Source organism: Lepus europaeus, chromosome 3 (assembly GCF_033115175.1).
Source record: "Lepus europaeus isolate LE1 chromosome 3, mLepTim1.pri, whole genome shotgun sequence".
Classification (NCBI taxonomy): Eukaryota; Metazoa; Chordata; class Mammalia; order Lagomorpha; family Leporidae; genus Lepus; species Lepus europaeus.
In genome coordinates, this window is record NC_084829.1 from 52,856,027 (window position 1) to 53,000,205 (window position 144,179).

Here is a 144,179-nt window from a genome sequence, read left to right on the forward strand (position 1 = left end):
GGAGTAACAAGCCCTTCACTTCTTGCTGACAGCTTGAAGGCATCAAGAGCCATCCATCAACACCTTGGAGGGGACAGTTTCCCCAGACCATGTGGACAGTTTCATGTGTGGATGCATGGTTCTTGGGGTCTTACTAACATTCTGGGCTCAAGGAATTTTCTTTTACCTAATTTCTTTATATATTCCTTTTGCTTATTTTCACCTATTTAGCTCTTGTGTGCAGTGCAATAAACTGATTAATTTAGGAACTAGATTTGCCTCACTTAGCTTATCATTTGATTAAAGGATAAAAGGACCTGCCTCTCTTGGAAAAATCATAATTCTAGAGGTAGAAATTGTCACCAGGTATTGGGGCAGTCGGGTCACCTTACCTGGCTTGGTGACAAATCAACGCAGTGAACACAGTTCCTCTTAGTTAAATTTTATTTGGAATAAATAGAATACTTTGGTCTAAGACGCCTTCATTTTTTGACTGTCCTCACGTAAGTTAGCTGGCAGCGTCAGCTGGTCCATGACTCAAGTGGGTAAAATACGTGGTCACTCGTCTGTGTAATCAGTGTTATTCTTCGTGGAGACAGGAAGCAGCAACCCCTTGAAGGGGTTATACTGAGGTAGCACCCAGACATCAGCAGTTGCCTCGAGATCTAAGGGAAAGGAGGTGGAAGCCATTCCTAGGTGTGGCCTTACTTCTGTTCTCTCCCTGAAAAACCTCTCCTACCAACTGTTGCCCTCCTTGTTGACAGGGAACAACGCCCCATTGAAGGAATCACATAGTTGGAAAAACAAGGAAGCTGATCAGACAAGAAACAAATTAACTTCAAGAGCAGATGAGACTTTCTGACAGATGTTGGAAATTTTAACAGAAGTTATCCATGGAGCCGGCGCTCTGGCGCAGAGGGTAAAGCTGCTGCTTGCAGTGCCCACATCCCATATGGGCGCTGGTTCAAGTTCCAGCTGCTCCACTTCCAATCCAGCACTCTGCTATGGCCTGGGAAAGCAGTAGAGGATGGCCCAAGTCCTTGGGCCCTTGCACCCATGTGGGAGACCCAGAAGAAGCTCCTGGCTCCTGGCTTCGGATCGGTACAGCTCCGGCCATTGTGGCCAATTGGGGAGTGAACCAGCAGATGGAAGACCTCTCTGTCTCTCTCTCTCTCTCTCTGCCCCTCCTTCTCTCTCTGTGTAACTCTGACTTCCAAATAAATAATTCTTTTATTTGTTTATTTTTTTTTTTGACAGGCAGAGTGGACAGTGAGAGAGAGAGAGAGAGAAAGGTCTTCCTTTTTTTCCGTTAGTTCACCCCCACAACGGCCGCTGCGGCCGGCGCACTGCGGCCAGTGCACCGTGCTGATCCAAAGCCAGGAGCCAGGTGCTTCTCCTGGTCTCCCATGTGGGTGCAGGGCACCCAGGGTGCTGGTGCCACAGGCGGAGGATTAGCCTATTGAGCCGCAGCGCTGGCCAAATAATTCTTAAAAAAAAAAAAAAAAAGAAGTTATCCAGGGCAGGTCAATATGTAAACAGTCGTGGCTACCTGAAAGTTTTTTCATTTTCATATTTTTAATTCTATCTCATTTCTCTCCTAAATCATGAGTGGTATCTGCATTTGTGCTTGCTGTGGTTAGATTAAACTTTTATCTATTCAAGTATGCCTCAGCTACTGAAACATACTCTCCGGAATTCTACTTTCAGAGAACCCTTTAAGGCCTCTGAAGGAAACACTGCAAAAGAAACTTAAAGTTATGGGCATCCCAGAAGTAGGATCATTAATTTATCCTAGTGACTAACAGTATGGATACTTAAAAAATAAACAAATGAAATTTCAGCCCTACTGTTTTTTTTCCATTTTTCTTTTTTTTAAAAAAACTTCTATTTAGTAAATGTAATTTTCCAAAGTACAGTTTATGGATTACATTGGCTTTCCCCCCCCCCATAACTTCCCTCCCACCCGCAACCCTCCCATCTCCCCGCTCCCTCTCCCATTCCATTCACATCAAGATTCATTTTCAATTATCTTTATATAGAGAAGATCAATTTAGTATATATTAAGTAAAGATTTCATCAGTTTGCCCCCACACAGAACACAAAGTGCCAAATACTGTTTGATCACTAGTCATATCATTAATTCACATTGGACAACACATTAAGGACAGAGATCCCACATGAGGAGTAAGTACACAGTGACTCCTGTTGTTGACTTAACAATTTGACACTCTTGTTTATGGCGTCAGAAATCTCCCTAAGCTCTAGTCATGAGTTTCCAAGGCTATGGAAGCCTCTTGAGTTCGCTGACTTTGATCTTATTTAGACAAGGTCATAGTCAAAGTGGAAGTTCTCTCCTCCCTTCAGAGAAAGGTACCTCCTTCTTTGATGGCCTGTTCTTTCTACTGGGATCTCACTTGCAGAGATCTTTCATTTAGGTCCTCTTTTTTTTTTTCCATGGTATCTTGGCTTTCCATGCCTAAAATACTCTCATGGGCTCTTCAGCCAGATCTGAGTGCCTTAAGGACTAATTCTGAGGCCAGATTTCAGCCCTACTGTTAAAAACTGTTCGCTTTTTCACTTCCTTGGATAAATGTACTCCAAGGTATTTTATTACTTTTTTTTTTAAAAAAAAAGATTTATTTATTTCTTTGAAAGTCAGAACTATGGAAGGAGACAGAAGGAGAGAGATTTACATCTGCTTGCTCACTCCCCAGATGGCTGCAACAACCAGGGCTGGATCAGGCCAAAGCCCAAGCCAGGAACTTCATCTGGTTTTTCTACATGGACAGTAGGGGCCAAAATACTTAGACCATCTTCTGCTGCTTTTCCCAGGCCATTAGAGGGAGCTGGATGGGAAGTAGAACAGCTAGGGCATGAACCAGTGCCCATATGGGATGCCTGTGTCACAGGCGGCAGTTTTACCCATTATGACACAATGCTGGCCCTGGTGTTTTATTACCTTTTGAAGCTATTGTGGATGGGAATGCTTTCGCAATTTCTTTCTCAATGAGTTTATTATTGGTATACAAAAACATTACTGATTTGTGCTACTTGATTTTGTAACCTGTAATTTTACTGAATTCATTCATCAGTTCTATTAATCTCTTGGTGAGATCTTTTAGTTTTTGTATATATGGAATCCTGTCATCTATAAAAAGAGATAGTTTGACTTGTTCCTTTCCTATATATGTGCCTCTTACTTCTTTCTCTTGTCCAATTGCTCTGGTTAACACCTTCAGTATTATGCTGAATAGAAGAAGTGAGAATGGACTTCTTCGTCTAGTTCCAGATCTTAGAGGAAATGCTTTCAGCTTCTCCCCGTTCAATACAGTATTATCTGTGGGTATGTAACATATAGCCTTTACAACGTTTCTTCTATACCAAATTTTTTCAAGGTTATTCTTCTTGAAAGGGTATTGGATTTTTTTCATTCTTCTTCTGTGTCTATTGAGATGCTGATTCTTGTTCTTAATTCTTTTCATGCAAAGCATTACTTTCATTGATTTGCATATATCAAGCCATCCTTACACTCTGGGATAATTCTCACTTGATGTGTTATTAGATTCAATTTGCTAGTTTTTGTAGAGAATTTTTGTATAATGTTTATCTAGGATATTGGTATATAGCTTCTTTTTAAAATTGTGTCCTTGTCTGATTTTGGAATCAAGGTAAGGCTGGCCTCATAGAATGACTTTGGGATAATTTAATTCCTTTAAGTTTTTAGAGTAGTTTGAGAAAAATTTGTGTTGGTTATCTCTTGAAAGTTTGATAAAATTCAGGTGTAAAGCCATCTGGTTCTGGGTTTCTCGTTACTTGGAAGACCTTTTACTATTCATTTTTTATCACTACTCATTATTTATTCAGGTTTTCTATGTCTTCATGATTCACTTTTATTAAGTTTGTATGTAACTTAAATTTATCCAATTTGTTTAAATATAGTTGTTCACATTGAAATATAGTCTCCTTCTTAAAGATTTCTTTACTTATATAAGGTGAACAAATTTCAAGTATTTCATATATACATATTTAGCAGCATAGTGATGTTATCCTCCCTCCAGCCCATGCTTTTAATTTTTCAATGGCATAGTTTCAGTTTATTTTATAATTACAAGCTTAACCCTCCACTAAATGAACAATTCAACTAGTAGTAAGTAGAAAAAAAATGTACTGTTCCTCACGAGTACAGAGAAAGGCTGCACACAATAATCAAATCTCAAAATGCCAATTTTGTTCATATACATTATGTTTTTTTTGTATTCTGTATATTACTACAGATCAAGGAAAACAGTCTTTTTGAGACTTGCTTATTTCCTAAGCATAATGGTTTCCAGTTGCTTCCATTTTGTTGAAAAAGACAAGAATTCATTCTTTTTTATGGCTGAGTAATATTCCATAGTATCCCATAGTATTCCATATATATATATATATATATATATATATATATATATATATATACATTTTCTTTATCCAGTCAACAGTCGATGGCCATTTGGGTTGATTCCATATCTTAGCTATTGTGAATTAAGTTGCAATAAACATGTGGGTACAGATAACTCATATGAGGATTTCATTTCCTTTTGGTAAATTTCCAGGAGTGCGAAGGCTGGGTCATATGGTATATTTATTTTCAGGTTAATATCTCCTTTTTCATGTCTTATTTTTTTATTTTTAAAGATTTATTTTTTTTTGAAAGACAGAGTTACAGAGAGAGAGGAGAGGCAGAGAGAGAGGTCTTCCACCCACTGGTTCACTCCCCAGATGGCTGCAATGGCTGGAGCTGTGTCGATCTGAAGCCAGGAGCAAGGAGCTTCCTCCGCATCTTCACCTGGGTACAGGGGCCCAAGGACTTGGGCCATGCTGTACTGCTTTCCCAGGCCATAGCAGAGAGTTGGATGAGAAGTGGAGCAGCCGGGACTCAAACTGGCGCCCATACGGGATGCCAGCCTTCAGGCCAGGGCTTTAGCCCACTGTGCCACAGCACTGGCCCCATTGTCTGATTTTTTTTTTTATTTTAGTCTTCTCCCTTGTTTCTTAATCCAGCCAAAGGTATAATCAATTTTCTTTATCTTTTCAAAAAAACTAACTCTTCATTTCATTAATCATTTGCCACGTGTTCTCTCTTACGTGTGGCAGTTAAGTATACATGTGTTCAATCTGAATTTAAAATAGTGATTTGATTTTTAAAGACGGGAAAGGGGAGTGCAGGAGACAGGTGGTAGGAAACTGTATAGTGGGTACCAAAACACAGCAAGGTTGAACATAACAGGTTTTGGTGTTTTGCTGTATAGTGGGGTGACTGTGGCTCACAATGATGTATAATATTCTGTAGAAAGAATTGGAATATAGGAGCTGATAGACTCCAAACATAAAGAAAAAATAAGCAAACAGAAAGCCTAATGGCTTATTATGGTTGCTTTAAATGCTTTATATGTCTTTAAATATTGTATTCTATCACTTTAAAATGTGTAAGCATTACATGTTCATCTAAAACTTAATAATAAAATTTAAAAATCAACATAAAAATTAGAATTTGATTCAATCTGTTAAAACAAAAATGCTTTTGTGGAATATTGGTTTCTGCCCTTAAGGGGAAGTTATTAATATACTTTATTTACTTTTAGATAATAATCAAGATAATTTCCTGCATTTCATGTTGTCTTTGTTAAGATCTTTGATTGCATGGAAAACTGAGTCATTTATGTTAAGCAGGGCTGAGATTTTTTTTTTCCTTAAACTATTTAACTTTCTGTATCTTTCTTTAAAATTTTTGGTCATATCACTTAAGTGGATAACTAAGTATTGGTTCACTGTGACCTGCTTGTTTAAAATCTACTGACTTTTTAAAAAAGTAAATCGGCCCAATCACATTCTAAATTTTGTATTTTTTTCTAGAATTGACTTAGGAATTTTTCCCATGTAAGCCATCCCAAAGTACTGAATACAATAAAAGTGGCTGGAAAAAGTCCATAGGAACCTATAGGAGGACAGCTAAACACAGAACCAACAACGCTTTAGTTTTATGGGCAGCAAATCATATATAACTGTGGATGACAAAAGACTTTAAGTCGCCATGTTTAAAATTATAAACTCATCAACCAACAAGAGGCACTTGCTTACTTCACAGTATTTTTGAAAGCATCTGTAGGATTTTACAAGTATTTAACCCTTTAGGCCTCTGGGGCTTTCTCATTAAGATAACTATCATGTCTAGTAACACAAGATCATTAGACTTTTTAATTCTCAAACATTTGTATTAATAGCATGTTCCATTATAGAAACTTAAAGTCTGGTACCACATCACATCTTGACAGTCCTTCTAATATAATCCAAATAGCCTGATTAGTTGGTGTCTCTATAAGATGAGAGACATAGGTCCTTCGATTTTTTCAGTTGGGCCCAAACTGGAAAAACCAAAGTCCAAGATTTACTGGAAATTTTAGAGTCCAGATTGTTTGGAACTTTGATTTTTTGAATGTCTGTCAAGAATGCCAAGAAGGCTCAAAATCCAAAATATCTGGTTGAAATAAGATTCTTTAAAATCATGACATAACATAGACCAAATTTGATCATTGTTACAAGGTGATTATTCAAATTTTTGAAAATAAGCACATATTTAAATAACCCATAGCTCTTAATAAAAATTCAGCTGTTTTTGAACAATTAGAATTTAACAGACATCAAGAGAACATAATAGATTACTTTAACACATTGCTTTAACAGAGAATCAGATTTTAATTCTATGTCAAAGAGAAATTGAGCTTCCTGTGATCTTTTGCTGTGAGGTTTCCTTCCTTTACCTTGTTTCATATTGGTGACCATGTTTCTGTGTTTCTGTGTGTAACACATCTTTAAGCATCTTTTGCAGGGCAGGACGAGTGGCAACAAATTCTTTCAATTTCTGTTCGCTATGAAAAGTCTTAATTTCACCTTCATTCACAAATGAGAGCTTTGCAGGATATAATATTCTGGGCTGGCTTTTTTCTCTCTTAGTACCTGGGCTATGTCTTGCCATTCCCTTCTAGCTTGTAGGGTTTCTGCTGAGAAGTCTGCTGTGAGTCTCATTGGAGATCCTCTGAGAGTAATCTGACTTTTCTCTCTTGCACCTTTTAGAATCTTTTCTTTATGTTTCACTGTGGTGAGTTTGATTACAACATGTCGTGGTGAGGATCTCTTTTGGTCATGTTTATTAGGGGTTCTATAAACTTCCTGTACTAAGATGCCTCTGTCCTTCTCCAAACCTGGGAAATTTTCTGCTAGTATCTCACTGAAAATGCCTTCTAATCCTTTCTCCCTCTCCATGCCTTCAGGAACTCCTAGAACCCAAATGTTGGGTTTTTTAATAGTATCCTGTAGATTCCCAACCATATTTTTTAGCTTTAATTTCCTCTTCTTTTCTTTGGTTTGACTGTATACTTTCCTGTGCTCTGTCTTCTAAGTCCGATATTCTCTCTTCTGCTTCGCCCATTCTGTTTTTAAGGCTCTCTAATGTGTTTGTCATTTGATCTATTGAATTCTTCATTTCATTATGGTTTCTCGTCACTATCACAGTTTTTTGTTCTACTAGTCGTTTCATTTCATTTTGATTCCTCCTTAATATTTCATTTTCACGAGAGAGATTTTCTATCTTGTCCATTAAGGATTTCTGTAGTTCAAGAATTTGTTTTTGGGAACTTCTTAATGTTCTTATCAATTTTTTGAGATCCTCTTCTTGCATTTCTTCGATCTCATCATCTTGATAATCTTGAATTGGGGTGTCTTTTTCATTTGGGGGCGTCATAGTGTCTTCCTTGTTCTTGTTACCTCGGTTTTTGCGTTTGTTGTTTGGCATGTTGGAGATATTCTTTTGTTTCTTCACTGTGGTGTTTTTTCTTTTTATACTATGAGTTTAGATTAAGTGAACTGTCTGCTTTCTGTGAAGCCTTAGATGCTTGAGATAGGTGTGGCCTGAGAGCTCTGTTTGGGTGTGCCAAAGGTGACACTCCCAGGTTAGGCGTGGTAAATCTCTCTCTTTCTTTCTTTATTTTTTTTTATTCAAAAGGGAAGTAATTCCACACAGCTGAAGGTAATTGGAGGTAGTTAGCAGGCGAATGATATACCCACAGGAGCCAGAGATCAGAAGCTCTTTCCCAAGGACCACACAGGGAATCTGTGCTGCCCTCAGTTGGGCTCATATTCTCCTGTAGTCTCCCACTGGTTGCCAAGGTTACAGAATTGTAGCATCTCTGGAGAGTACTCATGTGAATTCCGTGAGTTCTCTCCCTCACCATCTCTTTTTCCACAGTCTCCGTTCTTTAGCTACACACATTCACTATGTCCCAATCTCCCCACATCAGAGTCAGGTTTTTCTGCTAGGCTCAGGGGCCAGTGCAGACCTGAGGTCGCCCTGCTTATGACGTATGTCCAAAATGGTGCCTGCTCTTTGTCTTGCTTGCCTTTGAGAGGTGATCATAGAGAGAGAAACTCGTGTTTGAATTGGTCATTTTCTCTCTCTCTCTCTCTCTCTTCTAGTTAGCCTGGTGAATTTTTCCCCATGGGGTTTCAAGCCTCGTTCCCTCTAGTCTCCTCTTTCCGCTTTCCCGCTGGTGTCTCGGGCTATTGAGGTTCGGCTCACCTCGCGTTCCAGCGCTGGTGTGTTGAGTCTGCCGCTGGTGTCCCGAACTTGGGCTCCCACGCTCTTCACGCAGGTCCACTGTGAATCACTAGTTCCAGAAGAGTTTCCTCTGTTTTTTCTTCCCCTACTCTTCCTTGACCCTGCAGTATCTCCACTTTTATTAAACTGTCTCTCCCCGGACTATCAGTGTGCTCCCTTCCTATTCTGCCATCTTGCCCCACTTCACCACTGTTTTAATATATTCTATTTTCACTACTATCAGAGAAAAGAGTTTATTTGTCTTTGGGACTGGCTTATTTCACTAAGTGTAATGTTTTTCAGTATCTTGTAGTGATGTTAAACCAGTTAGCCTTGTTTGATACATTGGACAATATAGGAAACATCGTCTAAAAGCAAAGTGAGCCTAAATTTTCAGTAAGTTGAAGACTATTAGCTCTATAGATGAGTATAGAATAAAACAAAACATCCCAGCTATAAATTAGTTCAAAAGAGATTCCTGGAAGGTGACTTGAGACTTTATCACTCCAACCAAGTGAGTCCTTTGATGCCCTGTGTGAAGAAACCAGGTTATACAGGATGTGGTCTAGACCAGTATCTGACTTATTTTAAAAACCTGAAGATGATTTATTAAGTATAACCAAATGCAACAAGGACAATGCCTAAATAAAACTCAAATTTAGGCTAAACAACACGAGGACTACATTAGGGGGTCTCAGCAAAGACATTCCCAGTACTCTGCTGATAACTCTTTGGAAAGAATGATCCCTTTGAAATAATAAATCAATGAAAAAACTATTAAAAATAAAATTAAGTCCAACCATATGTAGCAACCCCTTCAACTATCTCCAGTGTTAAATAAGAAAGCAATTTGGTGATTGGGATAATAAAAATATAGAATAACAAAAGTTTAATCAAGACACTAGATGGTTCTTTTCTAATCAAATTACAACCTAAGAGAATAATGGGAATTTCATTAATTTCTGGGGCAAATAGGTTGACAGCCTTACGTTAACTCAGTCCTGTATATACATAATGTAAATTATATCTTTATGGTTACTTTAAGTATTTGTTATTGATCCAAGACACAGGTTACTATCATAAAAGTGAAACCATAAAATTATATCAGTAAAGCTCTTCTGAAGGATTAGGGGGAAATACTGAAAGAAAAGTCTGTACTTTACATTTATTTAGAAATGATGCAATACTGTTACCTATACAAGCTATGCTGATCTGAAGCCAGGAGTCAGGTGCTTCTTCCTGGTCTCCCATGCGGGTGCAGGGACCCAAGCACCTGGGCCATCCTCCACTGCCTTCCCAGGCCACAGCAGAGAGCTGGACTGGAAGAGGAGCAACTGGGACTAGAACCCGGTGCCCTTATGGGATGCTGGTGCCGCAGGCAGAGGATTAACCAAGTGAGCCATGGCGCCGGCTGCAAACTTTTTTTTTTAATAATGAAAAGTTACTAAAATCAGCCTTTAAAACTATACTGCTTGTCACACTTCCTATTTCTTCCAGGGAGATAAACAAACAAATTAGCAATTTTCCCACCATCATTAATTTGCTCTAAAATGATCTTTCTGCAATGAATTTCTTTTGTTTCTTTACAGCCCATCTCTACTCTGCCTCCCAAACAAGATGAATATGAGTTAAAAACCTTTTACCATACTTAGAGAGCTTCAGGCTCCTAAATTTCTGCTTTAAAACTTTTAAGGAACTATTCCAAAAATTAAGCAGACAATTTACTTTAAAAGAAAGGTAAATATGCTTTCTAAAAATCCATTTTTCAAAACAATGAGGTAATGTAAAATGTATAGTCTGTGTATTACCAAATACATTCAACTAGCTATATTTTAAGAAAGAAAGCCTCTTCCAAGAAGCAAGAAATATACCTAACTATCCAAAGGCACCTCTGCAGTCAGGCATTATCCCATTTGTATTCTCCATATGCCAACTGTGTGCACACAGCACAGAGATTAAAGGTAGATGGTCAGCTAAGACAATTGATGAAGGACCTGTCCTCAGGGTTCTTGGTCTGTTTATTGGAAAGTCTAAGGGTGAAGCAAATCCAATGTCATAAAATTGGCAAAGGAGGTCTATCCTAGTTGCATTAACTGAACAATGCCCAATTTATAGATTAATCAGCCTCCATGACCTCTGGACTACTGTCTTGAAAATCAGCTGCTTTTTGCCCCTTGGATAATTGTACCCTGGTGGAGTACAGTAGGTTCAAAAGTGCCCAACATGCTGAGATATATACTAGTTTGTTGGCCATGAGGCATTCTTTGCAAGAAGACCAAAGTCAAATTCATATTTTTCTGGCTTTTTTGACAATTAATCAATGGCATAAGCCCTTGGTAAATGGTCAAAAAATAACTAGAAGATTAATGGAAAAAACTTAGAAACTTCTGGAATAATTATTTGAGGCCTCCATATGTCTCAGCTCAGCCAAAGTTTAATAGTAATATGTGTGTTTTTAATAATCCCATAGTTGCACTTACTAGACAAGCTCAAGTTCCTAAGATACAAATAATGAATAATAGTTTACAAACTATTATTGGAAGGAACCTTTTATTTGAGAGATCAATAATCAGACACAGAGGCATATATCATATGTATAATTGGCTCATACAGAGAAATAGACTACAGGAAATTAAATAGATGATAAGCCATTGCAAAAGCTGCCTGAGGGTTTCATGCTTATATGAACAGAAAGGGTTAACTGATTAAGAATGTTCCCAGGAACCAAATATAATTTACATAGGCCCTTTACTGTTAATAACAGTGTTCTATTTTGCTGCACTATAATTGATACCTATTCGGGTTTGGGCATCTCCTTCCTCCCTCCCTCCCTCCCTCCCTCCCTCCCTCCCTCCCTCCCTTCCTTCCTTCCTTCCTTCCTTCCTGGAGTTGAGCTCTTTATTGAACAAGGAAATGCTCAGTCAAAAAGCCCGAAGCACATGTCGTCATCAGACTCCTCAGATTCTTCTTTCTTGGCTTCCACCTTCTTCTCCTCAGCTGGGGCGGCGGCGGCCTCAGGTGCGGGGCCTCCTGCCGGGGCGGCGCCGGCGGCTGGAGAAGGGCCCCGGCCCCTACATTGCAGATGAGGCTCCCAATGTTGACATTGGCCAGCGCCTTCGCGAACAAGCCAGACCAGAAGGGCTCCACGTTGACGCCGGCTACTTTAATGAGGGCGTTGATCTTGTCCTCCGTGACGGTCACCTCCTCGTCATGTAGGATCAGGGCGGAGTAAATGCAGGCGAGCTCCGAGACGGAGGCCATGGTGCGGGGCTGGCGGGCTGGCGCTGCCGGGCGCGGTGCTAGGCGCCGGATGAAGTGAGGGCCTCACCCCAACGCGGCCTTAGCTTCCTCGGAAGAACCAAGCACCTTGGCGGCAGCTGAGGAAAGGGGTGCATCACATTTCTATGCAAGCAAACTAAGGTATCTAACACTAGTGAAAACTGGAGAGTCATGGGGAGCTCGTTTTGGCAGATCTGTCATTGAGTCTGATCAGGAAACACACTTTAGAGCTAGAGTTTAAACAATGCTCCTAATCACAAGACATATTTTGGAACTTCTGTTTATCATATAACCTAACTACCTCAGGATTCACTGAATCGATAAATTGCTTAAATTATAGTTAAAGTTGACAAGGGATATAAATATTAAAACATGATATGAGGAAGTATGGAAATATTTATTCCTTAAACCATAGATTTGGACATAGCAGATTTCTCTAAATACATTTAATAATTCAGATATGCTAAGTTGACTCAAATTTTTTCCTGTCAAACCATGTGGAAATATACTTTACTCCAAAATCCATAAATGAAGTAGTAACCCTGATAACTCTACAACAAGAAGCAATTTTATGTAAGGTGATAGGTATGGGTCTTGCTTCAAGCTTTTGCACGTGGAAATCCAATTTTCCCAGCACCATTTATTGAATAGACTGTCCTTATTCCAGGGATTAGATTTGGATCTTTGGTCAAATATAAGTTGGCTGTAGATGTTTGGATTGATTTCTGGTGTTTCTATTCTGTTCCATTGGTCTATCCATCTGTTTCTGTACCAGTACCATGCTGTTTTGATAACAACTGCCCTTTAGTATGTCCTGAAATCAGGTATTGTGATGCCTCCGGCTTTGTTTTTGTTGTACAGGATTGCTTTGGCTATTCAAGGTCTTCTGTGTCTCCATATGAATTTCAGCATCATTTTTTCCAGATCTGAGAAGAAGGTCTTCGGGATCTTGATGGGTATTGCATTGAATGTATAAATTGCTTTTGGGAGAATAGACATTTTGATGATATTGATTCTTCCAATCCATGAGCATGGAAGATTTCTCCACTTTTTGGTATCCTCTTCTATTTCTTTCTGTAAGGTTTTGTAGTTTTCATCATAGAGATCTTTAACGTCTTTGGTTAAGTTTATTCCAAGGTATTTGATTGTTTTTGTAGCTAAACATGGATTAAAGACTTAAATCTACGACCCGAAACCATCAAATTATTAGAGAGCATTGGAGAAACCCTGCAAGATATAGGCACAGGCAAAGACTTCCTGGAAAATACTCCAACAGCACAGGCAGTCAAAACCAAAATTAACATTTGGGATTGCATCAAATTGAGAAGTTTCTGTACTTCAAAAGAAACAGTCAGGAAAGTGAAGAGGCAACCAACAGAATGGGAAAAAATATTTGCAAACTATACTACAGATAAAGGATTGATAACCAGAATCTACAAAGAAATCAAGAAAATCCACAACAACAAAACAAACAACCCACTTCAGAGATGGGCCAAGGACCTCAATAGACATTTTTCGAAAGAGGAAATCCAAATGGCCAACAGACACATGAAAAAATGTTCAAGATCACTAGCAATCAGAGAAATGCAAATCAAAACCACAATGAGGTTCCATCTCACCCCGGTGAGAATGGCTCACATTCAGAAATCTACCAACAACAGATGCTGGAGAGGATGTGGGGAAAAAGGGACACTAACCCACTGTTGGTGGGAATGCAAACTGGTTAAGCCACTATGGAAGTCTGTCTGGAGATTCCTCAGAAACCTGAACATAACCCTACCATACAACCCAGCCATCCCACTCCTTGGAATTTACCCAAAGGAAATTAATTTGGCAAATAAAAAAGCCATCTGCACATTAATGTTTATTGCAGCTCAATTCACAATAGTTAAGACCTGGAACCAACCCAAATGCCCATCAACAGTAGACTGGATAAAGAAATTATGGGGCATGTACTCCATAGAATACTATACAGCAGTAAGAAACAATGAAACCCAGTCATTTGCAACAAGATGGAGCAATCTGGAAAACATCATGCTGAGTGAATTAAGCCAGTCCCAAAGAGAAAAATATCATTTGTTTTCCCTGATCGATGACAACTGAGCGCCAAAGGGGAAACCTGTTAAGTGAAATGGACACTATAAGCAACAATGAATTGATCAGCTCCTGTCCTGACTTTAGATGTACAATGTAATACTTTATCCTTTTTAGTATTTGTTGTTGTTGTTGTTGTTCTAGTACTATTGGTTGAACTCAGTAATTAACACACAATTATTCTTAGGTGTTTAAATTTTAACTGAAAAGTGATCCCTGTTAAATTTAAGAGTGGAAAAAGAGAGGGAGGAGATGAACAATTTGGAACATGCTCAATCGGACTGGCCGCAAATGGTGGAGTTAGAAATGTGCCAGGGGATTCCAACACGATCCCATCAAGATGGCATGTACCAATGCCATCGCACTAGTCCAAGTGATCAATTTCAGCTCACAATTGATAGCTCTGATAGGTCTAAGAGTCAAAGAGATCACACAAACAAGACAAGTATCTGCTAATACTAACTGATAGAATCAAAAAGGGAGAAAAAGATCCAATATGGGAAGCGGGATACACACAGACTCATAGAATGGCAGATGTCCTAAACAACACTCTGGCCTCAGAATCAGTCCTCAAGGCATTCGGATCTGGCGGAAGAGCCCATGAGAGTATAGAAGGCATGGAAAGCCAAGATATCATGGAAAAAAAAAAAGACCTAAATGAGTGATCTCTGTGAGTGAGATCCCAGTGGAAAGAACGGGGCCATCAAAGAAGGAGGTACCCTTCTCCGAAGGGAGGAGAGAACTTCCACTTTGACTATGACCCTATCGGAATAAGATCAAAGTCAGCGAACTCTAAAGGCTTCCATAGCCATGGCAACTCATGACTAGAGCCTAGGGAGATTACTGACGCCATGAACAGGAGTGTCAAATTGTTAAATCAGCAACAGGAGTCACTGTGTACTTACACCCCATGTGGGATCTGTCCCTAATGTGTCGTCTAAAGCGAAGTGATGCTATAACTAGTACTGAAACAGTATTTTTATACTTTGCGTTTCTGTGTGGGCACAAACTGATGAGGTCTTTACTAATTATATACTGAAGTGATCTTCTGTATAGAAAGAGAATTGGAAATGAAAAAAAAAAAACAACCTGGTGTTAAAAAGGAAATGGCATAGAAAATTAATTAATTTGAAAAAAAATTATGTAGGATCTCTGTCTTTAATTTGCTGTACATTGCTACTTAATGCTATAATTAGTAATCCAATGGTAGTTTTTTCACTTTATGTTGCTATATGGGCAAAATGTTGAAATCTTTACCTAATATATACTAAACTGATCTTCTGTATATAAAGAGAATTGAAAATGAATCTTTACATGAATGGAAGGGGAAAGGGAGCGGGAAAGGGGAGGGTTGCGGGCGGGAGGGAAGTTATGGGAGGGGGGAAGCCATTGTAACCCATAAGCTATACTTTGGAAATTTATATTCATTAAATAAAAGTTTAATAAAAAAAAGCAATTTTAATCAAGTTTTAGGGAATATTCATTGGTCTACCACAGAAGAAGGAAAATTGGAAATGATTAAGATCTCTGATACTGTTTATCATTAGGAGGAAGGTGATCTGTTTTAGGTTTATATCATATGTAATGACTGCTATTTTGACTTCAATCTGTGTGTCCTTCCCAGTGATGTGTATGTCCTTCCCATCAGTAGTAGATTCACTTCTGCTTATCTTGGCTCCACTATATTTACATGTTGCTACTTGTTTGTGATTTTATTTATGTTTTTTCACTTTTATTATGTACTTTTGCAATGTTGCCCTATATTATTTTTTTAAGATTTATTTATTTGAAAGGCAGAGTTATAAGAGAGGCAGAGGCAGAGAGAGAGAGGGAGAGAGAGAGAGATATCTTCCATCCATTGGTTCACTTCCTAGATGGCCACAATGGCTGGAATTATGCTGATCTGAAGCCAGGAGCCAGGAGCTTCTTCCAGATCTCCCATGTGGGTGCAAGTGCCCAAGCACATGGGCCATCTTGTACTGCTTTCCCCGGCCATAGCAGAGAGCTGGATGGGAAGTGGAGCAGCTGGGACTTGAACCAGTGCCCATATGGGATGCCAGCACTGCAGGCAGTTGCTTTACCTACTATGTTATAGTGCCAGCCTCTGCTCTATGTTATGAAGTCTTTTTTTAAAAAAAACTTCCATAAAATACTTGGTTGAAGAGAATCAGAAGGGTTTATGCAAAGTTTCTTTTTGTTCATATGATATGTAATTATTTTACTTTCTGCTTATTTTACTAATGTTTTGGCACATCTAACAATGGAACCCCTATTCCACTATTACTCTTACTCTTGACAAGGAAACTTCAACAAATAATGATCCAGGAGAGTTTGAGTCTTCAACAGCACCATCTGTTGCACCATCTCCACTACTTCCATTACTGGTGCTGGCATTACCATCTTCATCCCTGTCATATCCATCACTGTCATCTCTCCCAGGTACTTATGATAAACATAGGGATAACATACCACCCCCTTGGATCTCCTATTACTTACTGTCTGGATTGAATACCAGATCACCCAGGAACACATGAAGAACAGAGACGATGCCCTAGAAAATTTATCAATTACCTCCTCAGAAGAAAAGTTTCTTCTATGAGTGTGCTATTTTAGAAAAAGTCCTCTCTGAATCCACAACTCTCACAAACATTCCAGTTGGCATCGTGCCTCCTACTTCCAGATCATGGTCAATCCCTTTTACTAGAAATTTGCTCTCAAATCTTAAACCTATTGAAAGTCTTTCTCCTAATATTTCACTTTCTGATTCATTAAAATTTAGTCCTGATTGTCTCAATCACTAGGAATGATTGGGATTCTTCCATTTCTGCAAATCCTTGTAAACTCACACTAGACCCCACCAGACAGCATGGTAGCTCCATCACTAGCACATGTGGTTTTTATGTTTTTATATTTCTTTCGATATTGATAAGATTCCTTGAATAAACATCACCTGTTTGAAAGGGAAAACACAATTTGTGTCTGTCTTTTGAACATCAGGAAACTTTATTTCCCTTAGACAACCTTGGCCATTCTCAGACAGCGTTCCCTTGCTATAGTGGCTAAACTAATTTGAGATGTGTTGACTGTTGCTGAATCTGATTACCAATTATACTGTTTTTTGAGACAAGCACTGTTAAAAATGTGCCTTGTAAGTGCTCAGGTACAATGAAGACCTATATGTAAAATATAAAGTTGTAGAAATTTCTTAATCCTTCCTTTAAGTTTTAGTATGGCAGAACTAACATTAGATGTGTTTTGCTGACTGGTTATTTTTTGTTTTGCTTTTTTTCCTATCAAGTTATTCTTGAAATAATTCCTTGTAGGAGAGTCCAGACTTTGATATGATAATTTTATAAATGCTTAATTTTCATTTTATCTTAGAGGTATTTTTCTTTTTCTGTTTTTTATTTCATTTTCAATAACATTTTATTTAAGTTATACAAGTTTCATGTATTTCATATACAAAGATTTAGGAATATAGTGACATTTCCCCCCAACCCTCCCTCCTGACAAATGCTCCTACCTACCCTTCCTCCGCCTCCCTCTCACATTCCCACTCTTAATTTTACAAAGATCTATTTTTAGTTTACCTAATGATTGTATAGTTAACCCTACTGTAAGTAAAAGAGTTCAACAAATAGTATGAAGGAAAAAAACATTGTACCTCAATGGAAGAGGCAAGGGCTATAAACAATCATGGAATCTCAAAATGTCTATTGCACTCCAATAGATTACATTTCAGGTACTGTATTGGTTATCTCGGATCAGGCAAACCACATGATATCTATCTTTCAGGAATTGGTTTATTTCACTAAGTATAATGGTTTCCAGTTGTATTAGTCTTATTGTAAAAGACAGTATTTCATTTTTTACAGCTGTGTAGTACTCCATAGTGCATATATACCATGCTTTGTTTATCCAGTCAACATTTGATAGACATTTGGGCTGATTCCATATCTTAGCTATTGTGAATTGTGCTGTAATGTGCATGGGGTGGGTACAGAAAACTTTTTTATATACTGACTTCCTTTGGCTTGGGTAAATTCCTAAGAGTGGGATGGCTGGATCATATAGTAGTTCTATATTCAGATTTCTGAAGTATCTCTATACTGTCTTCCACAGTGGCTGCACCAGATTACATCCCCCCCCCTTTTTTAAGTGGAAAGCAAATAGCAAGGTTTATTAGGTCAGGGACATCCGTAAGAATGGATGGGCACCTCTCCAGAAAGAACCTGAGAGAGAGTACCCAGTCGCTCAGACTGGGGGAGCGAGGTTACATGGTTGAGTGGAGAGAATACACCTGGCCAGACCAGGAGGGTGGCTCAGCAGCGAGGCAGAGGGCTGAGTGCGCAGTCAGGTTGAGGCCGGGGTTTTTTTAAGGGGATGGGCCTTGCCTTCCCCTCTTCTCCTCCTGGAACAAAGGACTTTTTGGATGTAAATATGAAAAATTCCTTTCTGAGTTTTCTCCCTGAAGTTATCAGACAGGGGGAAGCCTAGCTGGCATTGCCCCACCTTAGAGGAGCCTTAGAGGAAGGATGATTATTGGGTAGAAGGGGCTGGGCACTTTTGAAGTGCAGATACTGGGCTGTACCTGGAAGGATATCAGGATGACTTTGAGATGCATATGCTGGACCTAGATGTCTCGTTAGGCCTTTGTCATACACATATAAGCTCATATCTGACTTCCTACCTAACATTCCCCCCTTAAGAGGAATACCCAAAATTCTTTTTGGGATAATGGATGGAGTTCAGTTTTCTGTAGCTTCTTTGAAGCTGACATATGGGCATCAACAAGGATATGGGTATTTCCTCTTGCTATCTGTCCTAAGGTGTATGACAGTGGCCTTGGAAAACTGTCCTGCTCGGTCCAGAGGGCTGCTCAGGTCGTCCAATGGAATGTGCTGGAAGCCTTGTCTGATGACCATTTGGAGTTCAACAGCTTTTATTCTGTTAGTGATAAAACGAACAAAGGCATTAAAAACACATGGTCCAAAGAGAAGCAGCAATATTACAGAAGTTATAGAGCCAAGGAGAGGAAATAGCCAGGATTTCCATGACCAGATGTCAGGCCAGAAATCCCAGCCCTGCTTGGCCTGGTCCTGGAGCTGTTTGGCTTTGCCCAGGAAAGTATGAATTTGGGTTTGTACCTGTCCAGTCTGATTGACCCAGAGACAACATTCTTCCTGGAACGTGGCACACATACCTCCTGGAGCATCAGTTAGCATGTCCAATATTTCTTTCTTTCATAACCTTTGTGATTTCCACACACCCTCTTCAACTTACTTGGAACAATCCATCACTTCCATTCCAGTCTAGAGCAAACTAGCCATCAGGATGAAGTCATTCTTACAAGCCATGTCCTTTCTTTATTCAAAATAACTCTTTCCTTCTTAACCTTCCTTACCAAGAACACTCTTTCTTAACTTTTCTTACCAAGCGCACATTTCTACACTTGTGATATTTTCCATAGAATCTGGTTGGCTCTTTCTACATTACTGGAAGACTGAGATCTCCATGCAGAGTGAAGGTGCCAGGTTATTTCTAGGGCCTTACAAATCCCTTGAGTAATCTGGGAGATGAAGGAAGGCCAATTGTCGCTTTGTAAATGTTTTGGGAGACCAAAGCATGGAATAACTTCCTTCAGGAGGGTTTTGGCCACTTCCTGAGCTGTTTCAGTTCTGATTGGGAAGGCTTCTACCCATCCAGTAAAGGTGTCTATAAGTACAAGCAGGTATCTATAGCTTTGAGAGAGTTGCATCTGTGTAAAATCTATTTGCCAGCCTTCCCTGGGGTAAGTTCCCTTTTGCTGCATAGGTTTAATTAAAGGTGGAAGTGAGACCCCTGGGAGTTATTTTCTCTTGTCCTTACCTAGTTCTAGAGCTCTGGTTAAGGTGATCAGTTCTGCTAACTGAGCAGAAGTTCCTGGGGGCAGAGCACGAGCTTCAATAATGTGCCATGCTGTAACTATCGCAGACCCTGAGAAGCAGGTCCTGTCTTGGACAAAGCTGCTTCCGTCTGTGAACCAAACTTCATCTGCATTAGTCAGAGGGCTGTCTTCTATCAATGGCTTCTTAGTACAGTGATCTGCCATCAAGGAGACCCAGCAAAGCCAGTGCACCCCAAATAGCACCTGTTCCCGATATAAGGAGCCAGGGCATTTGGGCAAGCAGCTATTGTGACAGAAACTGCCTTCTGTCAGTTCTGCCAAGAGCAAGGCCACTGGACACGGAACTGCCCTGGGTGTCGAAGGACTCCTGGTTCAGAACTGCAGACCCTGTGGCCCCAAGCTAAAAAGCCTTTGGCTCTGCCCTGCCTCTGCCCAGCTTCCAACTCTAGCCACTGCTATTAAGGGGATGGCCTAGGGTCAGTGAAACGTAAGTTGCCTATTTGTACCAGCCTCTTATTCAGCTCTCCTCCTAGACCAACCATGTAAAGCAAGTCAACAGGATGCCTCCATTAAAGGAGATTTGCATCTCTTGCAATTCTCTTCCAGTACCCCATGGATAGGTCTGGGCCTCACATGCCCACCAGGCCTTAAAAGTCTATCCAAATAGTATTAAGCTTAGAAAGCCCTTCCTGCCAGTTTCGGCTGGCGCCGCGGCTCAGTAGGCTAATCCTCTGCCTTGCGGCGCCGGCACACCGGGTTCTAGTCCTGGTCGGGGCACCGATCCTGTCCCGGTTGCCCCTCTTCCAGGCCAGCTCTCTGCTATGGCCAGGGAGTGCAGTGGAGGATGGCCCAAGTGCTTGGACCCTGCACCCCATGGGAGACCAGGAGAAGCACCTGGCTCCTGCCATCGGATCAGCGCGGTGCGCCAGCCGCAGCGCGCCTACCGCGGCGGCCATTGGAGGGTAAACCAACGGCCAAAGGAAGACCTTTCTCTCTGTCTCTCTCTCTCTCACTGTCCACTCTGCCTGTCAAAAATTAAAAAAAAAAAAAAAAAAGAAAGCCCTTCCTGCCAGTTCCTAAAAACAGGGCTTTCGGTAATAGCTAACTTAGATAGTCCTGCACCTATTTGGACAGGTCCTCACTGAGGACTTAAAGGGCCTATCTCTTGAGGGGAGTGCACAATAATCCATAATGTAGATGGTTGAATGTAAATGATTTGTTAGTCTGTCTCCTTTCCCAGCCTGAGACTCTAGTCTTGTACATTGGCTTAACTTCCTAGCAAAACTAGCTACTAGATATCCAGAGGGGAAAAAAAGCATAGCCAGTCCATTAGAGTGCTAATTATTTAACCCTTATCCTCACCCCTGGGGAGAGAAAACCACCCCCAGAGAGGATATGGGCCATGCAGCAAATTCCTACTTCTGCAAACTTCAGGTAGTCCCAGCTTTTCTCTATCAGGTTACAGGTTCCTAGATAGAGGGAAATAGCACAGTTCCTAAACCAGGCTCTCAAGCAGAGCCCCCTCCTTTGGGAGAAAGAGCAAACCACAGCCTTTGCTCAGCTAAAGGATGCTATTACTAAAGCCCCTATGCTAGGACTGCCAAACCCAGAGAAACCCTTCCAGCTGTACATCACTGGGAGGCAGGGAGTCACCTTAGGAGGGTTAACTCAGGATCTGGGACCTGTTAAGCAAACTGTGGGCTACTTTTCTAAAACCTTAGACATGGTTGCACAAGGATGGCCTCATTGCCTGAGGATAATAGCAGCAGCTGCCTTGCTGACAGAGGAGGCATCTAAAATTACACTGGGACAGGATATTGCCCCTTATACCTCACATCAAATAAATTCTCTATTAGAGCAAAAGGGCTCTCACTGGCTCAGATAGTAGAATACTAAAATATCAGGTCTTCCTTCTGGAAAACCCTCAGGTAAAAATAATGCATTACTCCATTTTAAATCCAGCTACCTTAATGCCAGTTCCAGGAGAAAATGGTCCCCTCCACTCCTGTACTGAGACTATAGACTTCATCTATGCCAGCAGAAGGGACCTACAAGACAGCCCTCTGACTAACGCAGATGAAGTTTGATTCACAGATTACATTCCTACCAACAGTGGACCTTTTCCCCACATCCTCACCAGCATTTGTTGTTTGTTGATTTCTGTATGAAAGTCATTCTAACTGGAGTGAGGTGAAACATCACCATAGTTTTGATTTGCATTTCCCTGATGGCTAGTGATTTGGAGCATTTTTGCAAGTGTCTGTTGGTCATTTGAATTTCCTCTCTTGAAAAATTCTTGTTCAAGTGCTTTGCTCATTTCATAACTGGATTGTTTATTTTGTTGTTGAATTTCCTGAGCTCTTTATAGATTCTGGAAGTTAGCCCTTTATTATTTGCATAATTTGCAAATATTTTCTCCTATTTTGTTGATTGCCTCTCCACTTTGCTGAGTGTTTCTTTTGCAGTGCAGAAGCCTCTCAGCTTTATGTGATCCCATTTGTCAATTTTGGCTTTGATTGCCTATGCTTCTGGAGTCTTTCCCAAGAATTCTTTGGTTATGCCAATGTCTTGCAGAGTTTCCCCAATGTTCTCTGGTAATTTGACGCTACTGGGTTGTGGATTTAAGTCTTTGATCCATTTTGCATGTATTTTTGTGTAAGGTGTGGGTCTAGTTTCTTACTTCTGTGTGTAGAAATCCAGTTTTCCCAGCACCATTTGTTGAAGAGACTATCCTTGCTCCAGGGATTTACATTAACTCCTTTGTCAAAGATAAGTTGGTTCTAGATGCATGGATTGATCTCAGAAGTTTCTATTCTCTTCTGTTTGTTGACAAGTCTGCTTTTGTGCCAGTACCAGGCTGTTTTGATTATAACTGCCCTGTAGCATGTCTTGAAATGTGCTTTTGTGATGCCTTTGGCTTTGTTTTTGTTGTATATGATTACTTTAACTATTCAGGGTCTCTTGTGTTTCTATATTTTAGCATCATTTTTTTCTGGATCTGAGAAGAATGACATTGGTATTTTCATTGGGATCATATTGAATCTGTAAATTGCTTTTGGTAGTATGGACATTTTGATGATATTGATTCTTATAATCTATGAACAACATTGAAGATTTTTCCATTTTTAAATGTCTTCTTCTATTTCTTTCTGTTTTGTAATTTTCAGCGTAAAGGTCTTTGACATCCTATGTTATATTTATTTCAAGTTATTTAATTCTTTTTGGAGCTATTCTGAATGGTCTACTGAAATCCAATTATATTTGCTTTTTATATTTTTTAACTTTTAATTTTTCAAGTTATTTTTCATGGTATTGGAAGGTGAACATACCGAGAGAGAGAAAGAAACAGACTAACAGCACTCTTCCACCTGTTGGATTATTCTCCTGATATCCTCGACAGTCAGGGCTGGGCCAGGCAAAAGTCTGGAATTCCATCCAGGTCTATGATATGGGTGGGTGGCTAGGACCCAACTACTTGAACCATTATCCCAGAGTACACATTAGCAGGAGGCTGGGTCAGAAACAGAGGAGCCAGGTCTCAAATCAATCACTTGTATTTGGCAGCAATTTAACCACCTTGTCAAACAACCATTCCTACATCTTTTTGCTGACCAAATAGAAAGGGCATGATGATTTGGAAATTGTCATTTACAAGAATCAATGGTGGATTGCTATGATGTGCTATGTTATGATTTTGTGAATCTGATTTGTATCTTAAAAGATTAGCATGACTATGCTCGGACAGTACTAATTCCATTTTAAACTTTTTCTTGTAACACAAACTGGCACTGGGCAAAGTAGCTGGCTGATAGAAGAAAGCCCATCACTTCTGTCTGGCTGACTGACAGCCACGTTGACAACTGCACACCTACCTGCAAATAGGGTAGTTTGGGTGCAGGACCTTCCACACTGCCATATGGAAGCTAAAATAACAAATAAATAAATAAAGGCAATAAATTATAGTGCCTTCACATTGCCACTCGAGGCACATCTCACTGTGACTCCATTTTTCCTGTGAGGAGAATTCACTCTGAGAAAGAATCAGCCATCAGAGGCACTGCTGGATTGAGAACACTTACTTCACTGTTGACTGTGTGACAGCACCCAGAGTCATTAAGACTCACCTTGAAGAAGTGTATTCACTGGGACCATTTGGAAAAATCACTCAGTGGATGCCTGGAGCTTGGATCATAACTTGCACTCTGTGCTTGAGTAATTGTCTTTTACCTAAGTGTCCCATATTTTCCTTTGCTATTTTATTTTTGAGTGCCTTGCAATAAACCAATTAATTCAAGAACAATCTCTGACTCTCTTGGCTTATCATTTTATTAAAGGGTAAAAAGACCACCCCTATTTGGAAAATTATAATCCTTGGAGTTGAAATTGTCACCCAGCATTGGGGAAAATGGGTCCCCCTGGCTGGCCCAGACTTATGCTCTTATAAAGGAAGTCACCCATGATCACATAAACAGTCCAGATTACACAGGCAGTCTATAAAAAAAAATGACTGGATTATGATAAAGATTTAGGACAGATTATCTATAGCTTTATCTATTTTTATGGTACACATACTTTTGTTAGAAGATGAAAACATTTTTAGGTTATGGTATATATACTGATTTATTATATTTTAAACAAGTTAAATGTTTCAAATACCACTCTCGGAATTCTGCAGTAAAACATATGAAGTCTTCTATTAAGAAATATTATTTGATATTAAATCCTTACACTATCCATAATATTCATGGGAGGATTATAAATTTGAAGTGATAATAGGTATTAATGCCCTGGTGGGTTGGCCAAGATTTTGGGATTATGGAGGGTACCTTGAGAGTTTTCCAGTATATTCTCAAAGAATAACTACGAGTATGGATTGGCAACATTCTACTAATAGAGTTGCTTTGATAAAGCAGTCATGAGTCAGCACGACTCTAATCTTTGTTGACTTTCTGTGCTGACTTCTGCTTCTCTCTGACAATCTTTATCCACCTTCCTTCTGTTTCAATAGCTTTGTTTAAATAAGTTTCTCTTTGGAAACTTTCAATTAAGTTGCAACATCCTAAGTCAACAAACTAGTCAGCATATTATTATTTAAAAAGTATTTCACCATTAAACTCAGAAACTAACAAAATTTTCTCAAGCATTATAGTCTCAATGAATAGCATGTAAAGGATTTTTATTCACTGCTTTTCTCACTACACATCTTTTTTTTTTGTTTTTTGCTTTTACAATAATTAAATTAGTTTAATGGTCAGAAAATTCAAAATAGAAGTTGATGAATTAGTTCTTTGAGTTTTATAGCTCATATCTTGACTGAACATCACGGTGAGGCAAGAATTACAAGTATAATTAGTAATCAGATAAAAGTAACTATTTTCAACATCATTACTTAAGATTATTCTACAATTACTATCTCATGTGACTATGCAAGAAAAAGATAAAGTATACAAGAATCATAAAGGAAAAGTTAAAATTACAACTATTTGCAAACAATAGAAAAATGTGTATATCAGGAAAACCTTAGCATTAATTAGAAGACTATTACTAATGACAAAAGGAATCATCATAGTGACTTGTTAAATAATTCCCAACAATCAGTAGTACTACACATCTTTTGAGCACCTGTTTTGTTCCCTGAGTTGTTTTAGGCATGAGAATGGCCTGGAACACTAAGTCTGGTATGTCAGGAAGAAGCTCACCGTGAGAACATTCAGGTAAGAGTATAAACCAGAAGGACCAATGAGGGCAAGAGCATTGGTCAGTGCTGTGGTTTGCGTATAAGTTGGTCCCAAACTCATGTTTAACTTTAAATCCCAAGGACATAAGTTAATGGTACCCTGACGATGGAAACGTAATCCAGTTGTGCTGGTTAGGGGGTATGGCTGAGTCGGAGTTAGATCACTGGCAATGTCCCTCATGAGTGGGTTATCATAAAATCTGAGACCTAGCTCCTATCTGTTCCCTGGGTTACCATGTGATCTTTCACCTATAAGCACTCAACCATCCACAATGGGTCACTTGACAGAAGCAAAGCATGTGCTACTCTATTTGGACTTTCACTCTCCAAAACTGTGAGCTAAATAAACTTCTCTTTCCTCAGAAGCAGAGTCGCAGGTAAACCTGTGATTCAGACATGGTAGTCAAGTCAATATGGTGGGTGCATGATGAGGAAATACTGAAAGGTGAGGTCAGGGGGCCAGTGTTGTAGTGCAGCAGGTTAAGCTGCCATCTCAGACTCTGGCATCCCACATGAGCTTTGGTTCAATTCCTGGCTGCTCCACTTCCGACCCAGGTCCCTACTAGTGCATCTGAGAAAGCGGTGGAAGATGGCCCAGGTGTTTGGGCTCATGATACTTATGTGGGAGACTTGAATGGTTCCAGGCTCCTGACTTCAGCCTGGCCCAGTCCCAGCCATTGTGGCCATTTAGGGAGTGAACCAGCGGGTAGAAGATCTCAGTCTCTCTCTCTCTCTCTCTTTCTCTGTCTTTCCTCATTCCTCTGTATCTCTGCCTTTCAAATTAATTAATCCAGAAAGAAAGAATGAAATAGAGTGAGTAGGTACCATAATTTATCATTTAGCTATGCTAAGAAGGAAAATTATGTGGCTTATGTGGCTAGGTTTCTAGAACCAAGCAGGAATCTGAGGATCTATGCACAAGTGGGATTCAACAAGTGCATGAAAAGTATGCATTATTTTTCAATTCCATTTTCCCATGAAAGCTTTGAAGATCCTTCATATATGATGATTAAGAAGTAAGTATAAAATCTGAAAAACCTACCTAAGCAAAGCATAAATATTTGAAAGAGGTCAGAGAGGCAGGCATGGGTGTACTAGTTATTTACTGCTGCAAGTCTATTGCAAACTAGCCCAAAATTTAGAGACTTAAAGTAACAAGCATTTATTGTATCACAAGGTCTTTGAAGAAGGCCTGCAGAGAGAACCTCGGATCAGTCCCTGGGCCAAGGGGCAGCGGTGAGGAGTGATTTTTCAATTCATCAACAAATTGGACTCCTCACATGCACCTCCCCCAGGAAGTCTGGGTGTGAGCACCAGGAGTTCTCCTTGCCTAGAGTGAGCTTCCTTTAGTGGAAAAGGGTGCAAGGGAGTAGATAGGCACACACCATGCTCTGATTGTGACTTCACTTCATTTCAATCCATGCCACACTTAGAATCACAGTGGTTTCTCTAAAATGTAAATGTGACTATCACATTCCTTACGTCATTCAGTGAGTCCCTGTTCCCTGCAGAATGCAACCTCACAGTGTCCCAAACCCTCATCTCCCACCCAATTTACCCCAACCCCGAGCATGGTGGGACCTCTTCCTTCCCAGTGTGGGCCATGCAGCCAGTGGCTTCTGATGCTGTGGCCACATCATGGTAGTCTCTCCCTCTGTCTTCCACCTCCTCACCCCTTGCCTGTCTGACTTTTCTTCTCTGTGTTATGGGGACACTTGTCATTGGATTCAGGGCCTTTCTTGATAATCCAGGACGGTGTTGCCTGAAGGTCTTATGATAATTACACCTGTGAAGACAGTTTTCCCAAAGAAGATCACATATAAAGGACCCAGGATTTGGACGTGGACCTATCTTAAGGAGACCCCCCCCACCAAGACTGTGGTGTAGATGAAAAAAGATATTTGGCAATTTATCAATCAGGATCATGAGTTATTTGGGGTTTGTCGCACTATCCTCTTGCATTAGCTAAAACTTCTCATAAAAAATTTAAAATCTACTAGGTTATTCAAAAAATCATGAAAAAACAATGCATAGATATAAAAAAGTCTTTTGCATCAATATAAACTTACATCTTAATTCTATTTTCCATAACCTCTTTTAACATCTGCATACCTTATCTATTGAACTGCTACTATAATCAGGGTTTTTGTGAAGCTCTGGATATTAGACTCAAACAAGATAAATGTTATGCCCCCAGTAGCTCAAAGTCTGTAGGAGAAACTAACACTAAATACATAATGTCAAATATCTGGAGAGATCCTCCCTGATTGGAACCCTATACAATGTACACATGTTCCAAAGTATCATATGCTATACCACAAATATAGATGCACAGTACAATATTCTTGTGTCAATTAAAAAATGTGATCCCAGTATGCTGTAAACAAAGACATAATAGAGATTGTATAGTGGTAGCCTTGGATAGAGCATTTCAATTGGTACAAAAAAGGTTCACAGGCTTCAAAAGTGGATTTAGGTGAGGCAGGGAGGGAAAGTATAGAAATACAGTTGCTAGTTCAATAAATAAAATACAGGACACTCAGGTAAGTGTGAATTTCAGATAAACCATAAGTTTTAGTATGACACAATGTTTTAGATACACTTCTGCTAAAAAATTATTTTTTGCCTGAAATTCACATTAACACGGATGTCCTATGTTTTATCGGACAACCCAATGAGGAAAGTCTTACAGAGTGACACTCACTGTGTCCCTACAGACACCATGCCAGGTGAACCTCATGGTGCAGATTTCTTATCTGCCTCAGTCTTTTCAGCTATTCCACAAAACCACCACCGGACCTCAGTGCATGCCCACTGTTCTGCCTGCTGCTGATCCTGCTTCCCCTGCCATGGTGCTGCTCACTCTGAGCAGGCCTCACATCACCCCTGCATTATCTGCTGATGTAAGAACAGAGAATACAGAGCACAGGGCTCTCTCTTGTATGTCTTTTCCATAGAAGTTGTATTTGTTGGCAATGCAGTTGAGAATGGCTCTGGTCTGCACCAACTTCATCCCATCTATCTCAGCCTTAGGCCCTTTCTGGAACATCAGTGACTCATCTTTTGGAAGAATGGAAAGAAGGTGGTAAAATGTCTATGCATCACTCTCTTTAAGATATTAAAGTGTTTCTTGAAATGAGCAAAAATACGAAATGAAAAAAAATGCATTCTCTTTCAAGTGAAATGATATTCTGATCTCAGTGCTCTGTGTTCCTTCTTTTTCCTATCAGTCCTACCCTTTTTTTGACCATTATTTCATTGGTATTTTTATTTCCCATCTATATACATGATAGGTCCCTGTATTTTTGGTGTTTACTATATCTACATGGAGATTTTAGGGGAAAACTTGGAGATGCTACAACCAGGGACCATCTGGATACCATTTTGGGCAGGAGGTTCCTAAAGTCTCATGGCATTCATAACATCATCATCAGCTCTAGAGAAATTCCTATGTGGGGCCCATGTGTGCTCTTCAAATAATACCACTGGACATTGTGTGCAAGGAAGGCCTGCGTCCTTGGCTCCATGCTGCTGGCCCTTGCTCTTCCTCTCCATCTTCTTACCCTGACCAACACTTTCAGCCAATTCAACAATCTCATTATGAAGCCTAAAAAATTGCAAGGATATTGCCTTCTAAAATATAAAAGAAGAAACTCAAGAAAGCTGTTAAATTTCTCCTCCTTTCATCCTCATTCATGTTCTTGGGGGCCCTTGGGAGCCTGGCAGTGTGTGAGTGTGAGCAGACAGTAGCTCCTTCGTGGAGAGTAAAGCATCACAAAGCAAGGAGGAGGCTTCGACAGGCACTGTGGAAGGTTCCTTTAGCAGACACTCAGAGAGGTCTGGCCCTTTGAGCTCTCAGTTGTCAGGCCTGTTCACATATGAGCTAACCTTTCCCTCTGCACCATCCTGATTACAACCCTGCCAATACCCAGGCATCATCTGGTGTTTAAATATTTTATTCAGTACACCCATAACAAAGAATTTAGATAGTTATTTTTAACCATTTCTTAGCTTTTCCAAATCTTCTCGAGTTTTTATCAATTTCTCTTCAAACTGGAAGCAGAAACAGTAAAAGGGCTCTTATTTGTTCATTCTATAGCATTATAGCTTCTAAACTTAAATGGCCCCTCTTGGGCACATAACATGGAGAAGGTAAGATTTATTAGTTGGACAGCTAGAGAGAGGAGTCTGGTCACTAGGAAATCTAATTTAGATCCACCAAGAAAAGGGCATGCGTCACAGGAACAGCTGCTGATTCTCGTAGGTTCACTTCACCTCCACACTGACCCCTCTGATGCACACAACTAGGTCTTGATTTAGGAGGAAATCGAGGGAAGGGAGTGTGTGTTCTTTTGAAGGACCCCAAATCTGGGAATCCAACGCGCTCGGGTGGTCGCCCAAAGACCCAAAACTCCAGCCCAGTAGATGCAAAAGCAAGAGGATATTTATTAATACGTTTGCGCAAACGGGCTCCCCAGCACCTCAGGCAGTCCAGAGAGTGAGAGAGCCCTGAGCAGGGGTTACAGCAGTTTTTAAAGACAATAGCCACCTGATTAACATATGTATGCGGGGCGTTTGGTGATTGGCTATTTTGAAGGGCAAACTCTTGTTGCGATTTTAGTGAGGGAAGGGGTAAGTTTATACAATGGTCACAGAACCTTATTGCAACTCTTTTCCGGACTCCTGCAAGTGTTATCGCGTGAGACCGTTACACAGAGCAGTTTCACAAGGCAGTTTCCCAAGGCTATTCTGTAGGCAGGTGGAGACACAGTTATCTTAAGGAATGGCTACTGTCAGCAGCCAAACTTTTTAACCCTTGCTAAAATTAGTTTAATATTTACTTTTAGCAGGGGTCTTACACTTTCAATTATGGAAGACAGCCTGTTCCCTCAAGCAAGAACAGAACAGATCCTCGGGTGCCCTCAGCGTGTTGTGTGCTGTGGGCCAATGACTATCTAAGGTCCTGCCTTCAAGGGGCCTCTGCTGTACTTTCCATCACCACATTCCCCAGGAGCCCTTGTCATGAGTGAAATGGGTTCTTATTGCTGCACAGCTGTAACTCTTGTAACCAGAATTTCTTCCCCTGGAAAATATGATACACACTGGGTAGAATGCTTACTTTAGGAAAGGAACTAGAGTAACCACACTGAAGTTTAGCCAAAGTTAACTTTTGGGAGCATGAGTTCCCACACAATGTTTATTAGGGAAACTCTGGTGTCTGATCTGTCTGTGTTTCTTTTTCTTTTTAAATATCACTTCATATTTAAATAGAAATACATTAGTAACAGTGTATGAACACAGAATTGAATTCAATAGATTAAGTAAAAAATAAGATGGAAAGCCTTTTCACCAGACTTGGTGAGGAAGAAGAAAGAACATCCAAGTTAGAAGACAAACCTCTGGAAGTTTTACAGTCAGACCAAAAAAAAAAAAAAGAAGAAGAAGAAATTGGAAAATTAAAAATCAGTGTTGGAGATTTATGGGATGCAGTCAAACAACCCAACATGCGAGTTTTAGGATTTCCTTAAGGTGTGGAAAGAGTCCCAGCTCACAAGATTCCCACAGTCACAGGGTGCCAAGTATCCTCTCTACCCCTCTAGTCTGTCCCAGCCACAGAGAGGTGGAGATGCTCCTAGAGCCTGTCATCTGTTGGGAGCCTGGGGCACCTCTCAGTCCTATGTAGGTGCCCATACCCCTGTCAATCCTCCCAGTCAGATTCAGGCATTTCCTTTCAGCTGGTTGCTGGGTGCACAACACAAGCTGGTGCAGCTGTTATGATGTCCAAAAGGTCACCTGCCCTCTCTCAGCTAGTTGTAGGGCACCACTGTTGGGTGGTTGGGGAAAGAAAAACGTTCCCCATTTTTCCCTCTAGGTTGGCAGGTACACTGTCCCCCACAGAGCTTCAGCCCAGACTCACGCCAGGCTCTCCCTGCAGCTTTATTCCCAGTGGGTCAGGCTGCTGCAGTCTGGTCTCACTTCACTCTCCAAAGTTGATGCTGAGGTTCTTGGTTGCTGGGGTCCTGAGCTGCGCACTTCCACAGCTTCCATGGAGGCCTACAGCATCCCTCTTTCTTTCCTGGAGTTTCCACTGCAGCTTCTCCCTAGCTCTTCCCTGAAATTGCACTCTCTCCACTTCTTTTTTTTTTTTTTTTAATTATCTTCGCCTAGACTAGAGCAGTAAGCTCATTCCCTATTCTGCCTTCTTGGAATCTCCAGGATTTTATTTTCAACTAAGAAATTCCATTGGAACAGGGAGGAGACTTTCCAGGTTTCCTTCCTTTGGTCCTGTATGAAACACTTCTGGTCCAGATTTCTTTGGTACAGTATTTCCAACTCTTATCTACATAATACGTTCACATCAGGGCTGGCACTATGGCACAGCGAGTTAAGCTGCTAGCATCCCATATGGGAGTGCCAGTTTGAGTCTGCTACTATCCAGTGGAAGAGCTCTTTCTCTCTGCCTTTCCTTCTCTTTGTGTCACCTGGCCTTATAAATAAATAAAATAAACCATTAAAAAATAAGTTCACACCATTGGGTGCTGGTTATCATTCTTATAATTTCTGGAAATTTCCTTCTGATTCTTCCCTTCCCAGATCTTTATCTCTTAACACTTAAAGAATTTTTACATTGTACTACACTGCCAGTTGCAGTCCAGCCTCTCAACAGCCTGAGTACTTGAATCATGATGACACTGCACTTTGGCTTCATGGTTCATCAGTGTTTGGAAGCCTCTGTGACTGGGCTATGCCTGCAAACTGCATCATATTTTGTGGTCATAGTCACCTGAATCCACTCCAATTCCCACCAACAGGGTACCTTTTTTTTCTCTACATCCTCACCTGCATTTGCTATTTTTCAATTTTTTGATGATAGCCATTCTAACTAGGGTGAAGTGATACCTCATTATGGTTTTCATTTACATATCCCTGATTGTTAGTTATACTGAGCAATTTTTATATGTCTGTTGGCCATTTGTATTTCCTCCTTTGTAAACTTCCTGTTCATGATCTTTTCCCATTTCTTAACTAGTTTGTTTTGTTGCTGTTGCATTTCTTGATCTCCTTATATATTCTGGAAATTAATCCAGCAGGTGATGGCTCAAGAAGTCCCCTCCATCCATATAGGGGTTCCAGATTAACTCTTGGGCTCATGGTTTCAACCTGGTCCAGTCTCAGTTCTTGCTGGCATTTAGGGTGTGAAAAAATAAATGAAGGATCTCTCTCTCTCTCTCTTTCTCTCTTTCTTCTTTACAAATTAAAAGAAGTTTTAAGTTTTTTTAAAATGTGAAACAATAATCTAAAGTTTAGAAAGTTAAAGTATTTTAGAAACATATGTACCTAATTCATCCATCTTACAATGGAGATGGTGTGTGTTGTGCTTTCCTGTCAGGGAAATGGAGGTGGCACGAACCAGCAGAATAAAAGGGAGAGTGAGGCTTACCCTAGTATAGGGAATGTTTAATTGTGAGGTCCAGAGTTCAGAGTTAACTGATTCTGCTCCTCATACTAAACTGGCTTAGCTGTTGACAGAGGATCACACTACAAAGGGAAATGAAATTTGATCTTCCAAGGTATTTACAGCTCTCTTCCAGATGAGAAACCTTCTAGCTCTTTCAAATATGGGTCACAAAGATGTGACCAAGAGTGGGGCAAAGGTTACCACAAAATCCTTCTGGGTCAACGGAGAATGAGAAGCCTCGATGATGTCCTCTGGGCCACATACCTGTATTTCTCTTTCACAGTCAGCATCTTGGGAGTGAGTCTGTCCTCCACAACAACCCTAGGAAATAGCTCCTAATATCCTCTTTTTTAAAAAGATTTATTTATTTTACTTAAAAGTCACAGTTACACAGAGAGAGGAGAGGCAGAGAGAGAGAGAGAAAGAGAGAGAGAGAGAGAGAGGACTTCCATCTGATAGTTCACTCCCCAATTGGCCGCAACAGCCAGAGCTGCGCCAATCCAAAGCCAGGAGCCAGGAGCCTCCTCCAGGTCTCCCAGGTGGGTGCAGAGACCCAAGGACTTGGGCCATCTTCTACTGCTTTCCCAGGCCATAGCAGAGAGCTGGATCAGAAGTGGAGCAGCCGGCTCTCAAACCGGCACTCATATGGGATGCCGGCATCACAAGCGGCAGCTTTACCCACTACGCCACAGTGCCAGTCCTCTAATATCCTCTTTACAGAAGAGCCCTGAACTTCAGAGAGTGAGCAGCTGCCCATGCCATATTCTCTGTGATGCTGGATCAGTGAAAATTCCTCCTTCTGATATCAGGTCCAGAGCTTTTCTGCTCCACCATGGAAACTTACCCATCCTCTGCTTCTCTTTAAGGGCATGTTTCACATTTTCCCATCCAGAGTCCATTAGTCAACTTAAAGCTAGCAGAGGAGAGAAATACAGGACCATTTATTTCATGAGTTCCTCTCTGTTAAAAGCTCTTTAGAAGCTTGACTGAAGGGAAAATATGCCTTAATTTTCCTTGACAACCTAAAAAATTATGCAAACTGAGGACTAACTAGTAGAACTGTATGTCTCCCAACTTGAAAATGGGCTTATTTTGAAAGGTATATAGTTGGCTGGTGCCGTGGCTCACTAGGCTAATCCTCTGCCTGTGGCTCCGGCACCCCAGGTTCTAGTCCCGGTTGGGGCACCAGATTCTGTCCTGGTTGCTCCTCTTCCAGTCCAGCATATTTGCAGTGATAACTTAAAGAAGTTATGTTGCCAGGTTGGTGCATTACCCCTTCTGCCCAGGTGATTCCTGCCTGCCAGTATCGCACCTCAATCAACAGCTGTAGTACCTCCTAAATCTTTGCCTTCCTCCCCTTAAAATTAAGATATCAACTCATCTGCATCCAAACACTGCTCTCTGAAACATCTTACAACAGCTTTTCCTCGTTGTCATTTCAATATCTTTCTCTATGGTTTCTATACTCTTTCCTGTGAATTATTAGACTCTTATTCCTTTGACAACTGGATATTCAGAGAATTCACTGTTAATCATGGTATTTACTTTATAAATTTTTTTAGTTCCAAATATTACCAGTTATTTCATAACATTGTTGCCTCAACCATTCTAATCCTGTTAACTTGTGCATTCCAGTTGGGTGTTTGTATGTTTTTTTTTAATGCAGTTTAATTCACAGTTCAGTGAATCTTATCAAAGGGTTATTTTGCTCCCTGACACCACAGAACTTTTGGCAATGTCTGGAGACATTTTTGGTTTCATAACAAGGGCATGGAAATGGGTGTAGCACTACAGAGTCGGGTTGAGAGAGGCCAAGGAAGCCTCTAAGCATCCTGCAAAGGACAAGTCAGCCCAACACACAAAGAATTGCCCAATAAAAAAATACTAGTGCCAAGCTTGAGATACTCAGCCTTAGCCATTTTCTAAGTTTATCCTGAGTTGTTTGAACCCGAAGGAGAGAATGATATTTTTCATTCAATTAATTACTGTCTAAGATTGAATTAGAATTTAGTTTATCTGATATTTGGACTAATTTTTTCCTATTATTATTAATTTTTAACTTTCAGTCTTTCAACCTAGGTAGTACTACAGTATCACAATTCATAACAATTCTATGTTGACTACTGCTATAGAGAAAGCAATTTCAGCATAAATTCCCACAGTTCCTCTTGCTTAGTTGTGTTCTCATTGCTTCTCTGCCTTTTGGCTAAGGTCATATTCTCAGTTGTATAAAGTGCTACCATCTCTTTTTCTACTCATGATGTTAACATTCTCATACTTTACTGCTCATGCTCTAGTTTTCTAAATTTTTCATTTTTTAAATTTCTGTGAGGATGTACTCAACAGACAAAGGAAAACCAATGCTTAAAATATTATCTAACTATAGCCAGAAGGTACAAAATGAGTATAAGACTACCTTTTCTCATTACAAGCACACATTTTAAAGTATTTTTCTAGGTACCTACAGAGGTAAATGTTAGAAAATATGAAAAGATTTATAAGATCAGTGTTTACTTTGTAAAAGTCTGTCTCACTTTTGGCTCAAATACTCAGTACTAGTTCCTGATGCATTGACCAGCTATTTATTTAGTTCAATTACTCCCTTCCTCTGAAAACAATGGGTCTAGTTAAATAAAAGCCACTCCTATATAATTCTTGAGCCACAGAGTTCCTCACTTGACTAGAAGGAAAATGCTAAGTCATGCTCCTATCAGGATACAAGTGATCAGTATTTTACCTTTCAAGGTTGGCAAAAAAAGATTAAACAAAATTTCGAAAGATTTCACTCCATTTGCCAGTTAGAGGGGAATGGCTTTTTGAAGAACCTTTGGTGCTTTCATGAGATGGATACAGGACTAAGATAAAAAATCACCCCTCCGACCTAGGCTGGCAGGTGATGATCTGTAAAGAGCAAGCTGACTCCATGTTGGAAACCATCACACTGGTTTGCCAAATAAAATAATGGACAGTAAAATATAAACAGCTTTAGGATAACTATGTCCCTAACATTGCATGGTGAATGGTTATACTAAAACTATTAACTGGTTATTTCAAATTAAATTTTGCCTGAGTTTCCTCTATTTTATCTATTAAATCTAGCAATATTATTTGCATAGTTTGTCTCCCTGACAAACTCACAAACCACAAGAACCTCTTACACATTCCTAAGCGATTATTTTGAAAGAATACTAGGTCTCATAGAACTTTGTCCTAATTGATAAGCTTTATCTCAAAACATAACCACTCAGTTTCCTTTTCCCTTTTATATCTATATTTCCTTTAGTAGAAACGTAACATATTTATTGTAATTTATAGATGTAATTGTAATATGATTCTTTCCCCCCTCTTTCTCTCTCTCTCTCTCCCTCTCTCTCTCTCAGTGTCTGTCTTTTTTTCTTAATTTTTTTCTTTATAGTCAAAGGCTTAGTGCTCCATTAAATAGTTTAACAAATAAAAAGTAGAAAGAGCACTGTTAAGCAGGAATATAGACAAGAGTTGTAAATAATAATCAAATCCAAATATGTCAACTTCATTCATATAGTTCAATTTTTATACTGTCTCTGTATATTAACTATCACAAATCAGAGAAATCACATGATATTTGCCCTTTTGGATTTATTTCACTAATCATAATAGTCTAAAGTTGTATTCACTTTGCTGCAAACAGCAGGATTTCATTCTCATGTATGGCTGAGTAGTATTACATGGTGTGAATATATACTATATTTCCTTTATCCAGTAATTAGCTTATTTAATATCTTAGCTCTTGTGAATTGATCTGCTATAAACACAGGAATATAGATAACTCTTTTGTATGCTGCTTTCATTTCATTTAAGTAAATTCATAGGAGTGAGATAGCTGGGTCAAATGAAAGATTGATATTTTGGTTTTCTGAGGAATCTTTGTACTCTCTTCCATAATGGTTGTAAGGGTTTTCATTCACATCAACAGTGTATTTGGGTAAATTTTCTCCACATCTTCACCTTCATTTGCTACTTTTTGATTTTTGAATGATAGCCATTCTAACTGGAGTTAGGTACTATTTCTCTGTGGTTTTAATTTTCATTTCCCTGATGGCTAGTGATCCTGAGTATTTTCTCATGTATCTGTTGGCCTTTTGTATGTCCTCCTTTGAAAACTGTCTGCTCATGTCTTTTGCCCATTTCTTAACTAGGTTGCTTGTTTTGTTTTTGCTGAGTTTCTTGAGCCCCTTATACATTTCAGATATTAATCCTTTATCAGATGTGTAGTTTGAAAATGTTTACTCCCATTCTGTCCATTGCCTCTTCACTTTGTAGAGTGTTTTCCTTGTTGTGCAGAAGTTCTTAGCTTGGCATGATCTCATGTGTCTATTTTTGCTTTTATTGCCTGTCCTTCAGGAGTTTCATTCAAGAAGTCTTTGCCTATGCCAATCTGTTGCAGCATTTCTCCTATATTTTCCTCTAGAGATTTGATGGTTTTGGATCTTAGGTGTAGATCCTGGATCTACTGTGAGTTGATTTTTGTATAGTGTGCAAGGTAAAGGTCTTGTTTCATACTTCTGTCCGTAGATATCCAATTTTCCCAACACCATTTGTTGAAGATACTGTCCTTTCTCCAGGGAGTGATTTTAGTTCATTTCTCAAAGATTAGTTGGTTGTAGGCACATGAATTAACTTTTGGGGTTTCAATTCTGTTGCATTGATTCACAAGTCTATTTTTTGTGCCACTATCTGGCTATTTTGATTTTAATAGTCCTGTAGTATATCTTGACACTTGTTATAGTGATGCTTCTGGCTTTGTTTTTATTAAGATTGCTTTGGCTATTCAGGGTCTCTTGTGTTTCCATATGTATTTTAGGACTGTTTTTTTCTAAATTTGAATAGAACATCTTTGGTATTTTGAGTTTGGAATCACATTGAATCTGTAAATTGCTTTAGGCAGTATGGACATTTTGTTGATATTAATTCTTCCAATCCATGAGCATGAAACATTTTTCCATGTTTTTGTGTCTTCAATTTATTTCATTAATTTTTTTTGAGATTTATTTATTTATTTTAAAGGCAGAGTTACAGAGAGACAGAGGCAGAGAAAGAAAGAGAGGTCTTCTATTCACTGGTTCCTCCCCAGATGGCCACAATGGCTGGAGCTGCGCCAATCTACAGCCAGGATCCAGGAGCCAGGAGCTTCCTCTAGGCCCACAATATGGGTTCGGGGGCATAAGAACTTGAGCCATCTTCCAATGCTTTCCAAGCCAATAAAGAGAGCTTAATCAGAAGTGGAGAAGAAAATTATTTGAGAGGTTCCAAGAAGGGTGGAATAGTGATAGGATGGTCCAACTTATGCGAGGTGAAATTAATGTTTAAAAAGGGGAGTGAATTCTGTAGGATAGAGCGCAGGGGGAAACCCAGAAACAAGACCCACTGCGAGTGATAGAAACACTCCAGGTCTGCATGGAGGGAAATAAACAGCAGAAAACAATGGAAGCATGGATCCTGGGAGGAAGACATCTGCCCAGGTAAAGCAGGTGAGAGGGGATTCCACAGGCCCCCAGTGCTGCTGATACAGCTGGAGTGAGAGCTTGGTGAACTACTTTTTTTTAAAAAGATTTATTTATTTATTTAAAAGTCAGAGTTACACAGAGAGAGGAGAGGCATGGGAGGGGGTCCTTCCATCCAATGGTTCACTCCCCAATTTGCCACAACGGCTGGAGCTGCGCCAATCCAAAGCCAGGAGCTAGGAGCTTCTTCTGAGTCTCCCACATGGATGTAGAGGCCCAGGGGCTTGGGGACCATCCTCTACTGCTTTCCCAGGCCATAGCAGAGAGCTGGATTGGAAGTGGAGCAGCTGGGTCTTGAACTGGCGCGCATATGGGATGCCCGTGCTTTAGGCCAGGTTGTTAACTCACTGCGCCACAGCACTGACTCCACTACTTTTTTTTTTTTTTGACAGGCAGAGTTAGACAGTGAGAGAGAGAGACAGAGAAAGGTCTTCCTTCCGTTGGTTCACCCCCCAAATGGCTGCCACGGCTGGAGCTACGCCGATCCGAAGCCAGGAGCCAGGTGCTTCCTCCTGGTCTCTCATGTGGGTGCAGGGACCCAAGCACCTGGGCCATCCTCCACTGCCTTCCCAGGACACAGCAGAGAGCTGGACTAGAAGAGGAGCAACCGGGACAGAATCTGGTGCCCTGACCGGGACTAGAACCCGGGGTGCCGGCGCTGCAGGTGAAGGATTAGCCTAGTGAGCCGCAGTGCCGGCCAAGCTCCACTACTTTTAACGTTCCATGTGAACCCCCAGCACTGGCCCCTCAGAGGTGAATTTTTATTATTGATTTTTTCATAGGCCATAAAACAGATATTGTCAGACTATAGTTGGAAAAGTTAAAACAACTTGTTTGCATTCTTTTCTTCAGTATTTAATGTCAAGAAAGCTACTACAAGGACATCGGAAATCAGATTTCACATTGGATCATAGTTAAAAGGAGTAAATTCTCATTAGTTCTGCTCAGGAGTATTTATTTCATAATCAGTATTATTTGAAACAGTTTATTGGCTTTACAATAGAAAGAATCAAAACTTAGGGGATGTACTTCAACAGTGCAAAACCCAAGAAAACTGGTTTACATGGGCTTGTCTTCCACACCTGCTTTATTTACATGAAAATCTTCAATATTTCTTCCTTACTTTTCTCATTCAAAGGCGGCTTCCTCTGGATTCCAGGCTGAAGAAACTTCTTCACAGTGGGGAGGCTGCTGATTCTTGTTTTCAGGGCCTGTAGTGCACAAATCACAGCCCCTCAAAGAGGAGACAGAGACCACCCAACCCAAAGCACAGCCCAGGAAGTCTGACCCCTCCTAGACAAAAACCAACTGATTCCCCTTTGTCAGTACCAGTGTCGAGGCTCAGAAACAGGACCCAGTGGGAATAAAGGTAAAAGGAAGAAAAACGTGGTTCAATAACATATTCTCCAAGACATCACTAAGACTTTATATTCCAATTGTCCATGTATTCCTCCTTACACAATAACTCTGAACCTTGATGGTTCTTTTAGAATATAGTGAGGATTAATGTCAAACACCAAAGCTTAGAAGTCTCCAACATGACAAATTAAAATTTGGGTAAAATTGATCTGGAATGGGAAATATAAAACATTAAAGTCTAAACAATGGTTAATCACAGCCAATTTCCACACTTACAGAGAAAGGTAGTTGTAGAAGACAAGTGGGGAGAACCCTGCGGAGAGGAATACAAGTACTGAGAGTTGGAGGTAGAGCTGAGCAAGAGAAATCACATGGAAAGAGATCTGCTCAGATGGACTCAATGCAGAAAGACAAGGACACACCTGAGATGAAGGGAATCACAGAGAAATCAGGCACAGGTAGCACGGTGGAAGATGGGGCTCTGGAGAGATGTGATGAGCCCTGTGTCCTCTTAAAAAGCTAATATTCTGCATTGGCATCCACAGAATGTTTCCTTATTAAGCAAGATTTCTTCTTGCACCAGAAAAGGTCTCAAAGTTCATTTTGGAGACCCAAGAAAGAAGATGAATAAAAAGATGAGGGCTCAAAACGTCTTTACCCTAGATTAAGGATATTATGTTCTAAGATAGGAAATGTGAATCCTGTCCTCAAAGGGCGGGAAGGTAGATCACCTGCAGCAGAGGGAAGCTGGCAATCACATTGGGGTCCAGTTCTTCCATATTATAGATAAGTTCAACCAGGTGAATGTCTGCCTTGCTCAGCCTGTTGCCAACAAGGTAGTCTTGTCCATGGCTCTTCAAAACGTAGTGAATTGGAAGATTCATATCATGGTCACAGTCAGGTTGGGGCCCCTGCTCCCCTCTGAGACTTTCCAAGCTGAGTTTTATAGTTTTACTATCTCATTGAGAGGTGTGGAGATCCAGATCTTTCTCTAGGGCCACTATCTCATGATGGAAATTGGGAAGTGGACTCTGTCTACAACTTAGTGAAAGCCCAGACTCTCAGTTTATTCTTACTCCCAGATTCCTGTGACAACCACACTGCCCACCCTCATTTGCCTCTTCTCCATTTGCCAAGGGTTATCTCCTGAAGAATACATTAACTTATTAAATGACTGACAAAATAAATTATATCATGTTGTATCTGATAGAAATTAAGCTGTTAGTCATTTATTCACAAATCTCTTGTATCCCTTGCAAATATTTCTGGTTCTTCATTTTTATCCTATATGATTTTAGGCAGGTATGATACTGATGAATTCTTCTACATTCAAGAGAAATATCAATAAAGAAAGATGCTATATATCTATTTATAGAAGAGCTGATGAAATGATGGAATTTTGTTTCCTTATTTTTGCAAAACTTTCTTTAAATGGTGAGAGCCATGTCCCAGATTCTGTAGATTGTTATTTTCTTAACATCACTTCATTTATCTCCTCTCCCTCCTTTTGCCACATCATCCACTCTTGAAAAACTACCTTGTTCTAACAGGCAGCTGCTCTCCCGACTCCCTACACATGGCACCAGGATGTTTTGTGATGTTGTTGTCATCAGGTTGCTCTTGACTTAAATGGTTGGTTTTCTATACCATCTACCCCAACTTGTGGTTTGACTTAATCACTTCCACTGGTCAGGTTCTAGAAAGCCCTTGAAATTTTTTCTAGTTGAGAATTCTAAGGTGGGTTTTAGTAAATTAAATTTCACTGATGAAACTTTAACTCATATTCTTTTTCACATATATTTTCATTCAATTCCTTAAGCCCCAGTGTGCTAAATTAATATTAAGGAAGGCTCTTTGGAAGTGAAGGTCAGTGCTCCAGGAAAGCCATTCTTATGATCTACTGAATATGAGAGTCAGAGTAAAACCATATATTGAGATCCTAACCCCCAAAGTGATGCTGCTTGCAGGTGTAGCCTTTGAAAGGTGACTCGATTTTGAGGGTGGAGCCCTCAGGAATGGCATTAGTACCTTATGAAAGGGCCCCCAAAGAGCTCTCTTGGCCTCCCCACCATGGTAGGGCACAGCTAGAAGTCAGCCATCTGTGAGCCAAGAACAGGCCCTCACCAGATGTCAAATCTGCCAGTGCTTTGACCTTGCACATCTCGTCTACAGAACTAGAGATGTAAACGTTTAGCATTGAGCTACTCAGTCTACAACATTTTCACTATAGCGACCCACACTGCAAGGACATACTCTTGAGACCAAAACATACTCTAAATCCATAGTGCCCTTAAAGGTGAATCAGCTTCCATGTACCTTTTCAAAGGCAGAAAAATAGCGGTTTCTTGCTTTTTCTTTTATCTGAGCAAGGCTTGCCTCTTGTTCCCCAGGTGGAAGGAATGGGTATTGAAGAACCAGTTGATTCAAATCTGCTATGCCTTCTGTATACATATCAATCCTGGTAGACAAAAACGACTTAATTGTCAAATGCATCCCATGTTTGAGCTTATAGTAAAAACTTAATAGAATGGTATATAAATGGGTCCAAAGTAATTCACTGTCTATGGGGGCCTTTCATATGCTACTCATTATGCTATGATTTTTACTTATATATTCATATTTATTTCTGGGACAAACTAAGGATTAGATAAGTGTCTCAAATATTTTCTATACCCACAACCAAATGCAATGTCAGTGATCTGTTAATAGTCGTGGTAATGAGAGCACGTGGTGGATCCCTGCTTGATGTAAACATGGGTGTTACATATAGGATTTGAGCTCTGCTCTGCTGTGTCCTGTGCACAAACACAGCATGACTGAAGAATCATATGTTGTCATCTCAGAAGACTTTCCCTGGCGCATTCACCTAATACATGTCCCTTCTTCTCCCACATTGAACTATCCCAGGCGAATTTTTTGTCCAATATTAGAAATTCTCTTACTTATTTCATTTATTTTTATTTGAAAGGCAGAGATCTTCCATTCACTGGTTCATTACCCAAATTTGGCAACATCCTGGGTCCTGTTATACCAAATCCAAAAGCTCAGAACTCAATTCGAGTCATATGAGTGGCAGGGCCCCAGCTAACACAGTCATCACATAGGGGCCCTCTGGGGTATGCTTTATCAAAAAGCAGGAATCAAAACCAAAGTCTAAACTCAAACCCAGGCACTCTGGTATGGAATGTGGGCAACTCTAGTGGCATTTTAAATGCTACACAATTTTGTGGGCATTTCATACAACACAGGTCATACATGGCCCACATGGAGCATTTTTCTGTTTGTTTTCTTTTATGCAGTATAAAGTCCTTAAGATCCACCTGTTTTGTCATATCCTTCAGATCTTCACCCCTTTTTGGCAGACAAACTCTATTCCATGGCGTGGGTAAAGCATACTGTGTGCTTTACTTATCCATTCACCTGTCCATGGACATTTGATTTATGGCCATTGTTGGGATATGATGGATACTACTACCAAGAACATTTCTGTCCAAGTATTAGATGGGAGATATTTTCATTTTTCTTGAATATAAACCTAGAAGTAGAATTACTGTGTCACTGGTGATATTATGCTTAATTTGATGAGGAACTGCCAATGGTTCTACATAAGATTTTGTTTCATTTAAGCAGTACCAGTGATTCCTCAAGCTTTGAGGTACTGACTCAGTCTGACTACTTCAGTCCTGTATTAAATGCTTCAAGAACCCCCAATACCTTGGACTATCAGCCTTTGCTAACTGTTATCTACCCAGTCATCCATAGAATACACTGACATCATGGGTTCTTGAAGATCACTCAAGTAATTTCTAGAAAATAAAAATAAGCTCCTTTGGATTCTTCCCTTCCCAGGCCTACACTCTAGATGCTCAGACAACTGGTCCCTTCTCACAAACTCTCCACCTCTGTAACTCTGTGCATCTGGAATCGTCTTTCCTCCATCCTCCTTACTTCATGGTCCAGCAGTGTCTGGAAACCTCTGTCTCTGGGCTGCGTCCATGAACTGCATTCCCTTCTATGATCACAGTCACCTGAATGCATCCCATAAACACCCCCTCATGCTCCCAGAATCCTGCTACAGGGGACCTCAGTGCATGCCCACAGTCCCACTGCTGCTGGTCCTGGTCTCCCTGCCACGGTTCTGCTCACTCAAGCCAGCCCCACATCATCCCTGTGTCATCTGCTGATTTGAGAACAGAAAATGTACCGTACAGTGCTCTCTCCTTTATGTCTTTCCCATAGAGGTTGTGCTTGTCTGCAATATAGTTGAGAATGGCTCTGGTCTGCACCAGCTTCATCCCATCAATCTCAACCATGGGCACTTGTTGGAACATATAACTTTCATCTTTTGAAGAAAGAAAAAAAAATAAAGTAAATTGTCTATGAGTCCCACTCTTTCAAGAACAACAACAATGGAAAGTTTGTTGAAATGACTGGATAAAATGAAAGCATAATGATTGCCCAGTTCCTTTCATGTTACATCATCTTTTGTTTTTCTCTTCCTGAGTCCTCCTTTTACTTATGAATACTCTTTTCACTCCTGTTCTGTTATTTCATTAATGTTCTAATTTCCCATTTAGTTTCCCAATTTAATTTCATTTCCCAATTTCCATTTTTTCATTGTAGGCTCCCTTTTTTAGTGCTTACTTTATCTTCAAGGAGATGTTAGGTGGAGTTGGGAAATGCTATTTCTGGAAGCTATTCAAATACCATTTATAATAGGATATTTCCAAAGTCTCAGGTGTTTGTGACATCAAGGCCAGCTCTGAGAGACATTTCTATGTGGTACCCCATGTGTGCTCCTCAAATAACAGCACTGGAAAGTCTGTGCAAGGCTGGCCTGCTTCCTCAACCCCATGGCAACCAGCCCTTCTTCTTTTCCCTCCTCACACTCTGACCTGGACTTACAGTTAATTCAGCACAGTATTATAATCAAACCTAAAATATTTCAAGGAGTTTGTATTGTCACACATGTAATAGAAAAGAATTCAGGATAGCTGCTGGACTTATTTCTCCTCCTTTCTTCTAATTCAAGTAGTAGGATGCACATCTACTTGAGTATTTGCATGAAGAGGCCAGTGTGGTATCCTGAACTTATCGTACATTATTCACAGTACAGAAAGCAGTAGAAAACAAAGGGCATTCCCAGTACACTGGGGACATTCCTGTCTTTGATTCTCTGAGAGATTTAGCTATTTTTTTCCTTGGAGGATTTCTATAGGTTCAAGAGCCCCACTCCTCACTTTAATCAGTGTCTGGCTCTCTGTTCATCCCCAAATGCTACTTTATGAGCACAAAGGCATTGCATGGCATTTAAACTTCTTTAAGGTTTCCTCATCAAGGGTATTTAGATGATTATCCTTACCATTTTTAATTTTCTGCATGTCTTCTCGAGATGTTATAAATTTCTCTTCAAACTAGAAATATAAAGAATAAATAGGTTTTTTGTTGGTTCATTCTATAGCATCACAGGCCATTAAACATTAATGGCCCCTGTCTGGCTCCTAATGTGGAAAAGGTAAGATACTGCTCATGGCCGTCGAGAATTTTAGATTAGATCCTTCAAGGAAAGGGCATGGACGATCACCCACTGCTGTTCATTTAGATAGCGCCCTTCACCTCCACTCTGACCCCACTGCTGTCCGTGGTAAAGCCTAGATTTGGGAGTGGTTGTCCCTGGAAGGAAGGGACAGTATGTGCTTCTAGTCATGGGCTTTCAGTACCTTGGGAAAGCCTTGCTTTCATGTGAGATAAAAATAGTACCTTTAGTGCTTCCATCATGGGATACACCATGGGGCAATGATCACAGGAATTCCTGACACAAAAATCTTCCACTCTAATTTCTGTCACCTCATTCCCAGGAGCACAGTTATGGATGAAATGCATCCTAGTTGCTGCATACCCTTAACCCTCCCAACTGAAACATCTTCAGTTACAAAATATGGGGCACTCTAGCATGGAATTCCCAGGTTAAGGAAGGAACTGGAGCCCTCACATTCATTTGTTACAATAAACATTTTTGATTTTTAATGTGATAAATTGGCTTAATATTACTGTATTCATGTACTGAAATCGTGACCTCTGTCACCTTACAAAATAATCTGTGTTTTGGTATCCTATCTATAAAGTGAGTATACTTATGTAAAGATACTATAGCTTTTTATAGGGGTTAAATCACTAAGCAATGAAAGGTAGGAGTATATTAAATGTTCAATCAATATCAGTTAGCCATAAGATTTTGACATGGTGATTGACTTATCATATAAATCCTTTTTGTGTTTTTGAAAGATTTAAGTCAGTATTATAGTAATAAAAATGTACATTCTGCATGGTCTAGCTCTAGTAATTTTTTAAAAATTTATTTATTTATTCAAAAGTCAGAGTTACAAAGAGGCAGAGACAGAAAGAGAGAGTGAGAGAGGTCTTCTATCTGCTGGTTCACTCCCCAGTTGGTCACAATGGCTGGAGCTGCGCTAATCCGAAGCCAGGAGCCAGGAGCCAGGTGCTTCTTCTGGTCTTCCCAAAGCAGTGCAGGGGCCCAAGGACTTAGGTCATCTTTCACTGCTTTCCCAGGCCATAGCAGAAAGCTGGATCGGAAGTGGGACACAAATCACACCCATATGGGAAGCTAGAACTGCAGGCTGCAGCTTTACCCACTACACCACAGCGCTGGCCCCTCCAGTAATTTAATATTGGTGTAAATTACTCCTCATCCTGTGACAAGTCATTTAGGATTAGTGTCATTCAATTTCAAGGCTGTTCCAATATGATAACAATTTTTGAATGATTTCTAGTAGTTAATACAAACATGAAAATCAATTTTTATTTAATAATAATAATAATGTGGTTTACTTAAGATGCAGAATCTATGAAGCCTAAAATAAGGAGACATTTATTAAGATGTTCTGTATTTCAATGTCAATATGATTTGATTCTCATCTTGTCTCTGCCTTATAGTAGCATGCAATTTGGATATAATTATTTTATGTCTCTAAGCTTTAATTTATTCATCTACAAAATGGAAGTAGAACATTTTCTTAAGAAGAATATTTTAATGTATTTAACATTTACAGTGCAGGGCATAATCCACCTAACTCAAGTGGTTAATAATATTAGCGTTTGAAATGGTTTAAAGGAGTTCTTTAGGAGAAAAAAATTAGGAATTTCTGGGTTTATAACATCCTGAATGACAGACTTTGCTGTGAAATCACAGGATTGCACAGCATCATGATACAGAGATTTAATATAGCATGTTCAAAAAATTTACCACGTCCAGTTCTAGGGCAAGTGTGATTAGTGGTGGGTGGTCGTTGCAGGAGTGGGGTTGGTGGGTGTAAGGTTGCTTGTGAGGATAAAGTGATGGGTGGGATTGTAGGAATCGGCGGTGGAGCAGAGAGAAACCACAAGCTCCGGGCACAGTTCCAGTCAGCCTCTGCCTGTTAGGCTGGGCATTGCGAAGAGATGAAGAAGATTTGGGCCACAAGCATCACCCCCTCACCCTCCTGTGCTGAGCTCATTCTGCCCATAGGCTCCGAACCTATCCTAGACCACAAAGCTGAGTTATGGATGATGGTGAATCTTCATTATGTATTTATAGAGATAAAGCAACCCGGAATGGAACTGCAGTGTTTACGATAACTTATGTGTTGTTTCTTCATAAAATTGAGAAAGGATGAGGCTGAAGTCTCATGCAACATGAACTCCAGCCTGGCTCTGGCTGTGGTGGGCATTTGGGGAATGAACAAGCTGATGAAGGATCTTGCTTTCTCTCTCTTTCTCTCGTTCTGCCTTTCAAATGGTTAAAAATACACATTTTAAAAGATCACCTCACATGAAAGCCTTCTATTCTACTCCCATCTGAGGGACAAGAGCTCCAGAGATTATCTATGAATGGCTGTCCAGGAAAACCCTCACCAAGTTTCTGGGTCCCCCTCATTTGCACTAGGCAGTTTTTTCTTACTAGCACCACTAGAGGGCAGCACTCAGCAGAGTAACTCAGACACTTGACAGCATTACCCGTTCAAACATAGGAAGAATGGTCTTTTTTTTTTTTTCTTTTTCCGCTTTTTAGATTTGTTGTATTTATTTATTTGAAAGCCAGAATTAGAGGCAAGAGCTAGAGCGAGAGATCTTCCATCTGCTGGTTCATTCCCCAAATGGTTGTAACAGCCCCGGCTGTACCAGGATGAAGTCAGGAGCCAGGAGCTTCATCAAGGTCTCCCACATGGGGGCAGGGGCCCATTCACTTTGGCCATCTTTCGCTGCTTTCCCAGGTGCATTAACAGGGAGCAGGATCAGAAGTGGAGCAGCCAGGACTCCAACTGGGTCCCATATGGGATGCTGATGCTGGAGACCATGGTATAACCTGCTAAGTCACAATGCTGACCCCAAAAATGGTTTTTTAATTTGTGGGTTTCTAGATATTCCAATTTCTCATTTGAGTCACAGATTTACTTGTTTCCATCCTCATAGATTTACAGGCAGGGTAGGAACAGGGATCCTTCCCTGTGGATCTAGCACACAACCTGGCACTGACTAGGTGCTCAACAAAATGATTACAGAATGAATGGATAGTTTGTTATGATCCATTCCCTCCCATCTCCTATTCATTGTTTTATTTTAGCTTTAATGACATGCATTGCCTAATATACCTTTTGGAAGTTTCTAACATGTACAGACAGGAAAGTGTAATAATGCTCCTTGTACCCCTCACCTAGCTTCAACAATTATCACCAAACCAATGTCCTTTCATCTTTCTGCAAACTATTCTTTCCTTCGTAATAACTTGAAGGGCACCCTAGACATTCTATTTAGTCATGCATATCAAAATGACCCTTTTATCAACCACAAACTACACGAAAGAAGGATCATCAAAAAGTTAATGGAGGCCGGCACCGTGGCTCAATAGGCTAATCCTCCGCCTGCAGCGCCGGCACACTGGGTTCTAGTCCCGGTCGGGGCGCCAGATTCTGTCCCGGTTGCCCCTCTTCCAGGTCAGCTCTCTGCTATGGCCCGGGAGTGCAGAGGAGGATGGCCCAAGTGCTTGGGCTCTGCACCCACATGGGAGACCAGGAGAAGCACCTGGCTCCTGCCTTCGGATCAGCGCGGTGCACCGGCTGCAGCGGCCATTGGAGGGTGAACCAACGAAAAAGGAAGACCTTTCTCTCTGTCTCTCTCTCTCACTATCCACTCTGCCTGTCCAAAAAAAAAAAAATTAAAAAAAAAGTTAATGGAAAATGTATATTCATATTTCAAAATCTTTTTGAATTTCAAAATTTTTGCATGAAAATTAATTATAATTTCATTTCATTTTTCCAAGTACTTTTTAAGAGTTTGCTCATACAATGTTTTACCCCTAATATTATAATGGGGCTGAAAAATTCCTATATCTTAGTGAAAACATGGCTGATTCAGAGAGGAAAGAAAACCTGCAAAGAGGAAAAAGATGAACAACCCTCAAAACAAATTCGGAATGAAAGATTTAGTGTAAATCTGTGAAAATTACAACAAATTCCTTAAAGAGTTTGAAATATGGATGCTGGGGCTGCTGGGGTGGTGTGGCTTTTTATGTCATCGCTTGGGACTCCAGCATTCCATAATGGGGCATCAGTTTGAAACTGGGCTACGCCACCTCTGATCTAACTTTCTGATAGCATGCCTGGAAAGCCAGTGGGTGATGTCCCAAGTGCCTGGACCCCTGCCACCCATGTGGGAGACCTGGATGGGATTCCAAGCTATTGTCTTTGAACTAGCCTAGTCTTGTTTGAACCAGGGAATGGCGGGTGTCTCTGTTTCTTCCTCTCTCTTTCTGTTGCTCTGTCCTTCAAATAAATCAATCTTTTTTAAACCAAACACCAAAATATTTTCGTTAGTATGAAGATTGTGGGGCACTATTGGCTTAGGTAAATCTAGGATGAAAAATGAAAGAACCCAAGCAACTCACAATGAACATGTGTTAGAAAACAGTGATGGATTCTCAAGAAGAGCCTCAGGCAGGTACTTCAAGATATATTCTGAGAAAGGCACTGTAACCATAAAGACACCAGCTTCATGAGTGCTACTACATCTGGAGTTCTTCCAGTGGAACAAGCAGTGGAAGTGGAAGGCAGTGATATTGATGACCCTGACCCTGGGTAGGCCTAGGCTTATGTTTGTGTTGTGTCTTAGGTTTTATCAAAGAAGTTTTAAAGGTAAAAGAATGAAAATAAGACATTTTACATTTGAAAAAGGTATAGAAAGATACAAAGAAAGAAAATCTCTTGTATAGCTCTTAACGCAAACTAAGTTCAATTTTAAAAAAAAGGATTTAAAACTTAACAAATAGTTTGCTAAGTAAAAAAGTGACAGTAAGATAAAGCTAACTTATGAATAAGGAGAAATATTTTATCAATTGAGTGTAGCCCAGACTCAAGTATTGATAAGTCTACAATAGTGTACAGCAGGGTCTCAGCCTTCACACTTGCTCACCGCTCACCACTGACTCACCCGGAGCAAATTCTATTCTAGAAGTTCCATTCATGCTTATGTCCTATACAGGTGTACTTTTTCCTGAGTCTTTTATGCCATATTTTTACTGTAGCTTTTTCTATGTTTAGAAATGTTTAGATACATAAGTACTTACCATAATGTCCCAATTTCCTGAGAAATTCAATACAGTAGCATTCTGTACAGGCTTGCAGCATAGGAGCAATAGACTCTACCTATAACTTAGCTGTGTAGTAGCTGTGCCATCTAACTTTGTGTGGGTACACACTATGACATTGCCCTAATGAAATCACTTAATGACACATTTCTCAAATCTATTTCTGTTGCTAAGAGATGCCTGAATATATTTTATCCTTAAATAGTCTATGTGTTCCTCTAAACTATAAGAACTATTTAATGTTATCACACCCTAAACATGAATAATTCTCTAATGGCATCAAATAGCCTATCAATGTTACTTCTAATTATTGAATAAATGGCATAAATTGCTTTTTACAGTTTTTGAAATGAAAATCTACAATTAAGAGTAATATCTTAAGTTTATTTTAATGAGTATGTTCTTTGATGAGAGGAATTAGTAACAGTTTATTGGATCAAAGATATCAATCTCTTTCTTTGTAATTGGCAATTTATATTTAAGGCACCAATTTTTTCAAGTCATTCAGTAAGAAATATCTCCTAGTTTATGTGTTGAATATATCTGATGCAGTCAATTTTAGATGTAACAGATGATGACCTAAGCAGAACCTAACTCTACACCAGCTGCAGCCAGAAGCCACCGGATGGGTTCCATACTGCCCCGTGCATCCGTATAGTGAAGTTTGGGCTTCCCAGCCATGATAGTAGTCTCCTGATTTTCCTAACATAAATAAATGAAACCATGGAATAAAAGTATATTTTATGATGTATGACTAAATAAAACTAAAGTGCTAAAGAAGTATTTGCCCTCTCTTTTTCACTTTTAAAATTTTATTTATTTAAAAGACAAACCTGCAAAGAAACACACACACACACACACAGACCTTCCATTTGCCAATTCATTCTTCAAATGTCTGCAGCATCCAGGGATGGGCTAGGACAAAGCCTGAAACTGGGAATTCAGTCTTGTTCTCCCATGAGTGTTGCAGGGACCCAACTAACTGCACCGTCACCTGCTGACAGTGAGCATCAGCATGAAGATAGAAATGGTAATGGTAATGGTAGTGGTAGTGGTAATGGGAGCCCCATCACTCCAAAATCCTATCACAGTGACTGCTTTCTTCATGCGAGGATGAGAGAAACTCCTGGAAGATCTTCCTTGGTTCACAAGTTACCTATTAACAGTTATCCTCACATGGACCAGACCAGTCTCAGGTCCCCATTGGCTACAATGGGACTATTCTTGCAGGCTAACACATGAGCATCTGTGGTAATAGTGTCACATGGGAGTTAGTGGAAGGAAGAACTAGAGAACTGAGATTTCCTACAAATCTCCTAATGATCCTGCTCCAACCCCAGATCTTTCTGATGCATTGTGTATTTAATCCTCATAACCAGCTATTGCTACTATCTGTTCAGTTAATCTGTAACTATTATTACTATCTGTTCAGTTTATGAAACTGAATGTCAGAGAGGTCACATGCAATGCAGACAGTCACACTTTATCTGAGATGACATGAGAATCCAAACTAGGACTAAAAAGGAGGCAGTACTGAGACCCAGAGACCTTGGAACCAGAGTCTGTTACTAACCAGGACCCAGAAAGGTCCAATGTAACTCTTGAGGTCTGGAGTTCTGAGGCTGTATTTCATCAAAAGCAGACATTATGTGCTGGACTCACTTAACTGCAGCTCAAAAATCCAAAATCTTTCCACTAACAGGCCATGCTAATTCCTTTCTTCTTTTGGAATTCTATATTCGACCCCTGCTGCTTTGTAATCTAAAAAAGAGATGCTGCTGAACTGGGTCACATACTGACACAGAAATTGAAACAGTAATAAAGTCCCTCCCAACAAAGAAAAGCCCAGGACCAGATGGATTCACTGCTGAATTCTACCAGACATTTAGAGAAGAACTAACTCCAATTCTTCTCAAACTATTCAGAACAATCGAAAAAGAGGGAGTCCTTCCAAATTCTTTCTATGAAGCCAGCATCACCTTAATTCCTAAGCTGGAAAAAGATGCAGAATTGAAAGAGAATTACAGACCAATATCCCTGATGAACATAGATGCAAAAATACTCAATAAAATTCTGGCCAGTAGAATGCAACAACACATCAGAAAGATCATCCACCCAGACCAAGTGGGATTTATCCCTGGTATGCAGGGATGGTTCAATGTTCACAAAACAATCAATGTGATACACCACATTAACAGACTGCAGAAGAAAAACCATATGATTCTCTCAATAGACACAGAAAAGCATTTGATAAAATACAACACCCTTTCATGATGAAAACTCTAAGCAAACTGGGTATGGAAGGAACATTCCTCAATACAATCAAAGCAATATATGAAAAACCCACGGCCAATATCCTATTGAATGGGGAAAAGTTGGAAACATTTCCACTGAGATCTGGTACCAGACAGGGATGCCCACTCTCACCACTGCTATTCAATATAGTTCTGGAAGTTTTAGCCAGAGCTATTAGGCAAGAAAAAAAATTAAAGGGATAGAAATTGGGAAGAAAGAACTCAAACTAGGACAGATGATATGATTCTTTAGTTAGGGGATCCAAAGTACTCTACTAAGAGACTATTAGAATTCATCGAAGAGTTTGGCAAAGTAGCAGGATATAAAATCAATCCACAAAAATCAACAGCCTTTGTATACACAGGCAATGCCATGGCTGAGGAAGAACTCCTAAAATCAATCCCATTCACAATAGCCACAAAAACAATCAAATACCTTGGAAAAAACTTAACCAAGGACATTAAAGATCTCTACGATGAAAACTACAAAACCTTACAGAAAGAAATAGAAGAGGATACCAAAAAATGGAGAAATCTTCCATGCTCATGGATTGGAAGAATCAATATCATCAAAATGTCTATTCTCCCTAGAGCAATTTATACATTCAATGCAATACCAATCAAGATACCGAAGACATTCTTCTCAGATCTGGAAAAAAATGATACTGAAATTCATATGGAGACACAGGAGACCTCAAATAGCTAAAGCAATCTTGTACAACAAAAACAAAGCCGGAGGCATCACAATCCCAGATTTCAGGACATACTACAGGGCAGTTGTTATCAAAACAGCATGGTACTGGTACAGAAATAGATGGATAGACCAATGGAGCAGAATAGAAACACCAGAAATCAATCCAAACATCTACAGCCAACTTATATTTGATCAAGGATCCAAAACCAATCCCTGGAGCAAGGACAGTCTATTCAATAAATGGTGCTGGGAAAACTGGATTTCCACGTGCAGAAGTATGAAGCAAGACCCCTACCTTTCACCTTACACAAAAATTCACTAAACATGAATTAAAGACTTAAATCTACGACCCCAAACCATCAAATTATTAGAGATCACTGGAGAAACCCTGCAAGATATAGGCACAGGCAAAGACTTCTTGGAAAATACTCCAGCAGCACAGGCAGTCAAAACCAAAATTAACATTTGGGATTGCATCAAATTGAGAAGTTTCTGTACTTCAAAAGAAACAGTCAGGAAAGTGAAGAGGCAACTGACAGAATGAGAAAAATATTTGCAAACTATGCAACAAATAAAGTATTAATAACCAGAATCTACAAAGAGATCAAGAAACTCCACAACATCAAAACAAACAACCCACTTAAGAGATGGGCCAAAGACCTCAAAAGACATTTTTCAAAAAGGAAATCCAAAGGGCCAACAGACACATGAAAAAATGTTCAAGATCACTAGCAATTAGGGAAATGCAAATCAAAACCACAATGAGGTTTCACCTCACCCCGGTTAGTATGGCTCACATTCAGAAATCTTCCAACAACAGATGCTGCAAGGATGTGGGGAAAAAGGGACACTAACCCACTGTTGGTGGGAATGCAAACTGGTTAAGCCACTATGGAAGTCAGTCTGGAGATTCCTCAGAAACCTGAACATAACCCTACCATACAACCCAGCCATCCCACTCCTTGGAATTTACTCAAAGGAAATTAAATTGGCAAACAAAAAAGCCATCTGCACATTAATGTTTATTGCAGCTCAATTCACAATAGCTAAGACCTGGAACCAACCCAAATGCCCATCAACAGTAGACTCGTAAAGAAATTATGGGACACGTACTCTATAGAATACTATACAGCAGTCAAAAACAATGAAATCTGGTCATTTGCAACAAAATGGATGAATCTGGAAAACATTATGCTGAGTGAATTAAGCCAGTCCCAAAGGGACAAAATATGTTCGCCCTGATCGGTGACAACTAACCAAGCACCAAAAAGGAAACCTGTTGATGTGAAATGGACACTATGAGAAACAGTGACTTGATCAGCTCTTGTCCTGACTGTTGATGTACAATGTAATACTTTATCCCTTTTAGTATTTTTTTCTAGTTAATACTATTGGTTAAACTCTGTAATTAACACACAATTATTCTTAGGTGTTTAAATTTTAACTGAAAAGTGATCCCTGTTAAATATAAGAGTGGGAATAAGAGAGGGAGGAGATGTACAATTTGGGACATGCTCAATCAGACTTGCCCCAAATGGTGGAGTTAGAAATGTGCCAGGGGATTCCAATACAATCCCATCAAGGTGGCATGTACCAATGCCATCTCACTAGTCCAAGTGATCCATTTCCGTTCACAATTGATCATAGTGATAGATCTAAGAATCAAAGGGATCACACAAACAAGACAAGTGTCTTCTAATACTAACTGATAGAATCAAAAAGGGAGAGAACGATCCAACATGGGAAGCAGGATACACAGCAGAGTCATAGATGGCAGATGTCCTATACAGCACTCTGGCCTCAGAATCAGCCGTTAAGGCATTTGGATATGGCTGAAGAGCCCATGAGAGTATGTTAGACATGGAAAGCCAAGACACTCTGGGGGAAAAAAAAGAGGACCTAAATGAAAGATCTCTGCGAGTGAGATCCCAGTAGAAAGAACAGGCCATCAAAGAAGGAGGTACCTTTCTCTGAAGGGAGGAGAGAACTTCCACTTGACTATGACCTTGTCTGAATAAAGTTGAAGTCGGCGAACTCAAAAGGCTTCCATAGCCTTGGCAACTCATGACAAGAGCATAGGGAGATTTCTGACGCCATAAACAAGAGTGTCAAATTGTTAAGTCAACAACAGGAATCACTATGCACTTACTCCTCATGTAGGATCTCTGTCCTTAATGTGTTGTACAATGTGCATTAATGCTATAACTAGTACTCAAACAGTATTTTACACTTTATGTTCTGTTGGGTGCAAACTGATGAAATCTTAATATATACTAAATTGATCTTCTGTATATAAAGATAATTGAAAATGAATCTTGATGTGAATGGAATGGGAGAGGGAGCGGGAGATGGGAGGGTTGTGGGTGGGAGGGAAGTTATGGGGGAGAAAAGCCATTGTAATCCATAAACTGTACTTTGGAAATTTGTATTTACTAAATAAAAGTTTAAAAAAAAGAAAAAAAAAAGAACTGGGTCTAATATTGATTAATGTCAGTCAATGCCACACAGTCTCACAAACAAGTCTTTACTTTATCCAACAAAACTCACCTGAATTGTGTTGGCATTGTTGTAAAGGGTATTAAGCCACTACTTGGGATGCCTGCATCCTGTATGGAGTGCTGGTTCACGTCCTGGCTACTCTACTTCTGTTCCAGCTTCCAGCTAATATATACCAGGAGGCAGCAGAAGATGATTCAAGTACTTAGGCCCCTCCCAGTCACCCACATGTGAAATATGCATGGAGTTCCAGGATGCTACCTGGGCCAGCTTCAGCTGTCACGGGCATCTGGGAGTGAACCAACAGGTAAAAAGATATCTCTCTCTCTCTCTCTCTCCATGTGTATTTGTCTGTGTCTTCATTTCAAATAACAAAGTTTAAAGATCCTCTTTTAGTGTTCAGCACAATAATCTAACTTTCAAAAAGTTAAAGTATCCTAGAAACTTACTCACATAAATAATCCATCATACAATGGAGATGTGGATACTGTGCTTTCCTGTCAGGGAAATGGAGGTGGCATGGACCAGCAAATGAAAAGGCAAGTGAAGCTCAAAGTAGTGTGTGGGTGTGTAATTGTAAGTGTCAAGAGTTCAGAGTTAAGATTCTGATCCTCACACTAAACTCCCTTAGCTGTTGATTGCAGATCAAGTTACAAAGGAAAATGGAATTTGATCTTACATAACATGTATACTCCTCTGGATAAGTAACTTTCTCTCCTTTCCAAATATGAGATTACAAAAACCTGGCAAAGAGTGGGGCAAAGGTCACCACAAAGCCCTGCTGGGTTGACATTGCATGAGAAAAAAGGAGGCACCATGATTTTCTGTGAGACTGCACCCGCGTTCCTCCTTCACAGTCAGCAGTCAGCGATGGAGGCTCCTCTCCAAGCAACTCTAAAAAATGACTCCTGATGTCCTCCTTACAGAGGAGTCCTGAGGGCCAGAGAGAAAGCAGCTGCTCAAGCACACTCCATGTGATGCTGGGTCAGGGGGAACTCTTCCTTCTGATTTCAGGTCTAGGAGTTCTCCATTCCATGTGGAACCTTACCCATTCTCTGGGCTTCCCTCTGCACACCTGATTTATGCTTTCCCATTCCCTCATTTAATACTGGAAGGGGAGGGGAAACAGGAACATCTAATTCAAGAGTTCATTTTTATTAGGAACTCTTTAGAAGCTTAACTGAAGGGAAAACCATAACAAAAGAGTTTCTTGCTTTACTTTTACTATCCAAAAAACTGAAAAGTGAGGACTAGTAGAACTGTATTTATCTCAATTTGAAAATGAGCATATTTTGAAAGATATATAGTATTTGATAATTATATTAGTAATATAGAAATTATATTGTCAGGATGGTTCCAATTGTATCATTTCTTAGCAGAGAGAAGGCAGACATACAGATAAGTCATAACTTCTTTCTTTATGATGTACATAAACGTGGCAGTAAGGAAAGCCTCTAACCTTCTTAATATGGACAGCCCTCCCCCCATGAAGAATTAACCAATCAGAAAAATATGGTAGTACCAAGCTTGAGACACCCTGCCCTAGCCATTCTCTAGGTTTGCTTTGAGTTGGTTGAACCTCGGAGAGAGAATGAGGCTTGCCATCTAACTAATCCGTGGCTAGGGCTGAATTAGAATCTATTTCTCCAATGTTCACAGTAATTTGTTCCTACTAGAATTCATTTTAACTTTGAGTCATCCCAGCCTTGGTTGTATTATGGTATCACAATTCGCAATCATTTGTTGAGTACTGCTATAGAGAAAGCAATTTTAGAATGAATTTCAATTCTTCTTGCTCAAGTCATATTCTTGGTTGTCTAAAAAACTGCCATCTCTTTCTCTCCACATGATGTTCAAGATCTCATACTGTCCCTACCTCATGCTCTACTTTTATGCATTTTCATTTTTAGATTTCTTTAAAGATGTATTCAACACAAAAGACAAACTAATTCTTGAAATATAGCTAACCAAAGCAAGCAGGTACAAAGTGAGTATCAGATGAATTTTTTTGTACTAAGGACATAGTTTTAAAGTGTTTTTCTAGGTATCTAGAGAGGAAAATGTTAGGAAATGTAGGAATATCAAAAAGATCACTACTTACCTTATGAAGGATGTTTCTTTCTTGACCCAAAAAATCAATACCAGGTCCTGATGTGCTGATGGGCTATTTATTCATTTCAAAAACTCATATCCCCTGAAATCAATAGATCCACTTAGATTAAAGCCACTCCCATAGAATTCAGGGGCCACAGAATTCCTCAATTAACTAAAAGAAAGTGCTAAGTCTTGCTCTATCAGGATAAAAGTGATTAGTATGTTTCCTTTAAAGGCTGGCAATAAAAACTTAAATAAAAAATTTTAGATTTAACTGCTTTTGCCAGTTAGAGAACAATGGCTTTTGAAGAAACTTTGCCCATTCTCATGAGATGGATACAGGACTAAGATGAAAACTCGCCACCGTGAGCTTAGCTGGAAATGGATAGTGAGTATAGAGAAGATGGTCACACGATGGAAATACTGGTCTGTCAAATAAAATCATGGACAGTTTGTTACAGGTGAATTATTTATTTATTTATTTTTTAACTTTTATTTAGTAAATACAAATTTCCAAAGTACAGTTTATGGATTACAATGGCTTCCCCCCCACCATAACTTCCCTCCCACTCACACCCCTCCCATCTCCCGCTCCCTCTCCCATTCCCTTCACACCAAGATTCATTTTCAATTATCTTCATATACAGAAGATTAATTTAGTATATATTAAGTAAAGATTTCATCAGTTTGCATACAGGTGAATTTTAACCAAATAATAAGTAATTTTAGTATAACTATGTTCCTAACATGCATGGTAAATGGTTATGCTGAAATTATTGATTGGTTATTTCAAATTCACATTTACCTTCTATTTTTTCTGTTAAATCTAGTAATAATACTCACATGATTTGTCCTCCTGACTTACTTACATTAGCCTGGCTAAGCTATGACATTTGCATGTGCTGTTTGTTCTTTTTTTTTTTTTTTTTTTGACAGGCAGAGTGGATAGTGAGAGAGAGAGACAGAGAGAAAGGTCTTCCTTTTGCCGTTGGTTCACCCTCCAATGGCCGCCGCGGTAGCGCGCTGCGGCCGGCGCACCGCGCTGTTCCGATGGCAGGAGCCAGGTGCTTCTCCTGGTCTCCCATGGGGTGCAGGACCCAAGGACTTGGGCCATCCTCCACTGCACTCCCTAGCCACAGCAGAGAGCTGGCCTGGAAGAGGGGCAACCGGGACAGGATCGGTGCCCCGACCGGGACTAGAACCCGGTGTGCCGGCGCCGCAAGGCGGAGGATTAGCCTAGTGAGCCGCGGCGCCGGCCGTGCTGTTTGTTCTGATTCAACTTCTTTATCTACATCTTCTATTCTCTCAATTACGTCTCCTATCATTGTTTGCCTTTTTGTAATTCATATCCATTTCCTCCATAGACTTTGAACTCCTAGTGATATGTAATCAGGCAATTAGAGTTTAGATGACCTGGAATCCTTATGCCCCTGCAAATGTAAACCTATTACTTTTATCTGTTGGATTGACACACACCCACCTTCCCAGGATGCACCGGTCACACCTGGAACCAGGGAAATTGCCAAGACTCCACTTCACTTAGTATATCCAATTGGGCTACCACCCCCAACCTCATTAAAGAGCTGGAGCACACCAAAGAGAACTCAATTCACCACAGACCATGCTGTGAAGTATCGGTCTCATTTTCTCTCTTTCACAAGCCATGCTCTGGCAAATGATGGGTATTTCTCTTTGTGAGGCAGTCCACACTTTCTTGTGGATATATATTCCCTTACTGGCAAATAAACCCTGTTCATTTGCACACATTGCTAGTCTCCACTTAGCATTTTTATCTCAGTGGGAGAGAAGAACCTGGGTTGGCAATTGATATGTTTGTTGCCCACATCATAAGTGGTGAGCCAGCAGCCAGCAGTTTCAAATAATTGGGGGACTGGTATTTTGGTGTAGTGGATTAAGCCTCCACCTGCCATGCTGGCATCCCATATGGGCACCAGTTGGAGACCTGGCTGTTCAACTTCCAATCTAGTTCTCTGCTCATTTGCTTGGGAAAGCAGAGGAAGATAGCCCAAGTGTTTGGGCCCATGAATCCACAAGGGAGAGCTGGAGGAAGCTCCAAGCTCCTGACTTCAACTTGGCACAGCCTTAGCCATTGCAGCCATTTGAGGAATGAACAAGAGGGTAGAAGATCTCTCTCTCTCTCTCTCTCTCTCTCTCTCTCTCTCCCTCTCTCTCTCTCTCCCTTCCTCCCTCCCTCCCTTTCAAACAAATAAGAAAAGAATCTTTTTTAAAAAGAAAAAATTGGAATAAGAATAACCCCCAAAACAGTAGTGGGTGAATGAAGCCCAACTGCCTACTTGGTGATAGTTCTCTCAGGTTTTAGAGAAACTGCTTGGTCCTTTTAAGGTATCTTTCTCTGTTCTTGGAGTCTTGGACAGGCTTTTGAAATGCAAATATGGCTACTCTTACTCCTTGTCTTGGTAATTGTTGGAGATCAGCTGGAGTCTGGAAATATTAAGGTTGAAGATAAGCCATAGGAATGGTATATGGGAACATGTGAAATGAAAATGCAAGCCCTTGACCACCCACTTTTGTGTCTGCTGTGACACTAGTCAGCTCTTAGCATTTAGCCATTAATACGAGACTACATGTGGCTGAGTCAGCTTTGGTATCCATATTGTCCTCAGCTCAGTGTGTGGGTTCTTTTTCTTCATTATTTTATTTTGTTTAATGAATACAGCTTCATGCATTTAACATATACAGATTTGGGAACATGATGATTCTTATGCCCCACATCACTCCCACCCATATTCCTACCTTTATTCCTCCTCCTCTTCCTTTCCCATAATTTAAAGAGATCAGTTATTCAGTTAATTTTTTAAAGATTGATTTATTTATTTGAAAGTCAAAGTTACACAGAGAGAGGAGAGGCAGAGAGAGAGAGAGAGAGAGAGAAGTCTTCATCTGCTGGTTCACTCCCCAATTGGCTGCAACAGCTGGAGCTGCACTGATCTGAAGCCGGGAGCCAGGAGCTTCTCCTGGGTCTCCCACATGGGTGCAGGGGCCTAAGGACTTGGGCCATCTTCTACTGCTTTTCCAGGCCATAGCAGAGAGCTGGATTGGAAGTGGAGTATCTTGGTCTTGAACTAGCACCCATATGGGATGCCGGCACTTCAGATCAGGGCATTAACCTGCTGCACCACAGCGCTGGCCCCCTCAGTTAATTTTTATACTCTTAAATTAACCCCACAATAAGTAGAGTTCACCAATTAGTATGAAGAAAATAGCAAAACAAAACAGACAAAAAAATTGTTTCTTGACAGTCAAAGCAAGGGCTGTTCAAAATCAACACATCTCAAAGTGAAGGTTTGCTTCTATAGATTACATTTTAGGTATTCTATTTGCTACCACAGCTCAGAGAGTATATGGTATTGGTTTTTCTGTGACTAACTTATTTCACTAAGTATAATGGTTTCCAGTTGCATCCATTTTGTTGCAAATGACAGGATTTCATTTTTTACTGCTGTATAATATTCCATTGTGGCTGGCGCCATGGCTTAACAGGCTAATCCTCTGCCTAGCGGTGCCGGCACACCAGGTTCTAGTCCCGGTTGGGACGCTGGATTCTGTCCCGGTTGCCCCTCTTCCAGGCCAGCTCTCTGCTGTGGCCTGGGAGGGCAGTGGAGGATGGCCCAAGTGCTTGGGCCCTGCACCCCATGGGAGACCAGGAGAAGCACCTGGCTCCTGGCTTCAGATCAGCACGATGCGCCGGCCACAGCGGCCATTGGAGGGTGAACCAACGGCAAAAAGGAAGACCTTTCTCTCTGTCTCTCTCTCTCACTATCCACTCTGCCTATCAAAAAAAAATATTCCATAGTGTATATATACTGTAATTCCTTTATCCAGTCCTCAGTTGATGGACATCTGGGTTGATTCCATATTTTAGCTATTGTAAATTTAGCTGAGATGAACATGCAGGTACAGATCACTCTTTTGTATGCTGATTTCATTTCCTTTGGGTAAATTCCCAGGAGTGGGATGACTATATTATATGGTAGGTCTATATTCAGCTTTCTCCAAGTTGTCTTCCCCACAGTGACTGTACCAGTTTACATTCTCACCAACTGTGGATTAAAGTAACCTTCTCCGCATATCCTCACCAGCATTTTTTGTTTGTTGATTTCTGCATGAGGGCCATTCTAACCAGGTGAAGTGAAACATCATTGTTGTTTTGATTTGCATTTCCCTGATGGCTAGTAATCTTGAGCATTTCTTCATGTATCTATTGGTCATTTGAAATTCCTCTCTTGAAAAATGTCTGTTCAGATCCTTTGTCCATTTCTTGACTTGATTGTTTGTTGTGTTGTTGTTTAGTTTATTGAGCTCTTTATAGATTCTGGAAGTTAACCCTTTGTCAGTTTCATAGTTGGCAAATATTTTCTCCCATTCTATAGGTTGCCTCTTCACTTTGCTGAATGTTTCTTTTGCAGTGCAGAAGCTTCTCAGTTTGATGTTCATAAATTTGGTTTTGATTGTGCTTCTGGGGCCTTTTCCAAGAAGTCTTTCCCAAGTCAATGTCTTTTGGGGTTTCCCCTATACTTTCTGGTAATTTGATGGTATCACATTGTGGATTTAGGTCTCTGATGCATTTTTAATGGATTTTTATGTAAGGTATAAGGTAGGGGTCATGTTTCATCCTTCTGCATGTGAAGATCCAGTTTTCCTAGCACCATTTGTTGAAGAGATTGTTTTGGCTCCAAGGGTTGATTTTTGCTACTTTGTTAAAGATAAGTTGCTTGTAGATGTGTGGATTAATTTCTGGAGATTCCATTCTGTTCCATTGGTCTACACATCTGTTTTTGTGCCAGTACCAGGCTGTCTTGATTATAATTGCCCTGTAGTATGTCTTGATGTCTGATATTGTAATACCTTCAGCTTTGTTTTTATTGTTTAAGATTGCTTTAGCTATTTGGGTTCCCTTCTGTTTCCATATGAATATTAGCATCATGTTTTCTATATCTGAGAAGAACGTTGTTGGCATTTTGATTGGGATTACATTGAATCTATAAATTTCTTTTGGTAGTATGGACATTTTGAAGATGCTGATTCTTCCAATCCATGAACATCGAAGATTTTTCCACTTTTGTTGTCCTATTTCTTTAATGCTTTGTAATTTTCATCATAGAGATCTTTGACATTCTTGGTTAAGTTTATTCCAAGATATTTAATTTTTTGTAGCTATTGTGAATGGGATTAATCTTAGAAAGTCTTCCTCAGCTATGGCCTTGTGTATACAATGGCAATTGATTTTTGTGGGTTGATTTTATATCCAGCTACTTTACCAAACTCTTTTATGAGTTCCAGTAGTCTCTTTGTGGAGTCTTTTGGGTTCCCTATATATAGAATCACGTCATCAGAAAATTGAGATAGTTTAAATTCTTCCTTCCCTATTTGTATCCCTTTGATTTTTCTTGCCTGATGGCTCTAACTAAAACTTCCAGGATTATATTAAATAGTATTAGTGAGAATTGGCATCATTGTCTGGTTCCAGATCTCAGTGGGAATGCTTCCACCTTTTTCCCATTCAATAGGATGCTGCCCATGGGTTTGTCATGAATTGCCTTGATTGAGTTGAGGAATGTTCCTTCTAGACCCAATTTGCTTAGAGTTTTCATCATGAAAGGATGTTGCATTTTATTAAATGCTTTCTCTGCATCTATTGAGATAATCATATGGATTTTGTTCAGCAGTTTGTTAAGGTGGTGTATCACATTGATAGATTTGTGAATGTTGAAACATCCCTGCGTACCAGGGATAAACCCCACTTGGTCTGGGTGGATGATCTTCCTGATGTGTTGTTGGATTCTCTTGGATATAATTTTATTGAGGATTTTTGCTTCTATGTTCATCAAAGCATCCTGTGTGCCTGTCTGCTCCCTCGCCCCTTTTCCACTGTGAGGAATCTCACTCTAGAAGAGGAGAATTCCATGGACCAAAACCCATATTTTCTAGGGAAGGCAAAATGTGAGGTCCAGTTTGTTGGTGAAATGAGAAATAGCTCCTATTCCTGCACTCCGCTCTGGGTACAGGCCAGGGGAAAATGGGTTTACATCCACATTCATTATATGTAGTTCTTCTATAGCATTTATATCTTGGAAGCCCAGGTTTGATTGACACTGAGAAAACTGAGAGAAATAATCATGTCTATGCCCCACATTAATTAAGGCATACATGAGGAAAAGCCATGTGCACAAGGACTGTGAGTGATAGCATATCATCTGAGGCCAGAGCTTAGTTCTGTTTGGTTTTTTGCTTCCTAGAACACTCTAGAGTCCATGGTTGACACAATAGCTTTTTGAAATTTAATAAGAAAAACATTTTAAATAGTTATTTATTTGAAAGTCAGAGTTACAGAGAGAGAGAGAGGAGACAAAGACAGACAGGGACAGAGACACAGATCTCTGTCTATTGGTTCACCTCTCTTTCCCCAGATGGCTGTAACAGTCAGGGCTGGGCCAGGCCAAAGCCAGGAGCCAAGAGGTTCATCCAGGTCTCCCAGGTGGGTAACAAGGTTCCAAGCATTTGGGCCATCATCTGGTGCTTTCCTCAGGCCATTAGCAGAGAGCTGAATGGGCAGTCGGCAGCCAGGACATGAACCAGCACCCACATGGGACTCTGAAATCACATTCAACTTTACCCACTATGTCACAACACCGGCCCCAAGAAAAACATTTTTATTATAAAAAATAAAATTGCACTTCAAGAAGAAAAGAGGTTTCATTGTGCCAATTCTCAGAATAATAAGTATTATCCTGAACTTATGTGAGACTTTCAGAAGTGAATTTCTACACTTGATCTTAGCCAAAAGGCTGAGAAGTAATCAAAAGTGAATTTCTATACTTGAATCTTTCAAAGATCGTATGACAGTTGTTGTCATACAATACTTGGAAATGGTAAAATAAACACTTGACATTTTTCTTCTTTAATATTTAATATCAAGAAAGAGGCCACAAGGACCTTGGAAATCTGATTTCATACTAGATCCCAATGAAAAGGAATGCATTTTAATCAGTGCTGCTCAGAGGTATTTATTTTTTTTACCCATATCATTTGAATCCGTTTATTGGCTTCACAATAGCCAGGACCACTATATAGGGATACACTTCATTGGAGCAAAACTTTAGAAGACTGGTTCACATGGGTTTATCTTCTGCATCAGCTTTATTTATGCAAAAGTCTTCTTTATTTCTTCTACACTTTTCTCATCTGTGTAAGGCTTCCTCGGGCTTCCAGGCTGCAGAAACTTCTTCACGGTGGGGAGGCTGCTGATTCTGGTTTTTAGGGCCTGCAATGCACAAATCACAGCCTCAGAGAGGAACCAAAGACCACCCCATCATTAGCACAGCCCAGGAATCCTGACCCCTCCTAAACAAAGACCGACTGAGCCCCCTCTGTCAGCACCAGTATAGAAGCTGGGAAACAGATCTCAGTGGGAATAAAGATAAAAGGAAGAAAATATAGCTCTATAGCATAGTCCCCAAATCATTACTAACACTTTATATTCCAGTTGTCCCTAATTCCTCCTTACACATTAACTCTGTATCTTCATATCTCTTTTAGAATATAATGAATATCAATGTGTGATATATCAACATATGGATGCCTCCAACATGACAAATAAAAATTCAGGGAAAACTGATCTGGAATTGGGGATATAAAATATTAAAGGCTAACCAGGAGCCAGTCACAACCAATTTTCACACTGACAGAGAGAGGAAATTGTAGGACAGGAGAACGGGGAGCAAGTCTTGCAGAGAGGAACACAAGGACTGCCAACTGGAGGCAGAGAAAGAGAAATCACGTGGAAAGAGACCTGCTCTACAGACTTGGTGTAGAGAGACAAGGACACACCTGGATGAAGGGAGTCACAGAGAAATCAGAGACAGAGAGCACCAGGGAGGAGGGGCCAGGGGAGTGATGCTCTGGGCCCTAGGTCTCTGTCTTAAAAGGCTAATATTCCACAGTAGCATCCAGTGACTAGTTCCTTCTTAACAAGATTTCTTCTCGCATCAGGAGTAAGGTCTTGAAGTTCATTTTGGAGACCAGGAGGGAAAACTAATAAAAAGACTAGGGCTTACAACAACTCCAGCATAAATATTACATTCTAAATAGGAAATGTGAGTTCTCCCCTCCAAGAGCTGGGAGGTAGGTCACCTTCAGCAGAGGGAAGCTGGCAGTTGCGCTGGGGTCGAGCTCTTCCACGTTGTAGAGAAGTTCAACCAGGAGAATGTCAGCCTTGCTCAGCTTGTTGCCAACAAGGTAGTCTTGTCCGTGGCTCTTCAACACCTGGTGAATTCAAGGAATCACATGATGATCATTGGCACAGTCAGGCTGGGGCCCCTCTCCTCTCTCAACTTCTCCAGTCAGTGGAGGGTGTAGAGATGCCAAACTTTCTCCAATGCCCTTGTCTCTTGAGGGAGATTGAGAAGTTGGCTCTAAACACAATCAGGTGAAATCCTGGAGTCTTCTTTCACTTTGGTTCCCACATCTTTGCTGCATCCACATGGCCCACTTTGATTTGCACCTTCCCTATGTGCCAAGGGCTTAGCTCCTGCTGCCTCCTGTTCCCATCTGCCCCATGCCCTGAAGAGGGTGGCTTTGGCATCTCAGGACACACCTCTCCATTCTGCTCCCTCTCCAGTCCTCCTTGGTAGTGGCTCCCCCTTCACCACAGTTGTCTTCCCACATGAGGAGACTATTTCAAATTCTACAAGTCCTTCTTCTCCTACTCTATGTCCCTGGAATCTGAAGTATACCTGGGCAAATGTGAATTCATCACTTCAGTTCAGCATTGACTCAGACTCTTAAATTGCACTGCTATTTATCTTCAGCTGATTTGTCTACAGGTGAACTGCACTTATGTCTGCCACTACTTTGAAATGCACGAAGAATACTGTGTTTCAATTGATAGAAAGTGGTAAGTTTAGGGCACATGGAAAATCAAACATAATAGGTGAATTTTGCCATCTAATTAGTGGTCATCTATGTGGTCATTAAACAGTTCTTTCAAATTTCCATGATGTATCAAACATTTCATAATAAAATTCTGTGTCAACATGTGATGTTTATGAAACTATCCAAGGAATATTTAAATCATAAAGAATAATAAGGAAAAATAGCCAAGGCATTACTACTGACAGATAATGTTTGGCAAAGAAAGACTCTAATAGACTTTGCATACATAGAGAAGCATGAAGAGTTATTTGGTGCAAAAACAGAGCAATATCAAATGCTGCATTATAAAATGCTTTGTTCACTTATGATCCTGAGTGTCTTTGATTTCACAGTGTAAAGTACTAAACTGTGACAATTGGAGAGCTTGTTATGGCGTGATTATGCCCTAAAATTTCAGTTTCACTAGGGAAGACAGTGTATGATTCCTTTTAAGTACTTTATCCCTTTGTATGTGAATTAACTTCTGTTCAATGAACGACAAAAAGAAAGATACCATGTTTCATAAGATGGGAATGAAGGACTACCTTTATTTATAAATCTCTTATAAATATGTATTGTTCATCCTTTTAATTCAACAAGATTTCTGGGAGTTGTGATCCTGATGTATTCTTTTACTTTCACAGAGAGACCTTAACTAAAATAGATACTATATATCTGCATACAGATGAACTGATTAAATGACATAACTTAATTTCTTTATTTTCCCCACAACATTCCTAAAACTCTGAGAACCATTTTCAGGTTATTAAGTTATTCTTTTCTTAACATTGTTTCATCCATCTCCATCTGTCTCTCCCTCAGCCATCATTCATATCTTGCACTCCTGAAACACTACCATGTTCTGACAGGCAGCTGCTCTCCAGTCTCCCCACATATGGTGCTAGGATGTTTTTGATGTTGCTCTTAAATCAAGAGGTTCAGTTTCTACATGGTCTACTCCAACCACTAGTATGACTTAAAGCCTCTTACAGATCAAGTTCTAGAAAGGCCCTTGAAATTCTGTCTGATTGAACAGTCTAGATTGTATCCTAGTAAATTAAAATTTGATGACAAAGTTTAACTGAGGTAATTGGTTTTCAAATATATTTTTATAAAATTCCTTGAGCAACTGTGTGTGTTAATACTATGGAAATCCCTTTGGTAGTAAAGGGCAATGCCACAGGAAAGCCAGTACACTGTTTCTCTGTTGTTTTTTTATGATTTACTGAATGTTTGTGTCTCAACAAAAACATATATTGAGATTCTAACCCCCAAAGTGATGCTGTTGGAAGGTGATTAGGTTTTAAGGGAGAAGCCCTTGGGGATGGCATTATATCCTTATGAAAGGGACTTCAGAGAGCTCCCTTGACCTCTCTACCATGTTAGGGCATAGCCAGCAGTTGGCTTTCTATGAACCAAGAGCATGTCCTCATCAGATGCTGAATCTGCCAGTGGCTTGCCTTGCATATCTCATCGCCAGAGCTGGAGAAGTGAACATCTGTGGTGGAAGCCACTCAGTCTCTGGAATTTCCACTATACGTGGAGGCATATTCTCAGGACTAACACAGCTCTAAACTCTTAGTGCCCTTAAGTGTGAAGCAGTTTCCACTTACCTTTTCAAAGGCAGGAAAATAACGATTTTTCGCTTTTTCTTTGATCTGAGTAAGGCTCGCTTCTTGTTCCCCAGATGGAAGAAATGGATAATGAATAACCAATTCATTCAAATCTGCCACGCCTTCTGTGTACATATCAATCCTGGAGATAAAAACCACCGAACTGTCAAATGCTTCCCATGTTAGAATTTGAAGTTAAAAATTTAGGTGGTGCCAAAGTAAATAATCTTCTGTGGGAACCTTTCATATGCCAGTCATTAGGCTAATGGTTTTCATTTATATATCTGCATTTACTTCTGACACCATTAAGGAGCATATAAACCTTTCAATTTTGTTATGCCCATGACCAAACACAGTTCCAAAGTGCCAGTAACCTGTTCAGAGTCATAGTTATGAGAGAAAGTGGTTGATCCTTGTATGTGACCACTGATGCTATAAAAAGTGTTTGAATATCTGCTGTGCTTTGCCCAGTGCACAAAGGTAGCATGGCTGAAGACTCATTTGACAGCATCTCGGGAAACTGCACCAGCCCACCCACCTAATACATGTCCCTCCTTCTCCCATGTGTTACTCATCCCAGTCTAATATTTGCCCAATATTAGAAGTTCTCCCAATTATTTATTTATTGATTCATTCATTTTTTTTTTGGACAGGCAAAGTGGACAGTGAGAGAGAGAGACAGAAAGAAAGGTTTTCCTTTGCCGTTGGTTCACCCTCCAATGGCCGCCGCGGCTGGCGCGCTGCGGCCGGCGCACCGCACTGATCCAAAGGCAGGAGCCAGGTGCTTCTCCTGGTCTCCTATGGGGTGCAGAGCCCAAGCACTTGGGCCATCCTCCACTGTACTCCCTGGCCAAAGCAGAGAGCTGGCCTGGAAGAGGGGCAACCGGGACAGAATCCGGCGCCCCACCGGGACTAGAACCTGGTGTGCCAGCACTGCAGGCAGAGGATTAGCCTATTGAGCCGCGGCGCTGGCCTCATTCATTCATTCTTAATGAGAGAGAATCTTCCATCCACTGGCTCGCTACACAAATCTGGCAATGTCCTGGGTTCCATCAAACCAAATCGAGGATCCTAGAATTCAACTCAAGTCTGTCACATGTTTGGCAGGGTCCCAGCTACTTGAAACATCACCTGCTGCCTTTCCTAGGATGCTTTGGTGGGAAGCTAGAATCAGAAGCAGAGTAGGAACTTGAATCCAGCACTCTGATATGGAATGTGGGCAATCCTAGCAGCACATTAATGCTGTACCAAATGACCACCTACCCCCACACAATTTTTTCCTCCTAAAACATGATCCACAGCCTCTGTACATGCTGTATCCACCTCTAATCATGTTTACATGTCCCAGGACCCGCATAAACTATCCCTCACTTGATGCAATTCATTATACAGCTACAATCAGTGAATCTGACAGGAGACTTTTCTTCTTGTGGTTGAAAGAGCTATTTTAGTGAGCTAAAATAGGTCTTTATTTATTTTTAGAAAGATTAAATAACTTTTCACTATACCAATACTTATAACTAAACCAACACTATTTTCTCATACCTATGAATACAAAGAATATATAAGCATTATTTGTTTAAACATAGTAGAACACTACAAGATGTTAACTTGAGACAACATGTGCTACTAATTTTGCCATTGGATCTTTAATAACTGGACTAGTAAATGAAATGTTACAATCATAAAGGGGATAAAATAATAGGTTTATGAAATTATATTCACCTAGTGATCTCTCTTAATAGTATACTATTCAGTGGCTTTATCAGCAGGTATCAACATCCTCTAATTTCAGAACATTTTTATCATCCCCTCAAAAATCCCATGTGTCTTGGAAACTGCTCCCAATTCCCCTCCCTCTGGCCAGGAACCTACTAATTCATGCTCTGTCTTTATGAATCTGAATGTGTGGGCATTTCATACAACAGAAGTCATATGCAATTCACATGAAGCTTTCTTCTGTCTAGTTTCTTTTATGCAACGAAAAGTTTTAGAGATTCATCTGTTTTGTCACATGCATAAGACCATTATCCTCTCTGGAGGACAGACTCTATCCCATGGTATGGACAGAGCACCCTTTGCTTCTCCTGTACCCATTCATCTATTGATGGACATTTGATTTATGTCCACCACATGCATATTAACAGTAATGCTACCAAGAACATTTCTGTCCCAGTATTAGATAGGAGCTATTTCCTATCTCTTGAGTACAAACCTAGTATTAGACTTCCTGTGTCACTGGTGACATTATGTTTAACTTTTTGAGGAACTGCTAATCATTCTACATTAGAATTTATTTGCAATCAAGCTGTGCCATCCCAGCAAAGAAGAGATTCCTCCAGCATTGGAAGTGCTGACTCAAAAACTGACTACCTCAGTCCTATATGAAATACTTCATGTACCTCTATGTCTTGGCCACCAGCCTCTATTAACTGTTTTCTACCAATTTATCCAGAGAATAAAATGGCATCATGAGTTCATAAAGATCATTCTGGTAATTTCTGGAAAATGAAAATAAGCTCCTTTGGATTCTTCCCTTCCCAGGCCTACACTCTAGATGCTCAGACAACTGGTCCCTTCTCACAAACTCTCCACCTCTGTAACTCTGTGCATCTGGAATCGTCTTTCCTCCATCCTCCTTACTTCATGGTCCAGCAGTGTCTGGAAACCTCTGCCTCTGGGCTCTGTCCATGAACTGCGTTCCCTTCTATGATCACAGTCACCTGAATGCATCCCATAAACACCCCCTCATGCTCCCAGAACCCTGCTACAGTGGACCTCAGTGCATGCCCACAGCTCCACTGCTGCTGGTCTGATTTCCTTGCCACGGTTCTGCTCACTCAATCTGGCCCCGCATTTTCCCTGTGTCATCTGCTGATTTGAGAACAGAAAATATACCGTACAGTGCTCTCTCCTTTACATCTTTTCCATAGAGGTTGTGCTTGTCTGCAATGTAGTTGAGAATGGCTCTGGTCTGCACCAGCTTCATCCCATCAATCTCAACCATGGGCACTTGCTGGTATATAAAACTCGGATCTTGTGAGATAAGAAAAGAAAAAATAAAATAAAATATCTGTAAGTTCCAGTCTTTCAGGAAGAAAATAATAATTCATAACTGAAAAACCCAAGGATTACCTTGTTCCCTTTCAAGTAAAATAACCTTTTGTCCTTATTTTCCTAAAGTTCTTTTTTTAATCATCAATACTCCTTTTAGCCTATTCTGTTATTTCATTGATACTTTTATTTACCATCTAGATACATTGTTGGTCTCTGTCTTTTTGATGTTTATTTGATCTTCATGGAGATGTTAGGTGGGGTTTCAAGAAACTGCAAATGGGAGCCATTCAGAACATGATCATCACAGGAAATTCTCAAAGTTTCATGGTATTCATGGCATCAAGGTCAGCTCTGAGAGAGTTTTCTATGTGGAATCCCTGTGTGTTCTTTTAATAACAACACTGGACTGTGTGCAAGGTGGGCCTGTGTTCTTGACCCCCCAAGGCAGCTGGTCCTTCCTCTTCCTCTCCCTCTTCATACTCTGACATGAACTTCTAACTATTTCAGCCCTACTTTTTTTTTTAAAATTAAACTTTTATTTAATGAATATAAATTTCCAAAGTACAGCTTATGGGTTACAATGGCTTCCCCCTCCCAAAACTTCCCTCCCACCCACAACCCTCCCCTTTCCCGCTCCCTCTCCCCTTCCAATCACATCATGATTCATTTTCAATTCTCTTTATATACAGAAGATCAGTTTAGTATATATTAGGTAACGATTTCAACAGTTTGCCGCCATATAGCAACACATAGTGAAAAAAAAAATACTGTTGGAGTACTAGTTATAGCATTAAATAAGAGTGTACAGCACATTAAAGACAGAGATCCTACATAATATTTTTTTTAAAAAATTAATTAATTTTCTATGCAATTTCCAATTTAACACCAGGGGTTTTTTTTTCATTTCCAATTATCTTTATATACAGAAGATCGATTCAGTATATAATTAGTAAAGATCACATCAGTTTGTACCCACGCAGAAACACAAAGTGTAAAAATACTGTTTCAGTACTAGTTATAGCATCACTTCACATTAGACAACACATTAAGGACAGATCGCACATGGGATGTAAGTACACAGTGACTTCTGTTGCTGACTTAACAATTTGACACTCCTGTTCATGGCGTCAGTAATCTCCCTAGGCTCTAGTCATGAGTTGCCAGGGCTATGGAAGCCTTTAGAGTTTGCTGACTTTGATCTTATTCCGCTAGGGTCATAGTCAAAGTGGAAGTTCTCTCCTCCCTTCAGAGAAAGGTACTTCCTTCTTTGATTCAGCCCTACTTTTTAATCAAGTCTAATATATTTCATGGACATTACTTTATCACATGCATAACTGAAAGAAACTCAAGACACAGTAGGACTTATTTCTCCTCTTTTCATCCAATGTGTGTCTTGTATGTCCTTGAATATGGGTGGCAGTGTGGGATCCCAAGTTATTCCCACCTCATTTGTGATGCAGAAAGCAGGAGAAAACAAGGAGGGGAGAGTCCTAGGGCATGGAGGACATCACTTCTTTAATACTAAGGGAAATCTAGCTCTTTTTCTCCTTAGAGAATTTCCACACTGTCTCAGGGCTCCACCCTTCACACTATAACCAGAACCTGTCTCTTTGTCTCTCCCTCTGTCTCTCCTCCATCCCCAAATATGACATTATGGATACATAGATCTTGCATGACTTTTAATCTTTGTCAAGATATCCTCATCATATGCATTTAGATGATTGTCCTTACCATTTTTCATCCTTTGCATGTCTTCTTTAGTTTTTATGAATTTCTCTTCAAACTGGAAGCAGAAACAGTAAACAGGTTCTTGTTAACTCATTCTAGAGCATTTCAGTCTTTTAAAGTTGAATGGCCTTTGTCTGACACATACTATGGAGGTCATAATCTACTCATGGACATTGGGATTTTTTAGATTGGATCCTTCATGGATCCAATAGCCATAGCCCATTGCTGTACCCTTCACCTCCACTCTGACCCCACTGCTGTCCAAGGTTAGGCCTAGATTTGGGAGGTGATGTCAGTAGAAGGAAGGGAATGTATGTGCTTTTAGTTATGGGTTTCAGCAATTCAGGAGAGCCTTTTTTTCATGTGATATCAGAATGCAACACTGGTGCCCCCAGTGTGGATAAATCACCTAAGTCAAGTAGTTAGTGGTAGTGGTGTTTACAGTGGTTTAAAGGAGTTGATCATGGGAGAAAAGTCAGCATTTCTGGTTTTCTAAATTCCTGAGTGGAAAACAGAATTTGTTGTGAATCTACATGTTCACACAGGTTCATGACACAGACTTCGGGTGGTGTGTTCAAAAAATGTACAGTGCTCAGTTCAGGATGAATATAAGTGGTGGGGCCAGGTCAACGCCGACAGGAAACAAAGGAGAGGAGTATGAGGCTGCCTGGGAGGCTGATGGTGATGGGTGGGATGGCAGAGTTCAGCTTCGGGCATAGAGAATCCACAAGATCTTAGCAAGAGGTCCAGTCAGTGCCTGCCCTATCACCACCTTCCATCAAGTGGGGGTTGACATCTCAGAGCAAATGGAGCCAGGAAAGCTACCTTCTCTGTTCAAGCTCTGTCCCCCAGCAGGCTCATGGCCACCACTGCTGCTATCCCACCGGCTCAGCCATGTCAGGAAGCTTCAGTGTCCCCCACAAGCCCTCCCTGGCAGAGAACAGCCAGCCGGGCAATATGCTGAGAATTTGGGGTGTCGTCCCTGACGAGGCTGGTAGGTTTCACGTCAACCTGCTGTGCAGACGGTGCCCTACACTTTAACCCACGGCTAGCTGCATCTGAGGTGGTCTTCCACAGCCTGGGCAGGGCGCCCGGGGCAAGGAGGAGTTTGGCTGGGCGTGCCCTTCCCTCAGAGGCAGCACTTCCCTGGGTACGGCTACAAGGCAGAACCACCACTTCCACCACCACGTGCGGCTGTCTCATGTACGCCTGCTGGAGGTGGCACAGGACATGCGGCTGCACTGAGAAATTCGTCTCTCTTATGTACACACAGAGGGATGAGTACTGAAAAACTGCAAAGAGGAAAGAGATGAAGAACCTCCAACAAAATTCACAGTGGAGGATTTAGTAGAAGAGAGTGACATTCTCAAGAAGACTCAGGCAGGTCCTGCAGAAGGGACCCAGAAGAAGGCACTCTAACCACTGAGACAACAGCTCCATGAGTGTTATTGCTCTTGGAGATCTTCCAGCGGGAGGAGATGTGGAGGTGGAAGGCAGTGATATTGATGATGCTGACCCCAGCTGGCTTGGGCAAATATGTGTGTTTGTCTCTTTCATTTAAAAAAATGTTTTAAAAGTAAAAAAAATACAAGTAAACAAGAAATTTTAAAATTAAAAAAAGGTTATAGAAAAAGCATGTGAATAAAATCCTTGGATACCTCTTCAATGTGTTTATGTTTTAAATGAAGTGTTGTAACAAAGGAGTGGTAGCCATTTTAAAAATTGAGTTTTTAAAGTAAAAAAGTTAAAGCCACTGTTAATTTATTATTGAAAAGGAAGAAGTGCTTTATGAATTGAGTGTAGCCCAGGATCAAGTGTTGATAAATCTACAGCAGTGCACAGCAATGTCCCAGGCCTTCATTTTCACTCACCACTCACTCACTCACTCATTCACTCCAAGCGATTTCTCATGCAGGAATTTCCACTCATGAAAACTGCCCTGGACAGGTGTATCTTTTTTTTTGTCTTTTATACCATATTTTTTTACTGTATCTTTTCTATGTTTAGAAATATTTACATTCAAAAATACCACCATGTTCCAATTGCCTACGTGATCAATATACAAGCTTATCAAGCATCCTGTATACATTTGTAGCATATGCGCAAAAGGCTATACTGTATAAGGCTATAAGTAGCTATACCGTCTAAGTTAGTGTGAAAACACACTATGGTTTTCCAATGAAGAAATCTCCAATGATACATTTCTCAGAATGTACCCTTGTTGCTAAGAGACATATGGCTGTATTTTCTCCTTAAATATTCCAAGCTGTAATAACTACTTAACATTATCACACCTGAGATACTAATAATTCGTCAGTACCATCATATATTTTATCAGTGTTATACCTATTATAATTTTTTTACATTTTTAAACATTAAGAGCAGTGCTTAAAATTCATTTTATTAATTATGTTATTTATTTAGCAATGATTTATTGTATTAAATCTGCACATCTTTCTTTAAAACTAGCCACATTTATTTAAGATACTACTTTTATAGATCATTCAAAGTATCTGATGCAATCAATTGTAGATTCAACAGAAGATAACCTGATGCAGAACCTACCTCTACCCCAGCTGCAGCCAAGAGCCATCGAATGGACTCCATCCTGCCCCGTACATCGAAGTAGTGAAGCTTGGGTTTCCCCGCCATGACAGTAGTCTCCTAGTTTCTATAACATAAGTAAATGAATGAATGAATGAAACCATGGAACAAAAAATGTATTTTATGATGTATGGTTAAATAGTGATAACAATACTAAAGAAGTATATTCCTTTTGATTTTTAAAATTTTATTGATTTATTAAGGATTGGTGTATTTTATTTGAAAGGCAGAGTTACAGAGAGAGGGAAAGACAGAGAGAAAGAGATCTTCCAATAGTTGGTTCATTTCCCACATAGCCATAATGCCCAGGGCTGGGCCCAGCAGAAGACAGGAGGTTTCCCAGGTGCATTATCAGGGAGCTAAATCATTAGTGCAGGAGCCAGGACTTGAAATAGTGCTCATATGTGATGCCAGCATTGCAGACAGTAGCCTAACATTCTACCACACAATGCTGGCTCCATAAAATTTTATTTATGTGCAAAGCAGACACACACACACACACAGAGAGAGATCTTTCATTTGCTAGTCCACTCTCCAAATGCCTGCAGCAATCAAGACTGAGTCAGGCCAAACCCAGAAACTGGGAATTAAATCCCATTCTCTCATTGGGGTGGCAAAAACCCAACTAGTTACACCATCACCTGCTGTCACTCAAGCTGAGCATCATCAGGAAGATGGAATCCAGTGTTGAGTTGGTACTTGGACACAGGCTCTTTGACAGGGCTTGTGGGCATCCCAGTGATGTCTTAACTACTATGCTAAACACCTGTCCCAGTATCTGCCTTTATGGCAGGAGTGGAAAAGCTCCTGGAAGGTCTTCCTTTGCTAAAATTGTTGCCCATCAATAGCCGTCCTCACATGGACCACACCAGCCTCAAGTCCTCACTGGCTACAATGTGACTGCTCTTGGCAGGCTAATACATGAAAATCTGTGGTGGTGGTGCTGAATAGGAATTCACAGGAGGATAAAGAACTAGAGAACTGATATTTTTTGCAAATCTCTGAATAACACTGCTCCAATTCTAGTCCCTTCTGATGTATTTTGTAATTAGTCCTCATAACAGCCTCCTGATCTCTAATATCCAGTTAATGAAACAGAATGCCAGACAGATCCTATGTAATGTGTATCATCAGACTCCATCAATGATGGACATGAGAATCCACACAAGGATTAAAAAGAAAGCAGGTGTGGAATCCACACAAGTGAAGACGCTGGAACCCTGGAGATCTTGAACCAGAGTCTGTCACTGATAGGGAAGATCAGGACGGAGCAAAGTCCCTCTTCAGCTCTTGGATTGTCGGGTTGCATTTGATCAAAAACGGTAATCAGGCACCAGACTGACTTACCTACATCTCAAAAATCCAAAATCTTTACACTAACAAAGAATACTGTTTTGTTTTCTTCTTTTGTAATTCTACATATGATCTCTACTGTGGACATCTTATTTTATAATTTAGAAAAAGAGATGCTACTGAATTAACTTAACAGCATAAAGAATGAAGCTAACATTTATTTGATCAATGTATGTCACACACTGCACAGTTTCACAAATATGTCTTCATTTTATCCAACAAAAATCATCTAAAGTGAGGTGGGCCTTGTGGTGCAGGGGGTTATACCACTGCTTCAGAAAGCTGCATCCCATACTGGGGAACTGGTTCAAGTCCCAGATACTCAATTTACCATCCAGCTTCCATATAAGGCAACCTGGAGGGCAGCAGATGATGCCTCAAGTGCTTAGTCCTCTGCAATTCCCTTGGGAGATCTGAATGGAGTTCTGAGATGCCACCTTGCCCTGCCCCAGTCCCAGCTATTTGTGGGCCTTTGGGGAGTGAATCAGCAGATACAATTTTTTCCTTCTTTCTCTCCCCTCCTCTTCTCTTTCAGATACACATTTTTAAGAGTCACCTATAGTGAATTCTGTTACAATTCTCATTTTATGGATGTGAATGCTAATGTTTCTAGAGTAACTTGTTAACAGTAAGTTTTCACCCAGGGATTCAAGCTCTTTTCTATTTAAAAACCAAAGATTTGGCTGGTACTGTGGTATAGCGGGTAAAGCAGCCGCCTGCGGTGCCAGCATTCCATATGGGCACCAGTTCGAGATCCGGCTGCTCCACCTCTGATCCAGCTCTCTGCTATGGCCTGGGAAAGCAGTAGAAGATGGCCCAAGTCCTTGGGCCCCTGCACCCACGTGGGAGACCCGGAAGAAGCTCCCGGCTCCTGGCTTTGAATCAGCGCAGCTCTGGCCATTGCGGCCATCTGGGGAGTGAACCAGCAGATGGAAGGATCCCCACCCCCCCGCCTCTCCTCTCTCTGTGTAACTGCGACTTCCAAGTAAAATAAATAAATCTTTAAAGAAAAAACAAAGATTAAGATGAATTTTCTCTGTTAGTGTTTCCCAAAGTATGCATGACAATATTTCAGTTCATTGGAAAACCATTCATTTTTTTAATAAAAAGAAAATAGCAAGGTTGGCACTGTGGTTTGGGGGATGGGCAGAGCTGCCACATGCAATACAATCCATATGGGCACCAGTTCGTGACCTGGCTGCTCCACTTCCAATCCAGCTCTCTACTATGGCCTGGGAAAGCAGTAGAAGGTGACCCAAGTAGTTGGGCCCCTGCACCTGCTTAGGAGACCTGGAAGAAACTCCTCACTCCTGGCTTCAGATTGGTCCAGCTCCAGCCATTGCTGCTATTTCAGGAGTGAACATGCGGATGGAAGGTGTCTCTCTCTCTCTCTCTCTCTCTCTCTCTGTCTGCCTCTGCCTCTCTGTAACTCTGCCTTTCAAATAAATAAATAAATCTTTAAAAAAGAATTTTTTTTAAAAAAAGAAAGAACATAGCTGAGTTTATTATATAACAAAGGCTAAGTCACATTTCATGGATATTTAGTTTCAGGTAGATGAGTGCTGCATATATGGATGCACCTGTGCATGTTCATTTTTCGTTGTGAGTAGTAAAAGACATACTGATTGGGTCACTCAAGGAACTTTGATGCAGTTTGATGCCTCTGCGCTAGCCTAGGCTGCTTGAAGAATGGAATATAGCAGAAAAATCAGAGACCACCGCGAGTCCATCAATGCACATAAACAATTCCATCATCAGTGTGAATAAAAACACTCAGGATGCATTAAATACAGGAGTGGCATGGATCAGCAGAATGAGAGGGTGAGTAAGGCTCGTGCACAGTTAAACTAAGTGTTTAATTGTGAGGACCCAGATTTCAGAATTTAGTAATTCTGATCCTCACACTAAACTTATTGAGCTATTGACTGAGTATCACATTACAGATAGAAATGGAATTTTATCTTACATAATATTTATAACACTCTTTCTAATAAGTAACTTTTTAGCTCTCCCAAATATGAGATTTCCAAATACCTGGCAAGGAGTTAGGGCAAAGATCAGTACAAAGTTTGCTGAGTCGACAGAGAATGAACAGAAGCTTCGATGTTTTGCCACAGGTCACCCACCTGTGTTTCTCCTTCACAGTCAATGTCTGGGGAGGGAGTATCCCTTCAACAGCTCCTAATGTCCTCCTTGTAGAGGAGCCCTGAAGGTGTGTGTGTGTGTGGAGAGAGAGAGAGAGAGCGAGCGAGCTGCCCATGCCACACTCTGTGTGATGCTGGGTCAATGGGAACTCTTCCTTCTGATTTCAGGTCCAGGGCTTTTCTGCTACACCATGGAAACTCACCCATTCTCTCTGATGACCTGTTTTATATTCAGAGTCCATTAGTCAACTTAGAGTTGGAAAGGGAGAGAAAGATAGGAACATATAATTCATGAGTTTCAGTCTGTCAAAGAACTCTTTACAAACTTCATTAAATAAAATTAATGAAAGTGTGACTTGCTTTACCTTGACAAACTAGAAAAACTACAAATTGAGAACTAGTTTAACTATATCTCAATTTGAAATGGGCTTATTTTGAAAGGCCACAACTAGATCAGGCTGAATCCAGGCCAGAGGAGCTCAAACCAGGTCTCCCTTACAACTGTTATGCACTCAGTTACTTGAAGCATCCATCATTTGCTGCCTCACAATATCTACCTTAGCAGGAAACTGAATTGGGAGCCACAACAAGATTCAAATCCAGTCCCTCTGTTACAAGGCATGAACATCTTAACAAGCATCTTACCTGCTTGGCCAAATGGTTGCCCCTGTGTCGAATGTTACTGAGAAAGTTTAATGAGATAATGCACACAAAATTCACAATAGAATCCCAGCTAATGAGTCTTCCTTTTTATTTTTTTACATATTTTATTTAAGTTATATAAGTCTCATATATTTCCTTTATAACACTATAGGAACAAGCGGCACTCCCCCTTCCTCCCTTTCACCTACAATCCAACTCTTCCTCCCCCTCCCTCTTGGATTCCTTCTTGCCCCAGGTCCTGAAAGATCAATGAATCTCTGAATATTTTGGGTAGCATATGTGTCCTCCATTATCTGTGTGTTTGTCTTTCCATCTATCTGTTTATCTATCTTTTTAATCTCTCTTTCATTTCATCCACCCACCCATTCAACCATTTGTCTACCCATACATACATACATGCATACACTTTCCATTATTCTTTTTTTTTTAAATTTTTTTTATTTTTTTTAATATTTTTTTAACTTTTATTTAATGAATATAAATTTCCAGTGTACAGCCCATGGATCACAATGGCTTCCCCCCCCCATAACTTCCCTCCCACCCGCAACCCTCCCCTCCCCCGCTCCCTCTCCCCTTCCATCTGCACCAAGATTCATCCTCAACTCTCTCCATATACAGAAGATCAATTCAGTATAAAGACTTCAACAGCCTGCACCCACATAGAAACACAACGTGAAACACACTGCTTGACTTTCCATTATTCTTTATTTGTCTTCCTTTTTCTTCCTTCTTTTCTCTTCCTCTCTTCCTTCCTTCATTTCTAAAGAGGCTAATCTGGCCTCTTTCCTAAAGGTGTTTACTTTGGTTTGCAGACCTTGACATAGCATAGTGTTCCCTACATTGACTTCACTCCATGGTTTCCTAGAAATTCTAACCCAGAAATCGTGATTATTTAACAAAGTAAGTCAAAGCAAGGTGAGAAGACTGCTGGAGTAGTAGAAACCAGGATCCGGCTGCCCCTTGTTCTCAGGTGATTCCGACATGCCAGGCTCACATCTCAACCAATAGCTTCAGTGGATTTTGTGCCTACTTAGTGTTTCCCTTCCTTCCCTTAAAATTAGGATCTCAACTCATCTTCAGCCAAACGTTGTTCCCTAAAGTGTCTTACAATCACTTTTCTTCAATTTCATTTCAAAGTCTTCCTCCCATGAATGCTCTATTATTTTTCCTGTGAATTGTCAGACTCTTGTTGCTCTGACACCTGAATTTTTGGATAATTTCACTAATATCCACTGTATTTTCTTTACATGAGCTTGTTTTGTTTCTGATATTACAGGTTAGTTCAGGGCATGGTTGACTCCAACATCTAATCCTATTGTGCACTCCAGAAAGGTGTTTGTATAATTTTTAAAAGTAGTTATGTGCTCTAGTGTTTTTCTTCTCTTCTCCTCAGCTATTCTGAGTCTGGGCAATTGAGTCCTATAAACTGGTGATTCTCAACAAGGGGTGATTTTGCTCCCTGATGCCAGAGAACATGTGGCAATACCTTGAGACATTATTTGTTGTCATAACATGGGTAGGCATGGGTGTAGCACTACAGAATCAAATGGAGAAATGCAGGGGAAGCATGTAAATATGCTACAAAGAACAGGCCATACCTCTACTCAAAGAATGAACCACTCAGAAAATGGTAGTCATGCTAGACTATAAATATCCCACCTTAGCCAATCTCTAGGTTATCCATGACTTGTTTGAATCTCAGAGAGAGAGAATGAAACTTGTCATCTAACTAATTGTGGCTAAGGCTGAATTAGAATGCAGTTCTACATTCAGAGTAATTCATTCCTACTAGAATTAATTTTAACTTTGAGTCTTCTGAGCCTAGATTGTATTCCAGTATTATGATTCACTATAGCAATCGACCACTGCTGTAGAGAAAGGAATTTTAGCATGAACTCCCACATTCTTCTTACTCAAGTCATATTCTCTGTTGTCCAAAATGTTCCCATTCCTTTTTCTCCTGATGATTTTAAAGTTCTCATACTACTAATGTCTCATGCTCTCATTTTCTACATTTTCATTTTTGCAAGTTTGTATAAAGATGCATTCAATAGAAGAAAAAACAATGCTTGAAATATCTTCTAACTACAGCAAGATGTACAAAGTGAATAAGAAATTACCTTTTCTTGGGCTAAAGACATATTTTAAAGTATTTTTCTAGGTTCCTAGAAAGGAAAGTTAGGAAAATTTAGTAGATAAGTACCAACCTTATAAAAGGCTGTCACCTTCTTGGTACAAAAACGTAGTAGCAGTTTCTGGTGTGTTAACGAGCTATTTATTCACTTCAATAAATCCTTCCCACTGAAAATGGTAGAGTTCAGTTGGGGAGAAGCCACTCCCACATGTTCAGGGGCCATAGAGTTGCTCCCTGGGCTAAGGGAAATGATGAGTCATGCTCTTATAGGGATAAAGCTAGTTAATATGTTTCTTTTCAAGGTTGGAAATAAAAGACTGTACAAATCCAGATAAGTTTCATCCCTTTTGCCAGGAAGAGTGGAGCAGCTTTTTGAAGAAACTGAATAAAGGACTAAGATAAAAATCACCACCATGAGCTGGGCTGGGAGGTGAACAAAGGTCTGAAAGGGGGCACTGAGCTTTCTTCTTTCAGTCTAATCCTTAGAGCTTGAGCACAAACTGAAAACAGTTACTCTATGAATAAAATAATGTAAAAAATTTTGATAGAAAAATTCTAGCAAATACAAAAGTGGGGAAAATAGTATAGCAACCTCCAAGCTATTCATTAATCTACATCAGCAATTGCCAACAAATGTTTTCATTATGCCTAAGAGATGGCTCAGTTATAGTGACCCACTAAAACATAGGTCATGTCCAAATCCCCTGAGAGTGCACGTGTGTGTGTGTGTGTGTGTGGGTGAGAGAGAGAGAGAGAGAGAGAGAGAGAGAAGGAGAGAGAGAGAGAGAGAGAGAGAGAGAGAGAGAGAGAGAGAGAGAGAGAGAAAATATGAACTTGTTTGGGGGAAAGAGTCTTTTCAGATATAATTTTTAGGGAAACTAAGAAAAGATAATCCTGGACTATCAGCAAAAACACTAAGTCAAAGGACAGTTGTCCCTGTAACAGACAAAAGAGAAGAACCGAAGGCAAGAGTGAGGAGGTGGAAGACAGAGACAGGGATTAGAGTGAAGTGGCCACAACCTCAGAACCTATGGAATACAGAGATCACCAGAAGCTTGGGAGAAGCTGTGAAGCATCCTCCCCTAGAGATTCCTGTGGAGTGAGGGCTTTCTAATGCCATGGCCTCCATCTTCTGGCCTTCACAAATCACTGTTCTATTGTTCCAACCCTAATGTGGAGCAATCTGTGACAGGAGCCACAGAAACCTCTCAACCATTCCCAGCAACTCACCCCATGACCATGAGATTATTTTGAAGCCATACCAGATTTGTCTGCAAATAATAGCTTTTATCTCTAAATAGTAGGTACTCATTTTCTTTTTCTAAATATTTTTAAGCTTTTTATTTAGTAAGAGAAATGAATAGGGGTGTGAGGGCTTTATTTAATGAGAAAGAAAAGTCTAGAGAGACTAAGCTGGGGTCCATACCGAGCAGAGAGCAGGCCAGGAGCTATGTGCAGCAAGTGTTTGGTTATGAGCAGCCACAAGCAGCTTAGCACCAGTAACAAAGCAAAGGTGGAGAGCGAGTGGGCAGCCCAAAGGCCACGTGTCCTGAAGGCATGGGACAAGGAAGCACTCATTTTCTAAGCAGCATCATATTATTACCCTACCACAACAATATTGTATAATTCCTTAATGCCAGCAAGCGCCCACCTTCCTAATTTCCTCAATTATATTGTACAGATTGTTTTACAGTTGGATTATTAGCACTGGCAACCAGAAACGTCCAAACCTAGCATTTGAGGTGTGCAAATAAATACATATTGTAGAATAGTGGAGTGACTACAATCAGGCAGAGTGTGTGAGTGGTGTGAGTAATTGTCAATGCCCGTACACTGGTCCCTAGATCCTTAAGGTTTGCATGGATTTGTGTTTGTGTCATAATCCATTTGTGATGAAGCACTGAGGACACATTGATCATGACACACTCACAGGACAGACAGTGCAGGAGACACAGTGGTGTTATTAGAGATTTCCTGGTCCTCTGTAGAGGGCACAGGGGGACCACCAAGCTCCTTGGGAAGTAATCAGGTAAGGAGTTAGGTGTGACCAGGTGGAAAGGACTGGCCAGGCAGGAGGAGCAATGTGCCAGGTCTCAGAGATAAGTGGCCTGCGGTGATGTGTGTTTTGCTGCTAGGTATCTCTAGAAAATAAATAAATCTATATTTAATTATGATCGATATGAATGTGTTTGATAGCGTTAACTCCATTTTGAGCTCTGTGCATGTCTGATCCCTTGCCCTTTCTCCCGCTGCCAGGAATCTCACTCTAGAGAAGAACTCCATCTGCCAAAGCCCAGATTTCCAGGAGGAGACGAGCATGAGCATCCCAGTTTGTTGGTGAGGCAAGAAATCATTCCCCAACCATGCACCCTGGCCCAGACATAGTCCCAGAGGACAACGGGTTTACATCTGTATTCATTATATGTAATTCTGATGGAGAATGTAGATATGGGATGCCCAGGATTGAGTATCAAGGAGAGAAATGAAAGTAAGACTCATATGTGTGTACCACAGAGCAGCACTAAGCAACATAGTGAGGAGGAGCCTGGTGCATGCATGCTGGGAGGGACAGCAGGATCACCTGAGAGCAAAGGTTGGGTCCATTGGCTTTCCTACCTCCCAGAGCACTGAGCCCATGGTTGACCTGATAGCTTTGATATTGAATAATAAAATACACTTTCTATTATTATATCAGAAAGATTTCATTATGTCATTCCTCAGAGTGGAAACTATATCCTGGGGATACCTGAAACTTTCAGAGATGGATTTTTTTTAGAAAACTTTTATTTAATAAATATAAATTTCAGAACTACAACTTTCAGCTTATAGTGGCTTTTCCCCCATAACCACCCTCCCACCTGCAAACCATCCCTTCTCCTACTCCCTCTCCCATCCCATTCTTCATTAAGATTCATTTTTACAGAGGTAGATTCCTTTTTTTTTTTTTTTTTTGACAGGCAGAGTGGATAGTGAGAGAGAGACAGAGAGAAAGGTCTTCCTTTGCCGTTGGTTCACCCTCCAATGGCCGCCGCGCCCGGCGCATCACGCTGATCCGAAGCCAGGAGCCAGGTGCTTCTCCTGGTCTCCCATGGGGTGCAGGGCCCAACGACTTGGACCATCCTCCACTGCCTTCCCGGGCCATAGCAGAGAGCTGGCCTGGAAGAGGGGCAACCGGGATAGATCCGGCGCCCCAACCTGGACTAGAACCTGGTGTGCCGGCGCTGCAAGGCAGAGGATTAGCCTGTTGAGCCATGGCGCCGGCCACAGAGGTAGATTTCTATACTTGATTCTTTCACAGACCATATGCCAGATATTGTCAGACAACAGTGGAAAAGTTAAAACAAATAGTTTGCATTGTTTTTCTCCTGAAATATTAATTCCAACAAAGAGACAGAATAGAAGAACATTGAAAATCTTATTTCATATCTGATCCCAATGAAAAGGAATAAATTTTAGTTAAGTGTGCTCAGATGTGTTTATTTTGTTATCCATGTGATTTGAAACCATTTATTAGTTTTACAATAGCCAGGATCAACATATAGGGGATGTACTTCATTGGTGCAAAACTTCGAAAGACTAGTTTTGAGGACTTATCTTCTGCACCTGCTTTATTTACATGAAAATCTTCTTCATTTCTTCAAATGTTTTTCATCTACAGGCGGCTTCCTCTGGCTGCCAGGCTGCAGGAATTTTTCATGGTGGGGAGGCTGCTGATTCTAATTTTCAGGACTTGTAGTGCATAAATCACAGCCTTAGAGAGGAGCAAAAGTCCACCCCATCATTAGCACAGCCCAGGAGGTCCGATCCCTCCTAGACAAAGACCAACCGAACCCCTCCATTAGCACCAGGTGGAGGGTGGGATACGGATGGCAAGAAGAATGAAGATAAAAGAAAGAAAATATTCCCCAACACATCATTAAGACTTTGCATTTCAGTTGTTCCTAAATTCCTCCTTACACAATAACTCTGTACTTTCATAGCTCTTTTATAATATAGTGAAGATCAATGTGTCAGATATCAACACATAAAAAACCCCAACATGACAAATGGAAAAGTTTGACCAACCCACATTCTAAATATGACCTTTCAAGTGGGAAATGTGAGCCCTGCCCTCCAAGGGTTGTGAGATATATCACCTTCAGCAGAGGGAAGCTGGTGATTGTGGTGGGGTTTCTCCCACGTGGTGCCAAAGTTCAACCAGGTGGATATCATCCTTGCTCCATGTGTTACCAACAAGGTAGTCTTGTCCATGGCTGTTTAACCTCTGGTAAATTTCAGCTGAATTTTCTCTCTGAATTTCAAACTCGGTCATAAAATGTTAAGATTATTCTAGCTTTAAATAATATTTCTTTATTTGAACACTGGAGTGACAGAGAGAGAGAAAGAGAGAGATCTTCCATCCTCTGATTCACTCCCCAGATGTCTGCAACAGCCAGGGGTGATCCACGATGAAGCCAGGAACCTTGAACTCCAGCCAGATCTCCCACATGGGTCTCAACAGCCCAATTACTTAGGCCAGCTTCCACTGCTTTCCAGGGACATTAGCAGGATCAGAAGCAGAGAAGCCAATACTTGAATCCACTTCATCACAACACTGGTTATTCTTAAAAACCTTTGTTGTTGCTGAGTTTGGAATGGAAATATACTTACACTTGTCTTTCCAAACAGGTTCATTTCTTAAACAGTATTGTGAGTTGAATTTTAACACTAAAATGTTCAAATGTCCACATTTTTAAACATGGAACTCAGGGCAATTGTTATATATGGCACGAAAAATGCCACTGGGACACCCATATCCCATGTTGGAGTGCCTGAGTATGAGTCCTGGATCTGCTGTCAATTGTAGCTTCCTATTAATGTGCACCTGAGGGAGCAGCAGGTGATGGCTGAAGTACTAGTGCCTCTGCCTCCTACATGGGAGACTCTGATTGAGTTCTGGGATGCTGGCTTCAGCCTACTTAGGCCAGCTTCCACTGCTTTCCAGGGACATTAGCAGGATCAGAAGCAGAGAAGCCAATACTTGAATCCACTTCATCACAACACTGGTTATTCTTAAAAACCTTTGTTGTTGCTGAGTTTGGAATGGAAATATACTTACACTTGTCTTTCCAAACAGGTTCATTTCTTAAACAGTATTGTGAGTTGAATTTTAACACTAAAATGTTCAAATGTCCACATTTTTAAACATGGAACTCAGGGCAATTGTTATATATGGCACGAAAAATGCCACTGGGACACCCATATCCCATGTTGGAGTGCCTGAGTATGAGTCCTGAATCTGCTGTCAATTGTAGCTTCCTATTAATGTGCACCTGAGGGAGCAGCAGGTGATGGCTGAAGTACTAGTGCCTCTGCCTCCTACATGGGAGACTCTGATTGAGTTCTGGGATGCTGGCTTCAGCCTGGTTCTGCCCAGCCAAGTTTGGAGCCCTGAAAGTCAGAGAGAACTCGCAAGTGCCCACACCACATGCTGTGTGATGCTGGGTCAGTGGGAGCTCCTCCTTCTGATTCCAGGTCCAGGGCTTTTCTGCTCCACCCTGGAACCTCACCCACCCTCTGGGCTTCTCTCTCAAGAACTGTTTATGTTTCAGTATTTTTTCACTTTGTGTTGCTATATGGGGGCAAACTGTTGAAATCTTTACTTAATATATACTAAACTGATCTTCTGTATATGGAGAGAATTGAAAATGAATCTTGATGTGAATGGGAGGGGAGAGGGAGTGGGAAAGGGGAGGGTTGTGGGTGGGAGGGAAGTTATGGGAGGGGGGAAGCCATTGTAATCCATAAGCTGTACTTTGGAAATTTATATTCATTAAATAAAAGTTTAATTAAAAAAAGAATTGTTTATGTTTTATGATTCAGAGTCTTTTAGCAACTGAAGGATGGAAGGGGAGGGAGAGAGGAGAAGATCTAATTCATGAGTTCCCCTCTGTAAGGATCCCTTTAGAAGGTGAATTGAAAGAAAAAAAATTATCATGTCTTGCTTTGTCTTGACAACCAAAAAATCTGCAAATTAAGGACTAATAAGAATATAGTTAACTCAATGCGAAATGGGCTTATTTTGAAAGGCATATAATCTATGATAATCTCAGCAATAATTTGAAGAAGTTATATTGCCAGAATGATACTAATTGCACTACTATCAGAGAGAAGGGAGGCTTACAGATAAATCACAACTCCTTCATTTAGGAGATGCACAAACTTGGTAGATTGTTTAATATGAGTCTCATTTTCTCTGTTGAAATTAGACATGATTATATCTCCTTTTTATTTAAAGACTTTAACATGCACAGAGAAAAGAGTACTCCTATCTTTTGGTTCACTGCCAAAATGACCATATGGCTAGGACTAAACCAGGACAAAGCCAGAATCCAGGAACTCAATCCAGAGCTCCCAAATGGAGGTAGGGACCCAACTGCTTGTGGCATCGTCTGCCACCTCCAAAGGGCTACATTTGGAAGAAGCTGGAATTTGTTTTTTTTAACTTTTATTTAATAAATAGAATTTCCAAAGTACAACTTATGGATTACAATGGCATTTCTCCCCCATAACTTCCCTCCCACCCGCAACCCTCCCATCTCCCGCTCCCTCTCCCATTCCATTCACATCAAGATTCATTTTCAATTATCTTTATATAAAGAAGATCAATTTAGTATATATTAAGTAAAGATTTCAACAGTTTACACCCACACAGAAACACAAAGTGTAAAATCCTGTTTGAGTACTAGTTATAGCATTAACTCACATTGTACAATACATTTAGGACAGAGATCCTACATGAGGACTAAGTGCACAATGACTCCTGTTTTTGACTCAACAAATTGACACTCTTGTTTATGGCATCAGTAATCTCCCTAGGCTCTTGTCATGAGTTTCCAAGGCTATGGAAGCCTTTTGAGTTCAGCAGCTCTGATCTTTTTTAGGCAAGGTCATAGTCAAAGTGGAAGTTCTCTCCTCCCTTCAGAGAAAGGTACCACAGAAGCTGGAATTTGGAACCACATCAGGCTTATCAGGCTTCAAGTTCAGGTCCTCTGACTCTGGATATGAACACCTTAGTCAGCCTTCTAGGCCAAAGTCTAGTCTTACCTTCTAGGCCAAAGTCCTTCTCTAATATTTACTTCTGAGTGAAATTGAGAAAGTTTAATGAGATGATGCATACAAAATTCACGATAGTGACTGAGCAAAGGAGTGGTCCCTCTTGCTCCATGTCCTGGGAGATTGGTGAATCTCTGAACACATTGGATAGCATGTGTGTCCTCTGTGTCTATCTATCTGTCTGAACATCTTCTGTCTATAATTCTATCTCTTCATCATTCCATCCATCCCTCCATGAACCCATACATCTTTCCATTATTTTTCTATCTACCTATCTATCTAAATACCTACCTACTTACATATCTATCCATCCTCCATTACCCCCTACCTTTCTTCCCATAATTTTCTATAGAACTCCAGCAGGAATGAGATTTACTTGAACCCAGAGTTTTTTCAATGAAATCGTATACTAACTATTCTTTTACAGATTCTGTAAATATCCTGCTAATGATATTCACTAATAGCAACTTAGATGATGAGGAGATTTTTTTGCAAAGGTTTGTGGAGGTCTGGCACATATTAACACAGAATTGCTCAACTCCAACACTGCACCAGATCCTTAGTTTGGATTCCAAACATCCATTTGGCCAAATGTTCTTTTCAGGCCTGCTCTCTGCTGCCACTGATCCTCTCTGCCCACCTTGAACCATTCTTAATGATTCATTAGTGTGGAGTCTAGCCAAGAGACTGGGAGGCTCACTGCATATCTTCCTCTAACTAACCAAAGCTCCTGTGCAGGGTCTCACATTCATCATCTGATTAAAGTGATCACTTCTCTTCAACACCTGTTCCTTACTCTTCTACAATTCTTTTTTCTGCAGTACATGTGAATAGAATTCTTTCTTTCAAAAGGTGCCAGTCAAATCTACTAAGTAACACTCACCAGTTTCTGTCTATCAAGCCATGACAAAGATTAGTAAGGAATAGAATACCAGTCTAATCTGAGCCCTTTTCTAAAGGGATTTAATCTGGTCAGTACCACAGGCTTGCCAACAACTGACAGCAGAGTCTGCCTTACAGCAGCTTTTCTCTATGAGTTCTAGAAAACTCTAGTCCAAGAATCATGATTCTTTAGGAAAGCAAATCAGAGCAAGGTTGCAAAGGGAGAAGGCTTCCAGAGTAGGAGGACCTACCCTACCAGACTTACCAGACTGTGCCCCATCTACCCAGATGATTCTAACCTTCCAGGGTAGCTTTGCAGGCTCTAGCATCAGCAGATTTTTGCAACACCTAAGCGTTGCCTTCCTCCTCTTCAAATTAGGATCTCTCCTCATCTTCAGCCAACCAATTTTCCCCTAAGCATTTTACAACTGTTTTTCTTCATTGTCATTTCAATGTCTTTCCCCTTGGGTGCTCTATTCTTTCCTGTGAATTGTCAGATTCTGGTTACTCTGACACCTAAATTTTCAGAGAATTTCATGGATACCCACAGTGTTTTCTTGTAAGAAATTTTTTTTCACAATATTATCAGTTATTTCAAGATATTCTAATCCTATAAACTACACATTCCAGCAGAGGTGGTTTTTTTTTTTAATGAATTTTAAAAGTAGTTACATGCTCCAGTAGTTTTCTGCTTCTCTTTTCAGCTATTCTGAGTCTGAGCACTTGAGTCCTATAGTCCAGTGATTCTCAGCAAGGGGTGACTTTTCTCCCTGATGCCAGAGAACATTTGACAATGGCTGGAGATATTTTTATAAAGATTTCTTTATTTATTTGAAAGGCAGAACTACAGAGAGAAAGAAGGGGAGAGACAGAGAGAGACATACCTTCCATCTAGTTTACTGCCAGGGCAAGGCCAGGCTGAAGACCAGAGCCAGAAATTCCATCTTGGTCTCCCATAAGGGTTGCAGGGGCCCAGGTACTTGGGCTATCTTCTGCTGTCTTTCCAAGAACGTCATCAGGGAGCTGGATCAGAAGTGGAGCAACTAGGGCATGAACAGATCCCTATAGAGGATACTAGCATGAGCCACTATGCCTCAACCCAAGCCTCCTAAAGATATTTTTAGTTGTCATAACATGAGGATGGGCATGAGTGTAGCACTACAGCATTAGGTAAGGAGAGGTCAGGGAAGAACCTAAATATCCTACAATGGACAGGTCAGCCCTCCACACAAAGAATTAACCAATCAGATAAAGGTAGTAGTGCCAAGCTTACGAAACACTGCCTTAGCCATTCTCTAGGTTTGCCTTAGCCATTCTCTAGGTTTGCCCTGAGTTAACTGAACCTCAGAGAGAGGTTGTGATTTGCTGTCTAATTAATTTTAGTGGTTAAAGCTGAATTTGAATCTAGTTCTTCTGAAATTTAGGCTACTTTATTCCTATTAGAATTAATTTTAACTTTGAGTCTTCCCTGCTTAGGTACTATTACAAAATTAAAATTCACAACAATTATGTGTTGACTACACCTTCAGAGAACTCAATTTTAGTATAAACTGCCACAGTCTTTTTGTTCTGGTCATATCCTTAGTTGTCTAAAATGCTGCCATCTTTTTTTCTCCTCCTGATGTTAATATTCTCATGCTATTTACTGCCTGATGCTCTAGTTTTATAAATTTTACATTTCTATTAAGATGTATTCAACAGAGTAAGAAAAAAAGCAATGCTTTAATTATCATCAAACCACATCAAGAAGATACAAAGTGAGTATAAAATGACTTTTTCTTGTGCTAAGAAAGTATTTTAAAGTATTTTTCCAAAGAGGAAATACTGGAAGATTTTAGGGTCAGTTCTCACCTTGTAGTAATGAGTGTCTCCCTCTTGGCCCAAAACTTTATACCAGTTCCTGATGTACTGTTGGGCTGTTTATTCATTTCAATAACTCATTTCCTCTGAAAGTAGAAGATCCAGTTAGGTTACAGTCACTTCCACAGAGTTCAGAGGTCACAGAGTTCCTCACTGGACTAGAAAGAAAATGCTAAGTCATGCATTAATATGTTTCTTCAAAAGGTTGGCAGTAAAAGCTGGGACAGAAATTTCAGATGGATTTTGCTGCTTTTTCCAGTTAGAATGGAATTGTTTTTTTGAAGAAACTTACTTTGGGTTTTCATGAGTTGGAAAATTGCAAAAGGATGAAGATGAAAAATCACAACCATGAGGTAGCTTGGGAGGTGGAGGTCTGTAAAGAGCAACTGACCCCGTGCTGGAGAACTGATCATGCTGGTATCCCAAGTGAAATGACAGACACTCGGCTGTAGGTTGTATTAGCCATATGATGAGAAGTTTTTTAGTATAACTCTGTCCCTAACCTTGCATGGCAAATGGTTACACTGAAGGCTATTGTATGTTTAGTTCAGTTCAGATTCCCTAGTGGCCTCTATTTTGTCTGCTAAATCCAGCAGTATTGCTTACATGGTTTGCCTTCCTGCCTCACTCACACTGGCCTTCCTAGCTTTTGGGCATTTGCACATGTTCTTTATTCTGATTAGAATACTTTACCTACATCTCCTGTTATATTTTCTCTATTATGAATTTCCAAGCATTTTCTTGCCTTTATGTGTTTCATATCAGCCTCTTCCACAGAACTTGAGCTCCCAAGAGCAGAGTCTTCATCTTATTTGAGGCCTGGCCTCACAGTCTGAACACAACCTGAGAATAGTAGTAACTCTCTATATACTTCAATTCTTTTAATAATAAATTTCTAGAAAATGTTAGGAAAAGAGTCGCAGAATAGAGAGGAGACAGTGCACGAATTTACAGCCAGACTGAATTTATTCAGCGAAAATAAATCCGCAGAGGTGGGTGACCAACTGCCTGTGTGTACAAGATGGAGCAGAAGGCACTGACCCCAGGGGCCGGGCCTTTTTAAGAAGGGCTAGGGCTGAGGTAGGGGTAGGGGGCAGCAGGAAGGGGAGTTCCAGAAACTGGGCAGTGGCCTTGGGAACCTGGAAAATAGTCCAGGGTGGGGTATGAAGGCAATAGGGTGTGAGACCCAATTGAGTTTCAAGGGCAAGGAATACATTCCAAAGTTTATCTCCTTTGGGCAATGAGGGAGAATGGCTGAGGCTTCTGTCTGGTTCCATCAGAAAATACAAAAGTGAGGAAAATAGTATAAAAACCTCCAAACTACTCATTAATCTACATCAGCAGTTGTAATGATCTTTTTTCATTAGATTAAGGGGTAGGCTCAATTATAGTAACCTCTTAAATGATAGGTCCATGTCAAAATTCTTTGATGCTTTAAATGTAACCTCATTTGGAAAAAGAGTCTTTTCATTTTACTCATTTAGAAAAATAAGATAATATCATCCTGGATTTGGAGTGAAGATAGTAAATCAAATAACAGTTGTGCACAAAACAAAGAGAAGACACAAACAGGCAAGAGTGAGGAGGTGGGGGATTGGCACTGTAGCGTAGCGGGCTGGGCCTCCACCTGCAGCCCTAGTAAGCTCTAGTCCTGGCTGTTTCTCTTCCAATCCAGCTCTCTGCTATGGCCTGGGAAAGCAGTAGAGGATGGCCCAAGTGCTTGGGCCCCTGCACTCACGTGGGAGACCCAGAGGAAGCTCCTAGCTCCTGGCCTTGGATCAGCTCAGCTTTGACTGTTGTGAATGTTTAAGGAGTGGACAAATGATGGAAGACCTTGCTTTCTCTCTGTCTCTCCTCCTCTCTGTCTGTGACTCTACCTCTCAAATAAATAAATAAGTAAAATGTTTAAAAAAATAAAAGAGTGAGGAGGTGGAAGGCAGAGACAGAGATTAGTGTGATATGGCCACAGCCTCAGAATCCATGGAAGGCAGAAGCCACCAGATGCTGGGAGAGGCTAGGAAAGATTCTCCCCTAGAGTTTCCTGTGCAGTGAGGTCTTGTTGATGCCTTCCCCTTAATCTTCTGGCCTTCACACAGTGATAGAACACATTTCTGTGTTCCAGTCTCTCAGACTGGAGCAATCTGTGCCAGGAGCCACAAGAACCTATTATTCATTCCCAAGTACTCACTCCCTGACCATGAGATTATTTTGAAGCAATACTAGTTACCATAGAGCTTTGTCCACAAATGATAACTTTTACCTCTAAAAAGTAAGCACTCATTTTCTAAACATCATCACACCATTACTCTACCACAGCAATATTGTATAATTCCTTAATGTCATTAAGTATTCACCTTGCTAATATTCTCAGTTTTGTTGTACAGATTATTTTGCAGTTGGATTATTAGCATTGGCATCCAGAAATGTCCAGACACAGCATTTGAGGTGTGTGAATAAATACACTTTGCAGAATAACAGAGTGACTACAGAGTCAGGCAGAGTGTGTGGGTTGTGTGAGGGATTCTCAATGCCCACATGTTGGTCCCTGGGTTCTTGAGGCATGCATGGATCTGGACTTGGTGTTGTAATCTATTTGTGATGAAGCACTGAGGTCACATCGGTTGTGACACACACTGTAGACTTCATAGCACAGTGGAGGAGACATAGTGGCCTGCAGGTGTTGTTGAGGTTTCCTGGTGTTCTGTGGAGGCACAAAGAGGACATCAAGGCTTCCTGGGAAGTAATGATGTGGTGACTGGCCAGGCAGGGTGAACGATGTGCCCAGTCTAAGCAGTAGGTGGCCTGTGGTGGTATTGTGTTTTCCTGTGTTAGGAATCTCCTGGATGTAAGTAAATTATTATTCAATTGATGCATATTTCAATTGATTGATAGGTCTATGCTTTGATAGTGCTAACTCCATTTTGAGCATTTGATTGTAACACAAGCTCTAAGAGAGCCTAGGAGCTATCTTATGGTAAGGAGGCCCGTTACTCACACTGAGGCACTGATAGCCTGGTGCCCAGGTACATTTACAACCATGTGCCCATGGGCAAATGGGATAGGTTGGGTCCAGCACATTTCCTTTCAAGGTTGACAACTGGCAGCTAAAATAATACATTTTGTGCTACAAATAAATACCAGAACCTTCAAACTGCACTTTGAGACATGTCTTCTGACTCCACGTCCTGCAAAAATTCACTCTGAATAGCCACCAGTTGCCAGAGTCTCTGCAGAGTGGAAGTCCTTTTGTCTGGATGGCGTCTGGAACCACTAAACATCACCTTGGACAAGTGTGCTGTCCTAGACTACTTGGGCAATTTCTATCCTAACATGTAGGGTTTGATTCATTATTTGAACTCTGAGCCCTGTAATTTTTAAACCTATGTTTGCCTATCTTTTTTTATGTTCTTTTGTTCTCATGTTTTTCTTATTTTTGCTTTTTTGTGCATTGCAATTAATTAATTCAATAGCCATCTTTGGTTTACATCACTTGCTATTTATTAAAGGATATGGAATCTGACCCTCTTGGGAAAATATAATCTTTGATATTGAGATTGTCATCAGGTATTTCAAAATTCAGGCCTTCTTCCATCATGACAAGACCGCACAAACTCAGGGGATTGATTGGGGTGAGAATCAAGAAATGTGAGGTTTATTCTATAGGAAACTGGGACTCACTGACAGAGTTAAAGAGAGGAGATGCAATTCACAATAGCTAAGACCTGGAACCAACCCAAATGCCCATCAACAGTAGACTGGATAAAGAAACTATGGGACATGTACTCTATAGAATACTATACAGCAGTCAAAAACAATGAAACCTGGTCATTTGCAACAAGATGGAGCAATCTGGAAAACATCATGCTGAGTGAATTAAGCCAGTCCCAAAGAGACAAATATCATTTGTTTTCCCTGATCGGTGACAACTAACTGAGCACCAAAGGGGAAACCTGTGGAAGTGAAATGGACACTATGAGAAACAGTGACTTGATCAGATCTTGTCCTGACTGTTGATGTACAATGTAATACTTTATTCATCTTAGTATTTTTTTTTGTTCTAGTACTAATGCTTGAACTCTGTAATTAACACACAATTTTTCTTAGGTGTTTAAATCTTAACTGAAAAGTGATCCCAGTTAAATATAAGAATGAGAAAAAGAGAGGGAGGAGATGTACAATTGGGGACATGCAAAATTGGACTTGCCCCAAATGATGGAGTTAGAATCGTGCCAGGGGATTCCAATACAATCCCATCAAGGTGGCAGGTACCAATGCCAACTCACTAGTCCAGGTGATCAATTTCAGTTCACAATTGATCACACTGATGGATTTAAGAGTCAAAGGGATCACACAAACAAGACTAATGTCTGCTAATAATAACTGATAAAACCAAAAAGGGGGAGAAGGATCCAACATGGGAAGGGGGAGACACAGCAGACTCATAGAATGGTAGATGTCCTAAATAGCACTCTGGCCTCAGAATCAGTCCTTAAGGCATTTGGAATTTTAGGCATGGAAAGCCAAGACACTCTGGAAAAAAGAAGGAGAAGAAGAAGAAGAAGAAGAAGAAGAAGAAGAAGAAGAAGAAGAAGAAGAAGAAGAAGAAGAGAGGAATAGGAAGAGGAAAAGGAGGAAGAAGAGGAAGAAGAGGAGGAGGAGGAAGAAGAAGAAGAAGAAGAAGAAGAAGAAGAAGAAGAAGAAGAAGAAGAAGAAGAAGAAGAAGAAGAAGAGAGGAATAGGAAGAGGAAAAGGAGGAAGAAGAGGAAGAAGAGGAGGAGGAGGAGGAAGAAGAAGAAGAAGAAGAAGAAGAAGAAGAAGAAGAAGAAGAAGAAGAAAGAAGAAGAAAGAAGAAGAAAGAAGAATACCTAAATGAAGGATCTCAGCGAGTGTGATCCCAGTGGAAAGAACAGGGCCGTCCAGGTAGGAGGTGCCTTTCTCTGAAGGGAGGAGAGAACTTCCATTTTGACTATGACTCTGTCACAATAAGATCGAAGTAGGCGAACCCTAAAGGCTTCCATAGCCTCGGCAACTCATGACTAGAGCCTAGGGAGATTACTGACGCCATAAACAAGAGTGTTAAATTATTAAATCAACATCAAGAGTCACTGTGTACTTATGTCCCATGTGGGATCTGTCCTTAATGGGTTGTCCAATGTGAAGTAATGATATAGCTAGTACTGAAACAGTATTTTTACACTTTGTGTTTCTGTGTTGGTGCAAACTGATGAAATCTTTACTTAGTATATACTGAATCGATCTTCTGTATATAAAGATAATTGAAGATGAAAAAAAAAACTTGGTGTTAAATTGGAAATTACATAGAAAATTAATCAATTTAAAAAAAAATATCATGCAGGATCTCTATCATTAATGTGCTGTACACTGTTATTTAATGCTATAACTAGTACTCCAACAGTATTTTTTCACTTTGTGTTGCTATGTGAGGGCAAACTGTTGAAATCTTTATATATACTAAACTGATTTTCTGTATATGGAGAGAATTGAAAATGAATCTTGATGTGAATGGAAGGGGAGAGCGAGCGGGAGAGGGGAGGTTTGCGGGTGGGAGGGAAGTTATGGGGGGGGGAGCCATTGTAATCCATAAGCTGTACTTTGGAAATTTATATTCATTAAATAAAAGATTAAAAAAAGAGAGGAGATGACATTCACATTGATGTTTTAGAAAAACCATCCTGATTGTAAGTAGAGAAGGGCTGGAGGGAAGAGACACTTCAGTCAGGGCACACCGTGTATCTGTCTGCTCCATTTCCCACCTCTCACTTTCGAGAAGCTCACCCTAGAGAAAGAGAACTCCTCATGCCAAAGTCCAGATTCCCTAGGGAAGATGCGCTTGAGAGACCCAATTTGTTAGGGAAAAAAAGAGAGCTCTCCTCACCCTTGCTCTCTGGCCCAAGGTCAGGCCTAAGGGAAATGAGTTAACATCCACAATCACTATAAGCAAATCTCATATAGAATCTGTATCCGGGAAGTTCAGGCTTCAGTGTTGCAGACAATAAAACTCCATTACCCCCCTGAGCATTAAAGGGCACGATAAGGAGGAGCAAGGTGCATACCCACCGTGACAGACAGCAGGATCAACTGGGAACAAAGATTAGGTATGTTTTGTTTTTCACCTCCTTGAAGAGTTCATGGTTGTCACAGTAACTTTTTGAAATTGAATAAAAACAAACATTTTCATTATCAGTAATAAGATAGCTCTCCAAGAAAAAAAACTTCATTATGCCATTCCTCAGAGAGGTAAGTATGCCCTGGGCGTACCTGAGAATGTCAGAAGTGAATTTTGGGACCACCTATGTGGCACAGTGGATTAAAGCCATGGCCTGCAGTGCCAGCATCCCATATGGGTGCAAGTTCAAGTCCTGGCTGCTCCACTTCCCATCCAGCTCTCTGCTATGGCCTGGGAAAGCAGAGGATGGCCCATTTCCTTGACACCCTGCACCTACGTGGGAGACCCTGAAGAAGCTCCTGGCTCCTGGCTTTGGATTGGCCCAGCTCTAGCCATTGCAACCATTTGGGGAGTGAACCAGCAAATGGAAGACCTCTATCTCTACCTCTCTCTGTAACTTTGCCTTTAAAATAAATAAAATAAATCTTTTTTTTAAGAAAAAGAAGTGAATTTCTACACTTGATACTTTCTTAGACCATAAGACAGATATTGTCAGAAGGCATTTCAAAAAGTAAAAACAAATAACCTGCATTTTCTTTCCTCCTTCAATATTTAATTCCAAGATAGAAACAGGCTACAAGGACATTGGAAATTTAATTTCATATGAGATCCTAATGAAAAGGAAGAAATTTTAATTGTCTTCTCAGAACAGTTTCACTACTTCATTATCAATATCATTTGAAACAGGTTTATTAGCTTCACAACAACCAGGATCAACACATAAGGGAGATACTTCATGAGTGAAAACTTCAGAAGACTGGATAACATGGGCTTATTTCCTACACCTGCTTTATTTACATGAAAATCTTCTTTGCTTCCTCTAACATTTTCTCATCCATAGGAGGCTTCCTCTGGCTGCCAGGCTGCAGAAACTTCTTCACGGTGGGGAGGCTGCTGATTCTGGTTTTCAGGGCCTGCAGTGCACAAGTCACAGCCTCAGACAGGAGCAAAGACCACCCCATCATTAGCACAGCCCAGGAAGTCTGAGCCCTCCTAGACAAAGACCAACTAAGCTCCTTCCATCAGCACGGGTATGGAAGCTGGGGAATAGACCCTAGTTAGTATGAAGATAAAAGAAAGAAAATATGGTTCAATAACATATTCCCCAGAACATTATTAAGACTTTACATTCCAGTTATCCCCAGGTTTCTCCTTACACCTTAACTCTATACTTTCTTGGGTTTTTTAGAATATAGTGAAGATCAATGTGTGTATTGGGCCCTTTATAAGATCAATGTATGTATCAACACACAGAAGTCTCCAACAGGACAAATAAAATGTGGGCAAGTTGATTAGCAATTGTAGATATAAAAGACTAAAGGCTAATCAAGGGCCAGTCACAGTCAATTTCCACACTATGATATAGCAGTGGGGGTTGTGGGAGCAGAGGATGGGGAGAGAACTGTGCAGATAGCAATACAAGGTCTGACAGTTAGAGGCAGAACTGAGAAAGGGAATTCACACAAAAAGAGAGCTGCTCAGGTGGACTCAGTTTGGACAAACACAGACACACCTGGGATAAACAGAATCACAGAGAAATCAGGAATAGCAAAGAAGAGGGGACTTGAGAGGGAGGACATGATGGGTTTCGGGTCCTTCTCTAAAAATGCAAATATTCTTCACTGGCATCTATCTGTGATTTTCTTGCTTAAGAAGACGATTTTTAATGTACTAGATCTAGAGCCTGGAAACTCCTGACCCCGGGGGAAGGATGAAGAACATGAGAAGGCTCAGACTCAGAACACCTTCAGTCCAGAGTATAAATATTAGATTCCAAGTGGGACACATGGGTTGTTCCCTCTGAGGACTGTGAGGTAGGTCACCTGCAACTGAGGGAAGCTGGTGATCGCACCGGGGTCGAGCTCTTCCACGTTGTAGAGAAGTTCAACCAGGAGAATGTCAGCCTTGCTCAGCTTGTTGCCAACAAGGTAGTCTTGTCCATGGCTCTTCAACACCTGGTGAATTCAAAGAATCAGATCATGGTCACAGGCACAGTCAGGCTGGAGCCTTGCTCCTCCCTGAGCCTCTCCTGTCCAACTCTCCTAGCTCTGCTGTCTTGTTGAGTGTGTTGGGGTCGGGGAGGTGACATGGAGAGAAGATTCAAACCTTCTTCCAAAGCTCTTGGGTCATGGAGGAGAGCATGAAATGTGGCTCTGTGTACTCCTTGGTTGGAGCCCAGGCTCCTGTTTCCTTCTGATCCCCACATCCCTGTGGCATCCACACCATCCACTCTCATTTGCAACTTCACCATGTCCCAAAGGCTTAGCCCCTGCTGCCCCATATTGCCATCTGCCCCACACTCTGAAGTGTGCAGCCCTGGCATTTCTAGTTGTGCTTCTCTACTCTGCTTTGTCTCAACTCCAGATTTGGGCAACAGCTCCACCTTGAAGACAGCTCTCTTCCAAGGAGGAGACTATTTCAGACTCTACAGGTCTTCCTACCCTATGTTTCTGGGATCTAAAGTAAACTTGGCTGAACTTGAATTCATCATCTCTTTCGAAGTGTTGGTTATGACTCCTAACTCACCAGTGTTAGAATCTTCAGTTGAAGTGTCTACATTGGGGAGAACTGCACTGTTGTCTGCAACCTACTTTGTAGTGCATGAAAGAAATGACATTTGGTGGACAGAGGGGTTGAGAGGTGAGCAGGTGTGACAAGCAAAGATAATAAGCTATCAAGCTTGATATCCTGGTGGTAAGCATATACATGTTCATTTTCTATTTCATTCATCTTTTGTGGATGTATGAAACTTTGTATACTAATTTTGGGGTTATTTGTGATATTAATTAAAATATTCCAGTAATATTAAAATTATAAATAATGAGGAGAAAAAGCACATGTGGTACATCAATTAAGGATAATATCTTGGCAAATATTCTTTCAGATACACATATATTTACATATACAAGTAAAAGCTGGATGACTACCTGGTACAAAACAATACATCAAATACTATATTATTAAAATAAACTTTGATCATGTATATTCATGAGCTTTTCAATTTCCTAGGAATTAAATAGACAAAATGTCTGTGTCAACCTACAAATTCTTATGTTGAGATCCTAACCCTTAATGTGATGCTGTAGTAGGTGGAATCTTTGGGAGGTGATTGAGTTATGAGGGTGGAGCATCTATGAATGGCATTAGAACTATTATAGAAGGGACCCCAAGAACCCTCATAATCATTTGTCATGTGGGGACACAGCCAGAAGTGGGATGTCTGTCCTCAAGTCCTCATCAGTTACTGGATCTGCCATTGCATTGATCTTGTACTTTCCATCCTCTAGGACTGTGAAAGACATCTATTGTTAGACTCCCTCACTTTATGGTATATTGTTACAACAGCACATTCAACTGCTAAGATTCCCTCTATATTTTGTGCCCTTTATAAGTTAAAAAGCAGAGGGGCCAGCATCTTGGGGCAGCAGGTGACGCCCGCATCCGATATGAGGGCTAGTTCAAGTCCTGGCTGCTCTGCTTTCCATCCAGCTCCCTGATAATGCACCTGAGAAAGCAGTAGATGACGACCCTACTAAGTTCCCTGCCACCCTCATGGGAGACCCAGACGGAATTCCTAGCTCCTGGATCTGGCTTTGACCTGGCTGAATTCTGGCCATTGGGACCATTTGCAAAGTGAACCAGCAGATGAAAAATATCTCTCTCTGTTTGTCCTGTCTCTAACTCTACCTCTAACTCTGACTTTCAAATAAATAAATAAATAAATAAATCTTTTCACAAAAAATTTAAAAGCCTCCACTCACCTTTTCAAAGGCAGGAAAATAGCGATTCTTCGCTTTGTCTTTGAGCTCCGCAAGCTTTGTTTCTTTGACCCCAGGTGGATGCATGGGGAAAACAATGGTCATTTCATTCAAATCTGCCACACCTTCCACATACATATCAATCCTGGGAGACACAAGCAACCAATGGTCAAATGCTCCTGCCTTAAACCTTTTAAAATTTTTAAGAAATACTGATTTAAGTAATTCATTAAACTCTAATTTTTCTAAAGTATTGAAACTCTGTCTTCTATTTAACTGTATAAAAGATAGTTCTATTACTTGTTAGCCCTTAAGGTTCCGACAAAGACACCCCAACTTTACTCATGTTTCTCTGAGTCTTGTTTTCAAGTGGAGTTTGTCTTTGGGCCAGGCTTAGGTCAGCCTGTCTTGTAGCATGAATCCTCTTGAGTCATTTCTAGGAGAATCCCCCTCCCTTGATAGCTGCTCACATTTGATATTTGATCCAATTCCTCACCCTTCACACTGGATATATAATCATTCTGGTCTGCCTTGAACAAGAATTCTGTTAAGTTAGGCTTAGCAAGGATCTTCATCTCCTGGATGTATCCTCTAAGTAGCTTTTTGAATTTTGCATTAACATATAATACTTATACAATGTATGGGGTTCAGTATGATATTTCAACAGAAATAAACAGCATAAACCAAGCATATGACAGCTAGCTTTTCCAATTCATCATCTTTTCTTCATGTTTGGAGCCTACCAGCTCCTCTCTACCAGTTCTTTAGACAGAATATGATACACCATTGTAAATTATAGTTACTTTCACTGTGCTGCAGAATGCCAGAACCTGTTCCCTTCACCCAAATGTTTGGTATACATCCTCCAGGTTCTCTTATCCCCCAGCCTTCCCACATCTCCATAGGACTTTGCTGCCATGGTCCTCCTCATCCCCATGTCACGGTCCTGCTCACTCAAAGCAGGACCCACATCATCCCTGTGTCATCTGCTGATATGAGAACAAAAAATATACCGTACAGGGCTCTCTCCTTCATGTCTTTCCCATAGAGGTTCTGCTTGCTGGCAATGTAGTTGATAATAGCCCTGGTCTGCACCAGCTTCATCCCATCAATCTCAACCATGGGCACTTGCCGATACATCAAACTCCCATCTTTGGATAGAAGAAAACAAAAAGAAGAGTGAAATATCTATGATTCCCATTCTTTGAAGATTTAAAAAATGCTTTGGAAATGACTGAATATGTAAAATTAAACTAAAATTTTTAGTTGTTAGCTTTGAAGCAAACTAACATTTTTAATTTCCTGTAATCCTTTCTCATTGATTTTCCTTTAGTTTCTACCCTGCCATTCAATAGACATTTTTTTGTCCCATCCAGATATATTGCACACCCCAAAACGTTTTGTGCTTACTTTGTCTTCAAGGATATTGTAGAAAGAATTTGGCCAGGGCTTTCCTGGAGTAGCCAGGTACCATTTAAGGTCCCGCATTCCCAGAGTCTTGTGGTGGTCATGACACAAAAAAGTTTTGAGAGAGATTTCTATGTAGGGTCCTTTGTGCACTCTTTGGATAACACCACTGGACAAAGTATAAGGAAGGCCTGTGTGCTTGATTCCACAGACGCTGGTCCTTGCTCTTCCTCTTCCTCCTCCCCCATGCTGTTACCTGAGCTTGAGAGTAAATCAGCACCATCTCATTATCAAGCTCACAGTTTTGCAGGGCAATCACCTTGTCAAACCAGGGAGAGGAAAGAACACAAGAAAACTGCCTGACTTGAGGGAGTTGCTTCCTGTTCCAGGAGTCTTACCCTTTGCAATATAAACACTCTCTCCACCCTCCACAAAACCACAGTAAAAATGGATAGGCATTGCTTGGTATTTAAACTGGATACCCTCATAGAGTCATTTAAATAGATGGTCTTACCATTTCTTATCCTATCCCAGTCTTCTCGAGTTTCTATAAACTTCTCTTCAAACTGAATATAGAAAGAGTAAATGAGTCTGTGTTAGTTCATGCCATAGTATTACCAGGATTTTATATTTGAATAGGCCCTGTGTGGCACATAAAGAGCAGAAGGTAAGATTTCTTTTTTTTTTATTTTTTAACTTTTATTTAATGAATATAAATTTCCAGTGTACAGCTTATGGATTACAATGGCTTCCCCCTCCCATAACTTCCCTCCCACCCGCAACCCCCCCCTCTCCCACTCCCTCTCCCCTTCCATTTGCATCAAGATTCATTTTCAATTCTCTTTATATACAGAAGATCAATTTAGTATGAAGATTTCAACAGTTTGCACCCACATAGAAACACAAAGTGAAACATACTGTTTGAGTACTAGTTATAGCATTAAATCAAAATGTATAGCACATTAAGGACAGAGATCCCACATGAGGAGCAAGTGCACAGTGGCTCCTGTTGTTGACCCAACACATTGACACTCTAGTTTATGGCGCCAGGAACCATCCTAGGCTGTCGTCATGAGTTGCCAAGGATATGGAAGCCTTCCAAGTTCTCCAACTCTGATCATATTTAGACAAGGTCATAAAAGACAGAGTGAGGATAGTAACCAATGATCCTAAGAGTGGCATTTACCAGGTTTGAACAATTATACAGCATTAAGTGCGGAAGAGGACCATCAGTACACACAGGTTGGGAGTAGAGCCATTGGTGGTAGAGTAGAGGTTATGATTACAAAGGAATGAGGCCCAAGTGCACTAGACAGGGCCTAGAACAAAGGACAGAGTCATTATTAGAGGAGCTAAGAAAGGTGCTGTCTAAGCTACAAGTAATTTTTCTGATTGAGAGGCAAATAGAACCTGATAGAAGGGGCTTGATAATAATCTGGTGGGCTTTAGGCCTTGTAAATTCAGAGGCCCAGACCTATCTATCTCTTCACATGGGGTATATCCTAAGGGAGGTGTGAACCTCCTAGGGGAAGGCACTCTGTTGACTTTCATTACTTGGCTGGCCTGGGAGGAGAGCTGGCCAGGTAAAGGCAGGGGGCATCTCTAACGAGAAATTTACAGTTCTGCCTGCAATGTTGCTGACCCTACTTGACCAACCCCTCAGCTGTAGTGGTCACTTTGGAAGTTGGGCTGAGTGAAGGGCTTTTCAGCTTAGAGCCAATAAGATCTGTGGCTCTGACCTGGGCATCCTTTGACTCCAGGGCAGGTCCATTTCCAGTGATCCAACTCTTGGCAGAGCTGCCAGGGCTCTTCACAAGCTGACTTCTGCTGAAGCCCAGGCTTACCACATTGAAAGCCACTGCAGTGGACTGGCCTGTAGGGTCTCCTTGAGGGCAGATCACTGTCCAGATCAGCCATTAATAGGCCTGCCACCCATTGCTTCTGATGCCTAGCTTTCTTTTCCTCCTGGTTTGTGTTAAAGCAGACCAGAGGATGCAAGTCAAGGGAGTGCCCAAGTCCCATCTCTAATCTTCGGTGGCCTGAACTACAAGTCTATAGTCACAGGCATGTTCTGTAGTAGTTTTTCTAAGGTAGACAATGCCCATGAGGAAAATTATATTCTCACTTTAAAACTTTCTTTCCCTTTGGTCTGAAAGGGAGGTTTTTTCTACTTACTGTATACTTCGCTGATGGCGAAGTGAATCTAGCTATGAGATTATTATTTAAGTTCTTATTTTGGCTATGCTATTACAGAAAAATGTTAGCCATCTCTTTTATAAGGTCTAAAGATTAAATTGTGCATCCTACAGATTCCTTCATAATAGAATTAGTTTCCTACCTTGAAGAGAATAGAGAAATGAAAGAACAAGTTGGGCTTAGAATAGAGAAATGAGGGAGCAAGTCCTAGATCGCTTGCTGACAATAGCAATATTACATGAATACTTAGCAAACCGTTTCAACCATTAGATAACAACTTAATAAAACATTTACCAGAAGGTCCAATGCCTTCTATAAATTTTAAGAATCATGTATTTGAAAACACCTCTGAAATATCTAACATGGTGTAGTTTGTTTAGCCAGTAAACTTAAGCACAACCATATAAAATGTTTTTAGTTTCTTTCTACCAACAGGTATAAAACATATGATACACAGATTCAGGTCCCACAAATTAAAATGTATCTTTGATTGATTTTAGCAGCTTAAATTTATGGACAATCTTATCTATAAGCCATTTAAAATAAAATTCTTAATAAAATTTCCCCATGTGGACATACAATATGTACACACATATAATATAGCATAATAGACCAATATAGCAATTTTAATAATAGCTTTTAAAATCTTTAACTCTTTTTGTAGATTGCTAATTGATTTGAATTGCTTTTTTAGTAACCTCAGTTAACCATACTTTCTCTCAGTTGGTACTGTTAATACATTCTGGGCTTCATCTGTTTACAGAGCCATCCCAAAGAACTGAATACAATAGAAGTGGCTGGAAAAAGTCCATAGGAACCTATAGGAGGACAGCTAAACACAGAACCAACAACGCTTTAGTTTTATGAGCAGCACATCATATATAACTATGGATGACAAAAGACTTTAAGTCGCCATGTTTAAAATTATAAACTCATCAACCAACAAGAGGCACTTGCTTATTTCACAGTAGTTTTGAAAGCACCTGTAGGATTTTATAAGTATTTAACCCTTTAGGCCTCTGGGGCTTTCTCATTAAGATAACTATCATGTCTAGTAACACAAGATCATTAGACTTTTTAATTCTCAAACATTTGTATTAATAGCATTTTCCATTATAGAAACTTAAAGTCTGGTACCACATCACATCTTGACAGTCCTTCTAATATACTCCAAATAGCCTGATTAGTTGGTGTCTCTATAAGATGAGAGACATAGGTCCTTCGATTTTTTCAGTTGGGCCCAAACTGGAAAAACCAAAGTCCAGGATTTACTGGAAATTTTAGAGACCAGATTGTTTGAAACTTTGATTTTTTGAATGCCTGTCAAGAATGCCAAGAAGGCTCAAAATCCAAAATATCTGGTTGAAATAAGATTCCTTAAAATCATGACATAACATAGACCAAATTTGATCATTGTTACAAGGTGATTATTCAAATTTTTGAAAAAAGCACATATTTAAATAACCCATAGCTCTTAATAAAAATTCAGCTGTTTTTGAACAATTAGAATTTAACAGACATCAAGAGAACATAATAGATTACTTTAACACATTGCTTTAACAGAGCATCAGAGTTTAATTCTATGTCAAATGAAATTGAGCTTCCTGTGATCTTTTGCTGTAAAGTTTCCTTCCTTTACCTTCTTTCATATTGGTGACCATGTTTCTGTGTTTCTGTGTGTAACACATCTTTAAGCATCTTTTGCAGGGCAGGATGAGTGGCAACAAATTCTTTCAGTTTCTGTTTGCTATGAAAAGTCTTAATTTCACCTTCATTCACAAATGAGAGCTTTGCAGGATATAGTATTCTGGGCTGGCAGTTTTTCTCTCTTAGTACCTGGGCTATGTCTCGCCATTCCCTTCTAGCTTGTAGGGTTTCTGATGAGAAGTCTGCTGTGAGTCTAATTGGAGATCCTCTAAGAGTGATCTGATGTTTCTCTCTTGCACATTTTAGGATCTTTTCTTTATGTTTCACTGTGGTGAATTTGATTACAACATGTCATGGTGAGGATCTCTTTTGGTCGTGTTTATTAGGGGTTCTATAAGCTTCCTGTACTAAGATGCCTCTGTCCTTCTCCAAACCTGGGAAATTTTCTGCTAGTATCTCACTGAAAAGGCCTTCTAATCCTTTCTCCCTCTCCATGCCTTCAGGAACTCCTAGAACCCGAATGTTGGGTTTTTTAATAGTATCCTGTAGGTTCCCGACAATATTTTTTAGATTTCTGATTTCTTCTTCTTTTCTTTGGTTTGCCTGTTTCCTTTCCTGTTCTCTGTCTTCTAAGTCTGATATTCTCTCTTCTGCTTCGCCCATTCTGTTTTTAAGGCTCTCTAATGTGTTTGTCATTTGATCTATTGAACTCTTCATTTCATTATGATTTCTAGTCACTATCAGAGTTTCTTGTTCCACTAGTTGTTTCATTTCATTTTGATTCCTCCTTAATATTTCACTTTCACGAGAGAGATTTTCTATCTTGTCCATGAAGGATTTCTGTAGTTCAAGAATTTGTTTTTGAGAACTTCTTAATGTTCTTATCAATTTTTTGAGATCCGCTTCTTGCATTTCTTCGATCTCATCATCTTCATAATCTTGAATTGGGGTGTCTTTTTCATTTCGGGGCATCATAGTTTCTTCCTTGTTCTTGTTAGCTTGGTTTTTGCGTTTGTTGTTTGGCATGTTGGAGATATTTGGTTTCTTCACTGTGGTGTTTTTTCTTGTTACACTATGGCTCTATATTAAGTGGACTGTCTGCTTTCAGTGGAGCCTTAGAGGCTTGAGATGAGTGTGGACTGAGAGCTCTGTTTGGTTCCTCAGGGTTGAGGGTGTGTCAAAGATGACACTCCCAGGTTAGGTGTGGTAAATCTCTCTCTCTTTTTTTGATTTAAAAGGGAAGTAATTCTGCACAGCTGAGCGGAATTGGAGGTAGTTAGCAGGCAAATGATATACCCACAGGAGCCAGAGATCGGAAGCTCTTTCCCAAGGACCACACAGGGAATCTGTGCTGCCCTCAGTGTGGGCTCCAATTCTCCTGCAGTCTCCCACTGGGTTGCCAAGTTAGATGCTAATCTCCTGTTATTTCACCCCTCCCCCCAGAGTCAGGTTTTTCTGCTAGGCTCAGGGCTGGTGCAGACCTGAGGTCGCCCTGCTTATGACGTATGTCCAAAATGGCGCCTGCTCTGTCTTGCTCGCCTTTGAGAGGTGAGCGGAGAGAGAGAAACTTGTGTCTGTATCAGTCACTTTTTTAATTTTTTTCCTATCTCTCTTCTAGTTAGCCTGGTGAACTTTTCCCCACGGAGTTTCAAGCCTTGTTCCCTCTAGCCTCCTCTTTCCGCTTGCCCGCTGGTATCTCGGCCTATGGAGGTTCGGCTCACCTCGCGTTCCAGCGCTGGTGCGTTGAGTCTGCCGCTGGTGTCCCGAACTTGGGCTCCCACGCTCTCCACGCAGGTCCACTGTGAATCACTAGTTCCGGAAGAGTTTCCTCTGCTGTTTCATCCCCTACTCTTCCTTGACCCTGCAGTATCTCCACTTATATTAAACTTTCTCTCCCCCCGGACTAAGTGTGCTCCCTGCCTATTCCGCCATCTTCAGAAGGTAAGATTTCTGAACTTGGCAGGTCCACAGAGGAGTCTGGTGATGGTCATTTGGAAAATTAGATCAATCAAGAAAAGGGTCCTAGAACACAGTTGCTCATTCTTTTAAGTTCATTTTGTTTGCACCTTGACCTCACAGATGTCCATATTTGTACCTTAATTTAGCCAGATATGCCTTTGAGGGAAGGGATTGTGAAGTTTTTCTAATAATTTAGTTGTGGTACCTCAGGAAAGCTTGTGTGTGACAGAACTTGGTGTGCCCCCAGCAGGAGATTTGCCATGGGCTATTGACTATTTAAGATTCTGAAAAAAGGGGCAGCACTAAACAGAGTCACACAAACAACTGCTAGCATTTCATGTTCAAACACAAGGAAGAATGGCCTTTAAATCTTTGGATCTTTCAATTCAGCCACAGATTTACTTGTCTGCTCCTCAAAGATATACAGACAAGCCAAGGGCATGGACCATATCTTTCTTGTTCACTGTGTATCCCTGAAACAGAATGTGGGACTTACTAGGGACTCAACAAAATAATTGCAAGTGAATGATTTCCTCCTTAGAAGACAGTTTATTACAACCCATTCCTTTTGCTTTTTATTCATGATTTGTATATTAACTTTAATTTTCTCTACAGCCTAGTATTAAACATTTTGGTCCACTTATTAGGGAAAATTTTAACATATACAAACAGTAAAGAATAATATTGATTTTTGTACCCTCACCTAGCTTCAATTATCACAAAAGTCAATTTCCTTTCACCTAGCTGCATACCCAATCACCTCTCACTTGTCACCATTTGATGGGCATCCCAGATATTCAATATAGTCATGTTCTGAACAGCAATATTTCTGTTGATCACAAGCTACGTCATCAATAAGTTCATGGAAGATATAGATCCATATTTCAAAATTTTTTGGAGATGAAAAATTTTTGCACCAGAATAACTTATCTTTTAATTTTAATTTTCCATATGGTTTTTGAAGTTTGCTCATACAATGCTTTTCCCATAAGATTACAAAGGAACTAGAAATACCTGTCTCTTAGAAACAGGAGACTGATGCTGAGCCACGAGGAAAGAAAAAAATGCAAAGAAGAAAAAGATGAAAAACCTTCAAGAAAATTCACAGTAAAGGACTTAGTAGAAAGTTGTGCAGAGATTAACAAGTTCTTTAAGAAGTTTGTAAACATAGAACTCAACACTAAAATATTTTCATTAGTGGAGAGGACTGATCATAGTACACTGTTTACAAGCAGATTTATGACAAAAAATGAAACAAACCAAGCAAATCAACATGGACATGTCACAAAAGAATGGTACATCCTCAAGAAGAACCTCAGAGGGCCCTGCAGAAGTGACCCAGGAGAAGGCACTGTAACCACAGAGGCAACTGCTCCATGAGTGTACTGCAATTGGAGATCTTCTAGTGGAACAAGATATGGAGCTGCCGGACAGTGATGTTAATAATCCTGACCCTGGGTACACCTGCCCCAGTGTATGTGTTTCTGTTTTAGAAAAAATAATTTTAAAAGTGAAAGGATACAAATACCTAAGAATATTTAAAGTAAAAAAGGTTTACAGAATTGGAATAAAAAGAAAAATCTTTTGTATAGCTGTGCAACTGTTCATATTTTAAGCTAAGTGTCATTACAAAAGAGTGAAAAAGTTTGTAAAGTTATAAATTTTATAAAGTTATAAACAAATTAAATTAAGCTGAGGTTACTTTTTTTTTTAACAAAGAAATATTTTAGTGAATTGAGTGTATTTTAGGTCCAAGTGTTTGTAGGTCTATAGAAGTAGATAGCACTGTCCCATACTTTCACACTCACCCTCCTCTACACACTCACTAACCCACCCAGGGCAGCTTCTAGCATCAAAAGATTCTACTCGTGGTAAGTGCCCTTCATAGGTATACCATTTTTTGTCTTTTATATAATATTTTACTGAATATTTTCTATGTTTAGAAATGTTTAAATACACACTTTCCACTAATTTCCAATTATCTGAATGATTCAGCGAAGTAACATCCTGGACAGATTTGTGTCCTAGTAGCAATAGACTAAACTATATGGCCTAGGTGTGTAGTAGCTGTGCCATCTAAGTTTGTGTGGGTGCACACTACCATGTTCTCAATATGAAATCACACGATGACACATTTCTCAGGATGTATCTGCTGCTAAGAGACACATAACTGTATTCTATCCTTAAATATTCAATGTTCTACAAACTATAAAAACTATTTAACACACTATTATCACATGTTATCAATAATAATTCTCTAATATCAATAAATATCCAGATTATTTCTAAGCGTTGTGTCAGTGACATAAATTATTCTAATGGTTTTTAACATCCAAATATACATAATAGCCACACATTATGGTTAGTATCTTAAATTTATTTTAATTATTATGCTTTTGTAAGAGAAACATTTTAACAATTTATTTAATCAAAGCTGTTAACCTCTTTCTTCATAGCTGGCAATTTATATTTAAAAGACCACTTTTTTTCAGGTTGCTCCATAAGACACATCTTCTAGCTTATTTGAGAAAAGCATCTGATGCAGTCAATATTAGACTCAACTGAAGATGATCTAATACAGAACCTACCTCTACCCCAGCTGCAGCCAAGAGCCACCGGATGGACTCCATCCTGCCCCTTCCATTGAAGTAGTGAAGCTTGGGCTTCCCCGCCATGGTAGTGGTGTCTTGGTTTCTCTAAATATGAATAAATGGACCAATGAATGAAACCATGAAATAAAAGCATGCATTTTATGATGTATGGTTAAAGAGGTATCTTCTTTTATTTCTAAAATTTTGCTTATTTGAAAGTCAAACAGTTACACAGAGAGAGAGACAGACAGACAGATCTTCCACTCACTGATTTACTCTCCAAATACCTGCAACAGCCAGAGCTGGGCCAGGCAAAAGCCCAAAAGTGGAAATTCAATCTGTTTCTCCAATAATGATGGCAGGGACCACCTACTTGAGCCATGACCTGCTGTTTCCTAAGGCGAACATTAGCAGGAAGATAGAATCTGAAGTGCAACTGGGACTGGAACACAGGAATTCTGATAAGGGATGTAAGCATCCAGGTGGTGACAACTTCTGTGCCAAACACCAGCCCCAGTGTCTGCCTTCTTTACGGCAGGATTAGAAAAGCTCCTGGAAGGCCTTATTTGGCTAAAATTGTTACCTATCAGTAGTCATCTTCACAAGTGCCAAAACCAGTCTCAAGTCACCATTGGCTGAAATGTGACTGTTCTTGGCAGACTAATAGTGAGAATTCATCGTGCAAGTGCTGTATGGGAATTTTTGGGAAAAGGAAGAACTAGAGAACTGAGACTGATTGTGCATCTCTTTAATGATACTACTCCAACCCTAATTCTTCTTGGTGTATTATGTGTTTAATCCTCATAACAGTCCCTGAACTAGTTAATATCTCCATTGTTGTTTATATAGCCAAGTGTTAGAAGAGTTAAATGCAATGTGCATGGTCACCCATCAGGGATGGACGTGAGAATCCACATCAAAACTAACAAGAGGGCAAGTTTGGAACCCAAATAGTAAAAGGCCTTGGGACTTGAATGGGTGTTGGAACTAGAGGACATCATTAAAGGCATTAAAGGGGAGGATCAGAAAGGGAACAAAGTTTCATTTCAGCCTTTGTGAGGTTATATGTGACCAAAAGCAGACATTAGGTCCCAGGCTGGTTTAATAATTTATAGCTCAAAAGATGCAAAAATTTTCCATCAATAGAAGATTCTGATTACTTACTTCTTTTGGTATTATATATTCTACTCTGCTCTGGGCATTTTATTCTGTTATCTGGAAACAAAATGCTGCTGCATTTGACTTTATAGCAAATGAAAAGGAGCTAACTTTTGATCTGTGTCTGTCACACATTGGCAGTCTCAAAAATGTAGATTCATTTTATCCAACATAAATCACCTAAGGTAGAATTCTGTTACAATTCGCATTTTAGATGTGGGTACTAATGATTCCAAATTGGTTTGCTCAATGTAAGTTTTGTACCAAGGATTCAAACCCATTTCTATTTAAAATCAAAGATTGAGATTTATTTTCTCTGTTAGTATCTTCCAAAGTATGTAAGACCAGTCTTCAGTGCATTGTAAAATCCATTATTTTTAAATAAAATAGAAAATAAATTGTTCATTACATATAGAAAGAGTAGGTTATATTTCACAAATGTTTAGTTTCAGTTAGGAGGATTTGTGTATAGATGTGTGCACCATACACATGTTGATTTTCTGATTGTCAATGGTAAGAGGCATACTGATTGTGTCCAGTCAGGAAAGTCTGATGCCCTTGCTCTATCCCAGGATGCCTAGGGGTAGAACATAGCAGAGAATAAGAGGATGTGACACAATGGCTCTATCAAATGACATAACCAGTTCTATCATGGGTATGAAGGAAAATATGCAGGAGTCATTAAATATAGGAGTCTCAATGCCAAAATTTAGGGAAGAATGGTTGCATTTTCTCTCTAAATCTCAATCTCTGTTATAAAATTTCCCAGATCATGTATTGTTGTGCTTGGATTTGTGTCCCAGTTCCACTCCCAATTTCAGCTTTCTGCTAGTGTACACCCTGGGAGGCAGCAGGTGATGGTTCAAGTAGTTGTGTGCTGACGACCCATATATGAAACCAAAATTGAGTTCCTGACTTCTGGTTTTGCCTTGCCCATTCCAAGTTGTTGTAGGTATTTAGGGAGTAAGCCAGAAGATGAGGACTGTCCTATCTCTGTGCATATCTCTGCCTTTCAATTAAAAAAAAAAAGAGGGAGACAGAAATTTAAACCAAATGTGGGGTTTAATAATTTGGCTTTTAGAAAGTAAAAAGCCTTTAAGAAGCAAACTTACCTAACTCATCTGTCTTACAATGGATATGGTGTATACTGTGGTTTCCTGTCAGGGAAACAGAGATGGCACGGACCAGCACAATGAAAAGGAGAGTGAGGCTTACACCAGGGAGACAGATGTGTAACTGTGAGGGTCCAGAGTTCACAGAGTTAAGTGGTTCTGATCCTCACCCTAAACTCCCTTAGCTGTTGAATGAGGATCTCGTTTCAATGGGAAATGAACTTTGATCATACACAGCATTTGTGATAATGCTCGTCCTGGTAAATAACTTTCTCATTCTCTTTAATACAAAGTTTCCAAGACTGAGGCAAAGGTCACCACAAAGCCCTGCTAGGTCAATAAGGAATGAGAATAAGGGAGACTTGATGATTTGCCGTGGGGTCACCCACCTGTGTTCCTTCTTCACATTTAGCACCTAGGGAGGGAGTCTCATCTCTACCACAGCCCTGGGAAAGAGCTCCCAGTGTCCTCCTAACAAAGGAACCCTGAAGGCCAGCGAGAGAGCAGCGTCCCATGTCCCACTCTGTGAGATTCAGCGTTAGTGGGAGCTCCTCCTTCTAATTTCAGATCTTTTCTGTTCCAACATAGAAACTCACCCATCCACTGGGCTTCCCTTTGTGGATCTGTTTTATATTTTCTCAGTGTCCATTAGTCAACTAAAAGTGGGGATGAGAGATGAAAACATCTAATACATAAGATCTTTTATGTTATGAGCTCTTTAAAAGCTTGTTTGAAATTATCAAATTCATAAAAGTATGCTTTACTTTAACTAAACAACCTAAAACACTGGAAATTTTCAGGGCTGAAACACAAGCACTGTAGTACAAAATGAAGGCATCCCAAGTAGAACCTTAACTGCTACATCAAATAGATGTCCAAAAATACCCTACATTAAAATGTGGATATTTAAACTATATTTAACTCAACTTGTAAGTAGGCTTATTTTCAAAAGCATTTAATCCATGATAGTTGCAGCGATAAAGAGTTTGTATTGCCTGGGTGGTTCTAATTAGCTTCTCTCTTAGCAGGGAGAAGGAGCACTTAGAGGTAAATCACATCTGCTTTTAGGAGGTACATAAACGTGGTAGGCTGTTTAATCTGAGTCTTAATTGCTATATAGGTATGCCTCATTTTGCTACATAGGTATACCTCTTTTTGTTTAATTTTTTAAAACTTTTATTTAATAAATATAAATTTCCAAAGTACAATTTATGAATTACAATGGCTTCCCCCCCATAACTTCCCTCCCACCTGCAACCCTCCCATCTCCTGCTCCCTCTCCCATTCCATTCACATCAAGTTTCAGTTTCAATTATCTTTATATACAGAAGATCGATTTAGTATATATTAAGTAAAGATTTCATCAGTTTGCACCCACATAGCAACACAAAGTGAAACATACTATTTGAGTACTAGTTATAGCATTAAATCACATTGAACAACACATTAAGGACAGAGATCCTACATAAGGAGTAAGTGCACAGTGACTCCTGTTGTTGACTTAACAATTTGACACTCTTGTTTATGGCGTCAGAAATCTCCCTAGGCTCTAGTCATGAATTTCCAAGGCTATGGAAGCCTTTTGAGTTCGCCGACTTCGATCTTATTTAGACAAGATCATAGTCAAAGTGGAAGTTCTCTCCTCCCTTCAGAGAAAGGTACCTCCTTCTTTGATGGCCTGTTCTTGCTACGGGCATCTCACTCGCAGAGATCTTTCATTTAGTTTTTTTTTTTTTTTTTTTTTGCCAGAGTGTCTTGGCTTTCCATGCCTGCAATACTCTCATGGGCTCTTCAGCCAGATCCAAATGCCTTAATGGCTGATTCTGAGGCCAGAGTGCTGTATAGGACATCTGCCATCTATGAGTCTGCTGTATATCCTGCTTCCCATGTTGGATCGTTCTCTCCCTTTTTTATTCTATCAGTTAATTTTAGTAGACACTAGTCTTGTTTGTGTGATCCCTTTGACTCTTAGACCTATCAGTATGGTCTATTGTGAACTGAAATTGATCACTTGGACTAGTGAGATGGCATTGGTACCTGCCACCTTGATGGGATTGTATTGGAATCCCCTGGCACATTTCTAACTCCACCATTTGGGGCAAGTCTGATTGAGCACGTCCCAAATTGTACATCTCCTCCCTCTCTTATTCCCACTCTTATATTTAACAGAGATCACTTTTCAGTTAAATTTAAACACCTAAGAATAATTGTGTGTTAATTACAGAGTTCAACCAATAGTATTAGGTAGAACAAAAAAAATACTAAAAGGGATAAAGTATTAAATTTGAGAGTCAGAGAAAGACAGACACTGAGAGCACTTCCACCTGCTGGTTCACTTCCAAAATTCCCACATGGACCACAACTAGTCCAGAAAGCCAGGAACTCAATCTAAGTTTCCCTCAAGGGTGGCAAGGACCTAACTACTTGTAATGTCATCTACTGCCTTGCAATGTGTGCATTAGCAGGAAGCCAGAAATGGGAGCTGTACCAGGATTCAAACTCAGGTCCTCAGATATGCAATATGGGCATCTTAACTAGCATCTTACATGCTAGATCAAATGCCTGATCCTATATCTATTTTTGAATGCTGTTGAGAAAGTTTAATGAGATAACCATGCAAAATTCATAATAAGGCTCAGCAAATGAATGTTCATTTTTGCCCCAGATCCAGGGAGATCCATGAGCCTCTGAGCACATTGGTAATATATGTGTTCTCCCTTTTCTTTCTCTCTTGACATATATCTGTCTATTTTATCTATCCATCATTCCATCCATGATCTTTCCATAATTCCATCTATCATGTTTCTATCAATTGTATACCTAATTATATATCTATCAAGCCATCCATCATTAACTCTCTCTCCTTTTATAATGTGCTCATAGAACTTAGGTAGGCATGAGAGTTTACGTGGACCCAGACCTTTTTGATGAAATCATATCATGACTCTTCTTTTGTAGCTTCAGTGCTCAGGTTACTGATATTCATTAATCGGCAAGCCAGATGAGGATAAGTTTTTGGTAAAAGTTCAGGGAGACAGGGCACAGATTAACACAGAATTGCTCAGACCCCTAGATCAGTTTCCAAATCATCCACCAAACAAGGTTTGTACTTCTGGCTAGGTCTCAACTGCTTCTGTTCTCTCTTTCCCTCCTCGGAACCAGAATCCCAGGTCCCCTTTTTCTGGATCCCAGCAAAGTGATTGGGAAACTAACTGGATCTCTCCTCCAGCTTTTCAAAGCTCCAGTGCCGGGTCTCACTGAAAGTGATCACTTCTCTCCAACAACCTGTCCCTTACTGGGAAATGCATCATTTCATGGACCCTTCTACAATTCTTTGTCTTCCTTTATGAAGTTCCAATCAAACCTCCTAAATAACATTCATTCAGTAGTTTCTGTGTATCAAGCTTTAATGAATATTGGTAGGGAACAAGGCACCAGTCTAATTTGACCCTTTCCCTAAAGGGGTTTAATCTGGCCAGTGCCATAGGCTTGCAGACACCTGACATAGAGTGTGCCTTACAGTGACATCACTCTATGGGTTCCTGGAAACTCTAACCCAGAGATCATGATTCCTTTTTTTAACTTTTATTTAATGAATATAAATTTCCAAAGTACAGCTTATGGATTACAATGGCTCCCCCCCATTACTTCCCTCCCACTCACAACCCTCCCCTTTCCCACTCCCTCTCCCCTTCCATTCACATCAAGATTCATTTTCAATTCTCTTTATATACAGAAGATCAGTTTAGTATATATTAAGTAAAGATTTCAACAGTTTGCCCTCACATAACAACACCAAGTGAAAAATACTGTTGGAGTACTAGTTATAGCATTAAATCACAGTGTACAGCACATTAAGGACAGAGATCCTACAAGATATTTTTTAAAAATTGATTAATTTTCTATGCCATTTCCAATTTAACACCAGGGTTTTTTTTTCATTTTCAATTATCTTTATATACAGAAGATCGATTCAGTATATACTAATTAAAGATTTCATCAGTTTGCACCAACACAGAAACACAAAGTGTAAAAATACTGTTTTAGTACTAGTTATAGCATCACTTCACATTGGACAACACATTAAGGACAGATCCCACATGAGACATAAGTACACAGTGTCTCCTGTTGTTGATTTAACAATTTGACACTCTTGTTTATGGCGTCAGTAATCTCCCTAGGCTTTAGTCATGAGTTGCCAAGGCTATGGAAGCCTTTAGGGTTCACCGACTTTGATCTTATTCCGCTAGGGTCATAGTCAAAGTGGAAGTTCTCTCCTCCCTTCAGAGAAAGGTACCTCCAGATCATGATTCTTTAGTAAAGCAATTCAGAGCAAGGTAAGAAGGCTGCCAGGCTGAGAGAATTGAGGACTCTGCCCTTTGTGCCCAGATGACTCTTACATGCCAGGGTAGCACCTCAATTTGCAGCTTCTGCAGATTTTGCACCCTCTAAATATTAACCTTTCTTCCTTTCGGATCAGAATCTCACCTCATCATCATCCAAGCATTGCTCCCTGAAGCATCTTACAGCTACTTTTCTTCATTGCTATTTCAATGTCTTCCCCCATGGGTGCTCTCTTTCAGAGAATTTCACTGATTTCCATAGTACTTTCTTGATAAGAATTTCATTTTTCCCATTATTACCATTATTTCAGGGCATGTTGACACCAACATTCTAATCTTATTAGCCTGTACATTATAGCTAGATGTTTGCATTGTTTGTAAAAATAGTTATATGTTCCATTGACTATTTTTAATTTCTCATCGTCTATTATGAGTGAATGCTTGAGTTATTCTCTAGTCCAGTGATTTTTAAATCAATGCTCCCTGATGCCAGTGAACACAGAACAATGTTTAAAGACATTTGTGGTCGTCATAACATGGGTATGAGATTGGGTATAGTGCCAGAGCATCAGGTGGGGAGAATTATCTAAACATCTTACAATAGACAAGTCAGCTCCCTACACAAAGAATTAACCAAACTTGAGAAACCCTGCCTTAGCAATTCAATAGGTTTGCCATGAATTCATTGAATCCCAGAGAGAGAATGAGGCTTGCAATCTAACAAATCAATAGCTAAGACTGAATCATAATCTAGTTTCCTACATTCAAGTTAATATTTTTCCTATAATAATAAATTTCAATTTTGAGTTTTCCATCACAATTCACAACAGATATATGTTAACTTCTCCTTCTAAGAAAACAACTTCAGCATAAACTACCATATTCTTCTTGTTCTGATTATATTCATAGTTGTCTAAAATGCTTCTATCTCTGTTCTCTTAATGATATTAATTTTTTCTCATACTATTACTATCTCATGCTCTAGTTTTCTAGATTTTTCATTTTTACATTTCTACAAAGGTATATTCAAAAGAGAGAATAAATAATCCTGAACTATCAGCTAAGCACAGGAAAAGAGTTAAAAGTTAGTATATAAAGGCATTTTCTTAACCTAAAGTATTTTTTCCAAATATCTGAGAAGGAAATAGAAGGAAACAAAAGATTTGTAAGATCAGTATTTACCTTGTAAAGTGCTGTCGCCTCTTAGCCCAAAACTCAATACCAGCTCCTGATGTGTTGATCAGCTATTTATTTGTTTCAATAACTCGTTCCCATTGAAGGGAGAGAGTCCAGTCAGGGAAAAGACACTCTGCGGAATCTAGGGGGAACAGAGTTCTATGCTTGATTAGAAGCAAATTGCTTAGTCATACTCCTACCAGGACACAATTGGTTAATATGTTACTTTTTAAGGTTGGCAATAAAAGATTAAACAAAAATTTCAGATAGGTAAATCCTTTTGCCAGTTAGAGAAGAACCATTTAAAAAAAAAACTCTTAGGGTTTTCATAAATTGGAGAAAGGACTAAGATGAAAAATGCCACTGTGAGCCAAGCTGGGAACTGAGGGTGTATAAAAAGCAGCTTTCGGCTTGCTGGAAAATTTCATACTGGTTTATCAAGCAAAATAATGGGCACTTGGTTACAGGTGAATTTCAACAATATAATAAGAAGTTCTATGGCATTATTGTGTCCTTACATTGCATGGTAAATGGCTGCACAAAAAAAATGTTGAAATTTGAAATTCACAATTACCTGAGTGTCCATTTTATCTACTAAATCTAGAATACTATTTACATGGTTTATCTGCCTGACTCACTCACATTAGCCTTCCTAGCCTATAGGCCTCTTTGCACACACTCTTTGTTCTGATTGGAATATTCTATCTACATCTCCTGTTATGTTTTCCCTAAGCTATCTTTCCAAACATATCTTGGCATTATGTATTTCCTATAAGTTTCCTCCTTAGGCTTTTTTCCAATTTCTTTGAACTCCACCTTTAATTAAAAAAAAAAAAAAAAGTTGCAGAGCGGCAAGATGGTGGAATAGGAAGGGAGCACACCAATAGTCCGGGAAGAGACAGTTTAATAAAAGTGGAGATACTGCAGGGTCAAGGAAGAGTAGGGGATGAAACAGCAGAGGAAACTCTTCCAGAACTAGTGATTCACAGTGAACCTGCGTGGAGAGCATGGGAGCCCAAGTTTGGGACAGCCGCAGCAGAAGCAACACACCAGCACTGGAACGCGAGGTGAGCCAAAACTCAATAGTCTGAGACACCAGCGGGCAAGCGGAAAGAGGAGACTAGAGGGAACGAGGCTTGAAACCCCGTGGGGAAAAGTTCACCAGGCTAACTAGAAGAGAGAGAGGAAAAAAAAAGTGACCGATACGGACACGAGTTTCTCTCTCTCCACTCACCTCTCAAAGGCAAGCAAGACAAAGAGCAGGTGCCATTTTGGAAATACGTCATAAGCAGGGCCACCTCAGGTCTGCACCGGCCCTCAGCCAAGGAGAAAAACCTGACTCTGGGGGGGGGGTGGAATAACAGGAGATTAGGATCTAACTTGGCAACCCAGTGGGAGACTAGAGGAGAATTGGAGCCCACACCAATGGCAGCAGAGATTCCCTGTGTGCTCCTTGGGAAAGAGCTTCTGATCTCTGGCTCCTGTGGGTATATCATTCGCCTGCTAACTACCTCCAATTCTGTTCAGCCGTGCGGAATTACTTCCCTTTTGAATAAAAAAAAAAAAGAGAGAGATTTACCATGCCTAACCTGGGAGTAAATTTTGGCACACCCTCAACCCTGAGGAACCAAACAGAGCTCTCAGGCCACACTCATCTCAAGCCTCTAAGGCTCCACCAAAAGCAGACAGTCCACTTAATATAGAGCCATAGTATAACAAGAAAAAACACCACAGTGAAGAAACCAAATATCTCCAACATGCCAAACAACAAACGCAAAAACCGAGGTAACAAGAAGAAGGAAGATACTATTACGCCCCCAAATGAAAAAGATACCCCAATTCAAGATTATGAAGATGAAGAGATCGAAGAAATGCAAGAAGCAGATCTCAAAAAATTGATAACAACATTAAGAAGTTCTCAAAACCAAATTCTTGAACTACAGAAATCCTTAATGGACAAGACAGAAAATCTCTCTCGTGAAAATGAAATATTAAGGAGGAATCAAAATGAAATGAAACAACTAGTAGAACATGAAACTGTGATAGTGACGAGAAATCATAATGAAATGAAGAACTCAATAGATCAAATGACAAACACATTAGAGAGCCTTAAAAACAGAATGGGCGAAGCAGAAGAGAGAATATCGGACTTAGAAGACAGAGAACAGGAAAGGAAACAGGAAAACCAAAGAAAAGAAGAAGAAATTAGAAATCTAAAAAACATTGTCGGGAATCTACAGGATACTATTAAAAAAAAACTAATATTCGGGTTCTAGGAGTTGCTGAAGGCATGGAGAGGGAGAAAGGATTAGAAGGCATTTTCAGTGAGATACTAGCAAAAAATTTCCCAGGTTTGGAGAAGGACAGAGACATCTTAGTACAGGAAGCTTATAGAACCGCTAATAAACATGACCAAAACAGATCCTCACCAGGACATGTTGTAATCAAACTCACCACAGTGAAACATAAAGAAAAGATTCTAAAAGGTGCAAGAGAGAAACGTCAGATTACTCTCAGAGGATCTCCAATTAGACTCACAGCAGACTTCTCATCAGAAACCTTACAAACTAGAAGGGAATGGCAAGACATAGCCCAGGTACTAAGAGAGAAAAACTGCCAGCCCAGAACGTTATATCCTGCAAAGCTCTCATTTTTGAATGAAGGTGAAATAAAGACTTTTCATAGCAAACAGAAATTGAAAGAATTTGTTGCCACCCGTCCTGCCCTGCAAAAGATGCTTAAAGATGTGTTACACACAGAAACACAGAAACATGGTCACCGATATGAAAGAAGGTAAAGGAAGGAAACTTTACAGCAAAAGATCACAGGAAGCTCAATTTCATTTGACATAGAATTAAACTCTGATTCTCTGTTAAAGCAATGTGTTAAAGTAATCTATTATGTTCTCTTGATGTCTGTTAAATTCTAATTGTTCAAAAACAGCTGAATTTTTATTAAGAGCTATGGGTTATTTAACTATGTGCTTATTTTCAAAGACATGAATAATCACCTTGTAACAATGATCAAATTTGGTCTATGTTATGTCATGATTTTAAGGAATCTTATTTCAACCAGATATTTTGGATTTTGAGCCTTCTTGGCATTCTTGACAGGCATTCAAAAAATCAAAGTTTCAAACAATCTGGTCTCTAAAATTTCCAGTAAATCTTGGACTTTGGTTTTTCCAGTTTGGGCCCAACTGAAAAAATCGAAGGACCTATGTCTCTCATCTTATAGAGACACCAACTAATCAGGCTATTTGGATTATATTAGAAGTACTGTCAAGATGTGACATGGTACCAAATTTTAAGTTTCTATAATGGAAAATGCTATTAATACAAATGATTGAGAATTAAAAAGTCTAATGATCTTGTGTTACTAGACATGATAGTTATCTTAATGAGAAAGCCCCAGAGTCCTAAAGGGTTAAATAATTGTAAAATCCTACAGGTGCTTTCAAAAATACTGTGAAGTAAGCAAGTGCCTCTTGTTGGTTGATGAGTTTATAATTTTAAACATGGCGACATAAAGTCTTTTGTCATCCACAGTTATATAGGATTTGCTGCTCATAAAACTAAAGCGTTGTTGGTTCTGTGTTTAGCTGTCCTCCTATAGGCTCCTATGGACTTTTTCCAGCCACTTTTATTGTATTCAGTACTTTGGGATGGCTCTGTAAACAGATGAAGCCAATAATGTATTAACAGTACCAACTGAGAGAAAGTATGGTTAACTGAGGTTACTAAAAAGAAAAAGCAATTCAAATCAATTGGCAATCTACAAAAAGAGTTAAAGATTTTTAAAGCTATTATTAAAATTGCTATATTGGTCTATTATGTTATGTTATATGTGTGTACATATTGTATGTCCACATAGGAAAATTTTATTAAGAGTTTTATTTTAAATGGCTTATAGATAAGATTGTCCATAAATTTAAGCTGCTAAAATTAATCAAAGATACATTTGAATTCGTGTGACCTGAATCTCTGCATCATATGTTTTATACCTGTTGGTAGAAAGAAACTAAAAACATTTTATATGGTTGTGCTTAAGTTTACTGGTTAAACAAACTACACCATGTTAGATATTTAAGAGGTGTTTTCAAATACATGATTCCTAAAATTTATAGAAGGCATTGGACCTTCTGGTAAATGTTTTCTTAAGTTGTTATCTAATGGTTGAAACGGTTTGCTAAGTATCCATCTAATATTGCTATTGTCAGCAAGCTCCCTCATTTCTCTATTCTAAGCCCAACTTGTTCTTTCATTTCTCTATTCTCCTCAAGCTAGGAAACAATTCTATTATGAAGGAATCTGTAGGACGCACAATTTAATCTTTAGACTTTATAAAAGAGATGGCTAACATTTTTCTGTAATAGCATAACCAAAATAAGAGCGTAAATAATAATCTCATAGCTAAATTCACTTCACCATCAGTGAAGGAAACAGTAAGTAGAAAAAACCTCCCTTTCAGACCAAAGGGAAAGAAAGTTTTAAAGTAGAATATAATTTTCCTCATGGGCATTGTCTACCTTAGAAAAACTACTACAGAACATGCCTGTGACTATAGACTTGTAGTTCAGGCCACCGAAGATTAGAGATGGGACTTGGGCACTCCCTTGACTTGCATCCTCTGGTCTGCTTTAACACAAACCAGGAGGAAAAGAAAGCTAGGCATCAGAAGCAATGGGTGGCAGGCCTATTAATGGCTGATCTGTACAGTGATCTGCCCTCAAGGAGACCCAACAGGCCAGTCTACTGCAGTAGCTTTCAATGTGGTAAGTCTGGGCTTCAGCAGATGTCAACTTGTGAAGAGCCCTGGCAGCGCTGCCAAGAGTTGGATCACTGGGAATGGACCTGCCCTGGAGTCGAAGGATGCCCAGGTCAGAGCCACAGATCTTATTGGCTCTAAGCTGAAAAGCCCTTCACTTAGCCCAACTTCCAAAGTGACCACTGCAGCTGAGGGGACGGCCAAGTAGGGTCAGCAACATTGCAGGCAGAACTGTAAATTTCTTGTTAGAGATGCCCCCTGCCTTTACCTGGCCAGCTCTCCTCCCAGGCCAGCCAAGTCATGAAAGTCAACAGAGTGCCTTCCCCTAGGAGGTTCACACCTCCCTTTTATGTACCCCATGTGAAGAGATAGATAGGTCTGGGCCTCTTAACTTACAAGGCCTAAAGCCCACCAGATTATTATCAAGCCCCTTCTATCAGGTTCTATTTGCCTCTCAATCAGAAAACTTAATTGTAGCTTAGACAGCACCTTTCTTAGCTCCTCTAATAATGACTCTGTCCTTTGTTCTAGACCCTGTCTAGCACACTTGGGCCTCATTCCTTTGTAATCATAACCTCTACACTACCACCAATGGCTCTACTCCCAACCTGTGTGTACTGATGGTCCTCTTCCCCACTTAATGCTGTATAATTGTTCAAACCTGGTAAATGCCACTCTTAGGATCATTGGTTGCTATCCTCACCCTGTCTTTTATGACCTTGTCTAAATATGATCAGAGTTGGAGAACTTGGAAGGCTTCCATAGCCTTGGCAACTCATGATGACAGCCTAGAGTGGTTACTAGCACCATAAACTAGAGTGTCAATTTGTTGGGTCAACAACAGGAGTCACTGTGCACTTGCTCCTCATGTGGGATCTCTGTCCTTAATGTGCTGTACATTGTGATTTAATGCTATAACTAGTACTCAAACAGTATGTTTCCCTTTGTGTTTCTATGTGGGTGCAAACTGTTGAAATCTTTACTTAATATATGCTAAATTGATCATCTGTATATAAAGAGAATTGAAAATGAATCTTGATGTGAATGTAAGGGGAGAGGGAGCGGGAGAGGGGAGGGTTGCGGGTGGAAGGGAAGTTATGGGAGGGGGAAGCCATTGTAATCCATAAGCTGTACATTGGAAATTTATATCCATTAAAGAAAAGTAAAAAAATAAAAAAGTTGCATATATATAGTAAAAAACAATATGATCTCAGAATAGATGAAGACTAGATTTCTGAGAGTTTTATATTAAAAATTATTCATACATGCTTTAATTTTATATTTTTGTCACTTTTGTTTTATTAATTTCTAATTTCAGAATGGTTTTAAATTTAGAAACAAAAATTGTGAATTAGTACAGAGTTCCCCTATACCTCTACAGACATGGAGTTCCTAGAGGCAAAGACATCATCTTGTTTGAGTCTATCCCCATGGTCCGACACAAGCTGAGGATAGTAGCAACTGTATAAAGAAGATAATTAAAATTTTAATAGAAAACTTGTAAGTAATGCAAAATAGGGAAAATAGTGTAATGACCTTAAAACTACTCATTACTCTGCTTCAGCATCCAGTGAGTGGGCTCTGTTACAGTAGCCCCTGAAAAGTAGATCTGTTTGCAGATGCCTTGATCCTATGAAGGTGATCTTATTTGAGAAAAGTCTTCTCTTCTCGTGTAAATTACTGAGGGAACTTAACATAAAATCCTCCTCTATTGTCCATGAAAATCCTAAATCAAATAACAAATGTCTCCATAACAAGAAGAAAGAATCAGGCAAGTGTGAGGAGGTGGAAGCCTGATGTGGTCATAGCTTCAGAAGCCATGGAATGCAAAAGCCACCAGAGCCTGGGACAGGCTGTAAAGGATCCTCCAGAGAAGCAAGGCCCCATGGACACCTTCCCCTTCATATTCTGGCCTTCACAGAGTGACAGATCACAGTTCTGTTGTCTCAGCCCCGTTCTGTAACAATCTGTGACAGGAGCTACAGGAAACTGATAATCATTCCCAGCTACTCCCTGCACACCCATGAGATTATTTTCAAGCAAACTCCTTACACCCATAGCTCTTTACCTACAAATAGTAATACTTAACTGGAAAAAGTAAACACTCATTTTCTAGGCATAATCACATTATTATCCCATCACAACAATATTTGGTATCATTAAATATTCACCATTCTAATTTCATCTACTATATCTTATAGACTATTTTGCAATTGGCTTATTAGCATTGGATTCCAAACAAGGTGCCCATATAGCATTTGAAGTGTGTGAATAACTACACATTGTAGAGAAGGTGGGCACTTAGAGGCAGACAGGGTGCATGGATTGTGTGGGGGGTTCTCAATGACAACACACACGTCCCTAGGTGCTCCGGGTGTGTATGGTCTTACATATGGCATCATTATCTATTTGAGAAGAAGCACTGAGGATACAGCAGTCCATGACCCACACCACTGGTCTCACAGGACAGTGGAGGAGACACAGTGGCCTGTAGTTGCTATTAGAGGTTTCCTGGTGCTTTGTGAGAAGCACCACAGGGACAGCAAGACTCCCTGGGAAGTAATGAAATGGGCAGTTAAACGTGGCCATGTAGGAAGGACCCACTAGTCAATACTAGCCATGTATTCAGTCTCAGAAGGGAGTGGCCTGTAGTGATGTGTGCATTGCTGTGTTTGATTCTTGTGAAGCTAAGTAAGTTGGAATTTTAATTATGATCAGTTCGTTGATGGCTAGACAGTGCTAACCCTATTTTAAGATTTTTTCATGTTATATAAACTTTAACAGAGCCCAGTAGCTATCTGATGAAATGGGGGCCCATTGCTTCACACTGGTGCTGACTGACTGCCACATTTACAACCATGTGCCTGTGTGCAAATGTGATACTTTGGGTCCAGGGCATCTCTCTTCAAGATTGATATCTCAAAGCTAAAGTAATTTCCCTTCTGGGGCAATAAGTCCTAGAATCTTGCTGACTCCACCCCCTGAGAGAATTCACTCTGAAAAGGCAGCAGCTTCCAGAGGCTCTGCAGAAGTGAAAGTTCTTTGGCTTCATTGCTGATGACTTGCTGGCACCTGGAATCACTGGACATAACCTTGAAGGAAGATTTTATCACAGACCACTGGAAAATGTCTCAACAGAAGTGTAGTGCTTAACTCTTTATTAGCACTGGATTCACGAGATTTTTCTTATCTACTTTTGTCTAGCATTGATCTATTCCTTTTGCTTATAGTACTTTTCTGTGCATTGCAATAAATTGATTAATTTGATACTTATCTTTGCTTACTTGGATTGTTGTTTGATTAAAGGGTAAAAGGACTTGACCTTCTTGGGAAAACTGCAATACCTGAGTCAAATTTGTTTTTTTTTTTAATTTTATTTAAGTATTTGCAGATTTAGGAACATAGTGATACTTCCCACCCTACCTCCCTGCTGCCCACGCTCCAGCATTTCTTCCTCCATCTACTATTCTCATTCCTAATTTTCATAAACATCTACTTTCAGTTTACTTAATGATCAGAAATTAACCCTACACTGAGTAAAAGAATTCAACAAATACTATGAAGGAAAAAAACACTGTTCATCAACAGAAGAGACAGGGCTGTAAACAATCATCAAATCTCAAAATTCCCATTTCATTCCAATACATTACATTTTAGGTACTCCATTATTTACCTCAGATCAGGGAAAATATATGATATCTGTCTTTTTGGGACTGGCTTATTTCACTAAGCATAATGGTTTCCAGTTGCTGATTTCATAGGAGTTTGGGAGGATTCCCTCACTTTGAATTGTTTTGAATGGCTTGAGAAGAGCTGAAAAGAGTTCTTCTCAAGAACTGTCTGGTAGAATTCAGCAGTGAAGCCTTCCAGTCCTAGCTTCTCTTTGTTGGGAAGGTCTTTATTACTGATTCAATCTCTGTCTTGATTATTGGTCTGCTTAGGTGTTATATGACTTCGTGACTCAATTTTAGTAGATTGTATGAGTACAAGATCTATTCATTTTTGCTAGGTTTTTCAAATTGTTGGCATATAACTGTTTGTAGTAGTTCCTGATGATTCTTACTTCTATGGTAGCCATTATTATTACATTTCCATTTTCTACTCTGATTCGATTAATTTGTGTCTACTCCCTCTTTTTTTGGTTAGTTGAGCCAATGGTGTATGAATTTTATCTTTATTATTTTCAAAAAACCACTGATCTTTTGTATTGTTTTTTGGTTTTAATTTTTTTATTTCTTTTTCTAATTTTAATTATTTCTTCCCTCCTACTAATTTTGGGTGTGGTTTGTTGTTGTTTTTCTAGGTCCTTGACATGAATTGATAGCTCATTTATTTGGTGCCTTTCCAATTTCCTGATGTAGGCACCAATTGTTATAAACTTTCCTCTTAACACTGCTTTTGCTGTATCCCATAAGTTTTGTTACATTGTATCGTCATCTTCATTCATTTCCAGAAACTTTTTAAATTCTCTTTTGATTTATTCTATGACCCACTGTTAATTCAGGAGCATGTTGTTCATTCCCCATGTGTTTTCAAATGCTCTAGAGATTCTTGAGTTGTTGATTTCCAGCTTCATTCCACTGTGGTCAGATACGATGCATGGTATGACTTTGACTTTTTTGAATTTGCTGAGACTTGCTTTATGGCCTAGCATATCATCTATCTTAGAGAAAGTTCCATGCACTGATGAGAAGAGTGTTTATTCTGCAGCTGTGGGATGAAAAGCTCTGTAGATATCTGTTAGGTTCATTTGGTCCACATTGTTGATTAGTTCTGTTGCTTCTTTGTTAATTTCATGTCTAATTGATCCAACCATTAATGAATATGGGGTATTGTATTGGAATCTATGTCTCCTTTTAGATCTATTTACATTTTTTACATTATAAGGTACCCTGTGATTGGGTGCATAGACATTTATTATAGCCACATCTTTCTGTTGAATTATCTCTTAATCATTACATACTGTCTTTCTTCATCTCTTGAACAGATTTTGCATTAAAGTCTATTTTGTCTCTTATTAGGATGACTACACCTGTCCTTTTTCTGCCTTTAATTAGCATGGAATATATTTTTCCATCCTTTCACTTTCAACCTGTGTGTATCTTTGTTGGTGAGATGTGTTTCTTGTAGGCAGCAAATAGATATCTTATTTTTCAATCCATTTGCCCAATCTTTATCCTTTATATGGAGAGTTGAAGCCATTTACATTCAAGATGAGTATTGATAAGAAGCAACTTGGCTTTACCATTTTTCCATAAATATTCCTATTGTTTACTTTGGATTTCCTTTGACCTTTTACTGGGAGATTTTCTACTTTCACATTCTTTCATGATTATAACTTTTTCTGTGTTTCTGTGTGTAGCAGATCCTTAAGCATCTTTTGTAAGTCTTAATGAATGGTGACAAATTCTTTTAATTTCTGTTTGTTATAGAAGGTCTTTGTTTCACCTTCATTCGCAAACAAGAGTGCTACAGGGTACAGTATTCTGGGCTGACAGTTTTTTTTTTTTCTCTGAATACTTGCAGTATGTCTCTCCATTCTCTTCTAGCCTGTAGAGTTTCTGATAAGAAGTCAGCTGTGAGTCTAATTGGAGATCCTTTGAAAATAATTTGACATTACTCTTGTGCACATTTTAGAATCTTTTCTTTATGTTTCACTGTTGAAAGCTTGACTACAATGTGTTGTAGTAAAGATCTTTTCTGGTCATATATATTAGGAGTTCTTTCTTCAAATTGGGGAGCTTTTCTGTAACTATTTCACTAAATCGGCCTTCTAGTCCATTCTCTCTACATCTTCAGGAACTCCTAAGATCCGTATGTTTGGTTGTTTGATTGTATCCCATAAATCTCCAACACTGCTTTTAAGCTTTCTAGTTTATTTTGTTCTACTGAAAGATTTCCAAAGATTTGTCTTCTATCTTGGATAGTCTTCCTTCTGCCTCACCAAGTTTGTTAATGTTTTCCACTGTGTTATTTATTTGATCTATTGCATTATTCATTTCTAACGTTTCATTTTGATTTCTCTTTAAAATCTCAATTACATGGGAAAATTTTTCATTCATATCATGTATGGTTTTTTTCAATTTGTAGATTTACTTCTTATTGCTTTTGAGTAATCCTATGATGAATCCTTTGAATTCCATTTCCAGCATTTCATCCATCTCTTATCTTCACATTCTGATATTGAAGTGTTGTTGAATTCCTTTGGTGGGGGAGTCATGGTGTCTTCCTTCTCATTGTTTATGGAATTTCTGTGCTTATTTTTAGAAATTTGTAGAGTTGCTTGTTGGTTTTTTCCTCTGGTGGTTTTTATCTTTGAGCTACGCCTCTGTGGTTTAGTGGAATGTCTTCATGTTAGGTGTGTGCTGGGTGTGGTGAGGAAGCTCTTTTCTGTGTTCCAAGGTGGGGCAAGTATCCAGGGTAACACCCAAGTTGGGCATGGTAGATCTCCTCTTGTTAATAGAAAGGAGGGAATGGTCACCTCTGTTGGTGTGGTAACTTCTACACTTCCTCTCCTCCAAGCTGAGCAATGACTAAGCATTAGCGCCCAGTGGTTTAACACTCATTTGCACCACTATATGTACAGCACAAATGAGCTTCACAGTCCTCACTCTGAGCATGGTTCCCCATGCAATGATCCACCCCAGGCAACCAAGGAGCTCTGAGTGCATGGAGCCACACCCAGGGATTTCCCAGAACCTCACTTATACCCTGCACTTTTTCATGTGGCTTCTGAGTCCCCATGGTTTCAGCACACAAGGCTCCCATAGTTGCTGAGTGAGACTCCAATAAGTTGCTCCTATAAGTCACTGGGTTCTGCTCTGCCCTTCTAGCCTATATAGCCAACAGTGAGGCAGATGCCCTGCAAGCCAGCTCTGCCTCGGTGGCTTGAGCTCCAGAGCCTATGGTATGTTGGGAGGCTGAGGGCATTTCACAGTCCCACATGGGTACCCAGCTACCTGTCAATCCTCCCAGCCAGGCTCAAAGTCAGTAGAGACTGTGGATTTTTCTCTCCACTAGAATCTCTGGATCACACACTTACACAAGAGCCACTGGTCAAATGCTTCCCCCTCTCTGCCACTGTCACCAGTACTGCTGAGAAGATGGCATTCTGTCTCAGCCAGTTGCTGTGTAGGTGCACAAATGCTTCCGCAGCTGCTGCCTGAGCCCAAAGTGGCACCCTCCATTTCGCAGCTGGGCAGCTGGTGCTGTTGTGGTGAGGATGAGGTAAGATTAACATGCCACTTTTATTTCCCTTGGGCCCATGGGTAAACACTAGTAAACACTAGCCCCTAGGGCTCCAATCTGGACTCACACCATGCTCTCCCACTGATTATATCACCATGGGTTGCTACAGTTTGGTCTCACCTGTGTCTCCAATTGCTTCCCGCTCCAGCTACCAACTGCTGCAGTCATGTGTTGTCCATACTCATGCTGCAGTCCTGCACCTTCAACACAAGTCTACAGAGTTCCTCTTTCTTTCATAGAATTTCCAGTGTGGTTTTCTCTCTATTTTTCCCCTGAGAGTGTACATCCTACACTTTTTTTTTAACTATTTATTCCTAGCCTAGCACAGCACATTGTTCCCTAATCCGCCATCTTGGAATTCTCCCCATAAACCAGTAAAATTTCTGAGTTTAACAAGTACACTGAGGAGTCTGGTCATGGTCACCTGGCAAATTAATATAGATTCATCAATAAAAGGGCATGGGGCAGGGTGGCAGGTAGCACTGTGGCACGGTGGGTTAATCCACCTCTACAAACAGGCATCCTGCTTGGTGAGTACTGGTTCAAGTCTCAGCTGCTCTGATTTCTCTCCAGTTCTCTGCTAATGCTCCTAAGAAAGCAGCAGAAGATGGTCCATGGTGGTACCCACAAGGGAGTCCTGGATGAAACCACTGTGTCCTGGCTCCTACCTGACCCAACCCCAGTCATTGAGGCCATTTGGGGAGTGAACCAACAGGTGGAAAATCTCGCTATCTCTCCACCTTGCAAATAAATAAATCTTTCAGGAAGGAAGGAAGGAGGGAAGGAAAAGGATTGGGTTATGGTAAACAGCTGTTCATCTTTTAGTTTCATTTCATTTCCACACTGATCCCACCAATGTTAAAGATTATGTCATCACTTTGTTGGAGATGTCACAGGATAAGGAAAGAATTGGCACATTTTGGCCGGCTCCATGGCTCACTAGGCTAATCCTCCGCCTGCGGCGCTGGCACACCGGGTTCTAATCCCGGTCGGGGCACCAGATCCTGTCCCGGTTGCTCCTCTTCCAGTCCAGCTCTCTGCTGTGGCCCATGAGTGCAGTGGAGGATGGCCCAAGTGCTTGGGCCCTGCACCCCATGGGAGACCAGGAGAAGCACCTGGCTCCTGCCATCGGATCAGCGCGGTGCGCCGGCTGCAGCGGCCATTGGAGGGTGAACCAATGGCAAAGGAAGACCTTTCTTTCTGTCTCTCTCTCACTGTCCACTCTGCCTGTCAAAAAAAAAAAAAAAGAATTGGCACATTTCTATAGTATGGAGTTGCAGTATCTGAGGAAAGCCTGTGTCTTGCATGAGGTGAGAACAGATCCTAGTGTGTTCTTAGCATGGGTGTGCCATGGGCCAGTGACAATCTAAGATTGCTACCAAGAAGCCTCTGCCATAATTTTCATCCCTGCATTCCTCAGGATACCTGAGTGTTGCACAGCTTTAACATTTGCAACTAGAATTTCCAGATGTGAAAAATATGAAACACACTAGAGTGAAATTCCCAATTTAAGGAAAGAATTAGAGTCATCACACTAATTTTTCTTCAGTCAAAATCTTTGCTCTCTGAAAGAGCTTCTTGGGTTAAATATCAAATTTTTCATGTATTGGCTTCTTGGACCTGGATAAATCAATGAATCTTCATGTTTCTCAATGCAGTAATCTATAAAATGTGTGTGCTTATGATGTATGTTATAGGTGGCTTAAGGATTAAATCACTAAGGCATTCAAAGCACTTAAAAATTTCACATTTGTTTAAATGCTTAACAGATGCAGTTTATTATGACTCTGGTTCACTTTAGCAGCCTTTTATTTTTTTAAAAATTTCAATCCATCTAATAGTGATGAAACATAATTTGTACTTTGTTTTTGATCTGTGTCTAATAATTTAAAGCCTGTCCTGGGAAAAATCATTTTGGTTTAAGGAGTAGCCAATAGCAAGGCTGTGTCAGTCACATCAGAGGCTCTGCGTAGTTTACAGTATTGATACAAATGTGAAACTCAGCTTTTACATAATGATATACTATACTTAATAGGAAGAATCTATGAAATCAAACATCTAAAGAGATAATCCAAGATTTCCTGAAATTTGATACTGATTGTTCAGTTCGTTCTGGATCTGTCTCATAATAGCTATAATATCTGAGCATATTCACCTAACAAATGAGATTTCAATTCTTATCTGTAAAGCAGATAGTACATTTTTGGATAGATATTATTAGAAGTATTCTAAAAGTTCATTGAAAGTGTACATTATTGTTTCACCTCATTTCCATGAACTTCTTAGAATATCTTAGTAGAGTTATTAAAATGCATAGTACAGAGCCCAACTAGTAAATAGTAGTGGCGTTTGCAATGGCTTTTATAATTTAGTGGACTTCTTCACAGTGAATATGTCAGGGTCCTTTTGTTTTCTACCACACTCATGGAACAGTTTATTGAAAATGTATACTACCTCAGAGGATCAGGATATAGAAACAGGAGGTGGTATGTGCCTGCAATTAACACAACACCCAGTTGAGGAAACACATAAGAAATGTTCAGTCTGGGTTGGTACTGTGGCACAGCAGGTAAAGCCACCGTCTGCAGTTCCAGCATCTCATATGGGCACTAGTTCAAGCCCTGGCTATTCCACTTCTGATCCAGATCCCTGCTGATGCACCTGGGAAAGCAGCAGAGGATAGCCCAAATGCCTAAACCTCTGCACCCATGTGGGAGACCCGGAAGAATCTCCTGGAGCCTAACTTTGACCTGGCCCAGACCTGGCAGTTGCAGCCAATTGAGGAGTGAACCAGTGGATGGAAGGTCTCTCTTTCTCTCTCTTTCTCTGTGCTTCTGCCTCTTCCTCTCCATAAACCTGACTTTCAAATAAATAAATATTTTATTTTTATGACTTTTTTTTAAATTTATTTTTTATTTAGTAAATATAAACTTCCAAAGTACAGTTTATGGATTACAATGGCTCCCCCCCCCATAATTTCCCTCCCACTCACACCCCTCCCATCTCCTGCTCCCTCTCCCATTCCATTCACATCAAGATTCAGTTTCAATTATCTTTATATACAGAAGTATATATTAAGTATATATTAAGTAAAGATTTCATCAGTTTGCACCCACACAGAAACACAAAGTGTAAAATACTGTTTCAGTACTACTTATAGCATTACTTCATATTGGACAACACATTAAGGACAGATCCCACATGAGAAGTAAGTACACAGTGACTCTTATTGTTGACTTAACAATTTGACACTCTTGTTTATGGCATCAGTAATCTCCCTAGGCTCTAGTCATGAGTTGCCAAGGCTATGGAAGCCTTTAGGGTTCGCCTACTTCGATCTTATTGTGACAGGGTCATAGTCAAAGTGGAAGTTCTCTCCTCCCTTCAGAGAAAGGTACCTCCTTCTTTGATGGCCTGTTCTTGCTACGGGCATCTCACTCGCAGAGATTTTTCATTTAGTATTTTTTTTTTGCCAGAGTGTCTTGGCTTTCCATGCCTGCAATACTCTCATGGGCTCTTCAGCCAGATCCGAATGCCTTAAGGGCTGATTCTGAGGCCAGAGTGCTATTTAGGACATCTGCCATTCTATGAGTCTGCTGTATATCCCGCTTCCCATGATGGATTGTTCTCTCCCTTTTTGATTCTATTAGTTAGTATTAGAAGACACTAGTCTTGTTTGTGTGACCCCTTTGACTCTTAGACCTATCAGTGTGATCAATTGTGAACTGAAATTGATTACCTGGACTAGTGAGATGGCATTGGTACCTGCCACCCTGATGGGATTGTATTGGAATCCCCTGGCACAATTCTAACTCCACCTAAATAAATATTTTAAAAAGAAGAAGAAGAAATGTTGAGTGGTCACCACAGGAGAGTGGCACTGATGGCAACAGATGGGACTTTAGGGATCAGCCTTTGAATGCAGAGAGCCCATCAGCTCTGAGCCAAGAGTCCAGTCAGTCCTTTCCTACCACCCTCTCCCATCAGTCTAGTGAAGAGGAAGCCCTGGGCTGTGGATATCTCCCCTACCTTACCCTCCTGCGCTGAGCTCATCCTGCCCAGAGGTTCTGAACATATCCCTGATCCACAGAGCTAAGGACTGGATGATGTAAAAACATGATTATCCATTTATATGAGCACAATCATCTACAATAGCATTGTAGTTTCGATTGTGCCTGTTCTGGTTTCTCCAAAAACTGAGAAGTTTCAAGCTAGTGTCTCATACTTTAATGCATATTGAGAAAGTACAATGCCAAGGTCTATATGAACACCTTGTTATGAGTCTGAAGGGAGTTCACTAGAAGTTCCCTTCACAAAATGCAACTTTATCCGGAAATCCTCCTTTTTTGCTCCCACTGGAGGAACAAGGTCTCCCGCCCAGGAAAAGCCCCCACTTAACTGCTGAGTCTGGACTGAGAAGTGCTTTTCTCAATGGCTCCTTTAGTGGGCAGTACTCAGCAGACTCAGACAGACTCCAGCCAGCATTTTCTGTTCAAACACTAGGAAGAGTGGCCTTTCAACATTGACATTGTAACATGCCTGGCATTCTTCATGCTCCCACTCCTTCCTCTCAATCACCTATTTACTTGTTTGCATCCTGAAGTATTTGTAGGCTGCACTAGGACTGTCTTGTTAACTATGAAGCCCCAGGACCTAACACAGAACCTGGAACTTACTAGATGATCAGCAAATGAATTACTGAATGATGGTATTCCATCTTTAACTTTTTGTTTGCCATCTAGGGAACAAACCAACAATGACAGATTCTCTCTCTCTCTCTAACTCTGCCTTTCAAATAAATAAATAAATAAATAATGTTATTTTAAATGTGAAATGCCATGGTCTACCTTCAGAAAATAACTATTCTCATAGAAGCATACATAATCACCTGTCTTGTTATCGGAGTCCCTGTATACTATACTATCTTGGCAAAGAAAGGAAAGTAGATGGACCAGCAGAACGGGAGAATGAGGTTCACACCCATGTGAGGAGAGAGTTTAATTGTGAGAGATTAGAGTTCCCCAAGCCAAATGATTCAAATGTTCTCACTCAGTTCTGTTAGCTATTGGACTGATGACAAATGGAGATGAATTTTGATCTTACATAATCTTTATCACAACACCCTTCCTGATAAGTAACTTTCTCCACCTTTCAAATACGAGATTTGTGTGGAGGTCACCTGGGCACCTGGCAATAAGGAAGTCACTGTGGCAAATCCCCAGCAATCAAGAAATTGCTACTGATTAAAAGAAAAAGCCCCTAACCAATGGCAATCTGCCTAGATATCCATCTCCTAGATTATGATCCATGTTGTAGCAGCAGTCAGCTCCCAGCTAGACTGCTGGCCCGTTGCTCCCTTTCAGCATGTTTTAGCAAATCTAATTCTACTCTGGCTGCTGGTGAATTCCTTCACCACTTGCTAAGCTGTCCACAAGACCAGGCCAAGACTGGGATAAGGGTTGCCAAAAGCCTCGCTGAGTCAACAGAAAATGAGAAGAGAGACTGGATGATTCCCCATTCCACCTTGGAAGCTCAAGCATTCCTTCTGCTTCTCTCTGAAATACATGTTACATGTGTCACAGGTTTCCATTAAGAGTCTATGAGCAACTGAAGGTGGGAAGCCAAGAAACTGGGAACATCTAATTTACTAGTTCCTTTCTATTGTTCTTTAAGAGTTTGATTCATAGAAGAAATTTAATGAAAGCATACCTTGTATCACCTGGACAACCTAAGAACCAGCACATTGAGGCCTAGCAGAACCATATGTATCTCAATTTGAAAATGCACTTTTTGGAAGGTATATAACCTTTGATCGTTGCAGTGGCAACATAAAGATATTATCTGTCTGGTGTGGTCCTAATTCCACTATTTTTAAGCAGAGTGAAGGAAGACTTAGTGCTAAGTCACAACTGCTTTCCTTTACATGGAAAATTAGTTAGATTCTGAGATAAATTTCCAACTCTGAAAAATAAAAAGAAATTAAAAGCATGCTTTTCTTCATCATTATTTCACTGTCTTCACCCATGGGTGTTATGCATGATGTGCATGTATTTTGTTAGACTTTGGTTTCTCTGACAACTAGGTTTTGGGAGAATTTCACTGAAATTCAGTCTTTTCTCTCTAAGTACTTTCTTTTTCTCCTGAAATTGACATGTACTCCAGGCCATTATTCACTCTTACATTCTAAATCTATTGACTTGTACATTCTACCAGATGTTTGGAAAATTTTTAGAAGGTAGTTTTATGTGCCAGTGGTCATCTAGCCTTTCCAAGACTTCTGATTTGTAGCCTGGTGGTGCCCTGGAGGCCAGTGCTTCTCAATCAGAAGATTTTGGTTGGCCACCTCAGAGGACAATATCCAACATCTAGAGACACTTTTGGTTGTAACAATGTGAGGATGAGGGTGGGTGGTACTAAAGCTTCCACTGGATAAAGGCCAGGGAAGCCTCTCAACTTCCTGCAGTGGACAGGAAGCCACTCACAGCCAAGTGTTATGCTTTTCTAAAAGCAGCAGTGCCAAGGGTGAGAAGTCTGCCTTAGCCGTTCTTCAGGTTTGCTGTGAGTTGATTAAACCTAGAGAGACAACAGGACTTGTCATCTAGCTTATTAGTGGCAAAGACTGAATTAGAATCTAGTTCTGTTGACATTCAGACTAATTCATTTATATTATAGTACATTTTAATTTTGAGTGGTCATAGCTTGTGTGGTATTGCAGGATCACAATATACAACTATTGTGTCTTGACTATTCCTGTAGAGAAAGTACCTCTAGAGTAACCTCCTATACTCCTCTTGCTCTGGTCATATTCTCAAGTGGTCTAAAATGGTACCATCATTTTGGTTATACTTTAAATTATTTTTCTAGCAATGTACATGGAAGAGTGTATGGCAACATAGGAAAATTTATAAGATCAGCATGTGCCTTGTTGACTCTACAAATCAATATGAGGTCTTGATCTGCTTATCAGGTATTTACCCCCTCCCAATGAAAGGGGGTAGAGTCCAATTAGGTAAAAGCCACTCCTATGGTCCTCAGGGGCCACATCATTCCATACTAGATTACAAAGAGAATGATAAATTATCCCTCAATAAAGGAACAACTGGTTAATATGCTACATTTCAAGGTCAATAAGAAAAGCTTAAGAAAAAAAATTTAGCTGGATTTTACTGAGTTGATGGGGATTGATTTGGGAAGAAACTTAATAAGTGGGATTTTCATCAGCTGGCTGGAGGCCTGAGACAGTTGAAAAACTTCCACGTGAGCTGACCCTGGCAGGCATGTCTGGAAGCAGTAAGCTGCCAGCTCTCTGGAATACTTTCTTAGTGGGATGCCAGATAAAATGTAGGATAGCCAGGTAATGGAAACTGCAGACAAATCATGAATAATTATTAGTACAAGGATGCTCCAAAAGTCATATAGAACATGCTAAAAGTAAAAAGCTTATTGTTAACCTGAAATGCATAATGACCCAGTTGTTCTGTATTTTCTCTATTAAATACAAGATGTCTGCTAGCATACTCTTCTCTCCCTGTGTGCTTCAGGTTGGCTTTCCTAGCCTGTGGACCTTTGCACTTGTTTGTGGTTGTGATTGGAACACTCACCTTCAGCTACTACTATCTTTTCTCTTTTATGTCTTTCCTCACTTTATTTTAACATTATCTATCTCATGTCAGTTTCTCTCACAGCCTTTGAGCTTCTAGGGGCAGAGCTGTCATCTTATTTGAATCTAGTCCCCACAGTCTGGAATAAGACTTGACCACAGTTGCAGCTCAATGAATAAGTTAGCTTTACATTTTTAAAAAAGATTTAGCAAAGTTAAAGAGAGGGAGGGAGAGGGAGAGAGAGAGAGAGAGAGAGAGAGAGAGAGAGAGACAGGGAGAGAGAGAGAGAGTCTTCCATCCACTGATTCACTTCCCAAATGGCCACAGTGAATGAATGAAGCCAGGAGCCTGGAACTTCATCCATATCTCCCACATGGGCACAAGCACTTGGCCCATCCTCGTCTGACTTTCCAGGGAGCTGGATTGGAAATGGAGCAGCCAGGACTCGAACCAGTGCCCATATGGGATGCCAGTATCACAGAGAGTGGTTTTACCTACTGTGCCACAATACTGGCTTCAGTTTTAAAATTTTGAACAGAAGACAGCTAATAAATTGCAAAGGCCCAGAACCAATAAAACAAACCCCAAAGCACCTATGACCCTGATTCAGTAATTGCCTACAGTCTTTCTTCATCCATAATGTAGTGGGGGATCAGTTTTGGTGGTCCCTCAGAAAGACAGGCCAAGGTTCAAATCCCTGGATCTTGTGAATTTGACTTTATTTGGGGAAACGGCCTTTGCAGGTTTAATTACTATAAGGAACTTGAATTGAGATCATCTTCTATTGCCTGGGAAGGTCTGACCTCTATTGATGAATGCCCTAACCACAGACACAAAGGGTGAGGAGGCAGCAGACAGAGGCAGAGATTATGGTGATGTGGCCACAACCTCAGAAGCCAAAGCACAGAATACAAAGGACATGAAAACTGGGAGCGGCAGGGAAGGATTCTCCTCCAGAGCTTCCCAGACGAACGAGGTCCTACTGACCCCATCCCCTTGGCCTTCTGGCCTTCACAGGGTAACGGAGCTCATTTCTATTGTCTCAGCCCTCCAGTTTGTAGCAATCTGTGACAGCAACCACAGAAATCTCATACCACTCCCTGTTACTCCCTCACTATCATGAAATTTTGTTGAAGCAAATACAAGACACCAAATGACTTTGTCTATAAATAACAATGCTTATCTCTAAAAATTATAGACACCTTTTCTAAACACAATCACTTGATTCTCCTACCACTCCAATATTTATACTTCATTAATATCATCAACTAATCAGCCATATCATTTTTTCATTGTCTGATGGATGTTTCTTTGCAGTTGGATTATTTGCATCTGCTTTAGGCAAGGTCCGATGACAATTGGAACCACAAGAATCCATACACTTTGTTGAAATGGGTGAGTGACTACAGATTAAGACAGGGTTGTGGGTTGTGTGAGGAGTGCGAAAAGCCCAAACTCACACTCCTCAAGGTGCGCATGGACTTATGCATGGTACCAATAACCATTTATGATAAAGCACTGGGGAGACAGCAGCTGTGACCCACCCCATGGGTCACAGGATAGTCGAGGAGACACAGAGATCTTCAGACATTATTGGAGGTTTCCTGGGGGATCTGTGGAGGCCACAGAGGATACTCCAAGGCTCTCTAAGAAGCAATGGTGTGGTAAGTAAAGTATCCATGTGGGAAGGACTGGCTAGGCAAGGTGAGCAGGTGTGCCCAGGCCCGAGGAGGGAGCAGGAGATAGAAAAGCCCCCACCATGCTCAAGGAGCGGATTGGGTTCAGCACATTGGGTTCAGGCAGCGAGGAGGTGTGTGAGGAAGCATTTTGTAGGAAACTGTCACTCACTGGAAGATGTAAAGAAAAGCAGTGATATTCAGATCTGGATTTTAGAAAAACTTCTCTTAATTGTAAGTAGAGAATAGATTGGAAAGAAGTGAAGCTGCAGTCAGGGTGCCTTGTGTGCCTGTTTGCTCCCTCAGCCTCTTTTCCCACCATGGTGAAGCTCACTCTAGAGGAAAACTTCATGTGCCAAAGCCCAGATTTCCTGGGGAACATGAACATGATCATGAGGGGCCCAGTTTTTTGCTGAAGTGAGAAATTGCTCTTCACCCCTGCAATTTGCCCCAGTGACATTCGTATTCACTATTTCACAGAGACTCTGCATGAGGGAAGCTCAGGCCTGAGTGGCAGTGGCAGAACTGGGAGCAAGACTCGTGTATGTGCTCCACAGAGCAATAAGGAGCAGAGTGGGGTGCACATGCCCTGTAAGGGACAGCAGGCTCTCCTGAGAGCACAGGTTGGTTAGTCTTCTGCCTTTCGAGTCTGTAGCAGACACAATAACTTCTCAAAAAACACAAGAAGAACCATTTTTTATTATCAGAAGAACACGGATCTCAAAGGAAATGAGAAAGTTTTGTTTTGCTATTACTCAGAAAGACAACTTGGGGCCAGAGCTGTGGTATAGCAGGTTAAGATACCACATGCAGTGTCAGCATCCCATGTATTTTATGGGTGCTGGTTTGAGTCCCCACTGCTCCACTTGCAATCCAGCTCCCTGCCACTGTGCCCGAGAAAGCAGCAAAAGATGTTTCAGGTCCTTAGGCCCCTGCAATCATATGGGAGACCCAGATGAAGCTCCTGGCTCCTGGCTTCAGCCTGGCCTAGTCCTGGCTGTTGCCACCATTTGGGGAGTCAGCCAGTAGATGGAAGACTTCTTTCTCTCTGGCTCTGCCTCTCCCTCTGTCTAACTCTTTCAACTAAATAAATAAATCCGGTTAGAAACCCTGCTGCTCCACTTCTGATCCAGCTCTCTGCTATGGCCTGGGAAAGCAGTAGAAAATGGCCCAAGTCCTTGGGCCCCTGCACCCACATGGGAGACCAAGAGGAAGCTTCTGGCTCCTGGCTTTGGATCGGTACAACTCTGGCCATTGCAGCCATCTGGGGAGTGAACCAGCAGATGGAAGAGTCTCAGTCTCTCTCTCTCCCTCTCTTTCTCTCTCTCTCTCTGCCTCTCCTCTCTCTGTGACTGTGACTTTCTTTTTTTTTTTTTTTTTTTGCGGGGCGGGGGTGGGGTTTTATTTCACTGGTGCGGGGCGGGGCAGAGGGCAGCAGGCGGGGAGGGGTGTGTTGGGGGGGAGGGTGCCCCCAGGCCTGTGGAGAAGAGAGACTGAGGCCAGGGCCTGGGGGCAGGGGTGGGGCTGGGTCTGGAGGGATGAGGGCCCCTCCCTCCGGGCTGGACAAGGGGCCCGCTGACCTCACTTCCCCCCAGTGGGGCCTCAGTCTCTCCCGCTCGCCGGGCCGTGCGACCCCCGAATCCTTGCTGCCCCCAGCCCAGAGGAGAGCACGAGGCTGAGGAGGGCCGTGGACGGGAAGCCTGGGGGAGCGAGGGAGCGCGGGCTGGGGTCCTCGATGCGCGGGGAGGCTCAGTTCCTGGCGGCGATGACCACAGAGAGAGCCACGCCCCCCAGGGCAACGGCTGTCGCCCCAAACAGCCACTTCCATGGGATAGACCAGGCGCCCTTGCCGGGACACTTGGCCGGCAGCCGGCTGGGGTTGCCCAGCATTTTGCGGTACAGCGCAGTCTCCGTGCTCCGCTGGGCCGCGTGTTTCTTCACCAGCTTCGAGAGCTCCGCGTGGATCGTCTTGTTGGAGGGCTCCAGCTTCAGTGCCGCCCGCAGGATGGGGATGGCCTCGCTGTACTTCCCTTGCTGAGCCAGCACCTTGCCCTTGCGGAAGAGCGCCTTGATGTTGTCGGGCTGGTGCTCCAGCACCAGGCTGCAGGAGCGCAGCGCCGCGCGGTAGTGGTCCAGCTTCAGCTGCGAGGCCGCCAGGTTGTTCAGACACTTGACTTTCAGCTGCAGCAGCTGCTCCTCCTCCTCGAAGGTCATGTCCACTTTGGCGCTGGAGGTGATGGCCTTGATGGCCAGGTCGTACGAGTTGGCGGCCAGCACGAAGTCCGCCCGCTGGTAGTGGGCGTTGCCGCACTCCCGCTTCCGGTTGGCCAGGGCCACGCGCTCCTGCCCCGTAAGCATCTCCAGGTCCGGCCCGTCCACTGCCGTCTTCAGCGTCACCTCCAGGCACAGGGCCGCGTGCGGGGGGATGTACGGGCTCCTGCTGCCCTGCGGGCCGTAGCAGTACTTGGAGTCAGCAGTGACCATGGCCGTCTCACCCACGTCCATGAGCGGGACGCTGAGGTCCAGGGCCTGGATCACGTCGCAGTCGCCCAGGGTGAACACCAGCTCGGGCTCCTCCTGCACGCGCGTGCCGTTCTCCAGCGACGTCTGCAGCTGCACCGTGACCACCTGGCCCTTGGAGGGCCGGCTCGAGCCGGGCGGCCCCGGGACCAGGGTCTTCTTCCTCAGCAGCCCGTTCCCCAAGATGTCCAGCCACTCCTCGGGGGCCGGGGCGGGGGCGGGCTCCGGCTCCATGGCAGCCAGGAACTCCCGGGCCAGAGCCCCTGGCTGCTCCTCGGCCTCGTCCGGCGGGGGCTGTGCCATGTCCTCAAGCAGCGGCAGCTCGCTCAGGTCTTCGTCCTCCTCCTCCTCCTCCTCCCCCTCCTCCTCCTCCTCCTCCTCCTCTGCTTCGGCCTCCTCCACCCCGTCCAGCACCTCAAAGTCCTCCAGCGGCGGGACCCCAGCTGGTGGTGGGGCCCTGGGCTCCGAGGGCTCGGCGCAGGATGCCATGGCGCTGAGGGCACGGGAACTGGCCCTGGGGACGGGGGGACAGACGGGCGGGAGGTAAGCCCCCCCGGAGTCTCCTCTG

General features: G+C 40.6%; 4 protein-coding genes and 1 pseudogene across 5 annotated transcripts; all 5 read right to left on the reverse strand.

Annotated features, from left to right (window-relative positions):
* Nucleotides 1-11,493: 11,493 nt before the first annotated feature.
* LOC133756922 (large ribosomal subunit protein P1-like) lies at nt 11,494-11,981 on the reverse strand (annotated as a pseudogene).
* Nucleotides 11,982-25,924: 13,943 nt separating this feature from the next.
* LOC133756549 (glutathione S-transferase Yc-like) lies at nt 25,925-51,283 on the reverse strand. Its single transcript, XM_062187216.1, has 11 exons — nt 51,203-51,283; nt 50,503-50,508; nt 45,326-45,377; nt 44,173-44,305; nt 42,280-42,421; nt 40,695-40,826; nt 39,700-39,815; nt 29,169-29,212; nt 28,485-28,665; nt 27,164-27,391; nt 25,925-25,988 (listed from the first exon to the last, which is right to left on the reverse strand). The coding sequence occupies exons 1-11, from the start codon at nt 51,281-51,283 to the stop codon at nt 25,925-25,927; spliced, it is 1,179 nt and encodes a 392-aa protein (XP_062043200.1).
* A 13,917-nt stretch (nt 51,284-65,200) lies between these two features.
* Nucleotides 65,201-82,650, reverse strand: LOC133755974 (glutathione S-transferase Yc-like). The gene is made up of 7 exons (XM_062186270.1): nt 82,502-82,650; nt 76,096-76,201; nt 73,534-73,585; nt 71,649-71,781; nt 68,746-68,887; nt 66,353-66,484; nt 65,201-65,483 (listed from the first exon to the last, which is right to left on the reverse strand). The coding sequence occupies exons 2-7, from the start codon at nt 76,180-76,182 to the stop codon at nt 65,364-65,366; spliced, it is 666 nt and encodes a 221-aa protein (XP_062042254.1). The 5' UTR covers nt 76,183-76,201; nt 82,502-82,650; the 3' UTR covers nt 65,201-65,363.
* A 16,476-nt stretch (nt 82,651-99,126) lies between these two features.
* Nucleotides 99,127-119,977, reverse strand: LOC133755978 (glutathione S-transferase alpha I-like). Of its 2 annotated transcripts, XM_062186276.1 has the most exons (8): nt 119,806-119,977; nt 113,695-113,745; nt 112,008-112,115; nt 104,132-104,183; nt 103,229-103,361; nt 102,214-102,355; nt 100,276-100,407; nt 99,127-99,366 (listed from the first exon to the last, which is right to left on the reverse strand). In XM_062186276.1, the coding sequence occupies exons 3-8, from the start codon at nt 112,092-112,094 to the stop codon at nt 99,247-99,249; spliced, it is 666 nt and encodes a 221-aa protein (XP_062042260.1). In that variant the 5' UTR covers nt 112,095-112,115; nt 113,695-113,745; nt 119,806-119,977; the 3' UTR covers nt 99,127-99,246. The 2 variants fall into 2 exon arrangements, with proteins under 2 accessions (XP_062042260.1, XP_062042259.1); XM_062186275.1 differs by lacking the exon at nt 113,695-113,745.
* Nucleotides 119,978-142,479: 22,502 nt separating this feature from the next.
* LOC133756923 (peptidyl-prolyl cis-trans isomerase FKBP8-like) lies at nt 142,480-144,118 on the reverse strand. Its single transcript, XM_062187538.1, has one exon. It carries the CDS (start codon nt 144,098-144,100, stop codon nt 142,841-142,843), a length of 1,260 nt encoding a protein of 419 aa, XP_062043522.1. The 5' UTR covers nt 144,101-144,118; the 3' UTR covers nt 142,480-142,840.
* Nucleotides 144,119-144,179: the final 61 nt, after the last annotated feature.

What these genes read in the sequence shown, in the direction of transcription:
- LOC133756549 (XM_062187216.1), bottom strand. Translation starts at nt 51,283, where the DNA reads ATGGCTGGGAAGCCCAAACTTCACTATACGGATGCACGGGGCAGTATG. An exon ending in GACATAAAGGAGAGAGCACT is followed by an intron (nt 42,422 to 44,172) that starts GTACGGTACATT and finishes TTTGTCTACCAG; the next exon opens with GATTGATATGTATACAGAAG. An exon ending in CCACCATGCTCGGGGTTGGG is followed by an intron (nt 25,989 to 27,163) that starts GTAAATTGGGTG and finishes TCTGAATCACAG; the next exon opens with GTTTACCTGCGACTCTGCTT.
- LOC133755974 (XM_062186270.1), bottom strand. Translation starts at nt 76,182, where the DNA reads ATGGCGGGGAAACCCAAGCTTCACTACTTCGATGTACGGGGCAGGATG. An exon ending in TGGCTGCAGCTGGGGTAGAG is followed by an intron (nt 73,586 to 76,095) that starts GTAGGTTCTGCA and finishes TTCTGCTTCCAG; the next exon opens with TTTGAAGAGAAATTCATAAA. An exon ending in GATGTAAAGGAGAGAGCACT is followed by an intron (nt 68,888 to 71,648) that starts GTACGGTATATT and finishes TTTTATCTCCAG; the next exon opens with GATTGATATGTACACAGAAG.
- LOC133755978 (XM_062186275.1), bottom strand. Translation starts at nt 112,094, where the DNA reads ATGGCGGGGAAGCCCAAGCTTCACTACTTCAATGGAAGGGGCAGGATG. An exon ending in CTGGGATAGGATAAGAAATG is followed by an intron (nt 103,362 to 104,131) that starts GTAAGACCATCT and finishes TTCTATCCAAAG; the next exon opens with ATGGGAGTTTGATGTATCGG. An exon ending in ATTTTCCTGCCTTTGAAAAG is followed by an intron (nt 100,408 to 102,213) that starts GTGAGTGGAGGC and finishes TGAATTCACCAG; the next exon opens with GTGTTGAAGAGCCATGGACA.
- LOC133756923 (XM_062187538.1), bottom strand. Translation starts at nt 144,100, where the DNA reads ATGGCATCCTGCGCCGAGCCCTCGGAGCCCAGGGCCCCACCACCAGCT.